We start from the raw sequence: 144179 nt of genomic DNA on the forward strand, positions 1-144179 counted from the left end.
ATGCCCAGATGAAGTGTTGCCTCTGGAGACTGCTCAGGATGAAGTCATTAGTTGAATGTTACTTCTGTGGGATGCTCTCTAATCCATCAGATTGATTCCACCTGTGTTGCCATGAACCTCCTAGCATTTTTCCCTTCCCCTGTCATAGCACATGCCTTTCGGACCCCAGACTCTGAAGATGGAGAGGCCAGTCCATGGTGTGTTGGCTTCACCAGCATCCAGCAAAACTTTAATGCATTGTCTTTCACTTCTCATCCTCCTCTGAAGGTTTGCAGAGTACATTATTGGGGTATCTTAAGTGGATAAAAAGTTGGCTAAAATTTTAGACTTTCCTCCTTCCATGTTTTTTTTTTTCTTGTGGGAAACTGGTATTAAGTCCTTGAATTTACACTTCTCAATTGGCATTTATAAAGATTGCAAAAAAATTTTCCCAGTAACTCCAGCATACCCTGGGAATTGAATGTGCTTGATATATGTAATAAGAAAGATGTATAAATCGTGTGTTCTGAAAGGTTAAAGGACCATTTATTCAATAAATGGTATTCAAACAATACATTTACTATTTGGAGAAAACCAGAAAAAACCCTGTATGTTACATATCAGAATACATTGCAAATAAAGATTCATATGCCAAAAAACGAAAAAAACACCATCAAGTTTCATTAGGAAAACTATGTAAATATTTGTATCTTAGGATGGAAATCTTGTTAAAATAACAAAAAGAAAAGACCCTAAAATAATGTAAAAGGGGTTGTGGCTTAGTGGTAGAGCACTTGCCTAGCCTGTGTGAGCAGTTTGGGTTCAATCCTTAGCACCACATAAAAATAAATAAATAAATAAATAAATAAATAAATGTATTGTGTCCATCTCCAATGAAAAGTATTTTTTAAAAATAATGTAAAAACTTCTATACTTCAAAACATTAAAAATGATGGCTGTTTGGAAACTCAAACTGCCAAATAACAAAGTTTAATATCTTTTATATAGAGACCTAATCAATAACCCTCAATTCAACTGTCACAGGATTGGGGAGGTTCCCAGAATTCTTCCTACTTCTCCTTCAGATGCTAGTGCCCAGTCTCTCTTCAAGAGACTCCCCTCTTGCTGGGCATGGCGTTCTACACCTATAATCCCAGTGGCTGGGAACGCTGAGGCAGGAGGATCGTGAGATCAAAGCCAGCCTCTGTAACTTAGCAAGGTTTTAAGCAACTTAGTGAGAACCTGTCTCTAAATAAAAAATATAGGTTGGGGATGTGGCTCAGTGGTTAAGCATCCCTGGGTTCAATCTCCAGAACTAAAAAACAAGAGAATCCCCTCGTGCCTCACTTCAGCTGCCTAAGAGGGCAATCCCATGACACACACACTTGTGTACCTGTCACCCCATTAACGGAGGCCTCCCAGGGCATTAATGTCCAGATCTAATCTCATTCAACTGCCCAACCTCTTGTCCAGCCCCCTTGCCCTCCCACAGTGCCATCTAGAATTCATAGCCTGTCCTGGACAGGACCTCCTACAGCATCAGCTTCTGTCAGCAGCCTCTTTCCTGCCCTGTGCTTAGAGAAATCTGCCTCTCCCCTGTAGGGTTACTCATACAGTCCTTTCCAGTGGTGGCTGTTTTATCTCCCACATACCATTAGACCTGGAGATGGGCCAGGTTCTTCTTGTTGCTATTTCAGCCACTGTGCCCCCATCCTCCTTAAAACCCTCCAGCGCCTTTGAAGCAATTCTTTCCACTGAACCACCCACTCCGGTTCCTTTTGCTGTCATCTGTTATTTACATGGTACAGTTGTCCCTCGGTATCCTTGGGGATTGGTTCCAGGACTTCCTTTCAGATCCAGTACCTTCTGTAAAATGGTGCAGTATTTGCATAGAACCTGCTCACATCCTCCCGTACACTTTAAATCATCTCCAGAGTACTTATAATATCTAACATGAGTGCTATGGAAATAGCTGTTCCATGGTATTTAAAGAATAATGACAAGAAAGAGGTCTGCTCACATTTAGTACAGATACAGTTTTCTTTGAGAATATTTTTAATTGTGGTTGGTTGAACTTGCAGATGTGAAATCTGTAGGTAGCAGACTGTATACTGTCTTTCTTTGAAGATGTTGTCTTCCTCTTTCACTCCACCAGGACTACTGCTGCCATTTACATTACTTTATCTTCCTGAAAAGACAACCCATATACTGTTCTGGCTTCTTCGTTCCTTGATCTTCTTGTGGACTTTTCACTCAACTTTGAATGTGTACTTTGGTCATACTTCATACTCTCCATCGCTAGACTGCTGTCTCCAAAAGCTTAACATCAAGCCCACTACTTTCCAACCAAATTACCTCTTCTACTAGTTCTGCTCTGGCATTCTTGGAACCCTCCTATCCATCAAGATTTGCCACCCTTTCAACCTACTATTGCTTCCTTATCATAGCAATAATCATTACTGATATCAGTGGGCTTTGTAACTGTAAGAAATAACTGAGACAATCAACTTACAAAGAGAAAAATGTTGATTTTGGCTTGCAATTTTAGAGGTTTCAGTTCTTTGATAATTGGCCCCATTTCTCTCTGGGCCTGTGATGAGGAAGCACATCCTGGTGGAAGTTTGTGGCAGAGCCAAGTTGTTTCCTTCAGGGCCAGGGAGCAGAGAGAGGAAGAAGGGGCCATGGTTCCACGCCCTTCAAGGGGCAACCCCCCCCCCCCCCCGCCCCCGCCGTGACCTAAGACCTCCCACTAGGCCCTACCCTTTACAGGTTCCACAGCCTCCCAGTAGGGCTAAGCTGGAGACCAAGCCTTTGGCATATGCACCTTTGGAGATATTCCAAATTCAAACTATGGCTTTACCCATGCATGAAACCTTAATTCCTCCATCTCTCTTCCGTTCCTGAAAATTCCTCTCATTTGGCTAAATTCAAATTTTCACATTCTGTGACCCACACCTGAGCAGCTAAAATGCCTGGGAAAAAACAAACAAAAAGCCCCCCACCATCATAGCTGGTCTCAGTTAAATTTAAAACTAAATCCCCAGGGAGCACCCCCAAACAGCCCAGCAAGCCCACTGTATGAACTTACTGGATTAGGTCTCCTCTCCCAGAGACTTAGTATTTCAAACCTCTCTTCACACCCCCAGCAACTATTCATTTTCTTGAGAAAATTATCAGAAAGGGACCTGTCTCATTCTTTTCTTGTCATACCTCCCAATGTCTGTCTCCACATACCTGTCTTTCCTAGTATTAAAATGATAAATTCTTCTGGCTTTTAAGGTCACACTCTCCTCTTCTACTCTGAATCCCATTGCTGGAGAAATCTGCTGCTGTGACTGCTTGTTTTTACCTGCAACATCCATTGACAATTCTCTCCGGGGAACATTTAGGCCCACACAGAAGCATAATATGATATCTTTCATCTTACATACAGTAACAAGAACCTTGAATTCACATTCCCCCAAGAGGCACCAGAAAATGTTACAAAACTGGATCTATACCTCCACTTTCTCATCCCTTTCCTTGTAAGCCCAACCACACTGGTTCTTATGGCTCTACTGAACTGCCCTTGTTGTTACCAGGGATTCCTCTAATACCAAAACCAATAGTCTCAAGCCTCATATCATTCTACTTTTCAGCAGCATCTGACGGATAATCACCCCTTCCTTTTAATAGTAATTTTTAAAAAGCATTCTTGAGGTAACAAACTATCAGATTTTCCTCCGACTGCCCATTTCAAAAGTTCCCCAGAGCTGTTAACTCCCTAAATGGCCCCATCCTATATTATGGCATTGAATATGATCATGAATTCCCGTCAGTTATCTCCAGTGTCTGCCTCTCTCCTGAGCTCCCCCATTCTAGAGCCGACTTCCTACTAAATTATCTCCATTTTAAGTCTAATTAGGAATCTCATACTTAACCCCTTTAAATTCCTTCCTTCCCTAGACTATCTCATCTCAGTAAATGGCATAATCATTAGCTCAGCAACAAGACCTGAGATTCATCTTTGACTCCTCTTTCCAGCCCACATTGAATCCATCAATACATTGTATTGGTTCTACCCTTGAAATTCAATAGCTATCCCATGACTTTTCTTCCTTCTTTTTCCAGGGATAAGACACTGAACCCAGGACTCGAAGCATGCTAGGCAAGAGCTCTACTACTCATTTACATCCCCGGCTATATCCAGTCCTTTTAACACCTCCACAGTTATCACCCCACTTTAAATTCTAAGGAGACTGTAATTGACTAGGACTTCTATTCTGACCACTGTTGTATTTCTCCACACTTCAGTGATCCTCTTAAAACCCAGACCAGAACATGTTACCCTTTCCTGAATCCTTCCAGTGGCTCCCTAATCTCCGTGAAGACAAAGTCCTCACAATGGCCCATAAAGCCCTGGGAAATCTGGTGCCTGCTAACTCCTATAATGTTCTAATTCCCCTTCCCCTGCTCACTCTGCACACCACCTTTCCTATGCTGTGTAGTGTGCCCCACCCACGTTGAAATTTAAAATCCCCAATACAGTAATATTAAGAAGTAGGCTCTTTTGGGTGATTAGGTCAAATAGGATTCTTGCCCTTATAAAAGAGCTTGAAGGGCTAGCCCCTACCCACTTGGGTCCCCTCAACTGTATGAGGATACTGCAAGAGGTGCCATCTATGAAGCAGAAAGAGTACTTTCATCAGACGACCAATACACTGCTGCCTCAAGCTTGGGCCACCCTGCCTGCAGAAGAGAGAAATACATTTCTATTATTTATGAATTTCCCAGCCCAAGACATTTTGTTCTTAGTCTGTCCATGCACACTTGCTTCAGTCACATGATTAACTTCCTAACCTCCCTGGTCACTGCTCCAAAGTCATCACCTTCAACAAACCTTCAAAGTCCACCCAGTCCAAAGTAGTTTTCCAACTCTTGTGCTTTTCTTCTCCACAGGATTCAGTGCCACCTGACCACCAATCCTAATTATTTGTAAATTCTGTATCTGTAAACTCACCTACTTACTTGCTAAAATTTGCAACCTAAAAACCAACACTTGTGGTGCTTCCAGGGGCACTTGTAGACATGTAGCTGCTGAGTGCACACAGCCCAGCTGAAGTTCAGCACTGTCTTCGAGTTTCAGCTTTCATACTGTAACCAAGTCATTTTGAGGTCTACTTAGTGCCATGGTTTCCACATTTTTGTGCTTTCTGTGACCTCAGTGTTTGAAATGGCCCCGAGCACAGTGCTGAGGTGCTGTCTAGTATTCCTAAGTATAAGGCAGCTGTGATATGCTTGACAGAAAAGCTTTGTGAAGTAAGCTTTGTTCAGGCTTAATTTATAGTGCATTGGTCATGAGCCCAATGTTAATGAGTCAGTAGTAAGATTAAATAAGGTATCTTTGAACACAAACATAAAAAACATGATCATTGGCTGGCTGAAAAGAACATGGTCAGAGGGTCAGGAACCTAACCCTGTATTTCCCCTAGGAACACAGTATCTGAGATACTGCCTTATCACAGATTTACACAGTACATGACACTTACCAGTAATCTGAAAATTCAGATTAAGTGGGTAATACAAGTGAAAGATAAATGAGCAATTCCTCAAAGAAACTCAACTGGCCAATAGTTATAGAAAATATTCAACCTTAATAGGATCAAGGAAATGCAAACAAATTAACCAGTGTTGCCTCCCTTCAAGCAATCTTAAGACCTAAAACGTGCACATCTTTTGACCCAGCTATCCCAACAAATAAAACTTGGATCTGTGTAAAAATTTACCAGCAACGATAACTGCTGTGACAAAATTTACAGCAGCAAAACAGTATATATCACCTCAGAATCTAAAAAAGATTAGCAAAATAGTTGTTTACCCAATGTAATATGTAGTAGTTATCCAAAACTGTGAATATAAAAAGTCCACTAAATATTAAGTAAAAACAGATCATACACGTCTTGATTAAGATTTTTTTGCAGGTATTGGGGATTGAACCCAGGGCCTTGCACGTTAGTCAAGTACTCTACTATGGAGCTACATCTCAGCCCATAGGATCTAATTTTATTGTCTATATGCATAAAAATATTTGGTTATTAGCCTTAGGTATTAAAGATGACATCATTTTTCTTTATGAAAAATATGCATTACTTTTATAATCAGAAAAACAAAAAGGAGAGAAAGCTTAGGGAGTAAATTTGGCAAATAAATTATTAAGTACTGAGTCTCTGGCAAAATCCTGCCACCTCTTAAACTGTCACCTTCAACCCGAGTTCAACTCCAGTCACCAGAGCAGGAACACCATTTGGGCATTCAAACTTTAAATGAAACCTGAGTGGCGAAACCCATAGTGATAAGCTCAACACTTCTAACTCGGTGATAACCACTCTACTCAATCCCTGCCCTACAACTTACCAGCTATGCACTATTTTATGTAAGTGATACAAGTTATGGGAATGTTGAATTTTAATGAAATTATATATAATATATATTGTAAATCATATATATGTATATATATATATATATATATATATATATATATTATAGAATCCAACATACAACAAGCCTCATAATTATTGGTTGTTACTCTACCCCAAAACAGAACTGTTAGCTGATGTCCCAACTCTGGTTACAGAAATGTATGTTTTGGGAGTAAAGATGGTATGTTCACAATAACATGTAAACATTTCACATATCACAAATAAAGACTACCTCTGTCCTGTTACAGATCATTTACAGATCACAAAACATTATTCACAGTTCTGGTAAGAAGGTTTCCTGTCATCCACTATAAGGAGAGGCAGAGACAGAGGTGTTGAGGCAGGCATGTTCTCTTCCTGTAAGAACGTAGGCCCTTTTGTAGGACCTCACTCACTCCATGTGACAGCATCAGTCTGTATGAGTAGTGTTTGAACTGAACCTAACCAAAATGTAAAATCTAGAAATTTAATGCACCCAACTGTATAAATCTTCAGCAATTAAACTTTTCATCTTTAGTGTTGTGAAATCCTCTTTCTCCCACATGTACAAAATGAAACCAACAAGGGAAGCACATTTCCTGATCATTTTTATTTGTAAAACTGATTATATGCCTCATGGGCAGAATCAAAGGTAAAACCTTCATCAGCTTACATTTTATTCATGGTTATAACACAAGGTCAGTGTATAAACACTACCTGAAAATAGTTATATATTTCTAAGCAATAAATATTAAACTAAAGAGTTAACAAGCACTCATCAATTCTCAAACAGATATTCATCAAAATGAGGTAAGTCTAATGTGTCATTTGCTAAAGAACTTAATGCTGAAGTGGAAAAAAATTCATCCAAAATATCAGTCTTCATGGGACTCTCCAAGTTTGAGGTTCTTATGCAGGCATTATTTGTTAGTGAGTCTGCATGCGCTTCACACTGATTTCCCTTGGTGGGGCTGCAATAATTATGGTCCTGTTTCAGATGTGTGTTCTGAGGAACATCATTTAATTCACTGGGTACTGGGACAGGGTTATCTCCCATTTCCAGATACCTAAAGTCAGCTTCCCCATTTTCTGAGAGCTCTGTTGAAAGAGTTGTAGGAGACAATAATTCTGCTAAAATTTCTTCATGAGTTTGACCACTGTATGAGGAAACAGGAATAGTGGTACATCCAGATTTATTATCTGCACTATCAATCTGATTTTGTAGTTCATCTAACAAGTCTTCTATTGATTCACAATCATTTGGAGACCCACACTGGGGCACAGGTTCTAAATTTTCACTTGGAAGTGTTTCACTTTGAAGGGAAGACGTAAGAGCAGCTAATTTCCTCTTTTTTGCCTTTAGCTTTTTAAGAAGTTTTAGACGAAGTTTATGGATCTGACCTTCAACTGAGTCTCCATGGTTTGCTAAAGAAACACCATTTTCCTTTCTGTGAGAATCATGGTTGAGGTGAACTCCCTGGGAGGCACTTTCATACTTTTTCGAAAGTTCTGAAGTGGTGTTCCCGGTAGCGTGCGGATGAACAGCTGTGTTACCCGGTGGCAGAGGACCTGGTGGAGGACTGTAGACGGAAGACTTATCTGCACTCTTCCGAGCTTTCTTAGATAACCGGTTAGCCTTTTTGTTTATACCTTTAGTTTTAAATCCACCAAAATTATTTGCCCCTTTAACTGAAGGCTGCAAATCAGTTACAATGCTTCTATTATGAGCTGAAACACAAGGTGGCATAAAAGAAGCACCTCTGCTTAATAGGCCTTTAACCCAACTTCCCACAAATGGTTTCTTTTGATTTTCTTTTGGAGGCTGATTCTGTGATGATTTGGCTATTATGGTTTGAGAATCTGCTGCAGTTTCCTTTTTCTTCAAATTAGATACCTGAGATATAGCATATTGTTCTGGCTTTAATATCTCAGTTTTTGGTGGAAGAAACTGTTTTAACTGAGTCTCTTTCTCAATTTCTGCTGACTTCATTCCCTGTACAAGACTAGTAGAATGAATACTGTTCACAGATTTAGTAATTGAAGTATCTCCTGTATTTGGCTGCACTAACTGTGTGTTTTTATTTACAACTTGTGATAGAAAGCTTAAATCCACAAATTGGGCTTGGATAAGCTTTTCTTTACTTGGACTAGATGCTGAAGAAGCCGTTAGTGATTCTTGAGATTGCAAAGTATTTGCTTTGCCAAGTTCTATATTTTCTGTAACAGGTTTGTTTTCTGATGGGAAAACTTTGGAATTAATCTGGAAAACTGAGGCAGTTTTCTGGATAGTTCCTTTAAGTGTCAAAGGTAAAATACTACCGTCAACCAAAGTTTTTGTATCTGAACATCCATGATCCTCACGAGTTACAGTTTTGTCCCGTGGAAGAGCAAGAGAAACAACTGATACGTGTGTAGGGTGAGTCACTGACGATGTTTCTGCTGAGGCAGCCTCAACCACAGAACGCCATGCTGGAGATGCTGGCGGCTTCTCACCAAAAGCATGCTCACCGTTAGTCTTCTGGAGGCAAAGGTGGGCAGCTTCCTCATCTGTCACACGGGATGATTTTCTTTCCCAAATAACAATATGTATCTCTGAAGCAGGAACTTCAAATTTTTCATGCCTTTCAGCACACGGACCTTTTAAGTCATCACATTCTAGCCAACTTCCTGGGGAAGAAAGTCAAAGACGTTAGACATTCACAAACCAACCTAGGTTTCCTTTCTTTTGGTCTTTTAAACTGCTATTATCACTGAATATTCACCAAAGGAGAACACTCTAAAATACTGCCTTATCCTTGTCAGCATTCTTCTCTGTCAAATTTTTAAGTCCTTATTTGGATGACAAAAGTTATTAACTAATATAAGCTAAGAACTGAAAATCCAGGATAGTTTTCTGGATAGTTCACATTCTTTCCTAAAATACTAAATGAATGAATGAATAAATAAATAAATAAATATCAAAACAGCATTATATTTAACTTTTGGGTCTTAGAATACAGTATTGCCTAATTTACCCAAGAACATCAGAAAACAGAATAAGTTCTTTCATATATATGAATTTTCCAATTAAATGAAGCTTATTACCTCCAGTACCAATGTTTGTGTCAATTCTTATTTCTGAACTTCTGTCTTCTCATTTATCAAGTGGGAATGAAATCATGTATAACAAGGAAGAGTTTAAGGGTCGTGAGCAGTCTACTATAACAAACAAGAAACCTGCCAAGAGTTCCCTATTTACAGCACAATGAGTGATATAACAGGAAGAGAAGTCTTTTTTTTTTTTTTTTTTTTTAAAGAGAAGTCTTATGTAGTGGACTAAAGTGTGAATGAAGACTAAGGAAGTAATAACCTGTTTAAACTACTCATAGAAAAGAAAGGGGAAAAAGGGTAACAGACTAGCTACCATACATAAATATATAAAAAGAAAGAAAAGAAAAGAAAGAAAGAAAAAGAATGTTGGTAGAGACATGGAGGAACTGGAACCTTTATGTATTGCTGGTGGGAATGTAAAATGGAGAAGCTGCTGTGGAAACAACCAGCCATTCCTCCAAACCTTAAATACAGAATTATCATAAGACTCGGCCATACCATTGGTAGGTATACAACAAAAAAACTGAAAAGAGGGACACAAATACCTGTCCACCAATGGTCATAGCAACAATTTCACAAGTTAAAAGGAAGAAACAAAGTCAATGTCCACCAAGAGATTAATAGATAATACAAACAACAGGATATTATTCAGCCTTATAAAGGAAACCTGGCACACACTACATGATCAATCTTAAAAATGTACTAAATCAAACAGACCAGACATCCAAAGCCAAATACTGTATTGATTCTCCTTATATGAGGTACCTTGAATGTCAAATTCATAGACACACAAAGTGGAATAGTAGCATAGCTGGAAATGCTGGGAGGATGGGGAGTTAATGCTTTGTGAGTTAAGAGTTTTGGTTTAGGGTGAGGAAGTTCTGACAGTGGATGGTGGTGATGGCTGACAAAACAGTGAATCTATTTAATGCCAATGGACTGTAAACTAAAAAAAAAGTTAAAATGGTAAATTTTATGTTACATTTTACCACAATAAACAAATAAAAAGCATGGCTGAGAAGTAATGAAGATGACTAGATGCTGACAGGTGATGGAGGTTAAAGTAAGGTGTATTTATTCATTTGTAGTTTACTTACTACACACATAATGATTTGAGAAAAGCTAACCACAGGCTTGGATAAGTAACACCTTTTTAACAATCAACAATTACCTATGCTTTTATTATGGACCTACCACTATACATCTCAATATCCATACATCTATAAAATGAAAACACACACAAAAAGCAAAATGGTGTAGGAATTCTGGCATATCAAATATGTTGCTTACTCTATTTCTGCAAATTCAAATGTGATAAATTAATAAAGTATGATGTCAAACACCATGATATGTAGTAAACCATACTTCTATTCCTTGGAATAAAACTGTAAACACCAAAACCACCACCACTATATTTTTTCGAGGGAGCGCAATATTTCAGAAAATACTGTTTTAGCAGCAGAAGTGATGACACAGTATTAACACTGCAAAAATACGTGCGGAGACAAACATAGAAAGTGCACTGTTTCCCTTCTCTGTTTTGAACTTAAACATATGCATGTATCTGTCTGCACCAAAGAGTTCTAATTTTGAAAAATGGGAAAGTTAAGAAAGGATAAAGAGACCTTTCAGCAACTGCTGCTTTAGGCCAATTTAGTTGCTAATAGACTGGTCAATTTCTAAGATATCGTTTAGTGACTAAATGGCTACAACAAACAAGGTCTAACATCCAACATATTTAAAAAATTCCCTAAAGAGAAAAATTAAATACAAGATTAAAATACTTATGAAAATATAGTATCTGATACCAAGTAAAATGACTGACAAGTCACACAATGGAAATATGAATTCTCAGAGTTAAGTCACAAAAAAGAAAGCAAAATATACTCAAATTTGCTAACTCCTCAAATAAAAACAAAATCATTCACCTAAGTATGTGGTTTATGTAGATCTACACTTATAAACTACCTGAATCTACTAATTTCTTATTCTCTACCAATTAAAATTTAAGACTTTTTAGCTTGCCTACATCAGTGATTTTCTATCATATGCACACCAAAATCATCTGGAGAACTACTTTTTCAGTACATGTGCTGCCAAAGCAAGCACTCATCTGGGGAACTTTTAAAACAATATTGATAATTTGGGTCCAATCCCCAACACTGATTTGTTGATACAGAATAGAATATGGCAATTTTTATAAGTCAACCAAATGATTCTTATATGCCCTCAGGGTTGGAAACCACACTGTACTCAAAGTGGATTTTTCATTTCCTGGAACGCACCAAAAGTTACAATACTTCCATCCAAAGCCTGATGCAGGATAAAACTTCAAGATAATAAGTACACTTACAATGTGAGTCTCAGTTTACAAAGTGTTCCTCTAATACAGTTATGCATCATCCAACTACCTCCAAGAAGAAAATATCAAGTAAGTGTCCAAACAACAGAAAACGGCTATAACAAAGTAACTATTTACCAAGGGCCTAACACAATACTTAACTGGGATCGGATTATCTTATTTTAAGACGAAAGTGAACATTTGAGGAAAACACACCCAGTATTAAAACACACTGGACAAATGGAAGGGGGTGAATTTCCAAAATCCATGAACTGTAATTATTTGGCTTTCTACTGAGAAGTTTAGTCATTTAATCAAAGGCTTTACTGTGGGAAGCCATCCTTATTTAGCAAAATCAGACTAGGTTCAGTCACGTGACCCAGAGGCCTGGCTTCTAATAACTGCTGGGAAGCATGTGGCGCTGCATGGGAGTGGTTCCCTGTCTCCTCCTGGAATTTTCCCCTTAAGAGGATGGCTCCCCTAACTCCCCTAATAAAAAGATTATTGGCTCTCATGTGTTTACTAAGTAGATAAGTTTTTGGGTAATAGAAAAACCACCAACATCCTCCTCCATGCAGGATGTGGCAGAGAGGACCCCAACACTTTACTTTGACTGTAGCTGTTGGCCAACTGTGGACTTCAGATGGCTATTTCAGCAATAGGGCTACATAGTATTATGTTTAATAGTCTTAGAAATAGACATTTACTTTTGTTTATACAAACAATTGCAAACTAAGCAAAATATAGTTTTACCGTTATCAATTAAAAATCTTCAGTATGATATACTTTCTTTTTAAAAGTACAAGGTATCTAAAAAGTTCAAATCCCCACCAATCATTTTTCTATATTGAACAAATATTACATTACACATGTAATTTAAAAAACAAAAGCAAGAACATTAAATGGAAAAAAACTGCAAAATCAAGAGTAGTATATGATCTCATCCTCTAAGAAATAAGGATGTGCATCTGTACATACCTAGATATGTGATAGAAGAGTTAGGAAGGACACTAAAACCAAATTTTTAATAGAAGGGGAAAAGGCAGAAAAAGTAAAGTCAAAGGGAACAGAGAAAAAAAGGCAAAGGAAAAGTTGTCTTTTAAAAAAATAAAGTCACCAGAGATTAGTATGCATGCCTACTATCATAAAAGAAAAATTTCAACACTTACCATCAGCATCTAAAATCCATGTAATAAAATGATTATTCGCTTGGTACTGAATTACAGATGTTGCTTGATAAAGACAGCCTTCAAAATGAAATGCATAGTGCTGCAAGTCATTCTGTGGTAAGCCTTCTACAAAGTGCAACATGAATATGGGAGACACTCTGTGGGAGAGAAGGCAAGAAAAGTCAAATGAATTTAATGCCATGTGTCTGCTTATACAAGAGTTTCAAGTGAACTAGTCACACACAACACTTTCAAGGCTAACTAAACTAATTTTTCTTGAGCACCTCCAGATGTGTGCCTTAATTAGAAATGAAGAACTTGCTCTAAGAAGTATGTAACACCAAACCCTCTTCAAAATGTATCACTGACAGTTGGAAGCCATCATGCAATAAGAACAACACAGACCATTAAACAAAAATTGCTCTGTAAGCAGCAGTGTTGCTTTGGATTAAAGAAAATCTCACGGTAACTACTTTGTAAAATTCAGAGGAAAAAGTCCAGATCATTCAGAATTTTCTTTGGCATCAAATGTCCAAATTAATCGCTTTTGTTAGGTGGGTAGGCAATATGTTACAACAGAGCCTAAGACAATCAAATAAACTTTAATTTGGTCTATTTCTTTCTGCTATCTCAGAAAGCAGAGCAATCAAATTAAAATTCCTACTTAATTTGTGACTTAAAAAGAAAATAAAACATGCTGGTTGATTTACTGTAAACTTCAAGATATCCAAAATTTTCAAAATTATACTGCAATGTCAAACTAGAAAACAGAACCCACAGATGGGCCTTAAATAACTAAATCTAACAAAGCTCTCAGGATTTAAGAAAAATGTTGAATATACTTTTTCCTAATATTTAAACAGCTGTCAGGACTTACTTAGCTTATCAAAATTTATTCAGCTGAAATGAACTTGAAGCAATGTCCAAAATGCAAGATTATTCAGACTGACAAGGGATAATTTGTAAATTATCCCTTGTCAATCATTTTGTTAAAGAATAATCGTCCTCAAAATTTAAGAACCTAGAAATACAAATTCCTAAAAACTGTAACACTGAACCCTTTCCCACTGTTTCTTTAATCAGATAACTATTTTCACTGAATCCAAGATGTCAATGATTATAAAATATACCACTAAACTATACCATGCCATCCATTTTTTTTTTTTGGGGGGGGGGCAAACCAGGGATTGAACCCAGGGATGCTTAACCAGTAAGCCACATCCCCCAGCCCTTTTTATATTTTTAATTTTGAGACTGGGTCTTGGTAAGTTACTTAGGGTCTCTCTAAATCGCCCAGGCTGGCTTTGAACTTGCAGTCCTCCTGCCTTAACCTCCCAAGTTGCTGGGCATGCCATCAATTTTTTTAAACATACTTTCATTTCACATGTTAAAATGTGAAGTACATGTCTTTGAACCAATAATTCACAGTGAAACTATAGATGTGTTCACATAAGTACACATGCAGACTTGAGGCACCTGCCTCTCTTATTACTATCTAAAAATTTTTAAATTACTAATTTAGTTCCCTTGGACTCACACAATACCTGTCAAGATATCTTCTGGGGCTAATTACTACAACAATCTCTTTATAATCCTAGACAAGGAAATCCCAATTTCCTGCTTTTGTGTGATTTACACATGCAAAATGTTTTAAGATAATGCATACATGACCACTTGCCAGATTATTATACTTCTTATACATTTTACGCATTCTAAACTATTCTTTTTAAGTGGGTAAAAGTAAAAACTGCTAAGACTAGCATGCCAGAGGACTTGGGTTCAATCCCTAGAACAACACAAAAAATAAACTGTAGCTGGGTGCAATGGTGCACACCTGTAATCCCAGCAACCAGGGAGGCTGAAGCAGGATGGATCACCAAGTGTGAGGCCAGCCTGAATAACTCAGCAAGACCTTATTTTAAAATAAAAAATTTAAAAAGGGATGGGGATAAGTGCTTGCCTATCATAAATGAGGTCCTATGTTCAATTCCCAGTACCGCTTAAAAAAAAAAAGACTAAAGCTCACTCTTAGCACACTTCTTTAGATGTAGTAGATACTCAAATTCTAGTTGAATGCAAGTAAATTCCCCAAAGTCTGCTTTGAGATCTAGATAGTTCTACAAGAAATTTGATTTTATTATCCAGAAGGAAAAAAAAAAATCAGCAATGAAAACAAATATTATAACATCCTCTTAATTACACTAGCCTCCCTGCAACTACTGAACCAAGGTCATCCAGGGCCTAATGGGGACTGAAATGATGACAAGCAGAAACATTATTCTCTCTCTCTTTTTGGCCATACTGGGGATTGAACCCAGAGATGCTTTACTACCAAGTTACATTCACAGTCCTTTTATTTTTTATGTTGAGACAGGGTCTTGTTAAGTTGCTTAGGCTGGTCTTGAACTTGTGATTCTCCTGCTTCAGTCTCCTAAGTAACTGCGATTACAGGGATGTGTAAACCACACTTGGCTAGAATCATAATTTTATTACCAGTTCACCTGAACAGAGGCAAACCCCTCAGAATAGCCTCCATATTACTTTCTTTTTCCTATTTTTTTTGGTGATGGGGATCAAATGCAGGGTCTCATACATGCTAAGCACAGGCTCTACCACTGAGCTATATCCCCAAACCCTTCAAACTACTTTCTGTAACTATAAAATTGTGTAAACTCCAAATACCAAATCAATTCCAATTTTTCCTCTGCATTTTAATGTGTCTGAGACTGGGATACGTTTTATCATTCATGGCAATTAAACAGACAGAATTTCTTAATGGTATATGAAAAAAATGATACAATTTATAAATGTTGACATCTTGGAATCAATCAAGTAATATGTTTCCTCCTCCTTCTATTCATGTTTCCCACTGGGCTCCCTAAAAGTCACAGTATTCGCCTGTACCCAACTCCAGTTTGTTTCATATTTCCAGCCTCTCAGGTACGGGCACAACTCAGCCCCAAGGTTTTGTTCTCGAGTTTCTTCCTACACTCATTGTTAGAGCATCAGTCAGAGATGATGCTCAGAGATGCAGAGAGCAAGTTAGGTTCTGCTTGAACCATGAGAAAACTGGAAGGTATGGATTAACAACCGGAACCAAAAGTCAACAAGAGTTTTCAAGCTAAGACCTGATTTGTCTTCACCTAACATGGGGCTGAACTCCTCTTAGACGGATCTACCCTCAGGAAAAGAGAAAAGAGAAAAAAAGCACAAAAAGATTGTGTTAACCACTACTACCCAAAGACAGCAAGGGAACTGCAGGTCTCCATTCCACAAAGAACCTACATCTTGCACTACTGGTCTGGAGTAAAGGTTTTTTATTTTCATCCCAACAAATGTAGTAAAATTCATATTTTAGAAAATGCCAATTTAAGCCAGGTGTGGTGGTACACGCCCATACAGCCAGTTCTTCAGGAGGCTGAGGCAGGAGAATCACTTGAGCATGAGCACATGAGACCAGCCTGGGAAGATAGCAAGACCCCATCTCAAAAAAATTAAATTAAAAAAGTGCAAATTTAACGATGGGCATATTATGGACATCTGAACTCTAATAATGTAGGCTTTTAGGCAAAAAAAAAAAAAAAAAAAAAATCCACGCAAATGTAATTTTTAAATCTCATATTTTAGATCTACTACATCATCATTTCACAATTTACGACTCCATTACAAGAAATTAAAAATATTAGTAAAGTCAGTTGCAAATCAAATAATTAGCACTAGATTATATTCACTGTAGTAAGTAAATAAATCTTCAGAAAACTTCAACTGTGTTGGGCACAAAGGTGTAATGTGAAGTCCTAGCAATGTGAGAAGCTTGAGGCAGGAGGACTGCAAATTTGAGGTGGGCCTTGGCAACTGTAGTGAGACCCTCAGCAACTTAGGGAGATCATGTCTAAAATAAAAAAGAGAAACTGGGGATGTAGCTCAGTGGTAAAATGCCTTTGGGTTGTATTCCCAGTACAAAAAAACAAAAAACAAAAAACCCAAAACAAAGTTCATAAATTGCTCAATGAAGTTTATAAATTCTTCTTAGAAGGTAATCCAAGGATCTTATAGATAAATAAAACATTTTCTTTCAAACAATGAAGACATTGGGAAATCTATTTTATATATTCCATTCAAAATTTTGTAGGGGACAGTGCAGTTCCTTATAAAAGCAAGCCTCAAAATCATTTTATTAGACCTGAGTAAGTTCAGTAAGCACAGAACAGAAATGTCTTATTTCTCCTTCCTACCACCCCACTATCTTGCTAAAAACAAACAAAACCATTAAGACTGAAGTTTATGTAAATAAGCTTTTCAAATGCCAACCCAGGAGAGTATATAACCAGACTCTTAAAGGAGATTCATTTCAAAAGCTGGAGAGGTAAAATTAAATCTGATTCTAAGGTCTTGGTGTTCCATGTCACTATGCTCTGAATATAATTCAAAGTAATTTACTTAGAAAAAAGTAGATTTGGATCAGACAGGCATCAATCACCTGATTTATCAATGGATTCTTTTCCTAATGGGGATATCACATCATAGTTGTGGATTATCTAAGACAAGGTGTTTGGGGAATTTACAACAGTATTAGTCTTTGGAATGCTGTAAGATTAAATTACTCATGGTATCATGATAGACTTAATTACTTTTAAGTTACCCCTAACAACTAGACTAAATTTGTTTCTAAATTCCATTAGACACCAACAAACCAAGTTACATAAAATAAAAATGCTACAAAGGATTTGTATAAAGATCTTGTCATTTACAATTTAAGTGAAATTTTACATGAGTTCAATTTACTTTTGAAGAATACAGGAAATATCCACATTATAAATTTTGCTTTTAAATCAGCTCAGTGGAACTCAAAACACATTTTCCACTGGAATGTTTTTACCTAAAGGATATATTTCCAGATCAGAACATGAATCTTAAGTAAAGTGATTTATCTGTTTAATTAAAAAGCATACGAAAAAAAAGTGTATGTTGCAAAACAACCAATTAACAGATTAAACAAAGAACAGAATGAGTCTATCCTCAATCCTGAGACTTAAGAAAAAGTAGATACAAATAGAAACTATACACACCAAGAAGCCTCAAGCAACCAGATGAACCAATGCAGGATGTAGACAGCCAAGGCCTGCTGCCTTCCTACCCATCTGATCACCAGCAGAAGGGTTTACAAAGAGGATACCCTCTACACTCAGATCCCAAAACTTGGCCACCAGCAGGCAACATAGGTTATTAACTTCCGGTTGAAGACAGTTCCTCATTTCCCGCTCTGCCTCCCACTCATGCTCTCAAATGATAGCAAAGGACAAAAACAGGTAATAATTCAAAAGGAAAAGAAAGGGAAAGGGAACTAAATGAACATAACTCAATAAGTATTCAGAAGACTGCATTCGGAAAAATGGCCCCTCATATAACCAGAATGGATGATGTGATCACATAGGCACTACCGAGCAGGATACTGAAGAGAAGCGTGCTCCATCCCACTGAACTCTAGGGCAGCTACAGGCAGCAGACGCTGTGGAACATGGGGAGGAGGCCCAGGCTAAGAGCAGCCTGTCTAGTGCACAAGGCCCAGACAGGAACCGGTGTAGACTGGAGCAAAGAATGGAAGGCAGCAGGAGAGAGCCTTCCGGGGGAGGGGGGGGGGGATGGATAAAGAGGGAGGATTAAAAAATTTCAAAGCATTGATTGATGGAAATTTATTAAGCGCTTGGGGAAAAAAAAAAAAAAAAAAAACCCCACAATATATGATAAAGCAAATGAAAACACTGAATAAAGAATTGTAAGAGAAATAAAACATTACCATGTCAACTGCTTGGCTGGAGAGGGAATAACATGTCTATTAATAATAATGCAAACACTGAATACTGGTTTAACCAAATATAAACACTTGAAAGAGCCAAGGCGGGCAAAACAGAGATGGGGCCCAGCTGCTGGTGCTGGAACCCTCACTCTCAACTACCAAAAGGTGAACAGACCCCATCACAGCAGAAAGAGCATCACTTCAAATTGTCAAATAACTACCATCTTAATTTGAAAATCTGAAGTAGATTAAGCTTAGAGAGGGAGTGAGGCAGGGGATTGCCCTATTTTCCCTCTAAGCCTTTTGGTACTATTAACTGAGAATTGATTGATTTAGTGATAATACATCATTAGGAATAATTCTGAGGAGTTTCTGGAAGATTCAAGGACATCAAAGGTTACTGTCACCAATTCTCTTTGTTTGTTTTTGGTACTGGTGATTGAACTCAGGGGCACTTAACCACTGAGATACATCCCCAACACTTTTTATATTTTATTTAGAGACAGGGTCTTGCTGAGTTGCTTACAGCCTTGCTAAGTTGCTGAGGCTGGCTTTCAACTAGCAATTCTCCTGCCTCGGCCTCCCAAGCTGCTGGGATTTCAGACATGCACCACAGTGCCTGGCACTGATTTTTTATTATATTAAATTAGACCTCATTTTAATAATATAAGTGTTAGACTGAAAATGAAGGCTAAAGAGAATGTGTACATTGTGTGAGCAGCTTAACAAAGAGAGACACTGCCCAAAATCAAACTAACCTGTGAGCTTAAAGAGTGTGATTCTGGTAACACAGGAAACTTTTCCACTCAGGACAAACTGAAAAGTTAGCAGAATATAATGAAGGCACATCTGCTAAAGGGCAGCAGAAAGCTTACAAGACATGAAGAATTAGCAGGCCAAGATCTGGGAGAAGATAGAAATTTAGACAGATGAGTCTGAGGCTCACCTTTGAAACATCTTGGCTCTTAAAATCATATTTTTAAAAAAGCCCAGAATTCCAGTGCATTGGCAGAGGAGGAAAAAACCTGAAGTTCAATAACCATAAAGGGAGAAAAAAGAAAAGGAAAGAAACTAGGAGAGTGGGGTCAATCGCCCTAAGCTGGCAGTACAGTGGTATTTCACCTGGAACAGCTGCTTAATGGTTAGAACAAGAGTTCCTATAAAGACAGGCATTTGGCAATTCATAAAGCTCTATTAACTCCAACTTCTGAGAGGTTTAGTTGCCACTTTGTACTCTATACCCGCAAAAAATGCACATTTACTTTTGTCTCATTTTTAAAAAGCATGAGGTAATTTTAACTCACTTTTCCAATACCATTTTTCTTATTTGAGATTTATTGTTGCAAGCATTACATGGGCCGAAATGGGCAGCATTAAGTGGATGCCACTCAGAGATGACGTTTGTAAAGGTGACCAAACTCTTCATATACCTATGGAAAAAAACAAACACTTGAATTAATTTATGTTAAATTCATTTACATTAATTTATACTAATGTCTAAGATAACTTCATTTGTTTAGTCATCCTTCCCTGTTTTCCCGAATCACACATTAGCATGGTAATGTTCCTCCCTACTCCTGGTAAAGAAGCTCTCTGTGAAGACTCTCCACATTAACTACTGATAGCTCTTCAGCTGTGAGAGAATGCAATGAAGTGCGGAAGGAGGGATTCTCAAGAGCAATACCACTGACACTGTGCACATGACTTTTTGTTGTTTGAGGCACATCCTGTACGCCAGAGAATGTTTAGCATCATCCCTGGCCCCTCTTCTCACCAGATGTCAGTATTAGCCCCCAGATATAGCAACCAATGTTCTCAGACACTGTTAAATGCCCTATTGGTGGGTGGGCAATAGAGCCCCTTGCTGAAAATCATCATCTTAGGTTGTCAAATTTAAAGAACTCACCCTTATTCAACTCAATCTGGCTATATGTTACTGACAACCCACATGAAAAAGGGTATTTTATCTTTTCGTGTGTGTGTGTGTGCATGTGCTACTGGAGATTGAACCCAGGGGTGCTCTACCATCAAGTGGTATTCCCAACCCTTTTTAAAATTCTTTATTTTGAGGAAACAGTCTGGCTAAATTGCCCAGGGCCTTGATAAATTCCCGAGGCTGGCCTAAAACTTGTGATCCTCCTGCTTCAGCCTCCTGAGTAGCTGGGATTATAGTACTGCACCACGAAGATGGCTTGCATTTACTTTAATAAAAGTATTTTTAATTTAAAAAAGTTACATGTTACCAAAAAGGCACGTTTCTTCATATTCCATGTAAGAAAAACAATAGCTGTTAACAAAAGATAAATTCTCAGAGAAACTAATATTCTAAGTGCAAAGTAACAGAAAAGTACTGACAAATACATCAACCATGCTCTGCTAAATTCTTCACTCTCAAAGGTACTGTTAGGCAAAGGCTTTTGTTGTTGTTGGTGGTGGTACTGGGGCACTTAACCCCTAAGCCACAGCTCTTTTTTAAAATTTTATTTAGAGAGACAGTCTTGCCGAGTTGCTTAGGGCTTCACTTAAGTTGCTGAGGCTAGCTTTGAACTTGTGATCCTCCTGCCTCAGCCTCCCAAGCTGCTGAGAGTACAGGTGTGCGTCACTGCACCTGGCAAAAGGCTCATGTTTTTAAATTTGTAAAAAAAAAGTTTCAGCAACTAAGTGTTAATGTTTGGCATGACAGCTGCCATTTCTGAACACTCACTGTGTGCAAGGGAAGGCACAGTACTACATATTCTTCTTCCAAACAGTTCCAAGCAGCCAACGCTACTCTTATCCCATTTTACAGAGGATAAAAACAGTTCAGAGGGCACTGCAGATGATAAACGTCAGAATGGAGTTCCAAATCCAGGCAGTCGGAAGATGACTGACTGCAAAGGCCAGTTTTTTAACTGCCTTCAATATATACTTTCTAAATTAAAAGCCCTTAAACTGGCACAAAAACCAGCAGCATGAAATCAACAGACTGGAGAGTCTTCCTTCAGATTACGTGAAGTTATGACATTAAAACATATTTAATGAATCGTTACTTCACTTTAGCTTTTCCATTTTAGTTGCTCTTACTTTTAGAACAAAAGAGTATTTAAAAAACAAAAACAAAACAAATTGCAAAGTGTCTTGTGGCTTCTTCCCCTGGAGTTCTTGGAGCTTTGTCTACATACATCTAGAGCTCAATCAGGTTGTGTGCAAAGATAAAAGCTGCAAAAAGACCCAATTAACTAAGTCACTGGCCCTTTCTTATGCGTACACATACCATATCTCCCTATTTGTCTGAATTTAGCCAGGACAGGAATTATTTCCAGTGGCTAGGTGAGTTCCTAGCACACAGAATATAATGAAAAACTGTCACACTATTAAGATGTAGATTCTAGAAAAGCTATAATTAAGCTAATTCTAATCATTAAACTTGTTTGTACATTATTTTAAACCTAGGGAGTGATTTCAGGAGTTTACCCTGTGAAAAGTTCTTACAGGCCAGAAAGGCCCGAGTGTGACCCCTAGTTATGATATTTTACTAGTGTGTCCCTTTGGGTACCATAAACTCCTTTCAAGCTTTAGTGTCCACAACTGTCAAAGAAGATAACTATGGTCTCAGTCACTGAGTTTTTATGAGAAACCAGATGATTTATACCAATCAATGCCAGAAAACTTGGAAGCAGATATTTGCCTTCATCATCACTTGCTTATACAAAATTATCCAAGTCCTAATATGAATAACACATTAACTTTTATCCTGTTCTACTAGTTTTTAGCTCAGTGTTTGAAAAAAAATACTTTCTTTGCTTGTACTCTCCCAAGAGCATTCTCCCAGCCTTAACTCTTGGATTGCTCCCTAAATGCCTACGAAGAATCTTATATTTAGATAAATGAACACTCTATTCTTACATCTTTATTTAATAACTCTGAGACTTACTAGTGAGTTAAAGAGGAAAAGAATTGGTTTCTATTCTAATAATTTGAATAAATGATCAATGGGGCCAGTTTGGTCTTCTTTTCAACTTTCGACCAGCAATACTTCATCCAGGAATCAATGGAGTGAGAATATCATGTCAGATGAGCACCTGCCCTCTTCTCTTTATGTGGCAAGTACATGAGAGCGGAAAACATCTGCAGGTTTTTTTCTCCATGCTTCTTCCCAAGTGCCAATCTTAGGGCCCAGAATGTCACTCACTCACAGTTCCCTAATTCTCACCCAAAGGCCTCAGGGAGGCAGAAAGTATGACTGAGATAGTTCAGGTGCAGGAGGACTCTCGGGGGATGAAGAGAAGGAACAGGGAAGTGTAGGTCACCTCTGAGAACTGCTGCCAGACTCCAGGAGGCTAAGATCAGTTTGTATGATTAAAAGCCTAAAGTTACTGAACAAAACCCTAGTTTCTAATAAAGTAGTAAACACAATTTCAAAGAATTTTGAGTGATATTCTTAGCTGGGAAACTGGAGTGCTACTCCTCTCAGTTTTCCCCACATTCTTCTAAATAAGTTCTCGAGAAAATTCCCATTAGCTGAGCATAGTGGCACACATGTGTAATCTCAGTGACTCAGGAGGCTGAGGCAGAAGGATCACAAGTTCAAGGTCAGCCGCAGCAACTTATCAAGACCTTCAGCAACTTAGTTAGACCTGTCTCAAAATAAAAAAATAAAAACTAGGGATATAGTTCAGTGGTAAAGCATCCCTGGGTTCAATTCTCTATACAAAAAAGAAAAAAGAAAACATCTATTAGTAATCTCTTAAACTATATATTTTTGACCCTGTTAGTTTAAAGCAGCAAGCAAACTGCTGTTTCTGTTGCTAAAACATGTCCTTCTAACCTTAGTGGTAGAGAGACCTTAAGATGTGGTGGGAAATTTTGTCAAGAGTAGGACTACAGGAAGCAAGTGCTGGTATAGGGGCCATCAAGTTTTATTCTGATTATATTACTCAGAACCACTTCAATAGAACGAACTCATTTAAGAAAAAAACAAAAACTAACCTGTTTTTATACCGGTGCCCACACTGTGAACATTCAAAGTCCCAAGAAAAAGAATAAGTGAAGAGCTTTTCAATGTGGGGTTCTATTTTTAAGAGCAAGGGCAATGCAAACACAGGGCTTTCCATGTCACCTTCCAGGAACAAGAAGAAAATTGTTACTCTTACTTACAACTGCAAGAAGTAAACCCAAACAATGAACTGTTATCTGTCTTTTTTCATTGCATTTATAGTATGATTACACATGTATACAGTTTGATAGTTGATTGGGGGAAGTTTTAAAAGCATTTTTTTAAAAAATGTCCAGGAACATTTAATTATCACCTCAACAGCTTTCATTTTTCTTGGGGGCTTTGAGACATAAAACAAAAGATTCATACTATCTTCTCACTTCTAATATTTCTCAGGAAAAAAACATTTTCAGAACTATCATAGTGTATATTAAAACAAAAATCCTGTAAATGGCTTGGTACAAATACTAAAAAAAAATGTAACTGGTTAAGACACTATAGAATAATATCAGAATTTGACAAACATCATTAAAGCACCATTTGTGTTCTGATCTTCTTGTTCTACATAAGAGGGCACACACACAAGGGTTAAAGGATCAGACTCAATCCTCCCTACTCTTCATTTACCATTCTTTCCAATTTTTTATTCTAGTTCTTTCCTTAAACTTCAATAACTTTAAGACTACAGATCTGAATTTTGTTGTCATTAAAACAAAAACTAGTTGATGCTGGCTTCCGGCTTTGAGATTATCAAGTCAGTTAACAGGAAGACTCACACTGTTCTTACATTCACTCACCAATTGGTTTCCTTCCTCAGGGGAGCTGAGATGGCCCGGGAGACTGAGTTTTCCCCCCTCCCTTATTCCCTCCCCCAGCAGAGCTCTGAATTCATGGTCCAGTTCTCCCCCAAGCCTGCAACTCCAGCTGCCTAGAACATGGCCAGGACAGTCACCTTGGCAGGACCACAAGACAGCGCTACTGCCTGAGCATGTTCTATAAATATCAGTAGTTACAAAAGCTATTTTAATAATCACCTTTGTGGTGTAGTCCCACTGCTATTTTTATACCAAAACAAAATATTTTGATAACTAGAAATACAAATCAATCTCCTGGAAATGAAAAATGCAACACCTTGAGAAATGCAAACTTGAGAAGAGTACAAGTTTATAAACAGTCATCAAGCTTTAAATGCTTACTGAAAAAGCAAATAATTTATACTTTATGACAACATAAAATCTTCAAATCTAAAAGTTTTCAGTGAATCAAAGTATCATAAAAGAGCTCAAAACAGTTGACTAAGTTACACGATGACAGATATTTGAGATAAATAGTTCCCAAGTTGACCTTTATTATTTTTCCTTAGATTAAAAATTTTATGTATACTAAGTATAAAGCACCTTACTACAGAATATATAATACTTAGGTTTAATTCTTACAACCTTCTGCCTAAATTAGTTAGGTGATGTCTTTTTCTCTGGAATTGAACCCCAATTCCTCACCCCAACCCTTAACCTAGTTTGCCTATGTCCCTGAAATACATTCACTTGCCAAGACACAAACCTTTCAATAACTCTTTGCTGTCGAGCTATTCGAGTTTTCTTATTAATTGCTCATTGACAATGGTCAGGTCACTTTTTTTTTTTTTTAAATTGGGTTACCTGTCTTTTTAATGTACAAAGTTCTAATATATCCTGGATATTTACTTCTTTGTTCTATCCCTCAGGGTGGTATTAACAAATTTTTTTCCACCTTATTTTTAAAAATCTTCCCACACTGAAGTAATACTTTATTTTTATTTATATATATATATATATGTATATATATATATATATATACACACACACACATACACACACACACACACACACACACACACACACATAATATATATATATTTTGTTTTTTGGGGGATTGAACCCAGGGGTGCTTAACCACTGAGCCACATTCCCAGCCCTTTTTTTATATTTTAAAATTGTAGTCATTACAATTGAGCAAGTATGCAGCTTCTCCAGTAGGGTAGAAGTCCTCTCTTATTTATACTCAGAGGGTCTCTCTGAGTTGCTCAGGGACTTGCTAAGTTGCCGGGTCTGGCTTTGAACTTGCAATCCTCCTGCTTCAGCCTCCCAGGTCACTGGGATTACAGGTGTGCACCACCACACCTGGTGACTTTCATCTATATTTTTCTCCAAAGTTTTACAACCCGGCTTTTCACATTTTGGTCGTTAAATATGCTGAAGTTTCTTTCTTACTATGGTGTGAAGTACAGACCCCAAAGTTCCCTCTGTATTGGGAGCCAATATTACCCTTATTTTTATAAGCAGAAACTGTAACAATATTAGCTTTTGCTTTTTAAAAAAAATAATATGGACATTAAAGGGGAAAAAAACACCAAATTAACGACAGCAGTTACCTTTATGAAGAGATAAGGAAGAACGGGAAGCATACAAAGGGGGCTGTGTTGTATTTGTAATGTTGTATTTCTCAAACTCCAGGAGGGAAAGCAAAGAGAACAGAATACAACATGACTTTAAAAACAATAATCAAGATGATAAATAAGTTGATCTGGAAAAAGTTGACCAACATTCAAGGTCAATACGGATTCTACTTCTATCTCTTTATTACTCTGAAATAAATGCCAGTATTCAAAATGACAAGATACAGATGGCAAGTTTTTAAAGTGCTCTCTGAAGCAAATTAGGTTTCAATAGTAAGCTCTGAAGTGCTAATGTAGCACCTATCACTGCTGATAGGTAGGAGTATAAATAAGAGAGGAATTCTACCCTACTGGAGAAGCAGCATACCTACTCAATTGTAATGACTACACACAATAATATTTAAAATTTCTTTTCTTCACAAAAAAACAGGCTCAAGGCCAAGGGGGCACAGGAGACGCAATTTGCTAAAAACACAATTATTAGTGATAAGAAGGGTGGTGATTCTGATTAGGGCAGAAACCCCTTTTGTTTCACACCTCATGTTACCCTATGGGGGAAGAGATGCAACATGGAAGCCCCGCAATTGGTATTTAGAGATGCTCTGGAAAAAGTATTCACACAACACTTCACTGGTTGGGTGAGAAATGGGGTGTACCTCAAAGGAGCTTGGTGAAGTTTTAGGGTGATAGACCTGTCTTACATCATGAATGGAGTAATGGTTATGCAATTGTACATATTTAAAAGGGGTTTACTATATGTAAATCATACTTTGACAAAAAGACAAAATATGTATCCCACTGGAGATCCCACCTGATGATAAATGAGAATGGTCCCTTAGACCAAAAGGAGGCAATGCCAGAGACTGGCATATAGAAAATCAGTATAGTATAAGAATAGGGTAAACTCATATGTAAAAGTCTACGAAAAGTAAAATAAAACAAGGGGGAAGAACTGAGAGACAAACAAGTAGGTCAAAAGCTATGAGGTGTGGACCAAAGACATTGCTTTTAGATACCATATCTGGGCCTGACGAAATAAATGCCACTAACTGAGAGAAAAAATAGGAGGTATTGATATTTTGCATTAATTGAGCACATACAATATTAATACAAAGCACCATACAATATTAATAGCAGAGTTAATACAAACATAAAAAGGGAAATAAGACGTTCCTCTCAAAAGACAAAACAAAACATCAGGCACCAATGGCTCCTTTTTGTAATACTAAAAACATTTAGAAAGACATGGATGGAGACTCTAGATTCCTTGCTTCACTCTGCTCCCACAAGGCCAAAATCAATCCACAGAGGACAAAGCAAGTTCCACTTTTGTACCCTTTTTAAAGATGAGAAAGCTTTTCTGAAAAGTCTTCAGCATAGTTCTAATATCCCACTGGCCCAAACTGTACACAATGTCCACTCTTAGAATCACTTGTAAGAGAAGCATAACTCCTATGACTGGTTTAGATCAGATTCTTAATCCTATCCACATATACAAATCAAGTAAAGGTTTCTAAAAATTACTGATAAACTAAAGAACATGCCTCAGATTCTAATTTAACTGATCCAGTACAGGCCCCCAGCACTGGTATTTACTTTTAAATTCCCTACGTGTTTCTTAATGCACTGTCAAGTATGAAAATGCTGAGTTAGCCTCTTGGGGAAAGAACTGGAGAAGTAACCACGGGTGTGACCCCTAAGTATTCACTTGGCTCTGAGCCCTGCACCCACTCGAAATAGGTAGAACACCAGCCTAAATATTTATATAAACAGCTCTGCTCAATGACCATTTAACCAGTGGTAGACTCCTAAGTCAAACCAGCCAGATTTCTGCTCCCAAGAATCTGATCATGCCAAGCACTAAACCAACAATATATGTCCTTATGATGTACATATTTCTATGATAGATGAGTTAAGGTACACCAATTACTTACCCAATGTGCATCTAAGCTGGGGCTGCAGTTCAGTAAAAATTTCATCTCTTACTTCATTCAGACAGGTCTCTATCTCTGTAAATATTTCTGAAGTAATTTTATACTCTCCATCTAGAAAATATGTAGATAACTGACTTATCAATGTATATCTTTCCACAGAAAATTTGAGACATTAATAAAAATGGAACTTTATTAGAATGAAGTTTTGCAAACAGAGATAAAAGGCAAAGCACAAAATTTCAATCATTCCTTCTCTATGGTATAATATATAATTCCCTCTATATTTGTTATCAGCACAGCATTATTAGCACCTACTACCTAAACAAAAGTCTCAGGGAAAGTCTCACCCAAATAATCCGAGGTCTAGAAAAACACAGTTTGGGACCATTAGTGTTTCACATTTATTTATTTTTTTTAGATTTTGGAATATTTGCACATACATTTTGGAGATGAGATTTAAATCTAAACCATGAAATTCACTTATTTTTACTATCCAAGATTAATAATTTTGAATAAAGGCCTCCATATACATCTGACTCTAGTTACCCTAAAAGTAAATTCTAAAATATTGTGTTTTGATTGTGCTCTGTCACATGAGATCAGGTAAGGAATATTCCTCTTTTGGTATCATGTTGGTACTCAAAAGTTTCAGATTTCGGAGCATTTTAGATTTCAGATTTTTGGATAAAAACATTTAACCTTTAACTTTTTTTTATGTCCATCTCTGAAACAGCTGAAGCTCCCTCTTTATATGCAATTATTACTTATGCTAGAGACAAATTTTAATCATTTATTCCACTTTGTATAACTTTTCTTGAACATAGCTAAGTCTTAATTAAATTATGATCATTTCCCTAATATCTGATATATTTTCCTCCTCCCAAGTCTTCCTTTTTCAGGGGGTCGGAAAGTGGAGAGGGTCCTTAACAGCATCACAATGTGTATATGCAATTCCACATCCTGCTCTATACGTACAAACTTGCTTCATTAAACACGGTGGGCTAGCTGTACCCACTCTGTAACCAACAATCATTCCCCTATTGCTGGGTGTTTCTTTTTTCAACATTATAATATTACAGCGATAATATCTTTGGGCACATATCTATCCATATTTTTGATTACTTCTTTAAGGTAAAGGTCCTCAAAATGGAATTACTAGGACAAGGAACTATCCAAGATTAATAATTTTGAATAAAAGCCTCCATATACATTTGACTGCAGTTACTTTTAAGCAACAAATAGATCTTCTCAGTTGAAACTCTTAAAAATAATACATATAGCCTGACCACACTCTGCTTAAGTGTTTCACTAAAGAAAACATGTGGATTGTCTTTATTATAAAGCATTAACCAAAGTTTTTGTTATTTGATCATGGCAAAAAATAAAATTTATAATGTGAAAAAAAAAGAAGCTAAAACATAAAACATTGATTGTGAAAATATATTTATTCTACAGAGAGTTTCTATAAGCTAAAAAATACAAAATTAATTCCAGTATTCAATTATTGCTTTTCTGTAATAATCAACTGAACAACTGTCACCTACTCAGTTCTGGAACTCCTATAATTACATAAAACAAATAGAAGGAAAAAAATCAAAGGCAAAAAAGGTTGTGAAAACTGGGCAGGATGGTACACACCAAAAATCCCAGCTACTCAAGACAACGAGGCAGAAAGATTGCAAGTTGGAGTCCAGCCTGCGAAACTCAGCAAGACCCCATCTCGAATAATATTTGAAAAGGGTTGGGATGTAGCTCAGTGGTAGAACACATGCCTAGCAACTGTGAGGTCCTAGGTTGATCCCTAGTTCTAAGAGTAAAAATTAAAAAAAAAAAAAAAAAAAAAAAAGGCATATGAAAAATCTTATTTTAAAAGTTACAAAAAAATTACAAATGAATGATGCATGAAAAGAAAAATATTTTCAGAGAAACTCAAATTGAAGCAAAATACTTATCATAATTTTTTTTTTTTTTTTTTTTTTTTTTAAATTGAACCCAGGGTCTCACACATACTAGGCAAACACTCTACCACTGAACTACATCCCCAGCTCTTCTTATATATTGAGATGGGGTCTCAGTAAATTGCCCAGGCTGGCCTCAAACTTGTGATGCTCCTGTCTGAGCTCTAGAGCAGTTACAATTACAGGCATGTGCCATCTGGCTCAAAATCACCAAAGATGGTTAGAGTACTCTGCGATATTTTCTTCCACATAATGAATATAGAACTACATTAGTATAACTCTTCTGGAATAAGAACTTAATATTCATATTTTAACATCCCTCTTGACATTAATCAGCAATGCATTCGAAAGAATATATAAATATTTGTCATAATGTGAATCTCTAATAGCAAAAAATTATTAACAGCCTAAATGGCACACAGGAGGAAAGCAATGTACAGGATCCATTCAAAGGACTGCACAATTGAAGTTACATTTTTTTTTTTTTTTTTTTAGTGTATTAATGAAAATGAAAATACCTACAATGTCAAGTGAAGGAAGCATGGTATGATGTCAAATCTGTCAAAGAAAATATATGCACAAATAAGAGCAGGAAAAAAAAATATACCTAGACACTTCAAAATAAAAGTGAAGATCTTGCCCTTCCAGACAGCAAGACTTAAAAAGTCACACAACAGTGTAGGTATAGGAACACACAACAAAACTGGGAGATAACATACATAAGACAAAGGTGGTATGGCAGATCGACTAACAAAAGAAGTAAAGCTAGAAAAACTGGCTATGCAAATGAAGGAAAAATGGATCTTTATACCATACATAAACATTAACTCCTGCTGAATTAATAGTTTCACTATCAAAACCAAAACTTGATTTTTTTCAGTGACAACATGATAAATGGCCAACTTCCTGTCCTCAAGAAAGGGCTTCTTTGCCACAATACTAACTCCAAAAGGAAAGCTAAACACCTTCCTGTATATCAAGACATCTTTTAAAAAGCCGAAAAACAAGCTGCAAACTGAGAAGATTCAGCAACACATATCTAACATAAAAATAGCAATAAGGATATTAAAAAGAACTCATACAAATCAGTAAGATCACAACAATCAACAGAGCAAATAGGGATAAGACACAATTAGGCATTTCACAGAACAGTGAACATATATGGTCAAACACACAGGAAAGGTTAGCAGATCAAGCTCTTTAAGGAAGGCAAATCAAGACCACGACCACTTCATGTCACTCAACTAGCAAAATCTCAGGGTGAAAACCACCAAGAGAAGACCTTTTATAAATTACTATTGGGAGTCACTGACGAGCGTAACTACTTTGGAAAACAACTGACATTATTTATCTGGACTCAGAGCCTGTGATTTGGTAATTCCATTCTTATGGACTATCCAAGGGAAACTCTCCTATTCATATACTATGTATACTCCTGGAAAATTACCAAAAATGGTCACAATAATAGTATTTATAATGGCAAAACAAGAGACCACAGTCCACTGACAAGTGAGTAAATTCACAGTTGGCCCTCAGTACCTGCTGGAAACTGGTAACACGGACTGAAAGTTTTTTGGTTTTTTTTTTTTGGTGTGGGGGGTATGCATCTGTACTGACATATACAGATTTTTTTCCCTTGACATTATTTCCTAAAAAATATAGTACAACCACTGTTTGCATCACATTTATGTTATATTAGGCATGGTAAGTAATCTAAACATGATTTCAAGTATATGGGAGGATATGCTGGGGTTCTATGTAAAACTGTACCATTTTACGTAAGGGAGTTAGCATCCTTGGATTTTGTGATCCGTAGGAGGTTCTGAAATAAAATCTCCACAAATACTGAGGGAAGAGTACAATGATATAGTTCAAAAATGAAAATACTCTACAGCAATGAAAATCAACGAGCCAAAACTATAGGCAGCTTCACAAATCCTTAAAAAAGGTCACAGAGGACATGCCATACAACATCTGTTTTTAAAAGTTCAAAATAAACTAAGTGTGGCAATACACAATACATTGTTTAGGGGTGTGTGTGTGTGTGTACGCGTATATATATACATGTTAAGAAAAATTTAGTAGCGACCAATGTGATCCTACAATATGTATGATAAGAGAAATGAGAAATTATACTCCATTTATGAATGATTTATGAAAATGCACAAATGCAGTCTACTGCCATATATAACTAATTAGAACAAATTTTAAAAATTAAAAAAAAAAAAGTAGTAGTGACAGAACACAATTCAGGGTAATTACCTTTAGAGGAAAAGGAGGGTGGGATGGGAGGGAACACATAGGTAAATTAAGTATAAAAGAATGTTTTAATTCTTCTTGGGCTGAAAAGTAGGTTTCTGAATATCCTATTAATTTATAGAAAATTAAAAAAAAAATCCCTCCTTGTACAGAAAGATTTTGGAAGGCTGTGGGATTACACATGCTTTTTACTTACTTCTTTATTCTACCTTTCAGTAGTTTAAAAACTTAGGATTTTACTTTGATGGACTCTGTGATGACTACTATTGCACTGACAACCACTGCTTCTTTCTCCTTCACAATTAGTTTTTGAAAAAGACTACCTGTGGCAGTCATGATGTTGTGGCTGGTATCAACTCAAGCTTCATGACACTATCCTTGGGCTTCCTGCCCCCAGGTCTTTCTATAGAACAAAACCCTAATGATGGCATCTTTTCCACATGCTTTGAGATTCAATAACAACATCTTTAAAACATAAAGAGAAATAATAGACTACTACCAACCTTTAACTCCATCCAACTGACTGGTATACAGAAGCTTACTTGCTTGATTGTATTTTTCAAACAACCGCCAAAACACAGATTCTTTCTTAGTACACAATTTAGTCACAGTGTTCTTTAACTCTTCCAAGTGCACCAAAGCTGACAAGAGACAGTCTAACCAACAGAGGGCATTAGTATTTTTCCACTGGACACACAGAGTCTGGAGAAATGATGAACACCTGATCTGCAATGGCATTTCCAGTTCAGATGTATGTCCTTCATTCTGAGGGGAAATTCCCCCAGTTTCAGAGATATCAATAGTAGCAGGATCTTCTTCAGTAGCCATATCAACATTATCGGCTTCCAAAGTCTCATTCTGCTCCAAGGAACCAGCAGTCCTAACTGAATTCTGTTGACTATTGGGTAAGTTTGACAAGATTTCATCATATACGTCTCTGTTATGTTTGCTGTCCAAAACTTGCTCTCCATCAGTAACAAGATGATTTCTAGTCTTTTTGGAATTTGCTAAAAAAGACGAATCATGACTGCTTGTTTCCAAGATCTTTCTTTTTTGAGGCTTATTTGGAATGTGACAATCTTCCAAATCAGGAGAAATTAAATTATTAAGTGATTTAGAGCCCAAAGGATAGATGCACTAGAAGAGAAAAATAAAATCATAAAACTAAAAAAATTCAAATAAAGTACAAGTTTTAAAGTTTCTAGTTTCTACACCATGAAAAACAAAATCTCAGCATTAATTTGACATGAGAGTATATTTATCAAACTAATTTTGAAAGGACTAGTGAAAAACACTATCTAATCAAATGTGGACCCCCACAAGGAAAAAATTTTCCTAGTTAATTAAATCCAGGGTTTAGTCTGAGTTATAACTAGGTAAAATAACAAAGAAAACATACATATTTTTGTGTTAATAAAAACACCTAATTTCAAGTATATAAAAAAATTTCAACAATGTAAAGAAGACTAAGGAGCCCTACTCTTTTGGAACAAACAGTATAACATTTAGAAATTGGAAAATATGTTTCTCTTCTTTTTCAGTGGTACTGGAACTGAAACCAGGAGTACTCTTTCACCGAGTCACATCCCCCAGCCCTTTTTATTTTAAGACATGGTCCTACAGGCATGTATCACCACACCCAGGTTGGAAAAGTACTTTAAAATTAAAAAAAAAAAAAAAAAAATCATGGATTATTTGTTACCTACATTTTAACACTGAGTATAAATCTAAAAACACTGCTATTTTAGTTTATATCTATTGGGTTCAGAGTGAAAATGGCTCAATTTTAATGAGTCATCAAATCTAACTGTGCATTAACATAATTTCAACCAAATACCAAAAATGTAAACAAATCATTAATCAGTGAATTTTCCCCAATTTTCAAAACATTCTACAAGATAAATTCAAGAACGTATACACTAAATGCCCTCATTTAAAGTATGTCTTTTGGGATAGAGATGTAGTTCAGTGATAAAGCACTTGCCTAGCATGCACAAGGCTCTGGGTTCAATCCCAAGCACTGAGGAAAAGTAAATTTAAAAATTAAATGAATAAATAAACCAAATATACCTTTTTCTATTCAAGTTTGGTAGACTGCTACTTTAGTGGTCTCCAGGGAACTGAAGAACCACACCTCCTGGTAAATGATGTCCTCATACAGACTGTTAAGTCCTCTATACAGACTGGACTTAGGCATTTACTAGCTTTGATGGGATATTTGGGTACAATACACACACAAAGGTCCGATAAGCACGGGCTCATTCTTGTACTCATTCTTCTAGGTCCAGCTATCATGCAGTAAGGAGTTCAAGTAGTCTCAAGAAAACAACTGAGATTCTTAGCTGACTGAGTTCAGCCCCCAAACAGCACTCACTGTCAGACATGTAGGCAATTCAGTTATCACAAATATCATATGCAAAATAAAAAGAACTGCCTAGTGAACCCACAGGATCATGAAAATAAAGCCTTTCAATTACTTAAGCCACTAAGTTTTGAGGTAATTCATTTCACAGCAACAGATAAATGTATTGAATACCCTCATCTAGTTTCTTCTATATAAGTGAATACTATACTCAAAATACTACATTTGCACAGGCCTGCAATTCCAGCTACTCTGGAGGCCAGGTAAGAGGATCACAAGTTCAAGACCAACTGAGGTGAATTAACAAGATAGTCTCAAACAATAAAAAGGGCTGGCTTGGGGATGTAGCTCAGTGGGGAAGCACTTGCTTAGCAAGTGGAGGCCCTGAATTTGATTCACAATACTTGAAGGTGGGAACAAAGGAAACACTTATGAAAGTCTTTAGTATACATGGGACAAATTCTGGATTCTGCTACCAACTAGTTACAGAGTCAAAATCAATAAAAACTTGACTATCAATTTTAATATCTTGGGATTTCTTAAATCCTACCCTATGCCAGGAAACCAAAAGCACTTTAAAATCATTAGCTACGCTTGATGTGGTGGCACACATCTGCAATCCCAGCTACATGGAACACTGATAGGAGGACCACAAGTTTGAGGACAACCTGAGCAACTTAGTGAAACCCTGTCTTAAAATTAAAAAAAAAAAGGGTTGGAGATATAGTTCAGTGGTAGAGAGAGCACTCCTGGGTGCAATCCCCAGTACCACACACAAACTAAAAATAAAATTAAGGGTAATAATTGCATTTTCAGAGTCATAAAAGATTGCATTAAAAAAAACTGAAAGCAGGATCTCAAAGAGATGTTTGCACACTCATGTTCACTGTAGTCCTTACAATATCCAAAGGTAGAAAAACCACCCAAATGTGTGATGACAAATGAACTGATGAAGAAAATGTGGTATTATTCACTCAACAGATTATTATTCAACTTTAAAAAGGAAGGAAACTTTGTCACATGCTACAACACAGATGAACTTTAATGACATTATATTGTGAAATCAATCAGCCACAAAAAGACATGTACTGTAATGATTACATTTATATGAGGTACTTAAGAGTACTAAGATTTATAGAAATAGATCTATGGCTGTCAGAGGCTTGGGAAAGGGGTGACTAGGGTATATGTGTACAGTGGCTCAGCTGTGCAAGCTGAAGAAAGTTCTACAGATATACTGCCTGACAATTTGAGTACATGTATCCAGAACGATCCTTAAAAATGGTTAAGATGATAAATTCTGTAACTTTGTTATAATTTTTAAAAATTAATAGAAGCCAACAATTTTTTAAAAAATACCCACCAAAATACCATAACAAAAGTCTTTTACCAATCTCCAGCAGTCAAGATCTTGGTGTATACATGTGCTGCCTGTACTCTTACTTAATTAAAAACAACAGTAAACTATGAGGGATCCTGGGGCCACAAAACTTAGGGGCCTGGATGGTTTCCCCATTTGCTTTACAAACGTTTTCACTAACTTTTCTTGCTATAACCTCTGCTCCCATCATTAGGGCAATTAAAATTATAATTTATCCTTATTCCAAGTTTTCCCTCTTATAAACTAATACTTTTATATTATCTCTTTACATCTGACTTTAGTTTGTACTTTATTTAAACATGTAATAACTAGAATAAAGCTTTTATCTTTTTAAAAAAAGTAAAAAATGATACTTTTTTAGCCCAATGCGACCATTTAACATCACTAAAAAATCAATGCTGAAAAAAACCTAATGCTCTCAGTGATTTTTTTGGAGCAGCTTAAATAAGTAACTTCCTGTTTTTATTCCTGAAAGACAGGAATAAGGAAAAACATACCATGTCATTTTTGTTTGTTTTATAGTTGTTGGGTTTTTGTTGTTCCTTTGTTTGCAGTGCTGGGGATCAATCATGCTAGACAAGTGTTTTATTCTGAGTTACATCACCAGCTATCATTTTATATGGAAATTAATTAAGGTTTAGCCAAAGAAATTATAAAAATAATTTATGCCTTTCCTCCTTTTTTTTTTTTTTTTTTTTGTGGTACGGGAATTGAACCCAGGGGTACTTTACCACTAAGCTACATCTCCAGCCCCTGTCTGTTCTACTTTTTTAAAAAATTTTTTTTAATTTTTAATTTTTTTGGTACTAGGGCATTTAATCACTGAGCTACTTTCCAGTCCTTTTTATTTTTTGAGATAGGACAGGGTCTCCCTAGGTTGCTTAGGGCCTCACTTACTTGCTAAGGTTGGCTGGCCTCCAACTTGTAATCCTCCTGCCTTAGCCTCCCTAGTGGCCGAGATTACAGGTGTGTGTACCATTGTGCCTGCCCTTTTTGTTTTGAGACAGGATCTAAGTTGCTTAAGGCCTTGATAAATTACTCAGGCTGGCCTCAAACTTACCATACTCCTGTCTTGGACTCGCAAGTGGCTAGGATATCAGGCATATGCCACCATTGCCCAGCTACTTGTGCCCACTTCAAAAATGAAGAAAGTATTTTCTTTTATGACTTAACACTATTTAAAAGTCTCTTTATAGCTGAGCAGAGTGGCACACATCTGTAATTCCAGCTACCTGGGAGGCTGAGGCAGGAAAATTACAAATTCAAGTAAGTAAAATCCCTTTCATTATAAATCTTAAAAAAAAAAAAAAAAAAAAAACAACAACAAAAAAAGAACAAAACAAAACAAACAAAACTGAATAATGAAATCCTCCAAAATAATGGTACTACTCAAAAAAAAAAGGAAAAGTTAAAATGTTTAAAAACACTTCAAAAGCTCCAATTTGGTATTAATTCTGAATCAGAGTTCTGAATATTAATATATTTTCAAATCAATGAACATTTTAATATAAATAAGCAATTAAAAGGGGTTCCCACATGATTCTTTTCAATTTAAAGCAAATGAAAGAAAAATGTTCAATGAACTCCAAGTTTTATAATAGAACTCTTTAGAAATTAAAAATTCAATTTTGGGGCCTTATGGACCATGGATCAGCAAACTATCTATAAAAGGCCAGAAAATAAACATTTTAGGCTTTGTGAGCCATACAGTCTCTGTCATAAATATTCAATTCTCCTATCACAGTGCAAAAGCAGCCATAGATGTTACAAAAATGACTGAGCATAGCTATGTTCCAATAAAACTATTTATTTGAATTTCAGGAGTTTCACATGTTATGAAAGAGACTTCTCTTGATTTTGATTTTTCTCAACCATTTAAAAACATAAAACTCACCCTAGTTTTGTATCATACAAAATGAGTTTGCTGACCCCTGCTATAACCCAATCTATTCACAAAGCACACTAGGCTCATATTGTTGATTAGAAAACAAGTTTTTTAAATTAGATCAATAAATTACTCCAGTTGTGTGTGTGTGTGTGTGTGGCGCGCACATTACTAAGAGTTGAACCCAGGGGTGCTCTATCACTGAGCTACACCAGCAGCCCTTTTTATTTTGAGTCAGGTTCTTCTAAGTTGCAGAGGCTGTCCTTGAATCTATGATCCTCCGGCCTCACCTCCCAAGTTGCGAGGTTATAGGGATGCACCAACATGCCTGACTTAACTCCAGTTCTTTTTTAAACATCTGTACTTAAAATTCTTCACTGTATATTTTCTCCTTGTCACCTAAAAAAGAATGCTTCAAACACTAAAATTGTAAATAGTATATCTAATCTTAATAGCTAAAACCAAGATAGGGACTGCTCTAGTCTTATTTTCCTTAAAGAGCTCTACTGAATATCACTTATGTATTGTTCCAGAGAGGAGAAAAGCACTTTGGTCTAAAATCAATAAGATTTTTCTCTTTCCAATGTTCATAATTCTACAACTTCAAGTTAATTAGCAAATAATCTGAATATAGTCTATTATTATGAATGAGCTGTGGGCAATAAAGTTCACCTCCTGCTCTAGGGATATGCCTCTAGTCACTTTCCCAAGCTGTCCCCTATTGATACAACCAGCATGCTGGCATAGTTCCCAACCTAAAAATTTAAAAAATTCTCACATCTATACTTCTCATTTCTTCTCATTCCATCTGCTCCAATCAGGATTTTATCACCACTGCTTTACCCAACCTATTCTTCCTGAGTGTACAAGGACCCCAGGCCACTCTAATCAAAGATGAATTTGGTCCTCATCTTCCCTGAAATCTCAGCAACATCTGACAATAAGTAACATATTCCCGCCCTCTCCATTTTTTACTTGACTTCCTGGACGACGCACTCTTCTACCTGGTTTCACCACTACAAACTGTCCACTTCTCAGATTCTGCTGTGGTCCATTTATCTTCCCAACCTGTTAATGCTGGAATGGTGCAGGGCTCCGTTCTTAGACCTCTTTATCCACTCCTAGGGTACCTCTTCTATTTTTAATAATTCAGCTAGCCATGTGCTCAGGGCTACCAAATCTTCATCTCTAATCCCACACTCTCCACACACAGCTCCAACCACTTACTCACAGATGTTACAAGCTCAACCTTGATCGTTCTGACCTCCCAGGGGTTTGAGCTTTATGTCAGAACTGGGGACAAAACCAACTAGGCTCCTGGCTTCTGTTCTTACCCATTATTTCTATTTTAAACTCAGCAGTCACAGAGATCCTTTTGACACGTAAATCAGAATACTTAACTCTTTCTGCCAACATCCTGGCTATAGTTCCTCACTTCCCAGAATAAAAGTCAAGAGTTCACCATGAATGGTAAGACCCTACTTGGCCCAGCCCACAATTATTTTTCTAACCCATCTTCTATCGCTCTGCCTCTCACTCAAATGCATCTCAGCTGGTTTCACTGCAACAGCATCAACATGCCAGGCAACCTCCCCTCTCTCAGGGCCCACCTACCAGTGCTTGCTTCGCCTCTTGACTATCCTTCCCCCGCCACCCCTCTCTCAGGCCTCTGCCCAAGTTCCACTTTCTCAATGAAGCATTCTCCCCACCACTCTCTTTAAAACTGTAAACAACAACTCCCAACACCCCAACTGTCAATGCTTTATGCTTCTTCATAGCACCTTTCATCATCTGACACAAAAAATTTTACTTGTTTATTGTCTTTCCTAATCTAGACCATAACCTCCTCAGGGGTAAGAATTTTTTTGCTGCTTTATTCATTACTGTATCCTAGCATTGTATTTCGAATAGTGCCAACTCAGTGGCACTCGTTTACTAAATAAATACATAAGGAAATTTGTTCTATTTGTAAACATGCCTGGGATGGTTTTCTTTCAAATTACAAGCGAAAGTATCTATTGCCAACTGTGTGATGTAGCCTAGTATTTCCCAGACTGGGCTTGTCATCAGATTCATTCTCAAAAATTATAAAACTATAGAAATATGGCAGGTCATATAGCCCATCTCACAGAGTGCCTGCCTCTCATGCGGGAGGTGTGGGTTCGAGTCCCCAGCACTCTGGGATTGTGGAAATAACAAACAAAACCAACCTTCCAAACTATAGAAATATGGGCCAACTTTAATGAACAGTGTCTAGAGGTGAGAACCAAAAATATTTTAATAACATTCCAGATGATTCTGATCAACTGTTAGTTTAGCTGGAGTAAACAGATCTAAAATTAGCTCATTACTTTTTTCTTTCCTTTTTTTTTTTGGTTTGCTGTACTGGGGATTAAGCCCAGGACACGTGCCAGGTGAGTGCTCTACAGCTGAGCCACATCCCCAAGCTAACAGATCTGAAATTAGAAGACCACAATCCAATCACAGCTCTGGCACTCTATTAAAGATATTTTGTTCCCAAAACCTTCTCTTAATCTGGGTTTTTTTTTTAAACACATTGCTGGGAATGAAATCCAAGGACTCATTCATGCTAGACAAGTGTGCCTACTACTGAGGCACACCCCAGCCCTGAATGTTTTTTAAAAAATGGGAATACTTATGTTGCAAAGTTTTGAGAATTAAAACGTACAAATAGTTTCATAAAGTGTCAAGTACAATAAAGTGCAGAATAGTACAGAATTTAATGAACTCCTATATAAATGTTGTACAGGTGGATACAAATTATTATAATTAAAACATATTTGGAACCTTTTAAAACTTTTAAGTACATACAATTTAGCTTAGAGCGTACATACTGTTTGGGGACTAACGACTTCCAAAATACTTTTCCGGGTAAATTAGAGGGTAATAACTTATCCAGTTTAATAGTTTATAAACCAAAGAAATAAGACAATAACAACTACATGCTAATACCTAACAAGAACCACCCCCTAAAGTTAAAAATAAATCCTATGCAACAACTAAGGAATCCAAACAGAAAAATAACAAAGAACCAGACAGATTTAGAAACTAAGATTATCTATGTGTTAAAAATCTACATTCTAAAAACACAAATCAAACCTGTTATAGTGCATGCCTATAATCCTAGCAACTTGGGAGGATGAGGTAGGAGGATCCAAGTTCAAAGCCAGCCTCTGTGACTTAAAATTAGGGCTGGGGTTGTGACTCAGTAGTAGAGCGCTTGCCTCAAATGCTTGGGGCACACTGGGTTCGATCCTCAGCACCACCACACAAATAAATACAGGCGTCCATCCACAACCAAAAAAAAAAAAAAAAATTAAAAAATTTTGAAAAGAGCTGGGAATGTGGCTCACTGGTTAAACACGCCTGGGTTTGATCCCCAATACCAAAAATAAACCAAAAAACTGAGAAATAATATAAACAATGACAAAAAAAAAAAAAAAATCAAAAGACTAAAGCCCATTTACTATATTAGATTAATACTTTACCTGCAGATCCTCACACAAAGAGATAGATTCTTGAAAACTAATTCGGTAAGTCTTTAAGGCTTTTACTTTTCCCTTCTCTCTACAAGCAGGGCAATACCCATCTGATGTAGCTTTAGCTGAATCATAATTCTAAAAGAGAAATAAAGTAATTAAAATGCAGATATTTCTAAAATTAAAATTACAGAAAGTTCAACTAGAAGTGTCCTGGCAAGATTAAACATGGCAAATAAAAGAAATGCATAAAGTTTTAAATATAGCTATTGAAAAAAGAATGTTACAAGAATTAAACTTTAAGTGCTAAAAACGGCATCCATTTTATTTGCAAGAAAAAAAAGTAGGATCAACTGCCAGGGAAAATACATGTTCTATATTTTCAAAGAATAATAAACCATAAGGTCTGTTTTCTTTCTTTCATATATCAATAAAACACAGAGAGGTAAACACATTAAAATAATCTTTCGCCATTGCTTTAAGATTTCCGTGGAAGACACACCATTTTAGAAGTTAATTGGTCAAATTAAAACTGAATTTAAGTCTCAAAAATAGAAGGAAAAAAAAAAAGAACAACTTTGCACTGAGGCAAAAAATAAGTTCACTAACTTTTCCCAAATATCCCACCATGGGGAGTGAAGATATCCCTATATCAGCCCCTGGTCCAATCACTGGCAAACCATTTCCAATCTTCGGAGAATCCATCATTCCGAGTCATTGGCTAATTTATGTCACTTGAAACATGTCAATATCACTAAGGATTTTTCAATGAACCCTGGAAAAAAGAAGTCAATAGACAATTAAATAAAAATTCTTATTCTAAAAGAGTTGATATTTTATAAAAGATACAAATTTTAAGCATATCTTGAGAGCTCTATATCCTAGGATAAACATATTCTAAAATTGTGATCCCATAGTTGAAAATGTCTAAATTAATTTATATATTAACCAAATGTGTGAGGAGAGGGCAGAGAATGGCAAGGGGAGGCATTTTCATAGCAGACTCACTTGTAAGCAAATTAAACAAAACTTGTAGAGGCAGCTACTATTTAAAGCACACTATATTCATTAGTATTTGAAAAGTTTAAGTTTTAAGAGTCTATGCACATGTTCAAACAAATAAGCCAGCATTACAATGAGAGTCTCTAAAACCTCCCAGATTCATTGTGTTATTACTTGACAGGGATAAAAGAACCAAGGAACCACATATTTCATACATTCCTACTGTTTTCAACCCCTAATACTTCACCAGTTGAGAATGCTGCCTTTTAAAAGTTACCAATAAAATACAAAATTCATGTTATTTGTAAACAATCTGTATCAGAACTAAAATATAAAGTCATAGGACAAGTTACACAAGTTTGTTGAATGCAGTCCCATGAAGTAGAACTACATTCAGTAAAAAATTATGATACACAGCTCAATATAAGGAAAAAGTTATTAAAAGTAGTTTAAAAACCAGACTTAAAATACAGCAAAACCATATATAAGAGACTTTTAAGTAAGGTAAGTTACCACTTGGCCACAACATTGAAGGTAACTTCAAGCGTAAGTCTTTCTAAAGCTTAGGAAACTATGAATCTACAACAACCATTCTCTGGGAACCAGTGGCTCACAGACTGACTTTGAAAACTGGCTATGCTATTCTGTTCTAGCTGTATAAACTTCATACACTTTCAAGTCAAGGAATAATTTTAAAAATTAAAAAAAAAATTAAGTGTCAGTGAATCTCAATTTCCTATTTCTAAACTCCAAGACAGGGTTTCTCAACTATAGCACTGCACTTTTTGGACCAGACAATTCTTTATTGTAGGTGCTGTCCTGTATATTGTAGCATATTTAGCAGCATCACTGATCTCTACCCCCAGGACAACCAAAACTGTCTTCCTCCAAATGCTGTCAAAATGTCCATGGAGAGGCAATACTGCCCCCATTGAGAAGGACCACCACAAAGGTTATTCCAAGTTGGATGCTTTGTTAATTTCAGGTTCCTTATGGACAACACCAGCTTTTTGGTCTCTGGCTGGTTCTACTTATAATCTACTTAGAAAAAGGAATCACAGGATAAAAGAAAGAGTCAAACTTGTTATGGTTAGTGTAGCTAACAGCACCCGCTTTGCACCTGCAGATCTGTGCTAGAAATTTGTTAAACTGGTTATTTCTAAAGATTAAATAAAATAATGCGTAACACCTGACACATAATGAACTACAACTACTATTTGGTCTTAATTATAATTTATTTTTGTGGTGCTAGAAATCGAACCCAGGGCCTCACACATGACAGGCAAATCCTTTACCACTGAGCCACATTCCCAGCTCACTACACTTCACTATGCACAAACTGTGCAGTGTAGTCTGTATCATTCTGCAGCATTCTCAAGAGAACTCACAGGCTAAGTATCTTGAAGAGATTTTTTTTTTTTTTTTTTTTGATGAAAATCTCCACCTGCCTGAGGGATCTAGGAAAGCATTTCAGATTGTTCTCTCTCAATTATAGAAGTAAATACAAGGAGCCTTCAAATCTGCTCTTCTGTTACTACCAACCAATATTTCAATGGGAACAGTTGGTAGGCTGGGGTAAGAAATAGTGAATATTCAAAATTCTGCCCCCCAAAGAAATTCATTAAAAATAATACCCGGGATGGGCTCTTCAAGTCTACTTTCGAATACAATTTACTCTTATATACAATCGTGGGGTGGTTCATTACAACTTAATTTGTCCCTTCACAGTCTTCCAGTTCAAAAATAACCTGCTCCTCCCCACCATCTCACCTAAATTTTGCCATCTCCAGCCTTCTAAACATAGATGAGAAAGTCTGAGTCGTTCTCTACTTTCATTTCTCTTTTCTTCATGTAGTATAAGTCACCAAAGTCTGTGGACAGTTCTTTGGAAATGTTTCAAATCCTTACCTCTCTATTCCAATCTTATTCCACACATCACTGTCAAAATGATGCTCCTATAAAAAGTCCGAGTCTGTCGCTGCTCAGCCTAAAAATCGCCTACTTACTCCAGCCAGATAACAGGAAAGCCCATCAGAACACCTCAGTATGACCTAAAGATACTAAGTACTATGACCTCATTGCATGGTGAGGCCAGCCTAGCTTTCCCGTGTCCTTGGCCCCTTTCTTCATACACCCCCTTTTCAAAACTTCTGTAAGCCACAGATACTCCAGAGGTCCTCAGTATGCACCCAGTTACAGCGCAATAAATGTGTTAGTGAAGTTGACCCTGGGAATCGAAAAAAGTACCCGAATAATTAAACTTAACTCACAGTGATATATGCGAAATGGCAAAAGCCAGAGAAACTGCCGCTCAAAGGGGCTTGCACCCATTTGAACTTGCCCGCGGGGGACTAAGTGGGTTCAGCACATGAACTGTCAAAGTCAAGGCCACCACAGACTTAAAGCGGAGGAACGGGATCAACTTTTTTTTTAAGTTGTTCTTTAAAAAAGCATTAATGGAACCAACCAAAAACCAAACAAGCTACATTCAGAACAATAAGTTGCTAGTTTTTGTAACTGCAGCTAAATCTATGACTATCAAAATATAGTCTGAATAATAAATTATACATTTGCTTGTTCCTTCAAACATCATCACTCTAAATTCTTTTGCAATACTATTCCCTGGGGGGGGGGGGGGAGCATAAGACAAATAGGAGACTAACTTTTAACGGTTACCCCTGCCTGGTACCAAACCCCAGCTGTCCTGAATCAGAGACGGACTGGACCTAGAAAGGTGAGTTTCAAAACCCAACCCTAGAAACCCAAGAGACGCCGCGTTCCGTTAACCCTGCCCATCTCCAAAGCTCCCGGGAGACGGAAACAGACTCTGGTTTCTCTTCAGCGTTTACCTCTCTGCGACCAAATGGACCTCTTAACTCCAACTCTATACCTTAACCATCAACCTTCCCCACCTGAACCATGTCCCTGCCCATCCTTTCAGCGTGCCCACTTCCCCACAGCTCATCCCAGGTGGTCCTTTTTCCTTATTTCGAAAGCCGACGGAAACTACTCCCTCTTCTCCCTTACCTGCCCTTGGCACTCCGCTTCTTCGTACCGGATCGGTCTGAACTCCAGACACCACCTAGTAGTTACGTTCAACCCACGTTCTCTTTGGACTACTCCTCCCCCACCGGCATCTCCGCGAGGAAAGCAACTTCCGGTTTGGGTCCGCTGCAAAAAAAGTCCCCGTTCCTGCTGCGCGCGGGGCCTGAAAGGACATAGGCGTCGCGCGGAAGGAGAGGATGGGAGCGCTTCCGGAAGGGCTCCGCAGAGGCGTGGCTGTGCGCCCTGCAACCGCAGCCGCAGTTTTAGTGCGGCTAAATCTGATGGGTAGGGGCGGGGCGGGTGGCTTCCCAGCCCGCCGAGTGTGAGTGGCTGGGTTCGGGGAGGCGATGTTTCTGGAAACTGCTGGAAAGCACTCGAGTGGCGGAGGTGACGCCGACGGCCAGGGGGTGGAGCGTGATTAAAACTAGTGCGCGGCCCCGCTGCGGAGGGATTACGCTGCTGAGGAAAGAGAACGGCGAGCGTCTCTTTGCGCTCTGCCTGGGCCGTACGAGCCGGGGGCGGCCGCCTTGGGGGCCCCCGAGTGACCCGAGGGGGTGGCGCAGCAGAGGGAAGGTCCGCCATGGAGTCTCCCGGCTGGCGAGTCTCCTTGGTGCCTTGGTCTCCACGACTGGGCCGCTCCGGGCACCCATAGTCCGCTCCCTAAGCCTCGGTGAGAGCCGAGCTGCCACAGTGCGTGTTCACAAAGGGTCACCACACACGGAGCTGCCCCTCCCTTCTCCCTAAACCCCACCTTCGAGGCCAGGGGCTTTGCTACCAGGACTCTGGGGTGTTTCTTCTTTCCTCCCTCCCAGATCTTCTAACGGTAAGGGGAGTAGCGAAAGCCCAGGCACTTGGCTCTCCACGACCCGTTCTGACTCCTTAGCAGCCGACCTGTCCCTGCTGCACTAATTTCAGCTGCCCTGTCTTGTTTTAACTTCAGAGAAGGGGGAGTTCTCATTGAGTTGATAAGTTGTAAGACTGCTTTCGTAGGGAGGTCATGTGGTTCAGGGGACGTCGTGACCGCGTCTGCTGTTTCTTGAGTCTGCATTCTAAATCTCCAGGGCAGCCTATCCAGAAGTACTTTGGGGTCGATTGCGTCTGTGTCCTAGGATAACAATTTGTAGTTTCTGACCATTTCTTTACATAGTAATCGTTGTTTGACATTTTGGACTGTGGGTTTCTTTAAGTGTTCAAAGTAAATTATTATATTCTGGAATGATGCTGATATCTTTGATAGGGCGATAGGAAGGAAACAAGTCAGGTGTAGGAGGAAATTAATTACGAAAAAAAGATTTTAGTTTTTGGTACTTCTGAATGTAAATGGCCAAGAAATGCAACAAAGAATTGTGGTGTTTTTCCTCCAGATAAAATAGGCTGGTTCGTTTTTATTTACTACTTTTTTTTTTTTTTTGGTAGTTGTACTAGATTATTAATGTGCTGGTGCATTCGTTGTAAGATCTAAGTTGTTAGGTTTTATTTTGAATAATGATGAAAATTTGAAAAATTTTCTCCTGAATTAATAGCCAAAACTAATAGAATTTTTTCTTGCTCTCCATTTCCATATCCATTTTTAGAAAGAAATACACTATTTTTAATAAACACTTGCAGAATGTTAACTTGAATAAAACAATTGACTGAGGTTCAAATGTAGTCAGAAATTTGAGATTGCAATGCAACATCACCAAACTAAGTCATAAAAAAAAATCGAACGTTTACAAAGTTGATTTTTATTCTTTTAGTGCAATTTTGACCTTTTTTTTTTTACCAGGAAAAAAAAAATGTTAATAGTGACAGGAATAAAATGGAGGTGGGGCTTGAATTGTGGAGTAAAAGGATTTTAGTTGTTTGCTGTGTTTTGATTTCAGAGCTTTTCTTCTTGTAAAGATAGGGAAGTCTTGAAGAAATTCTGATATAGGTGACTAGGAGGAGTTCTCTAGAAAACTCTTCTTATATTTATATTAGAGAGTAATGGCCCCAAATTGACAGAATTTATGCATTTCTGTTTATTTATTAACCAGTGTATTTGGAATGCTCTGGTTGGAGTGTGGTTACCTTCCAGTGGCTTAAAGCTCATTGCTTTCATCCCCTTGTCAGCAGCATGGAACAGAAATTACACTTCCTTATTTCCATTTATAAACTCACCGTAAATACAAGGAAACTTGTTTTTATTATTTCTTAATAACTAATGAACAGCTGCGGTAGTACAATGCCATACAATTAGGATTTCCTTTTTTTCTCTCATTTCTCTCATGATGTCAGCTCTTAATAGATTGGCTCCTTAATTAATAAACTGTTTTTTAATCTCACATCTGGAATATAAAAGCTTCTTGCTCTGATTCCTTGTGTGGTTTCATGAAAAAGATGTAGACAAATATTCATACTTTCTAGTAGCACCCTGCAAGTTCAGTCTGTAATCCCGTATGTAAATCTAATATTCTGAAAGCCTGAAAAATGAAAAGCTTTTTAAGTTTAGAAACAATTCATTTGGTAGCAAAAGATGACCTGCACTAATGAGAATTATATATCATTTTAATTCCATGTGTGTTTCTAAAATAATACTAGTAGTTTTGAGTATGGGGTGCTGTTCTTGGCCACTATTTTATGGAGTGTTATATAATGGTTTGTGTACCTTGCAACATTTTTAATTCCAAGGAATTCTTTTTGGATCCCCCCACCCCTAGTGTTGGGGAATCACAGTCAGGGCTCTTTCGCATTGAGCTACATCTCCATCCTTTTTTATTTTTGAGACAGGATTTTGCTAAATTGCTGAGGTTGGCCTCAGACTTGCAATCCTCCTGCCTCTGCCTTAGCTTCCTGAGTCCCTGGGATTACAGGTATGTGCCACTGTGCTACCAGGCAGAAATTCTTACTCTGAAATACTAACTTGCATTTAAGTTTAGGAATTGTGAACTTACTGCTTGACAGTAAAGTTGTGCAAGGCATTTTATTTTTAAAAACTTGAGACATTTTAGTACTTGCCCTCGATGAATTGATTTATTAGTAGATGGGAAAATGCATTTATTATGCTCTATAAGTGCAATTATAGAGATAGGCACAAATTGTAAGTATGGCCATTTAGTGATCCACACAAGAAATTATTAGTCCCGGGGTTTAAGGTTATTTTATACTTTGTACTGAAAAATTTAGATAGAACATGACAACTTATAATGTAGCCCAAATTTACTTGATTCTGATTTGCCCGCACAAAATGAAAAGACAGTATGATAAGTCTTACAGTAGGTACTTTAATATCTGATTTCTATTCCCAGAGTTTCTATATGACCTTACACAAATCACTTAATTCTGAAGGCCTGATTTTCTATAAAATGAGAAGTCTGGAATAGATGGACAGCCTAGAAAGGTCTTTTTATAGTTCCACCATTATACCTGCAGATATTTACTCTTGGGATTACCACCTACTTTTTAAAAAGTGTTTCCCACTAAGGCCACAATCCCATTTCACCATAAAATGCTATCTTACTACTCTAAATATGTTGTTTTGTTTTAGGTTGGTTATACATTCACATGGTTCAAAATTCCGAAGGATATGCAGTGCAAGGTCTTCCTATCACACCTGTACCTCAGTTACCCAGTTCTCTACCTAGGAAACAACAAAGGCTAATAGTTTCTTTTATATATTTTTTTTTAATTTTTGCATATGCAAGCAAATAAGTACTATTGGTGTATGTTTTATTTTTCCCATTTTTAACATAAATGGAATAAACAATGCATGCTGTTCCTGTACCACCTTTTTTCACTTATCTTAGAAATTGTTCTCTATTATTTAGCAAGGTGTTCTTTTTATAGCTGCATAACATTCCATTGAGCTTTTTCATAATTTCATCAGTTCTCTCGCCTTTTGGATATAGGTTTTTCTTTTTAATCTTTATTAAAAGTATTGTGCAGTGAATAACATTGTACATTTATTTTTTTCCACCTATGTGAGTATATCTGTGCCCTTAAAGTGGCACAGATGTACCCCCTATGCTGTGGTGAGATGATGGAGTCAATACCCTATTTGGTTCTAAAGCACAAGACCCCTAAGTTTGATCCCCAGCACCACAAAAATAAATAAATAACCTGAAGTAAGACGAGAGAGATGGAGTCACGTTTATTTAAGATCTAGAGGAAATAGGTGGTTTGTGTTTAGGGACAAACATAAATCTTTAAACATTAAAATCGTGTGGCACAGCAAGATTTACAACAAGAAACATATGAAAACAGACTGACTTCTAAACTTACTTTTTCTTATACATTTTGGCCAAACATAAATTTGTCTATGATACAACTTCTGTGCATTCTCATTTTACCAATAAGAAAAGATCCTAAAAGAAGTAAACAGTTTATCCAAATTTATACAACACAGTGGCAAACCTGGGACTAAAGCCTAAATCCTGTCATTTCTAATCTAAGACTTTTTCCAATATATCACCCACCCTCATAATTAAGTGTGTAGCTCCAGCAGTAGATCTGAGAACACTCAGTGGCTTGGGACTGCTTTAGGTACGTTTTTCTCTTAGACCCTAGACTAACCTAGAGTTCAGAAAGCAGCAGTACATTTTTCCAGTGACAAAATAACATTCTGTAAGTACTTTTTTAAGTAATCACACAACATGCTGATTAGCAATCAGGAAACCTCCAAATCAAAAGATTAAGCTTATGTAGAGAAAACACTTCTAATTGGAACATAGTTGTCACTTCAAAATGAATTTATCAGTCATAAGGACTGGAAGAAATTCAGGATTATTTGGAAATGGGTAGTCACAAATTCCCCAGAGTTCATGCCATCATTTAATTTAGCCAGGAAATTTAAAACGAGATCACCAAGAAAATAAGAACAGAAACAACCAAAAGAGAAGTGATAATAGAAACAACAGCAAAAGAATTGAAAAGTAATGATATTGCATCACATGACCCCTGCTCAGGGCCTTACCTCCCTGTTGACAGTGCTCTTCCTTTTCTATATAACTGGCTCTTTTGAACCTTTTGATCTCAATTTCAATGTCTTGTATCAAGCTGTCCACCCTGTCCAAGAAACCTTCTGTCCTTTACACCCAGTCTAATGTTTTATTACCACTTGCTGTTGTTTTCTTCATGGCATGAATGTGTAATAAATACATATATATTTACTTTCTCTGTACAAGGTTCTGTGAGGACATGGACTACATCTGTTTTATTCATATAGTGCCTGATGCATACATAGTGTGGACTTAAATGATGATCTTGGTGGCTTCCAATTGCCAATTAAAAAGGCAGACCAAACCTACTTTTAAAATGAAATATTGTCCTTTATTTATTTATTTATTTTTTGGTGGTGCTGGGGATTAAAACCAGAGCCTTGTGCATGTTAAACAAGCAGTCCAACAATGAGCCACAGCTCTGGCCGCATAAGATGGAATATTTTCAATAGCATACTTTCCCTATATTTTTGTACTTATTAGTTTCAGTATATATGTGATTGAGGAAAACATTAAATTTGTCAACAAGCTTCCCTTGAATATGCAAGGCACTGTATTAAATACAGGGAGAATATAAAGGTGAATATGCATGGTCCTTGTCTCTAGAGAGGTAGAAACATTTGTAAACAGGTGACTATCATACACAAAGCAGAATGAAATTTAAGTGCTGGGGTTGCAAAGCAATATTCTATAGGAGCAATAAAGAAAAAATTAATTATAGGTAGGACCTTAAGAGTTGAATTTTTTCTTTGGTCTTGACTATAGACAAATGGAACTGACTCATGAAGAGAAGAGAAGTGAATGAATGTTTAACTTCACTATTTAAAAAATTATTGAAATAGTCATATTGACTGTAAAATATGCATTCTTTTAAAATCTCAGTTACAGAGGCCACTGGACTTAGCTGGGCACACTGGTACATGCCTGTATTCCTGGCTACTTGGGAGGCTGAGGCAAGAGGGTTGCGAGTTTGATGCTAATTTGGGCAGCTTAGCAAGATCCTGTCTCAAAATAAAAAGGGCTGGAGATGTAACTCAGTGGTAGAGCACCGCTGGGTTCAATCCCCGGTACTACAAAAATATTAATTAATAAGGGCTGAGGATTTGGGGATGTAGCTCAGTGCTGGAGTGCTTGCTTAGCATGCACAAGGCCCTGGATTCAATCCCCAGTACCACCAGTAAATAAACAAATAACTCCAGCCTTAAACTTTATGCTTATAAATTGAGGCTAGCCATAAAATCAGTGTGACTGACTTGGTTGGCAGTTCTCAAATAGTAGCTAAGTCATGGTTCAGTCTAATGTTTGGATTTATTGTATTCTTACTGCTATTTGGGGGCTAATAATTTTTTTGTAAACTAATAAAACTGTGAAATGGTGAAAACAGACTCATGTTTTAGAGTGAAACCCCTGATGGTATTTACTGTATGATTCTTTAATCACATCACAAGTAAAAATGTGGACTGAGTTTTGGTGGTCTAATTCTATTTCTTTTTTAGTTTACTCTTGCTTTCCTACTTCTGTGTTTTCCTAAGCAATATAGACCTTCTCCCACTCTTTAAAAAAGTATAAGCTATAGATTCAGAGACCTGATTTCAACTTGGCCACTTATTAATTCTGGTTCTGCCACTGTCAAATTTTGTTTCTCCAGACAACATATTTAACTTTCCTGAAGCTTATTTTCATCTATAAAATGAAAATATCTTCTAATCTAACTTCTGTTGTTATGACCTCAGGATAATTATTTATCATCTTGTGAGCTCAGTTTTCCATATATGAATGAAATTCTCTTAAATGAAGTAATACATACTACAGTGTCTGGCAGTTAATAAGCCTTCACAAAAAATGTTGGTTTCTCCTCACCTAAATCTTGCATGTCCTTTAAAGTTTACTTTAACTTCTGTTTGCTGTATTCTAGCAGCCTTTCCTTCCAAAGTTGTACTTGCCCTGCATGCCTGGGTTTTTAGATGGATATGGTTTGGCAGTACATTGGGAACTTGTTCAATTGTTATTGTGTGAGTCCCATCATGATTCTATGAACATGGCATGGGGCCTGATCATCAAATTTTCTACTAATAATAACAATTTCTCACCTGTTAATAATCATGAGCCCATTGTAGTTTACATTTTTTAATTCTTATATAACCTTTCAGGTGCTTTGCTTTATACCCCAGATTTACTGCACATTTTATGGGGGCACAAAATACTTGAGTTTGAAAAGAAATGCCTTCCTTTAGCTGGGCATAGTGGTGCATTTCTGTCATCCCAGCGACTTAGGAGTCTGAGGCAGGAGGATAGTAAGTTTGAGAACAGAAGTTCAGCAACTTAGTGAGACCCCGGTCGCAAAATAAAAATTTTTTAAAAAAGGATGGGGATGTGACTCAGTGGTTACATACTCCTCAGGTCAATCTCCAGGACCAAAAAGAAAAAAAAAGATTAAAAATATAATTTACTTTCATTTACTATGGTAAATGATTTTAGGTTTCATATGATAGCAAAAATAATTGCAGTGTTAGAGGGAACTTGAAATGTTCATTGAATTAAAAGTATGTAATTCATTTGCCCTCTGTTTTTATAGCTTTTCAACAGTGGAACAGGTAATAATTTGAAGATTAAGGCAGAAGGTGTTTTAAGATAAACTGAAAATGCCTAAATGTTCTTTGGAACCCTCACCGTAAGCATTGTTGATTTCATTTGCATTTTAAGTTGCATAAAGAATTTACACATGAGACCAGTAACAGAAGCCCAGTTCTTAGCTGGATAGGTTTTTCAGGTAAGCTGTTCACCACGTGGAAGCGCAGACGCGGAACTTGTTTGGATGTCATAATTTCCAGTCATGCAGGCGCAGTTGACAGCAGCTTCACCCTCAAGTATTAGGAGGCACTATTTTACTAATCAGGGAAGAAATTTCAGGAAATTCATTTTACTTTCTAAATGTAATTTGTCGTGATTAATCAATAAAACGATGTTTGCCTTGGGTACTGATTAGCTTTAAGATGAGATCTCCTCTGAATTCTTATGGTAAATGAGAGGTGTTAGTACATTTTTTCTGAATACGGAGTATATGAACCCCAAAAGTAGCTCAGTTGAGTCTTCAGAGCTAATAGGTGGAAGTTAAATTAAAAAAAAAAAACAAAAAAAAAAAAAAAAAAACTTTTGAAATAAATTGAGGATTTCCTGAAAATGAAAGGGCAGAAAGATATAGGGAAGTTGGGAAATAGTAATTTCAGAATATCATGCCAGAAGTAGTAAATATATTTATTACCCTCAAAATCTCCCAGAATAGAACAAGTTAAATGGTACGACAAGAATCAAATTGGTTCTATAGTTCTATAGACATGACTTTTCCGCAAGTCAGTAGCATTAAGAGACCAAAGAAACATGACAAATGCAGTGCATGAACTTTGTGGATCCTGGATTTAGAACATATGCTGGGAAAATTTAGATACACCCAGCTGTAGAATATAATGAAGAATATATTTTTAACTTTCCTAGGTGTGATAATGTGACTTTTTGTAGAAGAATGGACTTAACGTTTAGGAGGTATATCTATAGTTTATTTAGAGGTGAAGTTATCTACAAATAGTTTAAATATATACACAAGCACATGTAGGTAAAATAAATATGATGCACTGTTAAACGTTGGATCTATGGTAGATATGTAAGGGTAGTCATCAAACTGTTCTTTCAACTCTTCTATATGTTCAAATATGAAAAATGAGAAGTTGGGAGAAAAAGTAATGAATTCCTTTTCTTTTAAGTTTTACATATAAGAGAAGGTCTCAGAAAAGTGGATGATTGTTAGCCAGGTGTGGTGGTGCATGCCTGTAAGACCAGCAGCTTTGGAGGCTGAGGCAGGAGGGTGGCAAGTTTGAGGCCCCACAGCATTGTAATAAGACCCTATCTCATAAGTAAAATTAGAAAGGGCTGGGAATATAGCTCAGTGGTAGAGTTCCTCTGTGTTAAAACCCCAGTTCCACCGAAAAAAAAAAAAAGGTATATCACTGTTTATAGCTATTGCCTCTACCTTCCTCTCCATTCTCTTGAATCCAGGCCAGTTGGGGCCTTCATTCCTGCCTTCCCAGCAGAGTGCTCATTTCCACATCAGCATTGACTGTCATGTAGCCAATCTGGTGGTCATTTTAGTCCTCATTTTCCCTGACCTCAGAGCAGCAGTAGGTACCATTCATCATTCTCAAGTATTCTCAGTCCTCCTCCTCCTCCTTGACTTCCCTTTAGTATCCTTTACGGGTTCCTCCTCTTTGAACAGTGGTATACCTCAGGGCTGAGATGGCTTCTCAGTTTTTGTTGCCTAAATAATTTTGTCTTACAGCTTTAAATACTGTATAGATGCTGAAACTTCCAAGTTAATATCTCTAGCATCATCCTCTACCCTGATCTTGGGACTCATGTGTTCATCTGCCTACCTAATAAACTCACTAGATGGCAAGTATGCATTTCAATTCAGTGCATCCAAAAGAGAACACTTGAGTCCCATCAATCTCATCTGCTCATCCCCAAACAAAGCATCTTCTTCCTGCTTGCTACTCCCACCTTATTCCTCATCTCAGTATGATGAACTTCATTTTTCTGATTGCTCAGGCAATAAATCTTAGGTCAGCTTCAGTTCCTCTTTTTCCCTTGTACCTCACTCTGCACCCCTCAGCAAATGTAGTCAGCCCTACTTCTAAAATAAACCCAGAAGCCAAGCAATTCTGCAACTGTCCCCACTAGTATTTTAATCAAAACCGCACCCCATCACAGGTTATAGCAGAGAAAACCTTGGCACTGTTGAAATTTGGGGCCAGTAATGTTGGGGAAAGAGGCTGTCCTGTGCAGTGTGCCTTGAAGTGTGTTAGTGCCATCCTTTGCCTTCACCCACTAGGCACACATAACAACCCATCCCCACAATTGTGACAACCAGAAATGTCAACTAGCCATTGTCAAAATGTTGTCTGTGAGGCAAAATTGCCCCCAGCTGAGGACCACTGAATTATAGTAACATCCTTGTTCTGCCTGCTTTTTCCTCACTTTATTTTCCATCTAGCAACCAGTGTGTCTTATAAAACAAATCATACCATTTCTTTGTTCAGAACCTTCCTGTGGCGTACCATCTCATTAGGACCAGTCTGTAACAGCCTACAGATCCCTTCTCTACCATCTCTCTCAAACACACTCTCCCACTCACCAGAGAGCAGCTTTTTTACTTTGTGCAAATTGAAAAGGGTACCCCTTTTACTATGTGGCTGCATCCATTCCCCTGCTTTATTTTTCTCCACCGAGTCTTCTATCGCTACTTTACACATTGTTTGTTGAGTGGATGGTAAGGTGGGAATTAACAATTGTAATGATGTGTAGTCAGTGACACGTTACTTAAAGGGCACCTGACTCCATCAGAATGTCAAGAAAGACTTAGCACCTAACCCAGTCTCAGAGATTTTGTAATGGTCTCCCAGAGGAAATGACGCTTTAGTAAGTCTTAGCTGGGAGCAGAGAAAGGAAGAGTATTAACAGTCACAAGAGAAGGAGTGGAGCAAATGATAGGTTTGATTTTGAACTAACTTTGCAATACCCCCAGAAGGAGATTCTTTGGTCAGGTGGATAGAGAAACAGGACTTGACCCCAAGAGAGACATCTAGATGGTAAATACAGATTTGGGAGTAATCGGGAAATAAACAGAAATGAGAGAACATTAGTATATCAGAATTGGAAGGAAAGCCTTAATGTTTAGTGTGGTAGACTAGAAAAACTCCCTAATGCGACAGAGAAAAATAAGGGAAAATGAGTTAGAAGATGGGAGAATATTGATGTGTGTTTCTCTAAAACAAATGAAGGTGTGTCATTTGGTCACCTGTACTTTAGGACTCTTCCCATTACTTTAGTCTGTTTTAAGATAATTGTTCTTCCTCAGGGGTTATCAAGGTGGTGATTACATCAGACAAATGAAGCGGACTGATTACGCTGTTTATAAGTTTTGAGGTGCTGTTAATTTTTATGCTTCAGAAAAATCAGTTTTTCAAACTTGGAGATCTTTGGAGGAAAAATTATAAAATGAGGACTATGAAATTTTTTGTCTCATTCGTGTACTTTTAATTTGGGATTGTAAATGAACAGGATTTTTGCTAACTGTGCAATAGTTATCTGTTGTAGGGCAACAAACCCCAAATTATGACTTAAAACATTATTGGTTGTGGTCCTATAGGTCACTGGTTAGTTGTTCTCCTGGTCTCAGTTTGGCCTGCTCACATAGCTGTAATCAGTTGGCAGCTGGCCTAGGGCCACAGAGTCTAAGGTGGCTTCAGTGACATGTCTGAAGCTGTGGTACAGAGTGTCAGCCAGCTCCTTTTCTGCTGGTGTTCTCTCTTCACTCATAGTCTCTCCTCGGGGTTTTAACTTGGCAGCACAGTGTTCTAATAGGGCAAAAGTAAAAGCTGCAAGGCCTAGTAAGGCCTAGTCTCAGAAGCCACACATCAGTTCTGTTGCATTCTACCACACTATTATGATTACACATTAACTCCTTTAAATTTCACAACAATGCCATAAAAATTTGGGACCTGATTATCAGTTTGGCTACTGACAGGCAAGCCACAGAGCCAGATAGTTTCAGGCATTCCTTTCCTATCAACAGGCTCTGGGATGTTGATTTATCTAAACTGTTTCCTCATCTGTAAAATGGAAGTTAATACCACTCCACAGAATTATTTTTAGGATTGAATGAAATGATTTCTGGAATGCCTAGCCGAATGTTGGATACCTAGCAGGTACTCAAAAATGTTAATGTCAACTGCTGCTTTTTACCCTTCTCAGGTTTCTTCATTAGACAAGGAAATGCTTTTTATATATGTTACTTGTCTCATTTTCTTAAACAAAACTTAAGTGGCCTAGACTGAATTATTATTAAAGGAGACAGTGATTAACATTCCAATAACTGAGCAGTTATAAAGAAAATTCCATTCTGACAGAATTGGTTATTTTAAGACTGTGATCTGAGCTGTTCTACCCTAAGGTGTTCATGGTTGATGATCTCTTAATATTTTACTCTTGCAGAGATTTACTCATATTTTCAGAGGAAATAAAGTGCCAGAGAAGGAATAGGACTGAAGAATTTTAGGTTTTGTGGCAAGCCAGTGAGGAAGCTGTGATTAGGAAAGGGATCTTTCAGTGGTGCTCCTTGTGGTCTGCTCTGGCAAGTTATCAAGTAATACCACATTTTGTCTATAATTTATAGATTGGGGTTTCTGTAGGGAAAAAAGACATGTCTTTTAATAAATTCAGATCATCATGCTACATTATTTCATTTGGATGTGTGACATTTAGATTAGCATAAATGCAGTTACTCTACTATAAATCCGAACTACAGTGCTGACACATTAAGACTTGGGCCTCTTATGAGCTGAACTGTCCCCACCTCCCCAAACACGGCCAAAAAAAAAGTTCATATGTTGAAGCCATAATTCTCTATACCTGGAATGTAACTGTATTTGGACATAGGGTGTTAAAGAGATGATTAGGTTAAAGTGAGGTCTTTAGGGCGGGCCCTAATCCAATATGACTAGTATCCTTCACAAAAAGAAGAAATTTGGATACAGAGTGAGACACCCAAAATAGGCATAGGGGTAACATGTGAGAACATTATAAGGAGGCACCCATCTGCAGACCAGATATTAGACTTAAATCTTAAGACTTCTAGTCTCCAGAATCATGAAAAAAATAAATATCTGACGTTGTAGGTATTTTTATTGCAGCCCTAGCAAATCCATACTGGAGCCATTCTCCACCTTTACACATGAAGTTTAATATTGTTACTTTTTCAAAAAATTTTATTATAAAAAAGCAAATTGGGAAGCTTGTTTTCATAATGTAATTAAATGAAGTTATACACCATGGCATTTAAAATAGACCCTATTAGAAAAGACTTCTCTAGGGCTGGGGTTGTGGCTCAGTGGTAGAGTGCTTGCCTAGCACATGTGAGGAACTGGGTTGGATCCTCAGCACCACATAAACAAGTAAAAGAAACATATTGTGTCTATCTATATTAAAAAAAAAAAAAAAAAAAAAAAAGGAAAAGACTTCTCAGCCTTACTTTTTTTTTTTTTGCCACCAAGGCTGTAAAATGCTTCTTTCCACTTCTTTTTCTTCATCCCTACCCTATATCACTCTGTCCCATTCCAGCATACATGCATTCCTATAGCTGACTCTCTTACCTTCCCTCCCTGAATTTTTAACAAGCTTTCATCATTTTTCTTAAGCAACAGGAAAATTGTGTGTGTTGTGTGTTTCGTTTTTGGTTTTGGTACTGGGATTGAACCTAGGGGAGTTTAACCACTAAGACACATCCCCAGCCCTTTTTATTTTTTATTTTGAGACAGGGTCTCACTAAGGTACCTAGGGCCTCACTCAGTTGCTAAGGCTGGCTTTTAACTCATGATCTTCTTGCCTCAGCCTCCTGAGTTGCTAGGATCACAGGCATGTTTCACCATGCTCTTCTTATGTTGTTTTTGTAGCTTCATAAAAAAATACAAATAGGGACTGGACATGGTGACACATGCCTATAATCACAGTGGCTTGGAAGGCTGAGGCAGAAGGATCACAAGCTCAAGACCAGCCTCAGCAACTTAGTACCTAAGCAACTTGGGGAGATCCTGTCTCAAGAGCAAAAACGACAAAAAAGGGGGACTGGGGATGTTGCTCAGTGGTCAAGCGCCCCTGAGTTCAATCTCCAGTACCCACCCCCCCAAAAAAAATACAAGTAGGAGACTGAGGTAGCTCAGTGTTAGATCACTTACCTGGCATGTATGAAGCCCTGGGCTTCATCCCTAGGACTGGGAGAGAGGGGGCACCTGTTTTTGGTAGGTACTGTGTTATTCACTTTGCATAAAACATCTGCTTTAGTGAGAAAACAACAGTGGCCCAATTTAGAAAAAGAAAAGGAAAAACAACAGTGGTAGCTGTCAATGGTTGGGTGTGATAGCACATGCTTGTAATCCCAGCGGTTTGGAGGCTAAGGCAGCAGAATGGCAAGTTTGAACCCAGCCTCAGCAACAGCAAGGTGCTAAACAAGTCTGTAAGACCCTGACTCTAAATAAAATAAAAATAGGGCTGGGGGTGTAGCTCAGTGGTCAAGTGCCCCTGAGTTCAATCCCCATTTACCCCTGCCACACACACAAAAAAAGAACTTTCAGTCTCTGACTGTTGCTCTATTTCTGTGTACTTAGCCTTGCCATTGTTGGATCTGCAGTATGTGGTGGTTATGAAAAAGCACTCAATTATTTAAATCTCTAGATGTAAATAATTCGTGATGAGAAAACATCGTCCTTTGGGGGCATGTGTCTGTTAGAATGGACCATGGAGCAGTGTTTCTGAGGGTGTGACATTGATGAAGTAAGTTGCACGTGCATGCTCCCTTCTTGATGAAGGGTAAAGAAGGAGAAGTGGAAAAAATTTCTGACTTCTGGACTATGGGATGATAATTGTGAGAAAGGGACTACTATGACGTTGGAAGCACGACTGGGCTGGTATAAGTTATGTTTCACCTAACAGTGAAAAGAATTCAAAATAGTCTCCTACACAGTTTACACCATAATACACAACTGCAGTGTAGTGAGGTTCAAATGAAGGGTAGTACTTGTTTATATTAGTTAACATCGTGCCAGTGTCTTTTATGGGCCTTTCATTAATCATGGAGGAATAAGACGATGAATCAGAATCCATCATTGCCATTACAGGGCTAAGTGCATCATCATGAATCAACTTTATATGTTCAGTTCAGAAAGGAATTTAACCAAGATCTGCTATTTGCTAGAGAGAATCTAAACTTCCATATACAGTATAGCATAGACCAGGTAGTGGTTGCTGAAGTCATAGAGACCACATATGGGCCTGGATCTGATCTGTATCTTTTAACAGTATTTATGGGCAGTAGCTCACCCACAGGTGATAGTAAAGCCCTGATACAGGTTCTAGACTCAACTCACTAGTTTTGACCTTTATCACATAATTTTCTCAAGCCTAAATTCTTGTTTCATTAAAGGAAGGGATGAGATTTTTAAAAATCTCATATAACACTAGCTTTCTATGATTCTAATTCTGTGACTGTGATGAGACTTGCATTTAGAACGTCTCTTAGTTAGGGACAATAATTTATTCAACTTAATGCTAACCCATATGTGGAAAACCTATCCAGACTGAGACTTATATGGCCAACCTAGGGTGGCATGTATGAATATTAATGTCTGGTAATAAAAACAATACCCACCAAACTGTTATTTGTGACTTTATAAATCTCTCTTTAGAAATAGTGTGTTTGTTTACAAAATATTTAGAGTAAGATCATTTTCAGTCTTTGAAGTTACTGTATATACGGTTGGTTCGTGGATCTTAGAAATCAAAAGCTGGGCATGGTGGCACTCACCTCCAATACCATCGGCTCGGGAGGTTGAAGCAGTATAATCACCAAGTTTGAGGCCAGCCTCAGCAACCTAGCAAGAACCTGTCTGAAAATAAAAAACTAAAGAGATGGGGATATGACTCAGAGGTAAAGCACCCATGAGTTTAATCCCCAGTACCACAATTAATTAATTAAAAAATTAAAAAAATCAAGATATCTCTTGGTCCTGAAGTGATCTTAGGCAGTTTTATTTTGCTTCATCCTGAACTCTGCTTCCTAGAAAACCAATGGTATCTTTTTATAGAAACAAAGAATTTTCTTCCAACTTCCACTAAATTTATTCAACAAACATTATTAAATTCTTATTATCTGCCAGACACTGGGGTGGACCCTGGGAATACAAAGGAGAATATAACACAGACTCTGCATGCCACAGAGGACAGGAAGAGCTCCCGGTGGGGATGGTCTGTAACTGTGCCAAAGGGGGAATGCATAGGTGCCCCTTACTGCCCTCAGCGGGCAATCCCTATTGCTCCTGTGAGGCACTTAGCATTTTTACCTATTCTGGTGCATTAAGAATGACTAACCCACATTGGATAGCACAAGAAATCCTTTTCAGAGACTGAGACAAGATAGATTATTTCTCTTAATGCTTGAATTTTTGAATAGTTGCAGTTTTGTACTATATGATCTGCCCCAGGGACTCACTTCTTTAAATAACAGCACTGAATTTTCAATTATGTGTCTGTTTGTTTATGCATTTTTCCCAACAGTATCATGGGCGAATGGGTAAATATTTTAGGATGGAGAGTGTGTTTAAGTCTGTAAGACAAGGCATTACTCCTGACTCCTTGTGACAAGATCTCAGGCATTCATTTCATCCCAGGACTAATGCCTTCTTAGCCACTTTGTGCATCTGAGTTTGTTGAGAAATGTCATTGTACGTGGGCTGCCAAAAATACATAACTTAAGCCTGTAAATAAAATACTAATGTGCTGAAGATCAGATAATTTCTAATAAGAGTACCACTGAAGATAATTTTCATTTTTCATATAATGTAGATGAATGGGTATGGTTGTATTTTATCGAAGATGTTTTTAAAGATTGTATTATCCAGGAAAATTGATAATTTTCCTGTCATTCAAAAAAAAATAAAGAAGATGTAATAGTTTTCTAAATTCTGTGCTATCTCAGCAATTTGTGAGGCTGAAACAGGACAATCACTAAGTTTAAGGCCAGCCTCAGCAACTTGGTGAGACTCTTGTCTTAAAAAAAAAAAGCAGAAAGGACGGGTTGTGGCTCAGTGGTAAAGCACCCTTGGGGTTCAATCCCCAGCAACAACAACAACAACAAAAAATTAGAAATAACTGCAGTTAAATATAGCATACAATATAATAAATCTTTCAAACTACTGTAGTTGGGCTGCCCACAATAGGACATTGTTGGAAAGTGTAAGCAAGCTCTGAATCTGATTATAAATGAATATATGTTGCTCAGAAGTTCCTTCTTTAATTGTTTGGTTCTGGGGTGGAACCCAGGGGCACTTTACCACTGAGGACATCCCCAGTCCTTTTTATTTTTTATTTTGAAACAGGGTTTCATTAAGTTACTTAGGGTCTTGATAAGTCTCTGAGACTGGCCTCAAACTTACTGTCCTCCTGCCTCAAACTTCCCAAATTGCCAGGATTACAGGCATATGCCATCTTGCCTGGCTCATTTTGAAAATGCTTGTTGATTTGCATAAAACTTAGCAGAATACAAGGAGTTTGAAGTTCCTGTAGTATATAAAATTATAGTTGTTTATTTTTTGTGTCAAGCTGGATATTGAAATTTTCATGAATCCACCTTAAACAGGTTTCTTTGTGAGAAGGCTTCTGCCTCCCTTGCCAGCCTGCTATCTTGCCCCACCTTTGTGTCAGTCCATTCAAGCTGCTATAGCAAAACACTGAGCAATTTATAAACAACAGGAATTTATTGCTCACAGTTCTGGAGGCTGGGAAGTCTTAAGGTCAAAACACAACCAGAAAACAAGGAAAAAACAATAGCAGATAAAGTGTGTCAGGTGAGGGCTTACTCTCTGCTTCCAAGATGCAACCTTCTTGTGTCCTCAGGGTGAGACCTCTATAAGGGCCAGTCCAAGGCCTCTCACATCTAACACTATTAGAATTTCAACATGTGAATTTAGGGGGGTGAGGCACAGACGTTCAGACCATATCAGCCTTGAACTTCATCCTCTAACATTGAACAACTTGTCATTTGCTTGCTTACACCTAACTTTCACACCTTAGAGTTGCATGGGCAGTGTGATAGCCATTACCTGCATGTGGCCATTTTAAGTGTAAATTCATTCAAATTAATCTTCTGATATTTTTTGTTTTAGTGCTAGGTATTGAACTAAAACTTTGCCTGTGCACACAAAGCACTCTACCACTGAGCCACCCGTCCGGCCCCTAAAATTAAATTTGGAATTCAGTCCCTCACCTGTACTAGCCACATTTCAGGTATTCAGTAGCCTCGTGTGACTAGTAGCTATCTTATAGGAGAGTGCAGATGTCAGCATTTCCATAATCATAGAGTTCTCCTGGATAGTGTTCCCTTAGAGCCTTTGGTTCTGTCTCCACTCTCTGCCCGCCACACCTTTCTCTCTTACCTATTTAAGTTAACTTATTCTCAAGACTTGTATCAGGTGTCTTTGAATGCAAGAAACAGTTCCAGCCAATCCTATACATTCCCAACCTCTGGATTAGATTCCTCCATTTAAGTTTTTATTTTTTATTTTGAAACAGGGTCTCACTGAGTTACTCAGGGTCTTGATAAGTCCCTGAGGCTGGCCTCAAACTTGCTGTCTTCCCTTCTGGACTGTACACTTTTATGTCACCCTCTAAATACTTCAGTCCATTCACTTCACTCTAAATAGAGTGGAAATAGGACAGACCTAGAAGTTAACATCTCATTTTGGATCCTGGCCATCTTTGTCAGCCTGAGTCTTGCTGAGGTTTTGTTTCCTCATGTGTTGGAAGTATAAACCAGACATTTGACTTACTGATTATAAGTCATATAAAAATAATAGGAAGCGAACAGTAAATGTTATTGTTACAAGAGATAAAACTGCAGCAAAGAAGGGAAAAGCACAGATTTTCGGAGTCATATGTCCTATTTTTTTTCTTCTTATTTATAAGGAATTTTTATTAAACTAAGAAGCATCTGGATAGCCTTCTCAGTTCTTTCAAGTTTCATGAAAAGAGAGATTCTCAAGAAATCTGGAGGTACTAGAGAAACTCCATTTGTAATACATGATGATGGTGATGGTGATGGTGATTTTGATTATTTTGTACGTGATTTGAATCCAAGGGTCCTCTATCACAGTACTACCGTCCCCCACCTCCGCCCTTTTATGTTACTCTTAGACAAGGTCTCGCTAAATTGCCCAGGCTGGCCTTGAACTTACCATTCCTGTCTCAACCTCCTGGGATTACATACGTGCTCCACTGCACCAAACCAGAGTATTTTCTTATACCGGTACTTCATAGCTGATATGATCAGCCATGAATCCAACTGTGAACTTGACATTTACTCTTGGATATCTGTGGCCACCATCTTAATCCCAGCCCTTACAACTCCATACAGCCTCTACCATCTTCCCTGAATCTGTGATCTCTCTGTTTTAATCCATCTTCTATGACAGGTTTACAAATCTGTTACTCCTTTATCTAATTGGGTTTTTTAAATCGATTCCCTATGTTATCAGTGTACCCTTTTGCCTTACTTCAAGACCGCTAATGTCCTGGCTCTGTTAAATGTCAAATATTTTAACCATACAACTTCCCATCATTTTTAATACTACAGAGATATACACTTTTACTATCTCACTAATGTGCTGTACCCATTCCTGTCTCTAGTTTTCATGTCAGATCCCTGATTGACAACTTCTTTCCCCTGTTTGTGCATGTTCTATCTACCTGCCCTTCAAGATCCAACCCCGGGGCTGGGGGTGCAGCTTAGTTGTTGAGTACTTGCCTAGCATGTCCAGGCCATGTGCTCAATTTCCAGCACTATAAAGAAAAACAAAAGAATCTAACCCAAATCTCAACTCTTTCCTTCATTAAACTTTTCCTGATTATTTTAGTTTTCAGAATCTAACTTTTCTATACTTTGTAATTTATAAATATTATCTTTGAATGTGTATGTAATTATATATTGTCTTTCTGTATTGCTGTGTAATATTTTTAACATTACCTGACCTCTTATTTTCTGTCATCTAATTTGTGTTGATATTATTGTAAGAATAGATATTCTACTCCGTATTTCCTCTGTATTTGCCATTGCTGAGTACGATCAATCTTTAATGAATATCTGTTCATTAAAGAATATTTACAATGATAGAGGGACAGACCTGCATGACAGCATATGATGGTAATTTTAGTAGGATTTTTTTCCCCATAAATGCTGTTCTCCATTAATTTACTTATTTTGCATGGTTTGCAGAATAGCCACTTATTTTCTCATTGTCTTCATTTTGAGAGATTAGTTGTCACTTACTGAGCTTCTAGAAAGAGTGTTGAACTGGGCACTCAATTGGTCCCTCATTATCAGTTTATGCCTCAGAAATATCTCTCTTAGTATTTTTCCAGACTCTCCTTTTCAAGATAAAAGAAAATTCTATCATGTTGTCATTGATAATGACAGAGTGATGTAAAAATTGACTTTGCAACAGCCCTACAAGAATAAGTAGTTAATCTTCTTGGCTGTTCTGTAGTATATGAACTTCATACCTTAGTGTTTAGCACTGTAATGAACTATATTAGAAGATATAAAAGATTTACCCATATTCCAAAGAATATTCTGTTAGATATGAATCTGTTATTTAATAAATCACTAGAATCTTATTAGTGAATTCATATAAATTTTAAGGACCCCCATCAGTCTCATAGATAAGAAATTTAGAAAGCTTGATATTTAAAATTTAAAATTCTAACTTGGATAGTAAAATGTGTAGTTAACCACTGCTTCATATAGTGGCTACTATTCATAGATTAAATATAGTGTTACAGGAAAATACTAAATTTTTCATGATCTCATTTAATCCTCAAAATTCTGAGAATATTATCCCTATTTTATAGATAAAGAAGCTGAGGTTTAGAAAATTTAACTTTCCCTAAAACCTGTCAATCCATAAGTGGTAGAACAGACGTCAAAACCAAATCTTTTGACTCCAAAATTAGTGCTTTTAATTACTAGGCTAAAGCCACTGCCCAAGCATTTCTGGAGGTATGTATTGGACTCCCAGAATACACAGAAAGCACACGCCATCCATCCCAGTTCCAGGAGGGTGTTAATGTGGGGAAGGGCCAGGGCACAGACTGTAGGGACAGCATTAGCAAAGGCATAAGGTAATAGTACGACAGAATTATGGAAATTTGGTATCAGCTGTTTTCCTATGCTATTATCTTTCAATCATTGTGAACTAGAAAGTGACCAGAGTTGTGGCCAGTGCCTGAGGATGAACAGTGTGGTTGAAGATAGTTGTAACATCCCTTCTACCCTGAGGACTGGATGATGACCTCGATCATGTTCTTCTGTCTGTCTGAGCGATTGTTTCTCTTTGTCCAGTGGGGAAGGTGTATTCACTCTAAGGTTGCTGTTAGGTTTATGTGACATCCATATGGAAGAGAGCTATCAACATGGACCACAGAAGGTAGATACTGTGACTGCTTAGAAAAGAGTCAGTTCGGTTCTTTTTCTGGGTGGCAGAAAACCCTAAATATAGTGGCTTTGACCACACGAGACAGGGTCATGATCCAAGACCAGGATGTCATCCCAAAAAAACAGCAACTACTCTTCCTTGAAAGGGAGTCTGAGAAATTTAGTTATTCACACAGCAATGGACTAGCTAAAAATTTTATTGCAATATAATAAAATTATATTTTATTATAAGATGGGAAAAATCTCTTATTGCATACTATGTTTATACTGTTAGAAGATTAATATTCCTTTGACACCAATATTGATTTGGCTTATTGTTTTTACAAAAAATCCTAAAAGGGCACAGAGGGAAGCCATAGTTTCAACAAAGTAGAGAAGTTACATTCTGGTTAAGTAGCAGTATGGCAAAGAAAAAGTGACTAGATTTCAGTCCTTGTTAACACTCTTAATATTTAAAATCATGCAGGCATGGTGACCAGCATGCCTGTAATCCCAGCAACTCTGGAGGCTGAAGCAGGAGGATCACAAGTTCAAGACCAGTTTCAGCAAATTGGTGAGGTCCTCACAATTTAGCAAAACCCTGTCGCAAAATAAAAAAATAAAAAGAGCCGACTTAGTGGTTAAGTGCCCCTAGATTCAATCCCGGCACCAAAACAAAACAAAACGAAAACCATTTTTGTAGTCAGTAGAGAAAGGGAAGCCAATAGAAGAACTAGCAAGGAGGAAGGAGGAAAATAGCAGAATTGAGTATCGGAAAGTGTTTCAAGGAGGGAATTATTAGCTAATGCTTCTGCGAGAGCAGGTAAGATGAGGACAGGAAATGTCCACTGGATTTGGCAACACAGACGTCACTGATGGCCTTCATAAAAGCAGCTTTAGTGGAGAGCTACTGAGAACTGACGTCAGATTGGAGTGGGCAGAGGTGAGTGGATCATAAGGAAACAAACTATCTTGAGAGGTTTTGCTGTCAAGAGGAGAGAATGGGCAGAGGGTTGGAGACAGGTCACTGGACAGTTTTCTTCCTTGGGCAGGGATTGAATGGAGCAGGTTTACGTACTAGTTACTCATGTGGGAATGACTGAACAGGCAGTCTTCAACCTGTATTGTGATTGAGTGATTGATTTTTGTGATGCTGAGAATTGAACCCAGGGATGCTTTACCATTGAGCCCCTTTTAATTTTTTAATTTTGAGACAGGGTCTCACTAAGTTGCCTAGGCTGACCTGGAAGTTGTGATCCTCCTTTCTCAGCCTCCCAAGTAGCTGGGATGACAGATGTGCACCACTGTGTCCAGCTAGATGCTGGTGCTTTGTGATGTTAAAGGAAATATTTGTACTGTAGAAGTTCCCACGGTATCATCTGTATGCTTTTCTTTATATTGGATTTAAAGTTGCAGCATTGCTTTTTATTCATGAAAGTGTTTTCTGTTATCTGTCTACTGATAAATACATGTTGCTAGAGAAACATGTATTCATTGGAAGCACTTTTAGAAACTATTCAGTTACTTAAACATTTTCCAGTATAATACTTACAGTTGACAAAAATGGTATATTTATTTATTTATTTTTGGTGCTAGGAGTGAAACCCAGGGGCATTTTACCACTGAACTACATCCCCAACCCTTTTTATTTCTAATTTTGAGACAGGGTCTTGCTAAGTTGCAGAGTTTGTGGTCCTCCTGCTTCAGCTTTCTTGAGTTGCTAAGATTATAGGTGTGTGCCACCATGCCCAGCTAAGTTTTTTATAATTGGAAAATACCTGTAAAACATCAAAACTTCATTAAATTTCAAAGCATATATGTTTTGTTGATAAAATGAAAATATATAGATGAAATATCACAGCTAGTCCATAGATTTTCTTCAGTACCTGCTATGTTCCGGGCACTATTTTAGTCTGATGCAGGAGTGAAATAGGCCATGCCTTCAAGGAATGCTTAAATTTTAGGAGCCAGCTGGTGGAAGACAACAAGCGCTTACTAAGGTGATTTCTGTGTACTGAAAAGTACTATGAAGAAAATAAAAGGGAGTCATGTAGTAGAGAGCGACTGGTAGCCAAGAAAAGCCTCTTTGCACTGGCCTCCTAGTTGAGATGGAATAATAGGTGAAGGAGGTTCAAGGCAGAGAAAAGAACTAGTGTGAACATCTGATGCAGGACTGTGTTTGTCGTGGCTGGAGTAGGGAGGGATCTAGGCACAAATGGTAGGTAAGGGTCACAGAGCATGTAGGAATAAGATTATTTGAGCCTTGTTGGGATAAGACTTGAGCCTTATTTAGGGTAAGGACATCAGATTTGGTTTTTTTCTAAGTAAGAATTCATTGAAGGGGTTAATTGGAGGGACATAATTAGCTTTCTGCTTAGCTCAATCTAGATGCTACGTGGAAAGGAAGATCCACTGTGAAGCTTCTGTAGGAGTCCATGTGACAGAGAGCTCAGACTGAAGTCGAAGCAGTAGAGATGGTGGGAAACGGTCAGATTTAAGATATATTTGGGAGGTAGAGTTGATAGGATGTGCTGACAGACTGGATGTGGGTATAAGGGAAGGAGAATCATCAAATTCCGCAGAAGCACTTGTGAAGTCGCTGTCCTGAAGCAGTGCCACGCTAGAGAACAGACGTGCACACTGACGTCAGCAGCTGTGTCCCTTGCTCACTGAGCAGAGACTCTCCACCGCCTCTTCCCACGTTGCTGCCGCCACATCCCCACCCTGGCACTGGGAGTGGACCCAGGGGTGCTCTACCACTGAGCTACATTGCTGGCCCTTTTTATTTTTTAATTTTGAGGCAGGGTCTGGCTCAGTTGCCCAGCTGGCCTCCAACTTGAGGTTCTCCTGCCTAAATCTCCCGAGTAGCTGGAGTTACCAGTGTACGCCACCACGTGCACCAAAAAACCTGTGCATATGTGTGTGTGTGTGTGTGTGTATAAGTGTATGTTTAAAATCACCTAAATGATGTCATGAAATTACTTTCATTTTAATGTAGTGTGAAACGTACATTATTTTTAAGTCGAATTTGATTGCAAAATGAGAAATAAGTTCGGAGGCTGTCGTTTTATCTGCATTTCTGTGTATTTTCTTCTTTGAATGTTCGGCTCCCATGACACTGAAACATACCATATAAATGCTTCCTTGCCTCTGAAAAAGTCCCACTTTTTTTTAAATCAGGGCACTTAACCACTGAGGTACACCCCCAGTCCTTCTTATCTTTTATCTTGATTCAGGGTCTCACTAAGTTGCTCAGGCCTCACTAAACTACTGAGGCTCTGGCTTTAAATTCGCAATCCTCCTGCCTCAGCCTCCTAGGGTCCTGGGATCACAGGCATGCACCACCACTCCCGCTCCCTTTCACTTCTCTACTGGTGCCTTGTTTTGCTACCTCCCAGTCTTGGCTTTAGTTTTTTTTTTTTTTTTTTGTTTGTTTGTTTTTTGCGCTGTGCTAGGGATTGAACCCAGGGCCTTGTGCTTGCAAGGCAAGCACTCTACCAACTGAGCCCCTTGGCTTTAGTTTTGATGCCCACTTGAACACTCTCACCTCTATTTTCAGATGAAATTCACTTTGCCTTCTTTAGCATGATATAGCAGTTCTGTTGAAAAATTATAAAACTCTCCCTTCACCAAATCCTGGGTCACTTTTACCCACAGCTCTCCCACCTTCCCCAAAGCTCTTGAGATTTACAGAAAAATGCAGTCTTGCCAGGAGAATGGCATGTAGCAGCATGGTTAATGGAAATTAAATGCATAACTGAGCACTTGGTCATGAGTTGACAGGGACTCAGAACTACTCCCTGCAGAAAATTCCGATTTTGCCTGCAGGTGTCTCCCTCCTCGTTGAATTAAGATGACCTTGTGTCAAAGCCAAAGTCCTGGTTCAGAACCTCAATTGCCTTTATAGATGGTCAGCCCTATTACCAGCTTGCCTGATTTCTAATACATACAGTACTGTTTTCCGCCCCCCTGTGGTGTGGGGGATTGAACCCAGCACCTTGTGCGTGCGAGGCAAACACTCAGCCAACTGAGCTATCTCCCCAGTCCCTGCTGCAGTGCTGTTCTTAATCAGCAGTTTAGAATACTTGTCCTTTCCAAGAATTAGCACACTTTCTGTAAAGAGTCAGATAAATATTTTCATCTGTGTGAGTCATTGGGCCTCTGCCACAGCTACCCACCCTGCAATTACAGTGTGAAAACAGCCATGGTCAGTGTGAAAACGACAGACATGGCTTTGTCCTAATAAAACTTTATTTGCAAAAACCAGCAGCAGCACAGATTCAGTGTGTGCTCTGCCTTTCTCTAAAAGTTTGTTAGACAGTCTTGTTACTCTGCTCAGCTCTCATCAGAAGCTGAGCTGAGAAAAGTGCTGTTTATGGAATATGTTTAGAAGCCGTCATAGGTCCACTGCACTAAGTAATCCAAATTAGAACATTCCGTTCCCAGACCTGATTCCCTGTTTTGGTTTTTTAGGGGGAAAAAATAATGTTGTTAAACAGTGTAATCTGTTTTTTATTTATTCATTATTTTGGTCAGCTTTTTCACTGCTGTGACTCAAAAGACCCAACCAGAACAATTTTAGAGGAGGAAAAGTTGGGGAGCTCACAGTTGCAGAGGTCTCAGTCCATAGAAGGCCGGCTCCATTCCCTGGGGCTCAGGTGAGGCAGAACATCGTGGCAGAGGAGTGTGGTAGAGGGAAGCAGCTCACATGATGATCAGCAAGCAGAGACTCCACTCCCCAGACACCATATATACCCCAAGGCACGCCCCCATGCCCACCTCCTCCAGGCACACCCTACCTGCCTTCAGTTACCACTCAGTTGATCCTGCCAGGGGATTAATTCACTGGTTGGATTAAGGCTGTCATACCCTCCTCTAAATCTTATTGCATTGTCTCACCCATGAGCTTTTGGGGGATGCCTCACATCCTACATTTATTTTGTGATGCTGGGGATCATACCCAGGACTCACTAATGCTAGGTAGACTCTCTGTCACTGAGCTACACGCCAGCCCCCAGTTGTGTGTGGTAAGCAGGTAGATGTGCTGCTGTAACTCTGCATTGTCAGCAATAGAAATGCTGAGGAAGAATGTCCTCCTCCAGCTGGTGATCTGTAGGGAACATGTGTCTCAATACTGACCAGTGGGGATTAGCTACCTGGAAAAATATATGGGCAATGGGTAAGGACAGCCTGTTGGGCAAAACATAATAGAAATTCTCCAAAAGATCCAACTCTGCTCCTTTTCTTACCTCTGTGTGCCATTCTGATGTCTGATATTATTCAGCTAACAGTTATTAAAAGTTCATGTATAAGCAATGTTGTTAAAAGCATTGTCTCCTGAGAATATCTTTCTCCTAGGAAAAAAAATGCCTAATATAAATTATTGGTATATATTTTCCTGCCATACAGGGCCCATTCCCGGCAGTTGTAGGAAATGCTCCATAAATATTTGTGACCCATTTAATATCTCCCATTATAAATCAAGAAATTGATATTATTTGCCAATTACTCTCCTGGATTCAGTCAACATGAATCAATAAATGAATTGATAAATAAAACAAGCCAAAGCTGAAGTCCAACTGTGAACCCAAGGTGATTCCAGGTAGCCTGTGATGTCTAACGATTTTAACAAAATTCCTGAACTATCCTGTTCTGTCACATCACCACTTCCCACACTTTGAATGAAATAAGTACAGTCGATTTGTTTGGAATAAAGAAGTGAGAGTCAATTTGGGGGTTAGAACTAGGCAGGTCTTTGCCGGCTAATAAAACAGAATTTGTACTTCTTTTTCAATACCTACAAAGGTTCTAGTTTCCAATACAGTAATAGGACTTTTTTTAATGGAAAAATGCTGTGATTTATTTGTAGTTATTTATTTTTACAGATGAAAAACTGAATCTAAGAAAAATGAAGTATAATTTATTTGAGGGAAGTCTTTTTTTCTCAATCTGATCCAAAATAAAGTCTTAGGCTGGGGTAGTGACTCAGTACTAGAGCCTAGCAAGGCCCCGGGTTCAATCCCCAGCACCACCCCCAAAAAAGGATAAATAAATAAAGGAAGGAAAGTCTTGGTCTAAGAGACTAATAGTTAGTGTGATGTCTTTTTCCCTTTGTAATATATGAAGTCGTAGCACTTGGATCACTTCCTTTTTCTGCCAGTTGAGTCATTGCAGAGTTGAACCAGATGAATATTACTTTGTAAATAGGTGTTCATTCCTTTTTTCTTTCTTTCTTTCCTTGTTTTTTGAACTGGGGGTTGAACACAGAAAGGTACTTTACTACTGAGCCACATCCCCAAACTTTTTATTAATTTTTTTTTTTTTTTGAGGCAGAGTCTCACCAAATTGCTGAGGCTGGCCTTGAACTGGCAGTCCTCCTACCTCAGCCTCCCAAGTCACTGGGATTACAGGCATGGGCCACTGCACCCAGCCTAGTATTCATTCTTTTTAAACAGTAGTCACTTTTTAAATTTTAAACTATCTTCTGAAATATCAGTAGTAACCTCCTAACCCAGTTTAGTATTAGCAGTCAATTTAAGCATATTTTATTGAAAGAAGGAGCTAACATTTTTTTAACTCCCTTATGTGCCAGGCACCAGGTAGTCATCATAACTAAGATTTGTTGAGTAAATACTAAGTGCAAGGCATGTAGGGTTGCTAAGGGTTTTACATACATTTCCTCCTGTACTCCTCAGAACACTCTATGAAAAAGATACTATTACTGTCTTCAAAGTGATTTCATAAGAAAACTCAAGCGTATGGGTTAGTTTGATGTTTTGTAAGGTATCACAGCAAGCTGCGATATGAACCCAATCTATCTAAAAATATACTTTTCATATCTCATTAATCTTTCCAAAATTCTATTGGTGGGCATTATATCATAGTTGTAGTCATTACCAAAAATAACAAATTGGACTAAGTAATGAACATAAGCAGTATTTTTCAAATCTTTTTAAAAAACCTTTTCCAAACAGTTTTTACTCCACAGAGGCTAATGCATTTGACCTTGCAACCCAATACACACGTACACATACATGTAACTAAAAAAATCATATCCTCGAATGTTTGCTATTCTCTTTTCTTCATGGATGGCAACCTACAGTTTGAAAAGTAGCCGAGTGACTCTACACAGTATATATTTTTAGTGTGAGACAGTAAACCAGAGATTCTTCTTGTTTTTTCTAGCCACCTGTAAGTTATTTTAAAACTACAAACATACTGAGTGCTTACTATATCTCAGGTGCAGTTCTAGGTCCCAGCCCTTGAACTCAGATGGGCAAGAGAGGCAAAATTGCAATAACTTCTAGTAAGTGCTGTGCTCTCAGAATGAACCATGTGCTGTGGGCTCAAAGAGGAGCAAAAAGCTCATTCTGCCAGTGAACATCCTAGAAAGACTTGATAAAGGGGTAACTTAGGAAATAGGTCATACAGCATGAGTGAGAATTTTTCAGGGCTAAGAAAGAAAGGCATTCCTGGCAGAGGGCACTGCACATGCAAAGACCAGGAGGTTTGAATGTATGGAACTTACTCTAGCAACAGTAAGAAATTTAGGAAGAATTTCTGTACATACAGAGAAGTGAGGCAGAGAGGAGAGTACAGGACTGATGGGCCTTGTTAATTCAGATTAGACTTTCTAGCTGACTGCAATGCACACCCCTGTAATTCCAGAGAATTGGGAGACAAGCAGGGTCGCAGGTTCAAGGCCAACCTTGTCAACTTGAGACCCTGTCTCAAAAACAAAACAGGCTGTGAGCAAGCACCCCGGTTTCAATCCCCAGTACCAAAAGAAAAAAAAAAAAAGGTTAGGCTTTATTTTTTATGCAGTGGGAAACCCAAAGAGGTTTTGAATCTAGGATATGTAAGACAGGATATCTGTGTTTAAGGAAGGCAGTTCTGTAAGCTGTTTAAAGAATGGCATGGAGAAAAGAGAGATTACAGGCAGGAAATCCTTTGCATTGCTTCAAATGGGAAATAAAAACGTGAACGAAGACAGCATCGGTGGGTATGGAAGAGATGGTGCAGATTCCTTAGTTCACTTCTGTTCAGTTTATCAGGCATTTACTGATTTTTACTATATGACAGTTTGCTAAACACTGTGATACAGTAAAAGAGTAAGAAATGGCCTTTGATCCTTCTGTCTAGAAAGACAAACAGATCCCTGTAGAATTACAGTGGGTAAGTGTCATGATAAAGCCTTGCATACAGTATATGAGCAAAGACGAGGAGTTCACAACCCAGACCAAGAAGTTTATAAAGGCCTCCTGGGAGGAACATCCAAGCAGAATCCAGAAGAATGAATAGGAGCTGGCCGGGGGACACTAAGGGCCAGGACATTACAAGCAGAGGGCAGAGGAAAGCCGGCCTGAGAATTATGGAACAGTGGGGGGCTGCCGGAGTTCAAGGTTGCTGGAGCTTAGTGTGGGTGAGGAGCCACACGAATGAGCCAGAGGAGGGGAAGGTTCACGTGAGCTCCCATAGCGAAACTCATGGGTTCATATGGAGCCTCCACATCCTGCTGCGGGGCTCAGCCTTCCTCTTGTTGGTGGTAGGGAGCCTTTTGAGGTGTTTTAAAACATGAGAATGACATGGCAGCTTTGTGGTTAGGTGGCCTATTCTGATCACTTCAAGGATTGTCATCGCCAAGCAGGACTGTGAGCGTTCTACATGTCTCACCTTGATGAAACAACCCTGCTGTTAGCAGTCTCGTTTTCCATGGAGCTTACTGATACACAGGGAGAGATAACTTGCTCAAGTTTATAGTCAGTGGCAGAGCAAGAACTGAAACCCCCGTTATCTGACTCTAACCCACAGTGATGAAGTGCTGGGGAGATGAGTATGTGACCAGCCTAGAGGAAGAGACTAGGATGAGTTGCCCTGAGGCAAGGTGGCAGGTGGAGGGAAGGTGACTGTATTAGTCAGCTTAAGCTGCTGTAACAAAATACCATAGACAGGAAGTCTAAACAACAGAAATTTGTTTCCTCATACTTTTAGATGCTAGATGTTCAAGGTCAGGGTGTTGTTGACATTGGGTTCTGGTGTGGGCTTTATTCTTGTCCTGTATATGACCACCTTCCTGCTGTGCTTGCACACAGACTCTCATTTATGTCTGAGTGTAGAAAGAATAAAAGAGTTCTCTTTTATTATATTTATAAAAGTTGTTGTCTTTTTTATTTTTCCTATTTATTTACTTGGCACCAGGGATTGAACTCAGGGACGTTTAACCACTGAGCCACAGGGTCTCACTCAGTTGCTTAGGGTCTAGCTATAATTGCTGAGACAGCTTTGAACTTGCAGTCCTCCTGCCTTAGCCTCCTGAGCCACTGGGATTATAGGTGTGCACCATGGCACCGGGCTCCAGTGTCTTATGAGGAAACCAGTCCTATCAGATCAAGGTCCCACCATTAAGACCTTATTTAACCTTCATTCCTGAGAGGCCATATCTCCAAATGCAGTCACCTTTAGGGGTTAGGACTTCTACATATAAATTTTAAAAGATAACTTTAAATCCATGACAGCAACAGTCCTGGAAATACAGGGAGATAAAAATAAACACAGGTAGCTAATTGGTTTGGAGAGTGAAGGAAAAGGAAGAGTTTAGGATCATTGTCAGATTTCCCACAAAGGATACAGAAGCCAGCAGCAAGTTTGGGGGGTAAATGACAGTTAAATTGGGGTTATAGTAAATCAGAAGCACAAGGGAAGACTCTGGAAGATAATTGGCAATCCTGATGTGAAGCGAGGTAGTGGCGTGTGGAGATGCTAGTTGAAGCCACAGGTTAGGTCAGATCAACCACAGGAACTATGGAGAAGAGACCTTAATCCCTGAATCCAAAGGGAAAGAGCATTCCAAACAACACGGAATCATCAACACAAATTCGGCAGCCTCTCATGTGTTGGATTTGTATTCTTAGGTGAGAAAAAGGAACAACCAAAGAACCTTCGCTCTTGATTGCCCAATAGGACCAGAGATGATTCTGTAACCCTCTCATCCTACAAGCAAGGGAAACCAAACCCCTGCGAAGCCTTGTGATTTTCATCTTTCATGGTACAGACAGGACTAGCGTTTAGGTCTACCCAACCTTTTGACTTGAGTCTAGTGCTTTTTACAGTATATCAAATAAAACCCACCATTTGCAGGGTTTGAAAATTGGATCTAAATTGTTTTTTAAGAATTACTGAATAAAGTGGAGAAAGAAGTGTCAGAATTTTATTTTTATATGCAAAAGCAAGTAGGAGTACAAACTATCTAAAACTTGGTTTAAGAGGAGAGAATTGTATTATTGGTCTTGAGTAGTGAAAGGAAAAACGCCCAGGTGGCACACACCTGTAATCCCAGCTGCTCCCTCAGTAGGCAAGGCAGGAGGGTCACAAATTCCAGGTCAGCCTCAGCAACTTAGCGAGAGCCCGTCTCAAAAATGATGAAAAGGGAGCTAACTAAGCGAGGCCCTAAGCAACTTAGCAAGACCCTGTCTCAAAACAAAATATATAAAAAGGGCTGGGGGATGCTGCTCAATGCTTAAGTGCTCCTGGGTTCAATCCCCAGGACCGAAAAAGTAAAAATAAAAAGGGCTAGAAGTATAGCTAGCAGTAAGCATCCCTGCAGAAAGGGAGATTAATAAAATTGACTGGAACTGGGCCAGGTGCTGTATGCCCATAATCCCAGCAACTCCGGAGGATGAGGTAAGAGGATCCTAAATTCAAGATCTTCATCCTCAGCAATTTAGCTAGTCCCTAACCAACTTAGTGAGACTCTGTCTCAAAATTTAAAAAAAGGCCTGGGATGTGACTCAGTGATTAAGCACCCCTGGGTTCAATCACTGGTACAAAAAAGAAAAGAAAAAAAACTCAGAAAATCAAGTAGTTGGAAGAGGGCTTAGAAACAATGAGTATTGTGATATTTAGAATGGAAATGGCACATTGTCAGGACCACCTGTTTATCCCTGAACAACCATTTTTTTAACTGATGCATTATAGTTGAATAGTTTGATGGGATTTGTTATTACATATTCATACATGTACACCTGAACAACCATTTTTAATGTGACTCCCTTTTTATGTCTGTTTTGCTTATCACATGCCAGGCTTTTCCCCTTTTTTACATAAATTTTTATTCCAGTTATAAAAATAAGTTCCACTGGGCATGGTGGTACATGCCTGTAATCTCAGCCACTCAGGAAGATGAGGCAGGAGGAGGATTGAAAGTTTGAGGTTGGAAACTATCATCAATGCGAAGAAAGAGCCTACAGAGTGGGAGAAAATCTTTGCCAATCATACTTCAGATAGAGCACTAATCTCCAGAATCTATAAAGAACTCAAAAAACTCTACACCAAGAATGCAAATAATTCAATCAACAAATGGGCTAAGGAAATGAACAGACACTTCACAGAAGAAGATCTACAAGCAATCAACAAACATATGGAAAAATGTTCAACATCTCTAGTAATAAGAGAAATGCAAATCAAAACTACCCTAAGATTCCATCTCACCCCAATTAGAATGGCGATTATCAAGAATACGAGCAACAACAGGTGTTGGCGAGGATGTGGGGAAAAAGGTACACTCATACATTGCTGGTGGGGCTGCAAATTAGTGCAGCCACTCTGGAAAGCAGTGTGGAGATTCCTTAGAAAACTTGGAATGGAACCACCATTGACCCAGCTATCCCACTCCTTGGCCTATACCCAAAGGACTTAAAATCAGCATACTACAGAGATACAGCCACATCAATGTTCATAGCTGCTCAATTCACAATAGCCAGATTGTGGAACCAACCTAGATGTCCTTCAATTGATGAATGGATAAAGAAACTGTGGTATATATATACAATGAAATATTACTCAGCCATAAAGAATGATAAAATTATGGCATTTGCAGGCAAATGGATGAAATTGGAGAATATCATGCTAAGTGAGATAAGCCAATCTCAAAAAGCCAAAGGTCGAATGATATCGCTAATAAGTGGATGAGGACACATAAAAGGGGGAGGGAAGGGTTAGTGTTAGGGTTAGAGTTAGGGTTAGGGAGGGGGGCAAGAATGGAGGAAGGAAGGACTGTATAGAGGGAAAAGAGGGGTGGGAGGGGTGGGGGAAAGGGAAAAAATAACAGAATGAATCAAACAACATTGTTCTATGTAAATTTATGATTACACAAATGGTATGCCTTTACGCCATGTACAAACAGAGAAACAACATGTATCCCATTTGTTTACAATAAAAAAAAAAAAAGGTCCATTGACAACTGAAAAAAAAAGGAAAAAAAAAAAAAAAAGAAAAGCCTAGTTGGGTGCAGTGGTACACGTCTGTAATTCCAGCCACTAGGGAGGCTGACGCAGGAGGACTGAAAGTTTGAGGCCATTGAAGTTTGAGGCCAGCCTCAGTAACCTAATGAGGCCCTAAGCAACTTAGTGAGACCCTGCCTCAGAATAAAAGATAAAAAGGGTTGGGGATGTGGTTCAGTGATTAAGCATCCCTGGGTTTAATCCCAGGTACCAAAAAAAAAAAAAAAAAAAAAAAAAAGCTTAATAGATGAAGTCATTAAAGTCACAGGATACAAGATCAACATAAAAAATCATAGAGATTCTATACACCAATGAATTAGCTAAAAAAAAAAAAAATTCAAGAAAATAATCCCATTTACAAGAACTAAAAACAACCAAAAAACAAAAAACCTAGGAATAAATTTAACCAAGGAGTTGAAAGATGTCTATAATGAAAACTATAAAATACTGATAAAAAGAAATTAAGGAGCGCACACGCGCACACACACACACACACAAATTGAAGGGCATTCATGTTCATGGATTGGAAAAATAATTTGTTAATATCTATATTACCCAAAGTTATCTAAAGATTCAATGCAATCCCCATCAAAATACCAATGGAATTTTTCATGGAGAAACATTTGTAAAATTCATATGGAAACACAAAAGACTCCTAATAGCCAAAGCAATCCGGAACAAAAAGCAGAGCTGCAGGCATCACTCGACCTGGCTTCCAAACACATTACAAAAAAAAAAAAAAAAAAAGAAAGTTTGAGGTCAGCCTCAGCAACTTAGTGAGGTCATAAGCAACTTAGTGAGACCCTGTCTCAAAATAAGAAATAAAAAGAACTGGGGATGTGGCTCAGTGGTTAAGCACCCCTGGGTTTAATCCCCAGTACCATTATTATTATTATTATTATTGTTATTATTATTTCTGCATGTTACTGGAAATACAGAAAAGTATAAAATTCATCATATTTTATAATAACATCTTGTTTATTTGTGCAATCCTTTCTAATGTTGCAATTACTCTTTTAATTGACACATGATAATTGTGTTTATGGGGTACATTGTAAGATTTCAGTACATGTATACAATATATAATGATCAGATCAGGATAATTGGCTTATCTGTTACCTCCAATATTTTATTTTTAATTTTTTGGTACTGGGGTTGAACTCAGGGACTCTTAACCACTGAGCCACATCCCCACCCTTTTTTGTATTTTATTTAGAGACAGGGTCTCACTGATGCTTATGCTAAATTGCTGAGACTGGCTTTGAACTCTTGATCCTCCCTTCTTAGCCTCCTGAGCTGCTGGGATTACAGGTGTGTGCCACCACACCCAGCCCCACATTTTTTTTTTATAGTTTTTAACTTGTTGAACCTTTATTTTATTCATTTATTTATATGCGGTGCTGAGAATCAAACTCAGTGCCTCACACATGCTAGGCAAGCACTCTACCACTAAGCCACCACCCCCACCTTCCCACAATTATTATTTATGTGTTAGGAATATTCAAATCCTACTAGCAAGTCAGGGATGTGCCTCAGAACAAGAGTGCCGGCCTAGCATGCGTGAGGCCTCAGGTTCAATCTCCAGCAACACACACACACACAGACACCCTGCTAGCTATTTTGAAGTGTTCAATTTTGTTTTTACCCATAGATCTCCTCCTGGGATACAGAACATTAGAAGTTGTTATTCTTACCCAACGGCACCCCTTTATCCATTAGTCACCCTCTCTTCATCTTCCTCTTCCTTACACCCTTTTCAGGCTCTGGTACCAACTGTTCTGATCTCTCCTTCTTTGAGGTCAGTGTTTTAGTTTCCACATAGAAATGAGAACATACAGTAGACAGTATTTGTCTTTCCATGCCTTACTTCACTTAGCATAACGTCCTCGAGTTCCATCCATGTTGTTGCAAATGACTAATTTCATTCTTTTTTAATGAATGAATAGCATTCCCTTGTGTGTGTATACATACATACATCTTCCTGATTATTATGCAAATGTGGTATATATTTATACACACATACCACATTTTTTTTTATCCATGCATCCATCAATCAACACCTAAGTTAATTGCGTATCTTGACTATGGTACATACATAGTGCTGCAAAAAACAATGCAGATTTCTCTCCAACATACACAGGAATGTCAGTAGTGGGATCATTGGATCATACGTTGTTTTTATTTCTAGTTTTTTGAAGAAGCTCCATTCTTTTCTTCATATTCCTACCAACAGTATAGGAGAGTTCCCCTTTGTGCACATCCTCAAGAGGATTTATTAGTTTTTGACAATAGCCATTTTAACTGGGATGCGATGATACCTCATTGTGGTTTTGATTTGCATTTCCTTGATGCTTAAAAATGCTGAGCATTTTTAGTTGCTTCTGTATATCCATTTGAAAAATGTCTGTCCAAGTCATTCACCCATTTTTAATTGAATTATTTGGGTTTTTGCTGTTGAGGTTTTTTCTTACATTCTTAATAGGAAATTAATCCCTTGTTGGGTGCATAGTTTGCAAATATTTTCTCTTATTCTGTAGGTTGTCTCTTTATGACAAATCCCATATTAGAAACTGTATTATTGGAAAATTGATCTCAAGTCAGTATCTTATTAAAGGCTTGAAGCTGACAAATTTCATATTTATGGAGATGACTGGCTTCTTGCTCACAGGATTTCTCTCTCTCTCTCTCTCTCTCTCTCTCTCTTTCTTTTTTTTTTTTTTTTTTTTTAGCAGTACTGGGGATGGAACCCAGAGATGTTCTAACACTGAATTATATCCTCAGTCCTATTTATTTTTTATTTTTTATTTTGAGATAGGGTGTTGCTAAATTGTCAAGGCTGGTCTCAAATTTGAAATCCTCCTGCCTCAGCCTCCCAGGTAGCTATGATTGTAAACTTGTGCCATCATGCCTAGCCTTACAGAATTTCCAAGTTCCCTTCAGCCACATAAACTCCCCTAAGTGAAAATTTCTGTCAGTTGATCTTTTGATTAATGAAGTGTATATTAAGTATCCATTATGTGAGACATGTATATGACCTGTTGCTCTAGGGTAAGAACAATGTCATATGAAACTTTAGACACATGTTTTTATAACAAAAGTGTACTTAGGAGTGCTAATATGTCCTATTCAGTACTTACTGAAAACTATGTGAGGTGACTGGGTTATATTTATCACTTTCAAATTTAAAAGAACAAAAACTATGACAAATTTATCCATTCTCTTGGCTTGCATATGAATTGCTTGTTGTCTTTTACCAGCTAAGTGAGCATGAATTTGACTTAATAAAAACATTTTCCATGTTATAATCTATAGTTTTAAGTTATATAAACTAGCATTTAAAATAATAAATACATGCACACCATACAGATATTTTTACTCTGAGTTTGTATGTTTTTTCTAGGCTTTTTTTTTTTTTTTTTTTTTTTTTGGTCCTGAGACGCTGTGGGCTATATGCCTGCTAAGCAAGTGCTCTCTCTCCACTGAGCTATATCCCCAGCCCAATTTTTGGTAGATTTTAGTGTATCAGTAAGAGATTCATAGAGATTGATTCATCAACAGACACTGAACCATCAACAGAATCTTTATGTGGTGTGTGCATACTACAAAGTATGTTATGTGGAAAACAACCAAGTGAGATCTATACCAGTATTAAATCAAAAGGCCAACTAACATGCAGTTAGCATCACAAAAAAAGATTTTCATGTATGGCTAGAATAGTACAAGTTTCTGCATCAGATAAGGTGCTCTCCAAAATTATCAAATAGGCAAAGCATAGCTTCAGAGGATATCAGTATGTTGGCAGAAATCATAATATACGTTATTCCAAACATGAAATCTTGCCACCGAAGGTGTTTTATGAAGTTTGAGCCATAATGCCGCATTACTCAAGACTTTGAGCAGAATGGGACTTGAACACGTTGGTCTTTTATTCCCAACTTCCACCGTAGGTCATGGAAATCAGTAGTTTCTCAATGAATGTTTATTAAGTGGATGCAGTCTGTTAAAAGTAAAAACTAAGAAGTAATTTGGACTGGGATTATGTTAACAGTGCTCTGATCACAAGAGGATTCACTTAGCAGTGTTGGCTGAGCATTGTCATGTGGAGACACTGTTGGCACTAGGCATGCAGAACCTGCAAAGGCAAGCTTTCAACTAGTGGGATGGGAGAGCATCGATGCAAGAGAGAAGAGGAAAATCTGTAAACAAAAACATTTGCAAACTGTAAGGAGACAATTGGTGCTGCAAGAGAAATACAAAGAGAAGTAACTATAAAATGGTTATGCAAAAATAGAAATATCTGCAAACAAAATACAATTATGCTATTATAAAAATGCAGAATACCCTAGGAGCTCAGAAGAGAGGCTTCAGTTGAAGGTAGAAGAATTTGGCAAGATTTCACAGGAGAAGTAGCTTTTGAGATGACTTTTGAAGAATATCTCACTGATTGTATTGGGTATCCCAAATCCATGTGTCCATGGGTATGGTCATTATTTTCCTGTCCATCCTGAATCTGCACATATGAGAGTCTTGAACTTGATTACTGACGTTACTGTCCACCCCTGTATCATTCATTGTGGGAATCATTTAACTCCCTCTTGATCCCTTCCAATAGGACTTTGGTCACTGTAATTTGTTAGCATTTTTTATAACATGTATTTTATGCATAATCACAAGCTTATCCAAAATAGTTTATTAGTCTACTAGTTAAACACACACACTGGTACTGGGGCTCAAACTGAAGGCTTTGTGCATACTGAGCTCCCCAGCCCTAATCACATTTTTTTAATTAATTTATTTATTTAGTCATACTGGGGATCGAACCCAGGGAAACTCTATGACTGAGCTACATCCCCTATCCTTTTTAGTTTTTATTTTGCGACAGGGTCTCACAATGTCACTAGGGCTGGCCTCAAACTTGCAGTCCTCTTGCCTCAGCCTCCCGAGTTGCTAGGATTACAGGTGTGTGTCACTACATCTAGCCCTATCGCCTATTTTAATTTTTGTTAAATTATATGCAAAAATGACATATTTTGAAGCAATTCATTTATTCTATATTGAAAAAATACAATTTTGGTTTTAAAATTCAGATCATTGAGAACTTACCATAGAGGAGCTGTCCTGTTATACAATCATGACAGTATTTTTATTTTAAATAATACTGCTCTAAAAATATATTTCTTTTGCTTTGTCCTTATCTCTATGGAATGCTAAGTTTTTATTACTGTGGAATTTCCAGACAGTAATACGTTTCAGCTGCCATTTGGAGGAGCTGGCATTACAGGGTAATGAAGAGTTGATTCTGACTGGCAGAGATGCTTTCTTTGAAACTTAGTGGGCTCTCCTGCCCCACAGAAGAATTCATCACCAAATTCCCACAATTAATGAATTGTATCTCTTTCGCAGTAAATCTAATGGAAATTACAATTATAACTAATTATTCTGTAGTGATGCTCAGGTCCTTCTTACACCCCTGAAACAACAGATCTTCTGAAAACTGAAAGTGAAATTGTCAGCCCTTGCCATCCATAGTGAATAGACTACTCAGTCGTGTTGATAGAGAGTCTAGGTAATTCAGAGTTTAAGCCAAGAGTGTGGGAGGCCTCAGGACTTTTTGAATGAAAACACTTAAATTTTGCTAAAATCCATGAAGCATAATCATAGTCTCTTTTAATTCAGATTTTTAAATTATATCTACAAATACTTGTTCTCTAGTGTGGTATTAGGAGTTAGGGAAAGCAGAAGTGTATGAAAATATATTTCACTTTTTCCCAAGACTTATACTAGAGTTACTAAGAACTCATTGACGAGAGATTTGCCCTTCTTCTGTCTTACTCTGATGTAATAGTAGAAAGATGTCTTAAGAAGTAAAACATTAAAAAGTTAAAGGGATTTTCAGTTAATTAGTAGGGCTGCGTTAAAATAGATGCTTACCATGATGGTGAGGTCTTGAATTCTAATTTTGCCTTGGCTAGCATAATGCTAATTACATATTTGGTTTAATTTTTAAATTTTCTTAATAAACAAATAGCCAGTTTCTATCAGTAAGGTGGAGGGTTTGCATTTAGAATTGACTTCAAAATGTAATTGGTTCCTATGCCATTATAAAATGTTAGTGAACAGTCTCTGAAGGCCAAGAGGAACAAATTATCTCTGGAATATTCTGTGGTGGCTACTTCCTGAAATCGATGAGGAAAGGAAGGTACTTTCTAATTTCAGTGTTCATCTGCACCTACCCTAATGTCATGCACAGTTCCACCCTGCCCCATGCACAGTTCCCATCATCCTGTAAGTCTTAACTCAAAATCTGTTCTTTGAGGTCATACTTACTCTCCCATCTGGGTCATGCAAAACTATGCCTGAAGCTATTATATTTCCTCCCAAGTAATACCCATTATTCTGGTATATATGTCAATGCAGAAATAGTCTTAGGTATACTCTCACAGTATAAAGAACTGGGTTTATCATACACTGCATTTACCTAAAGGAAATATAAGCACCATTTTCCATTAAATTATTTTTTAAGAATACATATATCTCACTAAAATTGTTAGGAAGTAAATACAAACAACTGTTATTATACTATAAAAACAATACATAGTAATACTTACAAAATATACTCTTTGAGTTATTGTTTTTCCTTACTACTTGTGAACTATTTTCAATCTCTACCTAGACAATGCTAGTTTTCTCCAGACTTGAGTGTGTGTAAATGTTTTCCACTAACCTTTTTGTGGTTTCAAAACTGCCAGGTACTGGGCTGGGGTTGTGGCTTAGTGGTAGAGCGCTTGCCTAGCATGTGTGAGGCCCTGGGTTCTATCCTCAGCCCCACATAAAATAAAAAATAAAGCTATTGTGTCTTCCTACAACTAAAAACAAATTATTTTTAAAAATCTACCCAGTACTGTGCCAGCTATTAATAGTGGAGTTTTATTCTTATTCTTCAGCTTAATTGTCTTTAAAAGAACTTTGTCTATTTTTTCTTTTTTTAGTTGACTTTGGAACAGTAATTTCCGACACTTCTGTTACTACTAAAGTTGTCAGACTTCTTACATTTTGATTTTTGTCTGCCAAAATCAAAACAATATAGAATAAAATGACTGCTGTGTACATAAAAAATTTTCTTATAACTGCATTTTTAATCAAAACAAGATTGTCTTCTTGTTTAAGTAGAAACAGTCACTTCTAATAGTGACTACTATTACTCTTTTAAATATTAGTTTATGAAAATATAATTTGTAGTGAATACACACAATTTATTCATGAGTCTGACTTTAAAACAAAACTTTTTTTTTCCTTTTTTTTTTTCTGATACTTGGGACTGAGCCCAGAGGCACTTTACCACTGAGCCACATCCCCAAACCTTTTTATTTTTCTTTTGAGACAGGGTCTTACTAAGTTACTAAGAACTTCAAGTCGCTAAGGTCAGCCATGAACTTGGAATCCTCTTGCCTCAGCCTCCCGGGTCGTTGGGATTGCGGGCTTGCACCACTACACCTGGCTAAGCAAGACAGTTTTTAAAGGGTCTGTGATGACTTTTATCTCTGGCAGTTCTGGGAATTAAATCCAGGGCCCTGCACATGTAAGGCAAGTGCTTTACCACTGAGTAACATCCCCAGTCCTACTTTGATCTATTTCCTGAAAATTAATTTACACAAAAAATATTGCAAGAATATGAAAATGAAAGTAGTATATTTAGAGAATTCCTTTAAGAAGAGGGAACTGCATGAAATTAGTACTTCCCCAGAAACTGTGAACTATGTAACTGTCATCACTATGCAGTGTAACCCTTATCTGTTTGATAGTGTTTGGGTACAGGGGCTAGTACAGTGGCCCCAAAAGATGAACATTTAATAAAAGTTTTTAATTACCAGGAGATGAACTTCCTTTGATATGAAGACATACAAAGCAATGCTTTAATTCTCATTGTCTCTAAAACATAGGAAGCAGAATATTTAATATAGTCAATAAGAAAGCTACTCACCAGCCGGGCTTGGTGGTGCACACCTGTAATCCAAGCAGCTTGGAGGCTGAGGCAGGAGGATCTCGAGTTCAGAACCTGCCTCAGCAAAAGTGAGGTGCTAAGCAACTCAGTGAGACCCTGACTCTAAATAAAATACAAAATAGGGCTGGGGATGTGACTCAGTGGTGAGTGCCCCCAAGTTCAATCCCCGGTACCCGCCTCCATAAAAAAAGAAAAGAAAGCTGCACACAAAATCAGAAGTGTACCATAAAAAAGGATCGAGATTTACAGAGGCCCGATTACATAAAGGATGTGTAAGTAGGCTCCACATGTCAGTGTGCAAATGTAAATTGATTTAAGCTAAGCACTTACTGAAATTGCTTTCAGAAAGCTGTGATCATAAAATAAGATTCAGAAGTTCAAAATGAAAAAGTTACCCTAGACTAAGTACATTGAGACCCCGATTATGCATTAAAGCTGTTTGGCAATACTTGTGAGTTTTCACTAACATCTGGAAATTCACAAGTGAATTTTTTAGAGAATGAGAATGTGAATCATTCTCTTTATTATTATGTGCTTGTTTAAGCAGAAGGGTTGCTTCTTAAGCAGTGCCTCAGACTCCTTTTTCCCTCCTACTCTCTCTGCTTGTGAGTCATCAAAACCAGGGTGCCCTCCTTCACATACAAAGAAAACGCTGTTGACCCACCAGCCGGGAATGCGCTGGGTTTGTATCATCTGCTCTCTTTAATCCCATCTTCTTTACAGTCAGGCCCCGGGCGCTGGCAGGCTTCTTGGCAGGTTAGGGAATCTTAAATGGCTGGAGAGGGGAGCAGGGATAGCTAAACCTACAGAGATGAAACACGTGGCCTCTGGCCTCATTAATACAGGGACTGATTCAAATTGTAAAGTGTATCCGTCATTCTAGCTGGTCTGTTTTATCCTCCTCTCCTCTCTACGGCCTTCCCCGCTCACTGGCCTGTGTTTGCTGCTCTATTCGTCACTCTGAAAAAGCACCTAGGAAAGGCTTGGCGGTGACGGAGAGCAGGGGCTTTGGGAATCAGGCTCAGTAGCTCAAGACTTGGGGCTCTGCCACTTAATAAATGTCTTGCCCCAGGCAAGCAAGTCACTTAGGGACATTGTTTACTCAGTGTCCTGATCTGTAAAATGGGAATAATACCCACCTGAAGAGGATAAACAGCATATTTAAGGTGCTTAGTATACTGCCTACTGTATAGAAATGCATATGAATAGCTAAAAACGAAAAAGGAAACATACTTGTTTACGGTAAAATACATGTGTTTAACTCACGAGATAATGTCTTACCCAAAAAATTCATCTTTTAAATATTTTTTTAAATTTCTTTTAGATATACATGACAGTCTATTTTGACAGATCATACACACATGGAATATAACTTCTCATTCTTGTGATTGTATGTGATATGGAGTTACACTGGTCACTTTATTCAAATATGAACACAGGAAAGTTATGTTCAATTCATTCTACTGTTTTTTCATTCTTTTAACAGGTTATAAAAACATAATGTCTAAGTACACAATTAGGACTACTCCACAGTTAGTGGAAAGAGGCCATGTTTTAAATGAAACTATCCAGCTCCCTGTAATCATATACCCTTAGGGTCATGCCTGAATTTTGCTGAATTCAAACCTACAGACCTTTAACAACCTCTTTTTGCTGCTTCAGATTTGGCCACGTCCTAGGATGAACCATTTTTCCTTTTGCACTAGGTTACTAATACTGTGACATAACAAATTACCCACAGGCTTGGGGCCTTAAAACAATTAATTCTTCACAGCCCTAGAAGCCAGAAGTCCAAAAGCAAAGTGTCAGCAGAGCAGGTTTCCTCTAGAGATGGTGAGGGAGGAACCGTCTCGGGCATCTGGCCATGCTTCTGGTTGTTGCTGGCAGTCCTTGGCATTTCTTGGCTGGTAGCTGCATTATTCCAGTCCCTACCTCCCCTCCCCACTGGGTCTGTCTCATACCTCCCTTTGCCTTTCTCTTATAAGGACAACTGTTACTGAATTTAGGACCTATTCTAAGTATCTCATCTCAAGATCCTTAACTACATCTTCAAAAACCATTTTTTTTTTTTTTCTAATACAGGTCCCATCCACAGGTTCTTGGGTTAGGACATGGCCTTATCTTTTAGGGGGACTACCATTCGACCTGCCATATGCTATGTAAGAGAAGACCAGAATCTGGGGAGAGTGGGAGTATGAGCCGGAAAGGGAAACCATACTCCCTCAAGAATCCACCAGAGGGAACAGTAGAACTTCACGGCCAACGTGGCGTTACAGGACCACTGACGAGGGTACAGTGAAGCCCCAGCTCACTGGGTCCGTCTGGATCTTTGCCCGTAGGAGCACAGCCATGGGGATTTGTTCAGTTATCTTTTTCAATTTTATCCAATCTATCAATGCTAGTTAGTTCTTGGAACCTGCTAACTAGAGTATCTTTGGGCAAAGAACAAGCAAGAGACCTAGAAGTACCTTCGTGTGGTTTGGGCCTGGGTGTCATGAGGGAATGTTCTAACGAGAACCAAGTGGAGAAGATTCAGCAGGCATCAGTCCCTGAAGCCCCTTCAGTCCCCTCACCATCCCCACCACCCCTTTTCAGCAGAAGTTATACTCCATGTGTGTGTAATTAGAAATGTGGTTAACAAATAAAATGAGTGGAGGGGATTATATTCTTGGCATTTTTGGTTTTGCCCTGAATGGAGCACTAGGAAATGAATAGACAAGCTGAATAAGGGAACAGGAATCACCTAATTATGGAACCCAGCACAATGGCAGGCACTTGCAATCCCAGCTACTCAGGACATTGAAGCAGCAGGATTGCAGATTTGAGGGCAGCCTGGGCAAGATGGCAAATCCCTGTTTTCTTTTGCAGGGGGAGGATCACCTAATTTTGTTCACCACAATAGCATTACTAGTAACAGAAAAGGATTGTATTTGTGTTAGTCGGTTTTCCATTACTGTAACAAATAGATGAGATAAATCAACTTAAAAACAGAAAAGGGTTATTATTTTAGTTGAAGTTTCAGAGGTTTTAGACCAGGATCAATTGGCGCCATTTCTTTGGGCCTGTGAAGGCACAGTACATCCTGGCTGGAATGCATGGGGGAGCAAAGCTGCTCACCTCATGCAGCCAGAAAACAAACAAGGAAGAAAAAGGGCTGTAGTCCCACAATCCCTTTCAAGGGCACGCCCCCAGGGACCTAAAGCTTGGCACCATGCCCCACCTCTTAATGGTTCCACCACTTCCCAATAGTGCCATGCTGGAGAACAAGCCATGGATCTTTGGAGAACATTCCAGATCCAAAATATAGCAGTACTAATAACAGAGCATTTTACTTGAGACATGGGATGTGATCTAGGAACTCTACCACAAATGGTTTGGAATGGTAAGTGGTTCAGGAAAACCCAGCATGGCAGAAAGTTGTGACTTTCTGATTTCTATGATAAAATGTCTTACTAAATTGCATAGCAAGCTGCCCCTGACAGTCATAGGTATTGCACTATTTATTTATTTATTTATTGGTACTGGGATTGAATCCAAGGGCATTTAACCACGAGCCACATCCCCAGCCCCCTTTTTTCATTTTGAGACAGGGTCTCGCTAGGTTGCTTACAGCTCGCTCGGTTGCTGAGGCTGGCTTCGAACTCCCGAGCCGTTAGGATTACGGGCATGCGCCGTCATGTCCAGCTGGGTATTGCACAAACTTTTGAAATCAAAACTTTCTTGTTCACTGGCTCTCTTGGCCAAGATATCCTCAAAATTAATTGCTACATTATTCCTTTTTATATCTGTGGTTCCTGTCATAGTGCCTATTTGGGAAATATTTAATAAGCCAATTATTTAGTATATTTCATTACTGCTCACCTTGTAAGGTGCTATAATTGATTTCCATAAAGATCAAAATATTGAAGAAGCAAATGTCATGATCTAAAGGCTGAATTAAGCGGGTGCAGTCTCTCCATTCTTCAGTCTCTCCTGGTTGTCTTGGTAAGGAGAGATGAGAACAAATGCATAGTTTCAAGGAGAACAAGACGTGGGTATAAACCAGACAAGTTATTACTGCTTCAGAGCTGGGGTTGCCAAACGCCAGCTGTGAGCCAACCCAGCCCTCCACCTATTGTGTGGCCTGCTGATTAAAAATGGTTGTTCCTTTTTTTTTTATTAGTGCATTTTAATCATACAGAATAATGGGTTTCATATTTTTGAATCATTGAAAAAAAATCAAAATAATAATATTTCATAGCACATGGAAAGTATATGAAATTTTCATTTCAGGGCCCACAAATAAAAGTTTTAATGGATTATAGCACCTTTATATACATATTTTCTGTGGCTGCTTTTGTCCTACAATGGCAGAGTAAGAAGTCATACGTGGCTCAGGAAGCCTTGTTCTCTGGGCCTTTCCAGAAAAAGCCTGCTGACCCCTATGGTAGAGCAGAGGCTGATAAAAATGCTGGGTTTTGAACCTCAGTATATTGAGTACCTGAGTTCATTCCCTCCAGCTCTACTTTGACCACAGTAAAGAAGGGACACATTGTAGCACACAGCTGCCAGGTGTCCCTCCTGTGGACTGAGGGCAGAGTGCAGGCCCTTTTAAGCTGGGCAGAAGCTCCACAGTGCTTAGAAAATGGTCCATGACCAAACAGGCCTGGCAGGCAGCCAAGGAATAATCTAAACAGGACACTGCCACCAGGGCCATCTCTGGGTCACTAGTACCCAGATTTCTTCTAAATTGTTCTTGCATCTGTGCAATATAGACTCAAAGGTCAGGGCCCTGGAAAGAAGTCCCTGGTTGGCAGAGCTAGGCTGCATGCCCACACCTGGTTAGGTAGCAGCAGAGTGAGGTGGATACTCTTACTTGCTGATTTTCCTCTTGTCCCTCCTACTGTGATGCACAAGGAGGTATCCTCTAAGTGAGAAAGGATGCTAGGCAGCCAGAGAATGGAAATCAGACCTGTTCATCTTTGCTGCTCCCAGTGAGGGCCTCACTGGGAGGGAGCACATTAGAAATGCAGATTCTCGGGCACCTCCCCAGACCCAGTGAATCAATCTGCATTTTAACAAATCTCCAGGTGATTTGCTTGTACTTTCAAAATTGATATGAGACCCTAATAAAGTCCTAATTCGGCAGGAATTCAGGCACTATTATGAAGGGAAGTCTTTGGGCAGTGGCAGGTTATCCTAGAATGACGGATCTGCTCGGGAACCATTCGCCTAGCCTGTACTTGCTTCTCACAGCTCCTTCCTTTCTCGAGCGCTCTGACCTTCAGCCTCCAAAATCACAACATTTCCTATGGCAGTGCACCAGAAACCCTGAGAGTCAAAGTGGATGGGGCGGTGGATGGTGGCCATACACGTGTGGCTTGTTTGTAATACCTGCTTGCCCATTTGGGTCTCAAGACCAGAACTTATTTTAAAGGACCCAAAGTGAATTATTGACCTAATATAAATTCAGAATATGAACCTAGTCACACTTGGATTCAAAGCCCAGCTCTGTCACTTATTTGGTGATTTTTATATAACTCACTTTTTCTCTGGAGACAGATTTTCTCATCTCTAAAATGGGGTTAATAACACGAGTGTGAGCGAGAACCATCGTTGGCTTTAATTTGCTACTTTGGGAAGCCATGGTGCGTTCTGCTGTAGTTAACCAAGGCCTCGCTTGTTAACTCGTTTTGCAATAGGATTGTTAACAGCCATTCATGCTGAATGATCTATGTTGAGTTTTAGAATCACAAATTGTTAGGCATTGAACTCCTGTTTCTGCCTCCAGTTTCTGTTACCGTGAGGCATTGTAGGGTTCAGTTTATATCATCAGGTTAGTTTGGCATATTGCAATCAGGAATATCAGAAGGATAAAAGCAGTTTTGAAAAGCTGTTAGGTGTACTAAGTACATTCTTTAACTCTGACTTCTGGCATATTGCCACCAGTGACCACAATAGAAAAGTCCCAGGAACACCTTTCACGAGAAAGAAATGATTTCTCTTACTCAGAAACCTACTAACATTTATTTCCAACACTCTTTATTTTTGATACTGGGAATTGAATCCAGGAGCACTCAACCACATCCCTAACATTTTACTTTTTTATTTTTTTATTTTTTTATTTAGAGACAGGGTCTTACTAAGTGGTTTAGGGCCTCGCTAAGTTGCGGAGGTTGACTTTGAACTCGACATCCTCCTGCCTCAGCCTCCGGAGCCTCTGGGATTACAGACATGTGCCATCATGTTTAGCTTGCAACACTTTTTTTTTTATAAGCATTAAAGATAAACAGATCTCTCCAAGTGCAGGGCTGTGGATGGTGTCACAAGCACATGCTGTCCAGTCATTTGTCCACTTCTTTGAGAACATATACCACCTTCCTAAAATTGAATTGGATTTTTTTCCATACCTACAATGTTTGACCACAATGCTCCTGAAGTTACTAAAACAAATTAATCACTGGAATGCAAAATAGCCTTCCAGTTACTCTTTTATTTTTTGTTGCCTTGTAAATTAAAGAGCACAGTTATAAAGCAGGAAACCAGCTAATAAACAGATTGCTAATAAATGAACTAGATCATAAAATCCTCAGAACAGCCATGCGACAGCTTCATCCTCAATTGATCATCTATGTTTCATCAGTGTAACACCATGTCAATGACACCTCGTACACGAAGGTCCTAGGTCACTTTTGCTAGAATCCAAATGTAGAATTGCAGGAAAAATGATTCTATTAGTCTTTGAAGTTCATAGCTATAATGTACCAAATGAAAGAAAGTATTTGTTTAATAATAGCTTTTGTTCATTTGTTTGTTTTTGAGATGGGGTTTCACTATGTTGCCCAGGGTGGTCTCAAACTCCTGGACCCAAGTGATCCTCCCACGGTAACCTGAGTGCTGGGTCTACAGGCGCACGCCACTACACCCAGCTCAGGCAACATTATTAAATATTGGCCAGGAAATTAGGGGGCTACCCTATCAAAAATTAAATTTGAATTGGTGGGGATTTTCCCCAAACAGAACTTCTAGATGCCTCTATAAATGCAGAAATTGAGCTGAAAGCAGATCTTTCTTGTAGTAAAATTTGCCCAAGTAATTGCCCTCAGAAGGCTGGGGTAGTAGATCCCCTGCTGCTGCGGGTGCAGGGAACCCTAAGTACTGCGCAGGCCTGCCCCCCGCCCCCCGGACTGCAGAACAGACTCCCCAGGCTGCGCTCCAAATGGCATTAGCATGGATGCTCCTCTACCTGCTTTCTCTTCCTGAAGCTCACCCTTGCCATTTACTACAGCCTTTGTGGTAAACCTTGTGCTTTCTACAGCCATTAGATCTGGGAATACACCAGTTGAGATAGGGGAAAACAGAAACCCTCCCTGGTTCTCCAGTTACAACGCTCTGCCGTCACACAACGGAACCTCCTCTGGCCAACCCAGGCCATTCTGTGTGTTGGGGGGTGGTATCCTGAGGAATCTAGGGCCCCTGTCATGCTTGGCAAGGGCCCTGCCACTGAAACTCTGGCCCTTCTATCATCAAAGGTGTTGATGAAGCTGGGCGCTGTGATACAGGCCTGTCATGCTAGCTCCTTGGGAGGCTGAGGCAAGAGGATCCCAGGTTCAAGACCAGCCTCAGCAACTTGGTAAGACTGTGAAAAGAAAAACAAAAAAGTGCTAACCATGTCCTGACCTCAGTGTCTCCCAGATTCACAGCCCTCTCACTGGCTTGGGTAACTTTTCTTTTCCACTATCACAAATGGACAATTTACACTTCTGTTACGAAAAACGTCCTTGAGAAATACTTATTGTCCATTATACAACTTCTGTAAGAGAAAATACTTTCTGATATAGAAGTTTGTATAATTTAACATAGCCATATGTACAAGAGTATTTTATAGTGGTCATATGTAATTTTTCATATAAATTAACCTATATATGAATATTATAGTTTTCTGTAGAGATCATAAATATAGATAATATAAATTTCTATATAAGACAGCATTTTCTTTTATTAACCAGTCATTCATTCGCCTTCTAGCCACACCCCCACATTCACTGAGAAGTAGTGGGACCAGTTGCTGGGGTTTCTTTTTCTTTTTTTGATACTGGGGATTGAACTCAGGGGCACTTAACCACTGAGCTACATCCCCAGCCCTTTTTATGTTTTACTTTGATACAGGGCCTCACTAAGTTGCTGAGGCTGGCCTTGAACTTGTAGTCCTCCTGTCTCAGCCTCCCAAGTCGCCGGAATTCCAGGCGGGCGCCACTGCACCCTGCTGCTGGTGTTTCACTCCCTACATCTGCTATCGCTGTCTCTTTATGGATGGGATTTTCCTCCCGCATATTCAGTAACTTTCGCTCTCTTGAGGATCCATCCCCTTTCTCTTCCATCTTCAGAGTCTGTGAACTGCATCCACAAAACAATTCTTCCTCGGCCACACATTCCATTGTAGCTACTCCTCGATCATAAACTGTGCTTCTTAAATGTCTTAAAAGAGTGGCCTGTGCTGTGGCCGCTCAAATATTTCTCTGTCCTCCATCCTCAACCCAGTGTCATCTGTATCTTTTCCTCCCACTGCACTGCCCTTGCCCTCGGGGGTGGGGGGGTCTTTCCTTCTCTCAGAGCTGGGCTGATTGCACGTCAGTCCGTAATTCATTCATCCTTCTCTCTGGGAACATTAGCTACCCTCAGGTTCACGGTGTCCACCGTCCTGCCTCTCCGGTGACGACGACTAGCCTCTTTTGCAAACTTCTCATCCTGTGTTCCCTCCGCGGCCCCGGTGGATATTCGTGTTCCCCAGGAACATCGAGTCCTTTTCCTCCCCTCATTTGACATGCACAAGCCAGGCAGTCTCAGCCTACTTGCGTGCTTTGTTTTCTTTCTTTATTCATCTGTTCTTTTTTTTTCTTTTTTTCTTTTCTTTTTTTTTTTTTTTTGGTACTTGGGAAGAAACCCAGGGGCACTGTACCACGAACTACATTCCTAGCCGTTTTTATTTTTATTTTTATTTTGAGACAGGCCCTCACTAAGCTGCTGAAACAACCCTGATCCTGCAATCCCCCTGCGTTAGCCTGCCGCTTGCTGGGATTACACGTGGACCACCGCGCCCAGCTTTCTTCCTTGGTTTTAATACACTGATTAGAACTGCTGCCCTCTGACGCTAGACCTTCTTAACTCTGTCCACCATTCCCTCCTTTGTGAGATCCCCTCATCTCTTGGCTGCCTGATCCCAGACGGTCTTGGTTTCTCTCCTTATTCCCTGACAGATACTACTCTGTCTTCAATTGGCGCCTCACCTGCTTGAGCAGTTCAGTTACTTGAATTCAGTGTGAATTATACACCTAGCTCTTACCTGGCTCCTCCCTGTGCCTCTGGATGCCTCCCACCTTCTACCAGTTCTGCCGCCTTCTTAACAGAACTTGCACTTCTTTGAACACCCTGTTCTCTGATTTCTTGCTCCTAGAGAAAAAATATGACCCGAAGCCAATTCTGACTTATGAACTCCATCCTCTGCTGGTCCTTGTATTTGTTCCAAATGTTCATTGCTCTTCACACTTCAGTATTGTCACCACTACCTTCTGCCAATTGACTCTGTCACCTCCTTCACAGGAAAAAAAATAATAATCACATGCACACATATATAAACGTACATAAAACACACATACGTATATGTCGCATAGTTATATATAAATGGCCATTAGTCTCAAAGTTCCTGAGCTTTCTCCTCAACACTTAGAAATTTACCTTCGTAGGTGCCTGTCCTCATTCTTTCTGATTCTCTGACACCAAGGGAAGAAATGAGCTCCACCTCTTTCAATCTGATCTGATCGTTTTCCAGCCCTTCATGAATGCGGGCTTCCTCATTTCGTTTGTGGGTCTGTGGATTGAACTCAGGGCTCTACCACTTAGCTGCACCCCCCAGTACCCTCCCTGACACACTTTTTTTAGTATTGGAATTGAACCCATGGTGCTTTACCACTGAGCCACATCCCCAGTCCCTTTTATTTTCTTACCTATTAATTAATTAATTTATTTGAGACAGTCTGGCTAAGTTGCCCAGACTGGCCTCAAACTTCATATCCTCCTGTTTGGGCCTCCTGCGTAGCTGAGGAATGTGTTGTAACCTCTCCATTGATACTGGCTTTTATCTCAAGTGTTTTCATCCAATGTTATGCCCTTCACTCCCTGGGAGGAAAACAGCACTTTGACCCCACATTTCCCTTTAGCCCTTGACCTGACCCGCCTCCTTCTAGTCAGATGCAGGCTTTTTGAAAGACTTGGCCTATCATTGCCTGCTTGATTACCCTACCCACTGCAGACAGCTGTTGCCTGAAGAAAGAGGGTTTGCGAATCCTTCACATTTACCAAAGGTCCTGTTTTATCTTTTTCCTACTGTGTGCCTTTGTGGTATTGGACACTGCTTGACCACTCTGCCAAGGAACATTTTTTTCCTTTAATTTATATGACCTCACTTCTTCCTGGTTCTTCTCTTTCTAGCTTTTTATTTTGCAGCCTCTTTGGGGCTCCTCTTTTCTCATTTACTCATTCCAAAAATACTATTGAGCTAGTCCAAAGCCGCAGTGATACATGTAGGATATCAGTCCTGTCCTCAGAGTTCGCAGGATATAAAGAAAGACAATATACAAGCGGGACACAATGGTGCACCCCTGTAATCCCAGTGACTCGGGAGGCCAAGGCAGGAGGATCACAAGTTCAAGGCCAGCCTCAGCAACTTAGGCCCTAAACCATTTAGTGACACCCTGTCTCAACATAAAAAATAAAATAAAAAAGGCTGGAGATGTGACTCAGTGAAAGTGCCTCTGGGTTCAATACCCAGTAACACAAAAAAGAAAAAGAAAAAAAAATACAAATAATTATAAATAATTTTAGATTCTGATAAATGCTGTGAGAGCAGGTGCTGGGGATCTGGCTGAGTTTAGTAACGAGGAACACCTGACATCTGAAGTGCACCAAGGCGTCATCCGTCACACCGCGCCGCTTCTCTTACTTTTTTTGAAAATGAGATTTTGGTGAATGAATGCATATTCATCTTAGTCATACTCTTAATTATTTAATAATTGTCACTCACATACCCTTTCACAATCTGCTGTTTCCAAGTGGAGGTATTTTTAGCCTTGCATTCGCAGCCTCCTATTCCGAGTCACGCAGACTCAGGCTCGACACACGTTTGTGAATCTTCAGTTGCTCAGGCCCCGAGTTGGGCAGCAATGACTAGAATCTCCCAGAACTCCAGCTGCCCATCGATTTGAAGCTGAATTCCATCCGCTTTCTTAAAAACCGAATTTCCCCCACACAGCCATCTAAATTTAGATCTGGGGTGTTCGTGCAGCCTGCTACCAGCACATCTGTGAGCGCTCCGTTTTGGCTTGTCATGTTGTCAAAGAGGTGTGGACAGAGGCCAGGGTTGGAGTCCCACCACCATTATTTCACAGTTTTGACAAGTTATTAAAATTCCATTCTCAAGGAAACAAAACTAGTAAACCGACGTTGAAACTCTGGGCAACCTGACCGGGATTGGGAGTTAAACTGGTACAATAGTCCATTGTCCTGTACATGACCATGGTGACCAGGGAGGAAGCTGTCCCCCCACGGTGTGCTTCCCTAGCCATCCTGGAAGCACAGGAAACAGCTAACCCTGAGTGGGGTGCATACCTCTGCATTGCTGGTAAGGAATGGCCTAAGGCAGGGGTTCTCAGCAGGGATCAATTCTGCCCGGTCCCCTAGGCACCCCCCCCCCCCCCCCCCCCCCCCCCCGCCACATTGACAATGTTTGAAGACATTTTCTCTTCTCACAACTGGATGGGTGCTACTGGTATCTAAGGGGTGGAGGCCAGAGATGTTGCTAAACAACGCATGAGACAGCCCCCCAGCCCCCAAGAACTACCCCATCTGAAATGCCAGTAATGCTGAGGTTGAGAAATCCTGATCTAATGGATAATGAAAAGGTAATAATTCACTACTTTGCACCTAAAGATAGATGCCAGGAACAGATTCGTGTATCTCTGGAGAAGTCTTCAAAAGGTCTCTTTGATTTTGTGCCAGGCAAGGTGATGCGCTCCTATAATCCCAGCTGCTTGGGAGGCTAAGGCAGGAAAGAAATATCAAGTTTAAGACCAGCCTGGGAAATTTAGGAAAAACCTGTCTCAAAATAAAATAAAAAGGGCTGGGAATGTAGCTTAGTGGTAGAGTTCTTTTCTAGAATGTACAAGACCCTGGGTTCAATTCCCAGCACTGAAAAAAAAAAAAAAAGAATTTTATTTTGAACTTTAAAAATAGATTCAAAACTTTTCTGGGAAAATATATACGTAAGCTATTCATTCATTCAATGCATTATGAGTACCTACTATGAGCAGGATTAGCCTTCAGCAATCTTGGTCCTTGACCTCAAGGAGATAATAATAATCTAGTCTGGGCTGATGATTCTCAAATTTCAGCATGCCTCAGAATCTCTTGAGGATCCTGAAAACTCATTGCTGGGCCCCACCCCCGAGGTTCTGGTTCAGGAGGTCTGGGGTGGGGCCCAAGGATTTGCATTTTAACGAGGTCCCAGGTGGGACTCTTGAAGCTGGCCCTGGATCACTCTTGAAAACCATGGTTCCTTGATGAAGAGTAAAGAAAACTCCAATGGTTTTGAGGATCAACATTTGCAGTATTTGTGAGGCACTTGAAAGATCTGATTTTTATCTGTCAGCATGTCTTTGCAAAAAAGGAAATCTTCATAGCCCATGGCCGCTGCTGATAGACCCCTGTGTGTTATTGCTAAAAGCCCAACCATGTTAATTTCTGTTTTCTCTAAAACAAGCAAGGTTCAATGTTTTTTCATCTTAATAACTTTTTAGTCTTTTAACATGAATTATGTGTTAATTTCAATTATATTTTTTAAGTTTTCAGGGTTTTTTGTTTGTTTGAGTTTTGTTGTTGTTGTTGTTATTATTCAATGGAGCCCAGGGCTTCACCCGTGTTAGCTAGCTAGGCAAGCACCCTACCACTAAGCTACAACCCCAATTCCATAGTTAGGTTTTTTTTGTTTTGTTTTTTGTTTTGTTTTGTATTTTATAAGTTGCAGATGTACACGGCATCTTTATTTTGTTTTTCTTTTTATTTTTATGTGGTGCTGAGGATCGAACCCAGTGCTTCACATGTGCTAGGTAAGCACTCTACCACTGAGCCACAACCCCAGTCCCCCTTAGTTAGTTTTTGAAACTAAGTTGTTTTCTGCCGAGATCATGGTGAACAAATAATTTTAAAATTCCATAGTTTTGACTAACAATGAGATAAAAGATATAGACACTAGTTCTTAAAATTCAGTAGTTTACCCTTACCAAGTGAACATAAACTGGATCATATCAAGTTATAAAGTTATAGAGAAGAGTTTCTAGAATACGGTTTCATTTTATCATGTTTAGCTTTGCATTGAAAGTCATAATCAGGTATTCAGGGTTGCAAATCTCAAGTCAACAAGGGTTAAGTTTCCAGACTACCACAAGAACTGACAAGAAAAGCTTTCCACCCCATCTCTGCCCGGGAAGGCTCCAAGGGAAACCCAGGAAACATCACCCGGATCCCTGTGTCCTCCATTCTTCTTCTTTTTTTAATAACTTTTGCCTAGGCTGGGTCTTTGGAAGTTGTAAGATACTGATTTAGGTACGCGTGTCATTACAGTTTTAGCATGGATCCTTCTCGGGCATACACAAAATATGCCAGGCATCTAAAAAGGAAGGAGACAAGGGCACAGGAGCCTCAAGGGCACGGGTATGACTCAGAATCCACCTCCACAGCCACCAGACTGATAGCCTCAGATTCAAGCCCATCTCTGTTCCTGTCCCTGTCTCCCTAACATCCCTCGCCCTTTCCATGACTGTGTTTTATATAACTCCTTACGTTAGAACTGTCCTCAGGAGGTGAAAAAGTAAAAAGAGGCAAAGTTTGACTCCTTAAAAAAAGTGTATCAGATAACAATTAGCTGTGCCATGGTGAATAAAATTGAGAGCAGAGAGAAGTTCCCCTGGAAGTGTTCATGCTAAAGAAGGCGGTTGGGGTAGTACAATGGGCAGTTATGGGGCTGGGTTACAAATGACCTCCAAAGCCCTTTTAACTTCGAGTTGAATCCTTATGTTTAGGATCTTTGGTCAACTCTGATTGATGAAGCAATGGACAGCACTGCGCTAGGTCCAGGGCCCGCAAAGATGTATGAAGCATGCCTCTGGCCTCCAGAGCCTTGCTGCCCAGTGGAGGGGACCCATAGATGCATATAAATAATCATAATAATGTTAACACAAAGTAACAGACTAGTGATGGTTTTTCCAGTGTTGAGAATCACTGATTACATTTCAAATTAAATTCTTACCGATTACATTATTTATACTGATGTGCAGCACCCATGGAATTATTTATATTTCTTTTTTACTGATGCATTAGAAGCACCGAGGAATTTTTTAATAGAATTGACAGACAACTTATTTCCGTGAGAACACTACTTATAGAAAAAATAAAGATGGAAAAACATATATGGCATTCAGTGCGGGTTTTATTAATCTATAAAAACACATAATTATTAACTCTTTTAAACTACTTACATGAGACCATAAAATCTATGTTCGAAATACATTAACACAACAAATAATTTGTTTTAAATTTGTATGTAAGTAAATTAATTGCAGTGTCTTAAAAGATTCAGACTGGTTATAACGGATGCTCCCCTTGAAGTAGTGCTGGTGTCTCCTGCTTATTGACAGTTATGAGAGCAGCTTCCAGAAGCTGCTTTCGCTAAGATCTTTACAGCTTTCGGATGCTTCTCCCCATTGAGAAAGTAGAACTTTTTTTCCTTTGAATAATTCTCATTTCCTTCTAAGTATAAACAACTTGGAGAATCTCTTAAAATCCATACAGATTAATATTTCAAACATAGTAATCCTTATATACATTATTTTTGACTATGGATATTATGGTAATGAATTGAAGCTTTTGAATAAAAACTACTTTTGAGATCCCACAGCTTTGAAAAATCTTAGGTATAAGCAAAACAACATTCTCCTGTGAGATATTGATACCCAAGCTAGTTTTCTTCAGTTTCTCACCCAAGGGTTGAAAAGTTCTTCTTGAAAGTTAGGTTTGAGATATTAGAGAAATGTGGTTTGTCTTTTCCCAAATTCAGGATGAGTGTTTTGAAAAGTGATTCTAGGCATCGTTGGCATCGTTTTTTCCATATCTTAGTGCATTCTTCAGTGCATTGATTTGAACTAATTAAAGGAACTAATTAGAATTAGCCAAAGCCAAGAAGGGATGTAAGTGGAAGAATACCACCAGGCAGGCCTCAAGAAAGAAATGGGCTTTGGAACTGGAAGCCCTCCAGACCCCGAGGTCTTCCTCTTCGTGCGCTCTCTTGCGTCTGCTTCACCAGGAAGTTAGAAGCACTGTGCCTCATTTTTGTTTCTTTCTATGGACCAAGTTTTTGTGCTCCTCCATCCACATGCAAAATATGGCGACCCCACAGGTCCTGGGATATACATTTTATCCCCAAAACCATGTGAGATATTAACTGCCTATTCTTGATCTCCAGTTCAGCCGCCCCCCACCCCCCAAAAATGAATCTCCTCCTGGTAAACGTGAGCGCATGGGTCCACCCCAGGACAATGAGGGAAGAGGTGGTAAATTCTAAGAAAATTAGGGAGTAGCTGTGCGCAGCGGCACACACCTGTAATCCCAGCGACTCAGGAGGCTGAGGCAGAGAGATTGTGAGTTCAAGACAAATTAGTGAGGCCCTAAGCAACCTAGCAAGAATCTGTCTCAGAAAGAGGGGCGGGGTGCTGGGGATGTGGCTTAGTGGTTGAGCACCCCTAGGTTCAATCCCTGGCACAAAAAAAAAGAAAAAAGAAAAAGGAAGAAAGACAGAAAAATACAACAGGGAAGGAGGAGGATGGTTCTTAAGATAGACAGATACCTAACATGATTCATTATAGTTATGACTATTGAGCTTATATATTCTTTGTGTGTGTGTGTGTGTGTGTGTGTATTTGTGGGCAGAGAAAGGGGGAAAGGATTACTCATTATCACAAATTTGTAAAAGAAGTATTATCAGAAGTCAAACTGTTAAATTACCTGCCCAAGGTCATGGCTAGTAAATGTCCATACTTAGATTCAAATTCAGGTCTGTCTGGCTCCCAGGCCCACTGTCTTTTTACGTGACCTGTCTTCTTCTGGGCTCTCCTGAAAACAGGCTGTAACAAGGACTCAGATGCAGGCTGTTCGTTTGGGAATATTACCCCGGGGAACAACTGAGACAGGCAGAAGAATGGCCCCAGGAAGGAACAATACCGTCCAAGGATCCTTTTCAAGTTGGCAACCATTGTGAATATCTGCTCCGTGATCCCAGGGGAGCTTCTGAGGGACCTCGTAAAATGCATGTGAGACTCTGCTGCCCTGGGATCAAAATGGTGGGGCAGATTTTTCTTATGCATTCCTGTGGTTCACAGTCAGTGGTGAGCCTCCACAACCACCCCAACACTCCCCTGTCCCTGTTTCCAGATTATTCAGACCTGAGTGCCAGGTGGTTCCTGCATGGCCCTGGGGCTGGAAACAAGAGTTTCAGAGCACAGGCCAAAGCAGGGTGCTGCCAGGCTGCCTCTGCACAAGACCAGGAGAAGTCTCGGTGCAAGCAAGCCCCACGGCAGTGTCTAAAATAGGAGACGAAATTGAGAACACGCGAAGTGTTGCCCAGAAGCTTCTGAGACCACATTGGCTAGTTATAATAAGAGTGGAATGAGAATCTCGAATGTCACCATTCATTCATTCATCCATCCATTCAGTCACCAACTAGTGCCAGGTGGTACAAAGTGCCCGAGGAATTGAAATGAGTCCAGTTCAGTTTCAGATACTACAGGAAAGGAAATGGATGTATGGTAGCGGGCAACAAGTGCTTCAACGAAGTATTCCAGAGGGAGGAAGAGTGGAGAAGAGACACACCTAACGTGTTGTGGGCGTGTGCAGGCGCGCGCACACGTGCACAGGTGTGTTGAAAGGTCATGTCGTTTTCCTAGAACTTAATCGTGAAGGGCAAACAAAAGTTAGCTAGTTGAGGGAAAATGTGAATATTGACTGTGTATTCAAATTAAATTTTAATATTTTTGATATGAAGTTCCCTGAGTATAATCATCGTTTTGTGGCTAGGTAAGAGGAAGTCCTATTTTTAGGAGGTATATGCTGAAGAACCTAAGAGGCAAGTGTCATAATGTCTCCATGGTACTCTCAAATGATTTGGGAGGGGGACAGCAAGTGAGCACAGATGTGGCAACATGTCAACAATTAGTGAGTATAAATTGAACATGTGTTTATTATACAGTTGTCCCTCGGTAACCAGAGGGAGGGATTGGTTCCAGGACCCCTGTGGATACCAAAATCTAAGGAAGCTCATGTCCCATCCAAAAAATGGTATAGTGTTTGCATAGAACCCATATACATCCTCCTCTGCACTTTTTTAGTTTGATTGACTGATCGGTTTGTGGTGCTGAGGATTGAACCTAGGGCCTCACGTATGCAAGGCACGCACTGTACCACTGAGCTGCCTCCCCAGCTCATCCATCCCTTATACTTTAACTTGCCACTAGATAATTTCAGATGTCTAATGTAGTGTACGTGCTATGTAGATTGTTGCTATACTCTATTGTTTAGGCAAGAAGAAATGTACACGTTCAGTACAGATGTAATTTTTTTCCCCATTTTCCAATCCAAGGTTGGTTGAATCCACAAATGTGAAACCTGGGAATAATGGAAGACTGACTCTACTAATCTTAAATCTTCTTAAACTTTTTCATAATGATAATAACTTTAAAAACTGGGTGGTATGGCGCATGCCTATAATCCCAGCAGATTGGGAGGCTGAGGCAGGAAGATTGCAAATTTCAGGCCAACCTCAGCAATTTAGTAAGGCCCTCAGCAACTTATTGAGATCCTGTTTCAAAATTTAAAAAATAAAAAGCTGGTGATGTAGCTCAGTCCTCAGTGGTAAAGCAAACCTGAATTCAATCCCCAGTATCAAAAACAAATAAAAAGATAAATTGCAGATGCCAGGCACGAGGGAGCACGTCTATAAGCCCAGCAACTCAGGAGGCTGAGGCAAGAGGATCCAAGTTTGAGGCTAATCTCAACATCTTCAGCAACTTAGACCCTCTAGCTCAGTGGTAAAAGGTCCCCAGTGCCAATAAAAAATAAAAAATTGTGCACCATGGCTAGGGGTGGGGAGGAAGTTGAGAAGCAGCATGGGATGAGCACAGGAGTTCATCCAGACATAAGGACGCTTCAGACCTCTCAAACTGCAAGGTTGGGTGTGACTGCAACAGAAAGCTCATGGGAGAGAATGTCAAATGTGACAAGGGAAGGCTGTAAGCTGTGCTGGAGCCCCGGGGCTGCAGCCTGCAGGCATGGGTGACACTGAAGAGTTTCATGCATCCTTCATTTTCTAGATGTTCCCATTAGCAGCAGTTTAACAAGTACCACTTGGACAGGGGCAAAGCTATGGCAGCAAGAGTAGCTAGCCCACAGGTTATGACAGTAGTGAAGCACACAAGCTCTGTAGGCCTAAAGGAAAACCGTGCCAAAGATCAGGTAGGGAAGACAATTTTGAAGCTACATAGGATGGAAGAATCAGTAAGAACGTGTCAATCAAGCCTACTCAGTTGGAATCCCCAGCAATGCAAATAAGTAAACAAACAAGGGCTGGGGATGTACCTCGGTTGGTGGAGTGCTTGCCTCAAATGCACAAGGTTCTGGATTCAATCCCCAGCACCACAAAAAAAAAAAAAAAAGAAAAGAAAGAAAGTTTAAGTAAAACAACTTATACTCTGTAAGTCCATGAGACTGACATGGTTCAGTTTGGTGTGAAGAGTTGTTGTCCCCCCCCCCCCCGGTACTAGGGATTGAACCCAGGGATGTCCTACCATTGAGCTACAGTCCCAGTTCCTTTTATTTTGAGACAAGTTCTCACTAGGGCTTCACGAAGTTGCTGAAGCTGGCCTCACACTTTCAATCCTCCTGGCTCAGCCTCCCACGTCTCTGGTATTACAGGTGTATTCCACCATACCTGGTGCAATTAGTTTTTTAACTGCCACCACTCTCCCATCCACGCCACCCACAAAGGAAGACTTATAGAAAGACAAGATTAGTTATAGAACTTCTTCAGCCATGGGCTATTAAAATAAAGGGAATTCGTTTATGCATCAAGAGTGTATTTATCTTTTATCACCATAGCTAGTACTACTTGCAATATAGAGGCATTCAATAAAATTTTCCAAATTGTGTTTGGAAATCATGATAGTAGATGGTAAAATGTTTCCTTCAGTTGCTGATACTCAGGGGAAATGTGCTGTGTATTTTGTTAATGTTTTCTCCCCGAGGGCTGAACATTTGGTGAACATCTGTCTGCTCACACCTGTTGGACTGGTTTACAGAGCAATCTGAACTGAACACACACCAGCAGAGTGCCACTTAAAGTACCTTCACTTTTTAAAATCTATCAGGTGTATCTAGAATCAGTTACGTCTCCTACCGACTAGTTAATTACCCCACTTTGGAAAGTACACGTATTTCTACTTAGTAAATTTAATACAGGAAATGTGAATTTTAAGAACTTGCAAAGTAGGAAACATTAATAATTCATACAGCATGAATTTTCAAACTCAAAAATCCCCCGCCCCCCGGAGTGATTCTCAGGCTTAGGAGCAGGGCTGAGGGAACAAACATGGCACCAGAGCCAAGCTTCCTACGTACTGCAACTCAGGAAAAGAAGAGGCGGCCTGCGTGTATCATCGGAGGGTCCCGAGGCATAGGAGCAGCCCCTCTGGTGGGCGCTGAGCTGAGCAAAAGCAAGTGAATGATAGGCGTGACAGGGAAAGGATCCCGGCATCCAGGAAACAGGGAAGACAGCGGGACCCAGCCTCAGTTCCTTGGCTCCCCAGGTGAGACCTGGGCTCTAACCCCCCTCAGCCACAGCACTGAGCACTTTTCCATACTAGCTTCTACTCCTCTGCTTTCCCCCTTGGACTTTAGCTAAGCCCTGCGCAAGATGCCCACCTGTGTGTCCCCAGCATCCAACCTGGTAAGCACAAGGTCATGGCTGTGTGGTTTCTCTATACACAAACGAACACATGAGCAGACACGACTTCCTAAAAGAATATGATCGTTTCCAGTGCTCATAGTAGCACAAGTATCTACCCTTTTCTTTGTAATGAGTCCAATTTAGTGTTTTTAAAGAAAACATGGGATTTTTTAAAAAATTGTTTTTATTTTTCATAGACATAATTGTACATATTTATGGGGTGCAGTGTGATTTTCCATACATGTGTACAATAGGTAATGATCAAGTCAGGTAATTGGCATATTTATCATCTTGAACATTTAGCCTTTCTTTGTGTTGGGAACATTCAAAATCCTCCCTACTAGGTAATTTGAAATAAGCAATTAATTGTTGTCAATCCTCATTTCTCTACTGTGCTATATAGAGCATTAGAAGTTATTCTTCCTATCCAACAGCATTCCTGTACCTGTTAGCTGTACTCCATCAGAATTTTAATTAATGGTACACACACACTTCAGAGTCTAATGAATATGACTATTAACTTGTAAAATAATCTAAGCTCACATGCTGTAAGAATTAACATTATTTTACTAAAGTATTGTTTTAGATGTGCCAAATAAAAGGCTTGCAACCTTGATGTGGTCACTCTTGGTTAGTCAGCTTTCCATCACTGTGACAAAATACCTGACATAATCAACTGACAAGGAGAAAGGTTTACTTTGGCTCCTGGTTCCGGGGGTTTCAGTTTGTGATTTCTTAGCCCCATTACTTTGGGTCGGGCAGTATAGCACATCACGGTGGGAGCACATGGTGAAGAGGCCCGCTCACCTCATGGCAGCCAGAGAGAGAGAAGAGATGCCGGGGTCTCAATATCCCCTTCGTGGGCATGTCCCCAGTGATCTAACTTACTCCCTCTAGGCTCTGCCTCCTAACAGTTTCACCTCCCAATAGTGCCACAGACTGGCAACCAAGCCTTCCACACCTGGGCCTTTGGGGACAGTTAAGATCCAAGCTAAATCAATACCCTTTTCCGATTATTTTTATTTCATTGAAACTAAAATTTCATGACACCAAGAGAAAGTAGCCAAGAGGAGCTTACACTGTCTCTCTTTTTCTAAAATTTTTAAAGGTTTTTTTTTTTGTTTTTTTTGTTTTTTTTTTTGTACTAAGAATTGAATTCAAGGGAGCTCTCCCACTGAGATATACCCCCCACCACAGTCCTATTTATTTATTTATTTATTTATTATTTTGGGGATGGGGGTTTGAACCCAGGGGCACTTAACCACTGAGCCACATCCCCAGCCCCTTTTTTTTTTTTTTTTTTTTTTTGAGACAAGGTCTTGCTATGTTACTTGGGACCTCTCTAAATTGCTGAGGCTGGCTTTGAATTTGTGATCCTCCTGCCTCAGCCTCTAGAGTCACTGAGATTACAGGCATGCACCACCAAACCTGGCTCCTTTTTATTTTTTATTTTGAGACAGGGCCTGCTTGTCTGCCACAGCTGGCCTTGAACTTGCAATCTTACTGCCCCCGCTTCCCAAGTAGGGCATGCATGCCACACCTGGCCACATACTGTCCATGTGTTCACTGTTGTGGACAATTTTTTTTTTCTTCCTTCTTTTTCTCTTTTTTTTTTTTTTGCAGTCCAGGCATGAAACCCAGGACCTTGCACATGGTAGAGCTGCACCCCAGCCCAGGCACAGTGTTAAGAAGGATCACTTCCAACCCTGCACAGCGCTCTTTGCTGCCAGTGACCAGCACTTCCAAAACAGCGTGGTTCATCTGGTCTTAGGAGCAGGCACAGGAGTCAATCTACAACCTACAGCAAAGCTCTGGGGACAGCTACTTCCTTGGAAAGATGTCGTCTTTTTGATGTGTCCCTCGGGGCAGAAACTGTAGGTCCTGATGACATCTTATCCTAACTCATTAGAAATATTGAGAAGCAAGCCAGCCCAGTTCTGGGCAAAGAAGGATTTCTCTCATAAGAATTTTGCAAACAATATACACTCTCTTACTTTGTTACAAGGCTTTTAATTTAGCTTTTGGAAAGAGGTCCACAGATCTTGATGTCAGGGTTTATAAGTCAACATCCTTCTCAAATTAAAAAAAAAAAAAAAAGTATTAGGGACATCAGAGAGTCCCCTGCAATGGGACCTGATGTCACCATTTAAAACCCTGACACAGTAGAGCTGGAGGGTGTGACCCTGCGGTAGCGTACTTCTCTAGCTCACAGGAGACCCTGGGTTCCATCACTAGTACCTCCAAAACAATTAAAAACCTAAAATATATCTGTGTTCCTATTACAAATACTCCTAGGAAAATCTTGTTGGATAAAATGGAACATGTAATTGCAAGAGTTTCCTATTGTGAAGATTGTTTTCTTCTACATGGGTGGCTAATCCATACCTGAGTTTAAAATAAATAAATAAAAAGCTAGGGTGCTAAAGACCCGTGGTGGCCCGGCATGGTGGCGCACACCTGTAATCCCAGCAGCTTGAGAGGCTGAGGCAGGAGGATCCCAAGTTCAAAGCCAGCCGCAGCAACTTAGCGAGGCCCTAAGCAACTCAGTGAGACCCCCTCTCTAAATAAAATACCAAAAAGGGCTGGAGATGTGGTTGTGGTTCAGGAGTTAAGTGCCCCTGGATTCAATTCCTGATACCAAAAAAAAAAAAAAAAAAAAAAAAGACCCCTGATGTTAGGCAGCCACTGCAACAGAGTGCCATGTGACAAGCCGCTGCAAACTCAGAGGTCACATGCGGATCTATCTGTTCCCCTACCACAGGTCTTAAGACTGCCTGAGGGTGAGCAGTGCTGCTTCAGGTGTATGACAAATTTAATCAACTGAAAACAACCTCACCCCATATCACGGTCATTAGATTTTGCTGCCATACACAGTTATGAAACTTTTACTCAAAATGTTTAGTAACAATATTTTTTTTGATGACATGTGAGGGCAAAGGAAGAAAACTTATAACTGGAGCAGCGACTTGCCTATAATAAGTTCTCAAATAATATTTGGAAAAAGAATAAAACAATGAACTATGGAGACATCGAAGGTGATGAGATTTTCAGGAAACAGTAGCATTTGAGAGCAAACCTCCCACCCAGCTAACAGCAGACTGCTTTTCACCCACCCTCTATGGTATGAGGAACATTCTCGGGGGGCTTCAGGGTTAATATGGCAGACTGCACACGCGTGCTCTGAGCTCCCTGCCTGAAACCCACTGCAGTGGTAGCAAAGAAATGAGTAGGAATACAGTTTGAAAGGTGAACGCTAGAAGGACAGGCGGAAATTAAGAGCAGAAAGCTGATCCCCACCTCCAGGAGTGCTTGTTCTGGTGCAGGGGGGTTGAGGGTCAAGTGACAAGAAAGCGGGGCCACTGGGCACAGTGGAGCATGCCTGTAGTCCCAGCAGCTGGGGAGGCTGGGGCAGGAGGACCTAAAGTTCAAAATCAGCCTCAGCAAAAGTGAGGCAATAAGCAAATCAGTGAGATCCTGTCTCTCAGTAAAATACAAAATAGGGCTTGGGATGTGGCTCAGTGGTCAAGTGCCCCTGAGTTCAATCCCTGTTACCAAAAAATAAAATAAATAAATAAATAAATTTTAAAAAAGCAGAACCTTGAGATACCACTGAGGTTGGGTTCACAGTAGGGCGAAAATTAAAGAATTAATGAAAAGATTGTATAGAGAGAAATCAAATCTCCAGATTCATTCCTCCGGCAACATACTTTGGAAACTACTTCTCCCAAAGCATCAAACATTGAGGTTTAATTTCCAGCACCATTCAAAACAACTTTCTGGGAAATCGTGGGAACATTTTATATCTGCATTGTCCTTATCAGTCCGTATAATTTGAAACATGACCAGTGTGATGGAGAGCTAAATCTTTAAATTTTTGTTCAAATAGCCGCATGTGGTTAGTGGCTACCATATTGGACAGGGTGGCTCCAGGCTCAGGGATACCAGCATCTGGAGAAGAGGGTGGATTACCTTGCTGGAAAACAGGGGAAGTAGGTAGAACTCATGATCTGAAGGGTGAGCTCCCTCAACTTCTTCTACTATTTGGGGCCCAGACTGGAGGATGATTTTCTGAGAAAACACGTGTCGAAGTAGAAGAAAATGTAGAAATGCATACATCGATTTACCCCAGCAGAGTGCCTGGCTATCCTCCTCATCACCCAGCGACAGCACCTCTCACACAGGGCACTCTCAGTCTGTGTTTTAAATGCTGCTGTGGTTTGAATGTGTTCCCCTGAAAGTTCATGTGTTGGAAGCTGCATCCCCAAAGTCATATGTTAAAGGTGTTTGGATGTGGGGCCTTTGGGAGGTATTAGGATTAGATGAGGTCATGAGATGGAGCCCCCACGATGGCATTAGTGGCTAGATAACAGAAGAGACCCCGGCCATGGGGTTATGATGCGGGAAGAAGGCCCTCACCAAATGCTGGCAGCTTGATATTGAACTTTCCAGCCTCCAGAACCAAGAGCTTAGTAAACCTCTGCTCTTTATAAATTACCCAGTCTGTGGTACTCAGTAATAGCAACAGAAAACTGACTATTTAGGCTTGCTCCTAAATATTACTAGACAGCCAGAGATCACCATACCCTCTGGAAAGCTGTCCAGCTGAATCAATAAAAACGGAAGAAAAACAACTGAAACTAAGATCATTACATGGAGCATAAGAAAAGAAAATTTTTAAATGCTTAAAGAGAGAGGATATTACAACCAGGAGACAAAATTGGGAGGCTATTTAAAAGATCAAAAATTTTGTAAGAACATTTTAGAGATTAAAAATAGAGTCAAATAAAAAAGTCAATAGAAGTGTTGAAAGTTAAAGTTGAAATGTTCTGCCAGAAAAAAAGATATGAGCATTAGATGATCAGTGTAAATTAATAAAATTCCAGAAAGAGAAAATAAATTTTAAAAAGGGGGAGGAGAGAGTATCACAGTAATTCCAGAAATGTTCACCACACCAAGGAAAGTAAACATTGAGATTAAAAAGGTCCATGGAAGGGCTGCAGATGTAGCTCAGTGGTAGAGCACGTGCTTAGCATGCTCGAGGCCCTGAGTTCAATCTCCCACCAAAAGTTAACAATAAGTAAGTAAATAAATTAAAAGGCTCCCTGAGTCCCCAGCCAGAAAGTGAGGGGGGAGCCGCCCACTTTCCACAGATCTGCATCCAACTGTGCGCCACAGGACAGGTGCAGAAATGTTTCTGACAGCCCTCTCTCTCTGTGATAGCCAAACACTATTACAGTCAAAAGTCCATCAACGTGAAAACTGAAAATATTAATTGTAGCATGTTCACATATCGGACCAAGAATGGACATAGTGCCACACAGGCGTGAATCTAACAAACTTCCTGATGAACGAAAGAGACCAGGAGCAAAAGAATACATACTATATGATTTCATTTCTATAAAAAATCAAGCCAGAGGCAGTGACGCACTCCTGTAATCCCAGCAACTTGGGAGGCTGAGGCAGGAGGATCACAAGTTCAAGGCCAGCCTCAGCAACTTAGCAAGGCCCTAAGCAACTTAGTGAGACTCTGTCTCAAAATTTTTAAAAAATAAATTAAAAAGTACTGTGTGACTCAGTGGTAAAGCCCCTCCGGGTTCAATCCCCAGTACCAAGAAGAAAAAAAAAAAAAAGACCAGGTCAATTGATCCACGCTGTTAGAAATTACAACAGGGTCACCACTAGGGGCAGGCAGTGGCTGAAGCCGCTCTTGGCAGTATTGTTCCATGAAGTTTGCTGATTTTGTGCAACTCCATTAGGTTGCTGTTTATGATCTGTGCTCTCCTGTGTGTATGTACGTTATGCTCCAATAAAAAATTTTACATTTTTAAAAGTTCCACACCAAAACATATGATAGTGAAATTTAGAACCAGAGATGAAAGCTTTAGATGCAGCTAGATGGGGGCAGGGAGGTAAAAGCAACAAGAGAGAATACCTTAACACTTCGTAAAAGTAATACTGGAGACTTAAAAGGCAAAGAAGAAATTCCTGTGACATTCTGGGGGCAGTTACATCCCATCTATCAGCTAGGTGGGAGGGTCAAAACAAAACCAGACAGGGACATTTCATGAGCACGGGCTCCAAGAGTCTACCACCCAGGCACTCTTTCTCAGGAGATTCCTAGAAGCTATATTTCACCCAAAATAAGAAAACAGGGAAGACAGAGGATCCAGGAAGCAGAAAAGGGGGAAAGAGAATCTCCTAGTCAGGGATAAAAGAAGTCCCCAAATTCAGCGGCTCAGGGATGAATCTGTCCAAGGAGAAGCAAGAGCCGGAGATGCCTGCAAGTTCCATTGGACAGAATGGGGACAAAGAGTGTTAGGCACACAGAAATCTTAACAAATTAAAACCCAGAGAGAGAGAGAGAGAGAGTTACTGAAGACAGGAAAACAAAGATGTTCAAAAAAGAAAATGCCAAGAGGGTACACAATAGTGAACAATAGTTACTTCGTCGTTAACTAAGAGGAGTATGGAATATTGATTTTATTTTTTAAAATCTGCCTGTTGGGAAATTAGAAGAAGGAAGGCCAGGCATTGTGTGGTAAGGAAGAAACTGGAGAAAAGGTCTGGATTTTAGTATTCTGCAATGGCAAGCCAAGACCCTATATGCTATGCTTATATATTACTATGATAATTTTATCTGTGTCACTGGAGATTTAACTCAGGGACACTCTACCACTGAGCTGCACCCCTAGCCCTTTTTAATTTTTATTTTTGAGACAGGATCTTGCTAAATGGCCCAGGCTGACCTCAAATTTGTGATCCTCTTGCTGCAGCCTCCAAAGTCACGGGATTCCAGGTGTGTGCCACCAGCACTTCGATAACCTTTAAAACACTGGATTTCTCTACCTCATGGAAAGTGTGTTGCTTTCTATTCGTTTGACTTTGGCAGGAGCCCTCCTAATGGTTGTGAAGTGGCATGTTGTGGTTTTGATTTGCATGTCTCTGATGATTAGTGATGTTCAGCATTTTCTCATATGCTTCTTGGCCATTCGTATCTCATTTCTGGTGAAATGACTAAGTCCTTTTTCTTCCTCCCTCCCTCCCTCCCTCCCTCCCTCCCTCCCTTCCTTCCCTCCTTTCTTCCCCTCCTCCCCCTCATTCTCTCTCTCTCTCTCTTTCTTTCTTTGGTACTGAGAATTGAATCCAGAGGTACTCTCCCATTGAGCTACATTCCCAGTTCTTGATTTTTATTTTTTGTTTTAATATAGGGTCTCTCTAAGTTGCTGAGGCTGGCCTTGAACTTGGATCCTTTTGCCTCAGCCTCCTGAGTAGCTAGGATTGTAGACATGAGCCCCTGCCTCTGGCCCTTGTTCATTTTTTAATCAAGTTGTTTGATATTTTGTTGCTATGTTGTTGGAGTTCTTTATATAGTCTGGATATTAACCTCTTATCAGATACATGATTTGTAAGTATTTTCTTTCATTCCACAGGTTACCTTTCCACTCTCTTCGCTGTGTCCTCTAACGCACCCGAGTTCTGAGTGTTGATGTATCCCCTTTGTCTAATGTTTGCTTTGGTCTGTTCTTTTGGTCTATCACATCCAAGAAGTGATCGCCAAATCTAATGTCATGAAGCTTTGCCTCTGCGTCCTTCTGGGAGTTTTATCGTTCTAAGTCTTATGTTTAGTCTTTAATCCATTTTGAGCTGATTTTTGTATTTGGTATAAAAGTCCAATTTCATTCTTTTGCATGTGGAGATCCAGTTTTCCCAGCATCACTTGGCAAAGAGATTGTCTCTTCTCCACTGAGTGGTCTTGGCCACATAATCAAGGGTTTATTTCTGTTCTTGCTACTCTGCTCCTTTGTTCTATATTCTGTCTTGAATCCCTTTTCCTGCGATGGCCAGGAGTTTTCCAGCTAACTTCAGGACTCTGTGACATTGAAGTAGACCTTCTTCTGGAAGCGGATGCTCTTTTTTCCTGGCCTCGGCCTTGACTCTGTGCTCTGAAGTTCTTCCTGGTCCAGATTCCTAGTCCCTGTTCCCGTCTTACTGTACTGTGGCATTTGTTCCCAGCATGTGGCACCTCACGTCCTTTGTAGGCAGACTGAGGGAGCACATCCACCGCAGAGTCCATCCCTCTGTCTGGCACGGCCAGTGGCCAGCTCGTGATGTCATTGAAGAGGTCTGGCCTGACACCTGGAAGGAGACAGGATCCGTGTCTCACACACAGGTTCGGGAAGCGTGCTCTGGGAGATGGAAGAGGAACAGACGCAGGTGAGGCAGAATCCAGGGTAGGGTGCCCTTCGGCCAGACTTCTAAGGGACGTTCATCTTGGGACTGATAAGCCAGAAGGCAGAGAACAAAAAGGGAGCCATGTGAGGCTAAAGGGAGAGGTAGGACTGAGGCTGGCCCCGGCTGCCAGCCTGGTTCAACCAAAGACTTGCGGACCGGCCAAGAGCCAGTAGGTAAGGCGGCCCAGCTCCTGAAGAAGCTGGATACCAGGATGCGGCCCCGGACCCTTAGTGTCCTCTGCAGACGGCCCCTGGGCGCAGGGTACTCCAGGTTGCAGTGCGTTTTCAAACTGGGGATTCATTAATGTTTCGTTTTGTTCTGTTTTGTGGTTCTATGAAGGAGAAAACTCCACCGTGCCTTACGCGTGGCGAGTGGAAGTCTTGCTGTGACAGCCGCGCTCCCACGGTACACTTGTGTGTACACGGGGTCACAGGCCGGTGTGTTTTCAGAAGATCACGTCACCAAAAGATGGAAAGACCCTGGTGTAGAGGAAGCTCTATGGTTGTCATAGATGAAAAATCCAAGCAAAAAAGCCCTGGCTGAGCCGTGCGGAGCGGGCCACTCACTGTGGCATTTCTAGGCTGTGGCCACACAGCTGTCCCTGGGGCTCTGGTCCCCAGTCCTCCCTGCACAGGACACAGCAAGGGGTACCGCCTGCAGGTCCTTGGCTGGGCCCCTCTCCCTCTATCGAATCCTTTCTTCTGCCCTCTGGCGGGAGCCACGTTGTCCAGTGTTGAGAGTGTGTGTTTCGGACTCGGTGGAGCTGGGTCTGCCGCCAGCCACACACCAGCAAGGTTGTCGGCCAGTCTGAGCCTCAGTTGCCTCTTTCGCAAAAGGGTTGGGAGAGGAATTAACAGCTTTTTCAGAGGGTTCTCATGAGAACCTTTCATAAAGCTATATTCATATACATGGATGGTTGATTGCAGTTTTATGTATAAAACCCCAAATTTGGAAACAGTTTAAATACCTAATATATTTTCTTTAAATTATGTTATAGCAATAAAATGGAGTGCTATGCAGCTATTGGGTAGAACGACGTAAACCTAGATCTACTGATAGGGAAAGAAACCTACTGTACTACTTAGTGGGGAAACCACAAGTTGAAAACCATGGACTTATTTTAAACATAGATTTTTGGACAAACTTAAATAAATGCTATAGTAGCATAAAGGTTTCTACAGAAGTTATCTCTGAAAAGAAGAAATATGGAGACTTTAAATGTCTGTTTTGTAAAAGAGATTTTTTTTTTTTTTTTTTTTTTTGCGGTGCTGGGGATCGAACCCAGGGCTTTGTGTTTGCAAGGCAAGCACTCTATCGAGTGAGCTATCTCCCCAGCCCCAAAAGAGATTTTTTGTGTGTGAATTTATTTTGATGGGGGGCAGAGTTTCTGGGGATTGAGCCCAGGGATATTCTACCACCACCCTAGGTCCCCACCCTTTATATTTTTTTTTTTTTTAGAAAAGGCCTCCCTAAGTTGCTGAGACTGGCCTCAAACTTACAATCCTCCTGCCTCAGCCTCTCAAGTTGCTGGGATTGTAGGCAGGCTTCACTGCACCTGACTTGTATGACTTTTGTATTAAGGGGGAAATGAGCTGAACACACACACATCACCTACCATAATATTGGGTGCACTTAGCCAGACCCGTGGTAGGCAGTATTTGTCCCAAGAGACCAGTCTCAGCACGAGCGCACTGCATCTTCACATCTGGTGTTGCTGTAGCAGTGGTACCCCTCTCTGTCCTCAGGTCTCTGTGCGAACACATACCCTTTTGATTATTTGTTGTTCTGCTGCTGTTTGTTTTGTGGTGCCGGGGCTATAATCCAGGGCCTTGTGAATGTTAGGCGAGTGTTCCACCACTGAGCCACCCACCAGGCCCTTTCTCTTTCATTCTTGATAGACTCATAGTTGAGGCCTGTTGGGGACATGCTACCATTTGTTTTAATTTTTAAAATTATAATAGCATCATAGGTTGGAGAGTGGCCTGTTTCCATGCACAGAAATCCGTCACGGTACGGGTGCCGACTCAGCCTTCCTGAGCCATACCCCACACACGCACTGAAACGAGTTCTCTACTCCTTTCACAACTGCAGAAATCTTGTCCCTTATTCTCTGTGCACTTTTTCACTGACATCTGGCATGATATTGACTCAGCATCTGGAGGAGCCCATGGGAGCTTCCATTACCTAACGGCACCTCACATGCCTTCAGGGTTCGGTGGAGCTGGGTTTCAAAACCCTTGCTTGGCGCAGTCATGTTTAAAACCTCTACAAAGAATCTCTAGAACTCTGGGGAAAGGCCGGTGGGGTGGAGCCCGCCTGTAATCCCAGCGACTTTGGGCTCAGGCAGGACGACCGCAAGCTCAAGGGCACCTTCAGCATCTTAGTGAGACCCTGTTTCAACGTTAAAAATAAAAAGGACAGGGAATATAGCTCAGAGGCGAGCACCCCTGGGTTCAACCCAGTACTGCAAAAAAGAGAGAGAGAGAGAGAAACCCAAGGGAAGATAATATGCTAGTCCTTTTGTGGAAATATGGTCTTTCCTCCCAACACACTACTCATCTTTATATTTTTAAAAGGGAAGGGCCTTGGAAGGCTGAGACAGGAGGATAGCAAGTTCAAGGCCAACCTCAGCAACTTAGCAAGACCCTGTCTCAAAAGCGGGGATACAGCTCAATGGTAAAGTGCCCCTGGGTCTGATCCCCAGTACCAAAGAAATAAAAAGGGAAGGGCCCCGGGCGGGGAATGCCTCACTTCTCCCTTCTGTCGTGTGCAAGTTCCCTTCATCCCAGCCCTCTACCTTCCCTAGCTAGCGATCGGCCATGAAAGAGGGTAAGTGATTCGAAATCTCCCACGTTACCGCCCTCCATCTGAAAAAAGCCATTTCGTTTCACGTTTTGCTGGCAGTGGGAGCCCGGAGTCAAAAGCTGTGTGCAACAAACGGCCTGGGAAACCGGTTGCCTAGTCACTGGCCGCAGCACACCAAGTTCCCTGTCAGGGACCAGGTTGTTAAGGCCACGTGAGGATGAGCCGCTGTCGACGTGCCTCCCGGTGCCAACGTGGTTTAGCAGAGTACGTAAACCCGCTGCAGCACTCTGCAAACAGTGGTTCTCGACTTCAAATAAAACCTAAAAATGATGAACACCTGGCTGGCTTTTAAAAAATGTTGATGTGTGAGGTGGTGCAGGAGAGTGTAGGTTTGGGGGCGACAGAAAGCATCCGAATGGAGGGGAAGAACATGAGTTTTTCAGCTAGCTGTCTTGGACTGTGAAACCTGGCTTCCCCCCGTATTTGGCTATGTGACCTTGAGAAAGTTACTTTAAGCCTTGACTCCCTTCTCTGGGACTTGGAATAATCCCACCTTGCAGTCTGGTGAATGTTTAGTAATGACTATGAAAAAGCTCGCACAGGGTCCTGGCTGAGTAAAGGGCAGCGTGCCTGCCATCTCCTTTCTTTCTCTCTCTCTCTCTCTCTCTCTCTCTCTCTCTCTCTCTCTCTCTCTCTCTCTCTCTCTCTCTCTCTCGGTGATACCAGGAATCAAATCCAGGGGTGCTTAACCACTGAACCACACCCCCAGCCCTTTTTATTTTGAGTCAGGGTTTTGCTAAATTACTTAGGGCCTTAGTTACTAAGGCTGGCCTCGAACTTGCGATCCTCCTGCCTCCGCCCCCTGAGTCGCTGGGATTACAGGCATGTGCCACCATGCCCAGCTCCCATCTCTTTTTATGACCCATGGTATCCAAGCCTTCTCCTCCATCTGTGATTAAGGGCAACCCTGATGTCATGGGGACACTAACCCTGAGGGTGATGGCCCCTGGGAGGAGAGATGGCTAGAAGAGAGGAAGTCATATCTTATCCACAGAAGCCAGTCACTGGCAGCGCCTGCAGCCTGGCACACTTCCAGGGGAGGCAGGCAGAGGCTCAGAGCTGGGCCTCACCCGTCCTCAGGTGTTCCTCGCCCAGCCAGGCTGCCATCTCGGCCAGCCATCCCCTAGCTGAACAGGAGCTTCCGACCCTGGTTAGCTGACGGGCAGGGAGAGAGGCAGTTAAGGGTTCTGTCCATCCTCCTGCCTCTAGCCCCTGCTCTCCTCTTCCTGAAGCTCATCTCAGAACCAAAGCTTCAGTTCCAGCAGACAGGAGCCCACAGACCCGAGTCCCAGGTCCCAGAGGCTGCCACGCCAGACGGGGTCTGCTTCTCGAGAGCTGCTCCTTCCCTCCCCGGAGACTGAGCAGCCGATCCACAGCCACTGTGGCCCCTGCTCCGGAGGGCACCCTCGAGCGTCCAACAAGAACAGCTCAGGCAGCTGGTTAAAAAGACAGGCTCTGGCCCCTCCAAGATGGAAGAGCACCAGAGACTGAGTTGAAGACCCTGAGATTAGAAATGAGCAGCTGAAGGGAGCAGACACCTCAGGCTGCTTGGGATCTGAAATGCAGAGAAACAGTGCCGTGTGCTTCTAGATCATTCGAACGACTGTAGAAAACATCAGGAGAAATAAAGATGCTCAAGCCCCTCCCACGCAAAGGCTCAGGGCCGTGGTGGGAGATCAGCGCGAACATCCCGGACATTCCGGAGCCCAGGCCCCTACCTGGTTGTCTGGGGACCAGCAACTCAGTGGGGATAGAAGAGGTAGGACCTGAGTTGGCAGCTCCCGCTCTTCCCCCAGGTTAAGGTCTGTCTGTCCTTTGTAGACACGGTCTCCCAACAGCCCTGCGAAGTCGTTTCCATTGCTCTCCCTGTTTTATAAATGTAGAACCTGAGACTGAAGAATTAAGTGAGGTGCCGATGGTAGAGTCAGAGTCCCTGGTCTCTAACCTCTCTCAGCCTTCTCTCCCCAGCAAAATGGGAATAAAAACATACTATCTCATGGAGTCAGAGAAGCCACAGATAATCACACAAAGCTAGGCATGCAGGGGCTGGGGCCGCAGCTCAGCGGGACAGCACTTGCCTAGGTTGCCTGGGTTGTCCTCAGCACTACATGAAAATAAAAAAAGGCATTGTGTCCATCTACAAGTAACAAAATAATTAAAAAAAAAAAAAAACTGGTATGCGATAGGTGTTTACTAGGCGTGAATTTTCTTCTCCCGTGAGAAAGGGTCCCAAGGAAATAACAAAAAGGAGCAAAAAGCCCTGTGCACGAGGACACACCTGGGAAGCCACCTCGAGTCCAGCAGTAAGGCATCACATCACAGTCCTGCGTCACTTAACAGCAGGGCTGCATTCTGAGCAGTGTGTCATTAGGTGAGTGTGTTGCGGGAATGCCATACATAGTGTGCTTACATAGTGGCACACACCTATAATCCCAGTCACTCCAGAGGCTGAGGCAGGAGGATTGCAAGTTTGAGGCCAGTCTCAGAAATTTAGTGAGGCCCTCTCTCAAAATTTAAAAAGGGCTGGGGATGTAGCTCAATAGTAAAGTGCTTCTGGATTCAATCCACAGTATCAAAAAGGGTGAAAACTTAATCCAGCTATGGTGTTAAGAGGTGAAGCCTTTGGGAAGTGATTAGGATTAAATAAGGTCATCACATACAGTGTTAATGACTGAATTTTGGTGGCTTCATAAGAAGAAGGAGACCAAACTCTCTCTCTCTATCCCTCTCTCTGTGGCCCCTGCCATGTGATCATATCATGCCCTCTGCTGCCTTTGGACTCTGCCAGCAAAAAGGCCATTACCAATATTGGCCCTTGAATCCCCAGAACTGAGCCAAATAAGCCTCTTTTCTTTATAAAGTCATCCAGCTTCAGGTATTTCATTATAATAATGAAAAACAGACCAATGGACCAATCGATTTATTTTGCTCTGTATCTCCAGTAAGATTTCATGGTTCAGTGATTGGAAGGTGACTTTCCTAGTGAGGTACGAAAGCTTCATTTAGAGACCTTTGCCCTTGCTCAGCTGGGGTTGAGCAACATGCAGAGTTTCTTTGGCTAGAAAAGCATAGTGCTGTAGCATTTAACCTCCGAGGAGATTATTTCATAAAATATTGATTTTTTTTACACAAAAAGGAGATAGTTCATGAATAGAAAATGTAAGCATAAGCACAAATTCTTTAGTTCTCTCAGTTCATAAGCACAGAAAATAATGAGTCCAGATTACAAACAGAGGCTGCCTTCTACTATTCCCACAGGGAGCAGGGCAGAGCAGGGAAATTAGTCTTCCTCAATTTTATATCACCGGGAACCCATGTGCCGAAAGGAGACTAACAAGGATGGTATGGTCTTTTCCATAGGCTGTGAAGGCAAAGCTATAGACTTGGTTGCAAATTGTAGATTTTATTTATTTTTTGCCTCTGTACCTCCCAAACTGTAAGCAAACATTTTCCCAAAATGAGACCCATCTTGCTGGGCTATTGTAGGACAGTGGCACTAGCTAGCTGTCTTATAAAAGGCAGGAACATCCGCTAAGGTGGCATTGCAGTATGATGCCCTGATGACATTCCTGCACCAGGCCCCCACCCTCCCCAGCTCACCTCTAATCTGCCATCACCCTTGGCTTGACTCTGTGCATGTAGGGGGCTCTCCTTGGGTTGGGATAGCCTGGTGTGGTGGAGGAGCAATGATCCCAGGATCTAGAAGCATGATTATGTTCTAGGTCACCTTCTGTCACCAGCTGAGCTACCTTGAGCAAGGCAGCGAATGAGTCTCGATGTTTGCTTCCTTGTCTGTAGTAAGGAAGGCTGACAAGGGTTGCGAAGATTGAATGAGACGGGCTGGGGATGTAGCTCAGTTGGTAGAGTGCTTGCCTTACAAGCACAAGGCCCTGGGTTCGATCCCCAGCACCACCAAAAATAAGTACAGTGCCAAAATGAAGTATGAGTTCTTGCCCGCCAGGACCTCTGTAATCAAAAAGACAGATCGTACCAGCACTGGACAAGGAGATAGAAAAATTGGAACCCTCATATATTGCTTGTAGGACTGTAAAACAGGATCCCTGCCCTGGAATACAGGGTGACGGTTGGTTACTCAAATGGCTAAACAGAGTGACTCCTAGGTATGTACCCAAGAGAAATGAAAGCACAGCCACACAAAAATGTGTACATGAATATTTATGTAACGGCCTTATTCATAATAGTCCCGAAATGGAAGCAATCCAAGTGCCCAGCTGATACGCAGATCGATAAGGTATGGTAGACCCATACAACTGGATATTATTCAATAATAAAAGGACATGAGTGCTCACATGTGCTATGATGTAGGGACCTTGAAAACATTATGCTGAGTGAAAGAAGCCACAAAAGCCTACCTGTCATGATTCTACTTATAAAAATATGCAGAGTAGGCAAATTCACAGAGACAGAAAAGCAGATCAGTCATTTCTGGGGGGAGGGGTGGGGACCAGCCACTCATATATGCAGGATTTCTCTTTAGGGTGATGAAGTTGTAGTAAAACTGATTTGTCTATCACCGGATTTTTACTTCATTTTTTATTCATTTTCGGACTACACTGAGTATTAAACCCAAGGTCTCACACATGCTAAGCAAGTACTCTGCCTCTGAGCTACATTTTCAGCCCTTTATATTTGTTACTTTGAGGCAGGGTCTCACTAAGCAGTTGTCCAGACTGGACTTGAACTTTCAATCCTCCTGTGCCAGTATCCTGAGTAGCTAGGATTATAGGCATGTGCCACAGCACCCAGTGGAATTTTGCACTTTATTTTGTTTATTTTACTTTTATTTTTGTAGTGTTGAGGATTGAACCCAGGGATGCTCTACCACTGAGCTACATCCACAGACCTTTTTATTTTTCATTTTGAGGCAGAATCTCACTAAGTTCTCAGAATGACTTCAAATTTGCAATCCTCCTGCCTCAGCCTCCTGAGATTATAGGTATGGTCAGGTCCCCAGCCTGAAATTTGCACTTTAATGGGCACATGGTATAGTACATGAATTTTATCTGAATAAATCTGTTCGGGGCAGGGGGAGGTCCAAGTGCATCTCAAAGGTCATTAATGGTCATACTATTTTCTTTTTTTTTTTTTTTTTTTTTTTTTTTTTTTTTTGGTCATACTATTTTCTGCAAATGATCACATGGAGCTGATCCCCAGCAAGGACAGATTCCAGACTCGATTAATTTATTACCAACATCTTTGAAATCCAGCTGTGGACATTGGCACAAGCCTGTAATTCCAGCAACTTGGGAGGCTGAGGCAGGAGGATCATGAGTTTGAGGCCAGCCTTGGCAACATGAGCAAGATCTTGTCTCAAAATTAAAAAACAACATAAAACAAAAAAACCTAAAGGGCTGGAATGTACCTCAGTGGTAGAGCTCTCCTGGGTTAAATTCCTATTCCTACCACGGGTAGGTGGTGGGGAAGAGGAGAAAGAAAAGGAAGGAGAAGGAGAAGAAGGGGTGGGGAGGGGAAGTAATTCAGGATGCATCTTATAATTGAAGATGCTTCCCATCTGTTGGCCAGGCCACCGGTGCCTCTGCCTACATGTCCATGAGCATCAGTAGGCCCAGTGTCCCAACTTGGAAACTGGGTGTCAGTGGCTTGGAATAGAATCTCAGAAGGAAAAGTGAAGCACTCTTTTAATCCCGGAAAAACAAATGTTTATGAAAAAAGGGGGCCAAGAGGATGATAAATCATCACATGCTTGTAATAGACTTGAAACAGGAATCAAAAATAGGCAAGCAACTGGGCATGGTGGCACTCGCCTGTAATCCCAGTGACTCAGGAGGCTGAGGCAGGAGAATTGGGAGTTCAAAGCCAGTCTCAGCAACAGCAAGGCGCTAAACAACTCAGTGAGACCCTGTCTCTAAATAAAATACAAAACAGGGCTGGGGATGCGGTTCAGTGGTAGAATGCCCCTGAGTTCAATCCAAAGTACCACCCCATAAAAAAAGCAAGCAAAGAGCCCCGCCCCAAGCAAGAGCTCAAGGACTTGTGGATTCTCTTAAGAAATGCTGCATCACCAATGTTTTTGGTGGCACAAAGCATGGCATTGAGTGAATAAGCAGAAACAGGGACTCTGAGTCAAACAAGTGATTCAGAAGGCTGGGACTCAGAATGTGAAGACAACTTAGGAATATTTTAAATCAATTTATTTTGCCTCAATTCTTTTTATGTATGCAAAACAGTGGCAAATGTTTCCAAAACCTAATCCTAAAAGAGCAATTTCAGAAAGTACAAAATAAAAATGGTAAGTGATAAGAAAGCATTTAATAGTCACCATTTTTCCCCCTTAGTGTGATATCACATAATACCGCAGAATCCATGGTCCCTTATTTGACACACCCTGACTTACAGTGGTTCAACTTGAAATTTTTTGACTTTATGCTAGTGTGAAAGTGATAAGCGTTTTTAATAGAAACCCTGCTTCAGATTTGAATTGTGACCTTTTCCCAGACAAACTCTATGGAGGATGATACTCTTTTCAGATGCAGGTGGCAGCAAATGATTCGCAGCTCCCTATCAGCTCCATGGTCACCAGGGAAAACCACCAATACCGACTGTATTGTATACTGCACTCAACAGATTATATAAGTTATTCAACACTTTCTTATTGAATAGGCTTTGGGTTCTAAGACTTTTCTCCCTGCAGACTAAGTATCCTGAGCAGATTTAAGGTAGGCTAGGCTAAGTGACCATGTTCGGTAGGTTCAGGGTAGTAAATGCATTTTCTACTCAATAATATTTTCAGCCTATGATGGGCTTTTTGGAAAAAGTTCCATTGCAAGTCAGGGAGCATCTGTATTTGGTACTTAATTACCAAAGATTGTTCATGAGGGTGGCAAGCACTATTTTCTAAGTTGAACATGATATCTGTAGCTGCTTTATTGAAAAAATGTTGTAGGCCTCACTACTCAACACAGAAATGAATTGACACTTGTATTAGGACTTTCACAGAACCTTTACATTAGCAATAAGAGTTCTCTGTTATTTATGACCCCCTCCTCAGTGCTGGACACTGTGCTAAGTCCTTTCCTGCACTGGAATTCACTGGACTCCAGAAGATGGTGTTCTTTACCACTCTGTGAGGTCCAAATTGAGCCTTAAAATCTGACCATCAAATACCAAGAGAAGTCTAGAAAGGAGTTGCAGATTTCTGGGTGTTCTCTAATTACGTTGAGGGCCGACTAGACCGACTATGCATTTTCCACATTACTGGAGGTCCGTGCAAACGTGGAAGAACCCAGAGTTGCGCTGGTGGTACCCACCTGTAATCCCAGCGATTCTGGAAGCTGAGGAAGAAGATCTAAGTTCAAGGTCAACCTGGGAAATTTAAAGAGGCCCTGTCTCAAAATAAATAATAAAAGGGCTGGGAATATAGCTCGTGGTATAGCATCCCTGGGCAGGGAGGGAGGGAGGCAGGGAAGGAAGGAAGGAAGGAAGGGAGGGAGGGAGGGAGGGAGGGAGGAAGGGAGGGAGGGAGGGAGGGAAGGGAAGGAAGGAAGGAAGGAAGGAAGGAAGGAAGGGAGGGAGGGAGGGAGGGAGGGAGGGAGGGAGGGAGGAAGGGAAGGGAGGGAGGGAGGGAAGGAAGGAAGGGAGGGAGGGAGGGAGGGAGGGAGGGAGGGAGGGAGGGAAGGGAAGGAAGAATGGAATTGTAAGCCCCAATTTTCTCCTGAAAATTCTGCTGATGAGCTGAAAAACTAAGTTTCTGTCCTCCGCCTTTATTCTCCCAGCATCTTGGTCTTCTTTTGTAGGCTGACATGCCTGTGGAGAGAATTGCAAAGGATTTGAGACCCAGAACCCAAACAAGGATAACCTATCACAAAATCCCAAATCTTGGGGCTTCTAAGCTGAAAAGGCACCCAGAGATTAATGTGCACTGGAACACCTAGGAAGCTCTCCCCAGACCTGTTGCAGAAGAATCTGGAGGGGGTTGGTGTAAGAGCCACATTCTTAGTGGTTGTCCAAATAGGCTTCCTGGGCCAGCAGCTTCGGCAGCACCCAGGAACTTGTTAGAATACGAATTTGTGGGCCCCACCCCGGATGCCAGATGAGAAATTCTGGGGGTAGGGCCCAGTACTCTGGACTTTATCAAGCCTAACAGTAGGCTCTAAAACCTGCTAACGACTGAGAACCACTGAACTAGAGTAAGAATCTGGCTAGGATCCTAAAGTTATTGTCCCTTTTTGGAAATTTGTGACAACTCTATTGCAAATGAAATGAAAAAGAAAATGTTTGTTTTCACATTTTATTATACATGGAATCTCTTTGAGCATTTATATATTTAAAAGTATGAGAATCCTAACCTAAAATTCTAATCCTATTCTCCAACTTAACAGGGGCTAAAAATATTTTTCTTTAAAAAGTTTGTTAATCTCAAGTGTTTCCTTTATTCAGTTGTACAGTATTAGATGACAAAGACTTTTTGAAAAGTATCCACTTCAGTTTTGCACAAATATGCTATATGGCATTGTTAAATCTGTTCTAGAAAATGCCTGGGGACATTCATTTGTTGTATAGGAATGTTGCTAAAATTAATACAATTGTTAAAAATTATGTTTCAATTTATTGACTCTAATAAAAAAATTAGTGAAAAATTGTTCCAGCCAATAAAGAAAGTGAGAAGACACTCCCCCAGCACTTAGAAATCTTAATTCAGTTTCTAAAATATTTTTTTCCCTACTAACATTTTGATTCAACACTTGGCCTGGAGAAGGGAGAAATGTGTTTAGGCCAGCATTTCCCAAATAGTATTCCAGCAAGATGTCAAAAGTTGTTTCTCAAAGAAAAGTTTCTGTGGGAGTTAGGGGTACCTCTCATTGGTACAGCTCTTGCTTAGCATATATAGGACCCTGGGTTCAATCCCCAGCATCACAAAAAAGAAAAAAGAAAAGCTTCTGTGCTAAATACATTTGGAGAATGTGTGTTAAAAAAATATTAAACAAAGCCAGATGCAGTGTTGCACACTTGTAATCTTAGTGACTGAGGAGACTAATGCCAGAGGCCAGCCTCAGCAATTAGTGAGGCCCTAAGCAACTTAGTGAAACCTTTAAACTTTTTAACCAGGTTGGGGGATGTAGCTCAGTGGTAAAGTGCCCTTGGGTTCAAACACTACTACCAAAAAAAAAAAAAAAAAAGTCTGGGAAAAACCAGGACACACCTATGATACTAGCAACTCAGGGGGCCGAGGCAGGAGAATTGCAAGTTCAAGGTCAGCCTCGGCAACTTAGTATAACCTTGCTTCGAGGTTAAAAAATCGAAAGTAACTGGGGATGTAGCTCAGTAGTAGAACGCCAATGGGTTCAATACTCAGAGCAAAAAAAAGAAAAAAGTGTGTGTGTATGTGTGTGTGTGTGTGTGTATTATTATAGGTTTATATATATATATATAAATTTATATATACAAATAAATCTATATATTTATATATTGGTTTCATGACTTCTTAGAGTTTTTAAAATGATAATATATACTGTATATCTCCAAGAAGGTTGGTAGCACAGAACATTTGTTCACCTTAATAAAATAATTTTGGAAATCAACAAGGCATTGTTAAGGACCTTCTATACTGACATGGAAATATATTTGTTGTATAGAATCCTTCTTTGTAATGGTAATTTATGCGAAGATATTTTACCAGTAAACTCTTTTGATGATTATTTTAGTTTGTAAAACCTCCTACTAGCTGGGTTTTGGTATCCTGAAACTAAAATGTAGCCTCTGGGTATATGAAATGTGCACCTCTGTTTTAAATAATTCCTTTCATGTATTATCAAAACATTGCTCCTAGAATAAGGTGTTTTTAGCAATTTAATAAATATAAAATAAGCATGACATATATGGTTCAAATTAAAATCTTTGTTAAATTTCTGTTTCAATGTTGATAATAGGCAGAAGTGACCAGTTGACATTATGACTTAACTGGTGATAAGATAAAGTTATTTCAATTATTCATGTTTTCTCAGTGAATATTTGTTGAATATAATGTTAAATTATGTTTTGCTCAATAAGGAAGGCACTAAAAAGAAGTACGTACTAGTTTTTTGTTGCTGCATGATAAAAATAAGCCCACACAGAGGCTTTAAACAAGACCCACATATTAGCACGCAATTCTACGGGTCAGAAGCTCAACTTGGCTGGGCATAGTGGCACACACCTCTAATTCCAGTGACTTCACTGAAGTAGAAGGATCACAACCTCGGCAACTTAGTGAGACCCTCAGCAATTTAGTGACTCCCTGTCTCAAAATAAAAAATAAAAATAAAAAATAAAAAGGACTGGTGATGTGGCTCAGTGGTTAAGCACCCTTGGGTTCAATCCCTGCTACCAAAAAAAAAAAAAAAAAAGAATCCTGACTACCACAAAGTGTAAGACACACCCAAATTTAAAAACTACAAAATAGATGCATAACTATGACCAGAATGTAAAAATTAAAATGATTTGTAAAGCTAGACATGGTGGTGCACACCTGTAATCCCAGCAGCTGGGAGGCTGAGGCAGGAGGATCAAGAGTTCAAAGCCAGCCTCAGCAAAAGCGAGGTGCTAAGCAACTTAGTGAGACCTGCCTCTAGATAAAATACAAAATAGGGCTGGGGATGTGGCTCAGTGGTCAAGGGTCCCTGAGTTCAATCCCTGGTACCAAAAAAAAAAAAAAAAAAAAAAAATTTGTACAATGAATCAGTACTGCAATAGTTTGAGAGCTCACATCAATGGAAACAATTAACCAGAAAGGTCACACTGAGTTTTACAATGGAAACAATTAACCAGAAAGGTCACACTGAGTTTTAAAAGACTATACTAGATCCCAAGGAATAATAATAGAATAGCAATGACTAACATTTACTAAGTTTTAAACCCCTGGACTGTGCTGTTTACATGTATCAGTCTCATTCTGTTCTTACAAAAATCTCGCTATCCCTTTCATTCCCATTTTACAGATAAAAAAGCAGAAACTTCCAGAGGTCAAGGTGCTGGCAAGTGGCAGAAGCAGGAACACTGCCAGGAACAAATGGTGTGCTTCTTGCCACTGTTCAGTGTGACAAGTGTTGTTAGGTCTTCACCCTACACTGCAGGCACTGAACTCTGTGCTGGAGATACAGAAGTGAAGACACTTGCTGGCACAGTGGCTTGGGAGGCTGAGGCAGGAGGATCCACAAATTCGAAATCAGCCTCAGCAAGTAGGTGAGGCCCTAAGAAACCTACTGAGACCCTGCCTCAGAATAAAAAATAACAAAAAAGGAGGGACAGAGGGTATTGCTCAGTGGTTAAGCACCCCTGGGTTCAAACCCTGGTACAAAAAACAAACAAACAAACAAAAAGTAAGAACCATTTCCTTCCCTCAGTACCTCATTATAAGGGTCAAGGAAGCAAAACATCACTCTCAAGTATTCAATGGGCAATAGGGTACATTCAGGTGGAGCGTCCCTCATGTGAAAATCTAACCTCCAAAATGCTCCCATATCTGAGCTGGTGCTCAAAAAATGTCAGGTTCTGGACCATTTTCAGATTTCAGATTTTTCAGATTAGTGATAGTTAACAGTGAGGTCTGTGTGGATACTCCCAAATCCAGAATATTCCCAAATCTGAAACACAGCTGGTCCTAAGCATTTCTGATAAGGGATGCTCGATGACCTCACAGGCCAAGGAGTGATCCACTGTGCTTTGTGGGTCACCAAGGGTTTCTCAGAGGAGGTCACCCTTGAGCTCGGTGTGAAGAGTGCATGGTGAGTTCTCCAGGAGAACGTGGAGGGTTGGGATGAGTGGGGAGAGATTCCAGGCAAGGCAAAGGCAACCATGTGGCATATTTCAGGAAATGCTGGCTCTTCCTGGTAGTTCTGTAGGACTGTGGGACCAAGAAGTAAGGGGGAAAGATCAGGGATGAGGCTGGAGTGTGGGAGGAGGGGTGGGAGGGGGTATTGGCCGAATTAAACTGTGCGCATGTACAGATGCTACCACTATGTAAATATAATGCACCGAGAAAAAATATAGAAAAGAAAAAGAGATGAGGCTGGAGAAGTACTCAGAAATCCAATCATAAAGGGTCTTGCATGGCACCATAACCACTTTGGATTTCTCCCTTGGAAAGAGAATCCACTGAGTTACTTGAAGCGGGAGAATCACATGGTCAGAACTGTATCCCCAACAGATGATTTCAACAGTAGCGGGGAGGATGTTTTTGAGAAGAGCAAGAAGAGGGCAAGGAAACCAGCCAGCAGATGACCACAGCCATCCAGAGGAGAGACAGCAGGGGCAGAGGTGAAGGGTGGACAGATATGAAGGAGCAATGGGTGGTGAAATTTGGGGATGGATAGGTGCAGGAAGTGAAAGAGAAAGCAGATCTGGAAGGACTCCTGGGTATGATTTAGCTTGCTGTTTGGTTGCTGTGATAAGATTTAGGAGGGAAAAGAAATTTTAGTATTAACCAAATTAAGGTTGAGTTGTCTGTATCACATCCAAATGCAGACAGACCACCAGCAGAAACTTGGACACACAGGCCTGGAGCCCAGGGGAGAAATCTGGCCTAGAGAGGCAGGGTGGGGGCTCTTGGGATGAATTCCGTGCTCCTTGAAGTCACATTCTGCCCCCTGTTGAGAGGCCCCAGGAATACAGATGGGAAGATACTAGATAGGATCCTGCCCCGGGAGGATGTAAACTCACAAACGGGTGCTAATGTTGCCATAAGCACATGCACCCTGTAGGAGAGCATTACGTGGGTGACTTCTTAACACGGATGATTCCAGGGCAGTAGGAAGGTGGGCGTAAAACCAGGAGGAAATGGTGGACGCTCTCTTCTGTGGAAGCAAGTGAAAAGTGACCGAATAGCCAATTGGGGTGACTTGAGAGAAATGGCATGCTGATTAATTCAGTGTGCTGTTTAGCAACAGGGTTTATGACAGCACACTCCGTACTGAGCTACACAGGGGACCTGCCCACGAGGAGCCCTCCCCAGAGCACACTTACCCGGTCTGCATGCAGTGGTCCCGAAGCTGTTCCTCAAGTTCAGGACTTGACTTATTTTGTTAATTATCATTATTATGGTTGTTGGAGCAAGTGGCCCCATTTCTCAGCAGGGGCATCCCGTTGAGCCAAGATCACCAAGGCTGGTTATTTGCCCAAAGGCCAAGGCATTGATCGGCAAAGGAACCCTGTGGGGCAGCCTAGCTGGTTGGCTCCCCAGGGCTCAACCTGTGGCACACCAAATTGCCGCGAGAACCAGCAATGAGGTTGTTAGGTGATTTTAGCATTCGCCAACTTCCTGCCTCAAGAGACTTGGGTAGGTGTCCTGGTTGACTTCACAGATGGCTTTTCAACCACGCTTCTTCTCTAGCTGTGTCCAGAGTTTGTTTCTGCTCCCTAAATTCCACGGGGTTCTCAGATAGCACCCCGGTTTTGAATGGAGTTCAAGCCTCCCCCAGCTCTTCAGCGACTCATTGGGCTGGCATCCCCTTGATGTGCTCCTGCTGATTACCTCCATTGTGTATCGATGTAAACGGGTGAATCTCAGGTGACAAGTTTAGAACTTTTTTTTTTTAAATAATTTTTAGTTTTGATGGACACAATACCTTATTTTATTTATTTTTTATATGGTGCTGAGACTCAAACCTCACACATGCAGGGCACACATGCTCCACCACCGAGCCACACACCCAGCCCACAAGCTTAGATCTTAAGTGACAGTGCCCATCACTCCCTATAAAGAAGGGTCAGAGGTTAGACAGGGAAGGTAGGATTAGACTGAAAAGTCCTCCAAGATCTGGCGTCATGACTTTTCATATGAGCACTAGGGAACGCTGGAGGTGTGGGTTTGAGACAGGAGGGAAGTTTGGTGAAATCAGTATGCGAGAGAAGTTAACCTGGGGCCGAGGATCAGCCGCATAGGAGTATTCTAGAAGTCTCAGGCCAAGAGCCCAGAAAGTTGAGGCAAGAGTTAGAGGAGACATGTGAGGCAGGACCAAAATGGTGACAAAGTCCAGAAAGGAAATGCCACCTGAAAAGGACCTTTCGCAGACAGGCAACAGGACTTGGTGACTGATGGGCAACAGCAGGTGACAACGAGGAAAATGTTTTACTTTATTTATGTGATCGCTATAGACAGTTTTTCAAGTATTTTAATTATGACTATACTTGGTTTGAGGTGTATGGGGTTTTTTGTTTTGTTTTGTTTTCTGTTTCCTTGGGGTTCTTATTTTTGTTTTTGTGGTGCTGGGGATCAGACCTAGGCCTTGTACATGCAGGGCAAGTCTCCACCACCAGACTACACTCCCGTCCTTGGTGTATGTTTATAAGCAATATATATATATATATATATATATATATATATATATTATCTATATGTAAACTGGTGAATAGTTTATCAGAGTCTGACACCTCCTCCCTGGTTCTCTGAGGACATTAATAACAATGAGCAACTTTTTAAAAAATTACAATTTGAGCCTGGCTTGCTGGTGCACATATCAATCCCAGTGACTTGAGAGGCTGAGGCAGGAGGATCAAGAGTTCAAGGCCAGCCTTAGCAACTTAGTGAAACCTGACTCAAAAAGAACAAGAAAAAGGGCTGGGAGTACAGCTCAGTGGTAGAGCCCCCCAGTACTGCAAAAGTAATAATAATGATAAAATAAAATTCCAACCTGTTAGCTAATCTAGAGTCTTAAATCTCTTAGGAAGAAATGCTCCCGATATAAACAATAAATGTTGAAGAGTAAGGAATGGTCAGGAGAGAAACTCAAATAGTGTGGGGGTGGCGGGTAGTGTTTGGGAGGGTGGAGGAGAATTGGTCAGTCAATTGATAAGTGTTTATGTATCATTAATTAAATCTGAGTGATATATAAAAACAAATCGTATGTATCCATGGAGTAATATGATGTTTCAATACGCGTTTACATTGTGTAATATTTAAATGGGGTTAAACATATCTACTCAAACATTTTTCATTTTATATGGTAAAAACTTCCAAATCTTTCTAGATTTTTGAAATATCCAGTACCTCATCATTCTATGCACCCTACCATGCGCTTACACACCAGAGCTTCCTATTCCTGTACAGCTGTGACTCAGCGCCCATTCCTCAACCTCTTCCCATCACTTCCCCAACCCCCACGCCCCACCTCTGCTCACCCCCAAGCTCAACTTCTGAGCTCACTTCTTTTGAGATTCCACACATGAGGACGTGAGGACGATCTTCCTGCAACCTGTCACCCACTGATTGACAGCCTCGATTCAGCTGATTGGACAGGTGTCCCCTTGCTGCCTCACGGCTCCACGTGCGTCCCTCCGACCCTGCATGCTGGGTTGAGGAGGACGACCTTCTGGACAGAGGAGGTCCGTCCTGTGGTCAAGGGTATTCATAGGAGCAGCTGCCCTTCCCTGCTGGACCTTCAAGCAAACTCTCAGGACTCCACATGTGGGAGAAGCCAATACAGCACTTGGTCTGTCTGCGCCTGGCTTATTTCACCAAACATAATTATTTCCAGTTCCATCTGTGTTACAGCAAATGACACGATCTCACTCTTTTTTATGGTCAATAAACTTTGCTTTTGTTTTTGTTTTCTGGGAGGTTTAGCCCCTAATATTGGGAATTAAACCTAGGACCTCACGTGTGCTAGGCAAGTGCTCTACCACCTAACTACTCCTCTAGCCATTTTATTTCGTTTTATTTTATTTTACTATTTTGAGATAGGATCTTGCTAAATGGCCCGGGCCGGCCTCATGCTTGCGATCCTCCAGCTTCAGCCTCCTGCGTTACTAGAATTACATTAAACATTTATGCTACGATTAAGGTTGTACCAGGTGCTTTGGAAGCGACAAAAGCTGAGTAGCAGTTCCTTTCCATGAGTTTCAAGCCTTCTTGGAAGCTGGATCTCTAAGAAATAACTGAAAGCAACATCATAAAAGGGTATATGACTTAGCTACTAAGCTTGTACATGGAGACCAGTGGTGTTCCATCCATAAACTGACTGATGGGTCTCTGGAAGCCACAGCAGAGAAAACAACAAGGGAAGACCAACCAAAAAGAAAAAAAAAAACATAGCTTGAAAGAAAGGAAAACGGGCGGTAAATTAAATAACAAATTCCAGAGGGATTTATCCTTTTCTCTTTTTATTCTTCACAAACCATTTTTGTGTATATCAATCTCCTTTTTAGCCTTGGCACAATCTAGCAAGGGAGGCAAAGTTGGGATCAAAAAGGGGGACAGGATTTGAGAGAGATTTATGATTATGGACTTCATGACCAGTCAGTCGTCTGGTGAAGGTGAGGGAAGAGTCGAGGTGGGCGGCTCCCACTCATTCACTCGATCATTAAATCGCTCACACATCCTGCACTCGTTGAGAGTCTATTCTGTGGCCTGTCTGTGCACTGGTCTCAGGAGTCCAGATTCCTGGCTGGGGTTCCAAGTGGATGACAGGGTCCCTGCCTGAGGCAGGAGGTGGTGGCAAAGCATGTGGTACAGGTGGTGGTTCAGGGTTCCAGGGGTCCAGTTCCTGCGGATTCAGGGTACCTGTGAGACAACTAGGTAAAATTGAAAAGCAGGCAATTTTACAGAAAAGTTTGATTTTTTTTTAGGACAGAAGTCTAAGATGTGTAACAGACTCTTATTAGCCTATTGGTGAAAGTTAAGACTGAGGTGGATTAGAGGACCTCCAGAGATCTTGGTAATGATATTTAATAATCTAGAACTTCAGTTTCTTTTTCTTTTCTGGTGGCACTGGGGATTGAGCAAGGTACAGGACCTTGCACACGCTAAGCAAGCACCCCAGCACTGAGTTACACCCCCAGCTCCCAGAACTTCATGGAAAAAGAAGACAGTATCCACATCTCAGAATGGTCTTATCAGTGTCAACAGGCCTTGAATACAGCCCTGCGTTGCACATACTGGGAATGAATATTTCACCACTACAGCGTCTGCCTCATATCTTCCTATTGGTTGAGCAAATTCCTCAAAGAAAACCGAAGTTTTGCACTCGAATTCCTCCATTATTTCATTATCTTCACATTCCCAGGCAAAGGTCAAGAGTTAAACACAAACGGCTCTTTGTTTTGTTTTTTTTTTTGGTGGGGGGAGGGATACCAGGAATTGAACCCTGGGGCACTTAACCCCTGAACCACATCCCCAGCCCTTTTTTGTATTTCATTTAAAGACAAGGTCTCACTGAGTTGTTCAGGGCCTCCCTAAATTGCTGAGGCTGGCTTTGAACTTGTGATCCTCCTGCCTCAGCCTCCTGAGTGTCTGGGATTACAGGCATGCAACACGGTACCTGACATGAATGGGTCTTGTATCCAGTCTTCAATTCGAAAATAAGAATGTTGGATTAATTCATAAATATATTTTAGATGTGAAAGGTGTATCTGATCAGGAACGGGGCGGGGCGGGAAGATAAGGACGCAGGGCAGAGGGTTGAGACATTGTTGAGCTTGGCTTCTGGAAGCACAGCTAATGAATGGTTAAGGATTAACGTGACAACATGTCTTCACATACTCTGGCCATTGAAGAGTGAAGGGGAGGGGAAATTCAGAGAAATCTGAGAGAAAAACTCAAGCTATCATCAGGAAACCCCCTGACTGTCAAAATGAAAGATTAGGGGTTGGATGGGAAGCCAGAATACTTTTAGAAAAATATTCAAAGCAAAAATTTGGAGGAGGCTAAATTTAGAAGCAGTGTCTTCATGGAGTGAAAGGGTGAAGAAGTGGCAAAGAGGTATTTTCAAAGTCTGCTGTTTTTTTTTTTTTTTTTTTTACACCATATTCTTATATGGTGTAAAAATGACTTTTTTAGATTAGTCTTTATTTGGGGGGTAACAAACTCCAGGATTAGCACCTGATAAGGAACACATTTGCACACCACTTTTAATTTTTTTATACAGTACGATATGAGAAAGAGGTGGCTCAGTGCCACCCTATTGGATTTTTATGGTTCTTGTAAACTGGGTGCAGAGGTATGACTTACAGTCACTCAGCGGTGAAACTGAGAGAGTAGAAAGTCCTGGTACTACAAATTTGTTTACTGTTGTCAAAACACGGTGGGGTAATTTCTCGGATTTTTAATTTGTTTTCTTTTTTGCAGTATTGGGGATTGAACCCTGTGGGGCTCTATCTCTGAGCTACATCCCCAACTCTTTATTTTTTATTTTGAGACAGGACTTTGCTAAACTGTTGAAGCAGGACTTGAATTTGCAATCCTCCTGCCTCAACCTCCCAGGTCTTTGGGATTCCAGGCACACGCCACCCTGCTTAGCAAATTTTTAGTGGATCTCAAACTGCAGTGCCAGTCTTTTCCAGACCACAGGAATGGGTGCGAAAAGTCAGTATTTCGTGTGTTTCTGTGCAAAACCAAGGAGCCTGACACAATGGCACACACCTGTAATCCCAGTGATTTGGAAGGCTGAGGCAGGAGGACTGCAAATTCAAGGCCAGCCTTGGCTCTTAGCAAGACCCTCAGCAACTCAGCAAACCCTGTCTCAAAATTAAAAATAAAAAGCACTGGGGAGGAACCTAGCGGTAAAGCACCCCTGGGTTCAACCCCCAGTACCAAAACAAACAAACAAAAGGAACCACATACTTTCCTCCCGCTCAATCAGGCATCCATCATTTATTAAGGCATTAAAATAGGCCTGACATGCTGATGACTAGGGATGTGTGAATGGAGTAATTGTCCCTGTTCCTAGGAACCTTCCAGGCCACTGAAGAAGACAATCTTGGGTTTCAGATGTCACCTCTAAATGTACGTGTTGGGTGCCAAGGTCTCCCTCAGGTTCAGAGCTGGGAGCAGGGTTTATCACACAGGTGGTAACGCGGGAACTAAAAGGATGACCAGGAAGTAGCCGGTTAGTCACCAAGTGCCCAATTAGAGTAGGAGTTAAATCTCAGGCGACTGGGAGAGGACTCAGTAGACCCCCACTTGGAGAAGGTCACCTTGTAGGGAGGCCTGTCCTCTCTCAGTGGGTGGCAGAGTTTGAGCTGGGGTAGTCAGGTCAGAAGGGCCTCGTGGGACCCGCGGAAGAATTTGGACTCGTACCTTGAGTGTGACAGGAAAGCCCCTGGACAGCGGTGTGGGCTGCTCCTGAGCTGTTGCTGTGGGGGCCCTTCTCTACAGCCTGAGTTACTCTGAAAGCCGGGGTGGTTCTCCTCATCTTCCTGTGACCACTGGTTTCCTGCAAACGCTTCCTGAGCACCTTCTGGGGTTGGGGGTGCAGAGAAGTAAGCCCCAGCCTCTCCGCCCCAGAGAAAGCTGGTCCACACAGCTGCAGCCCTGTGAAGGGCCCAGACAGAGATGCAGGGACACTGGGGGCCTCGCGGGGAGGCGGCCGGTCACAGAAAGTTCCCAGAGGGTGAGACTTTGACCAAAGCCTGTCCTTAGCCAGGCAAAGCCGGAAGGGCAGGCCGGGAGGCAGAGGTGACAGCAGGAGTGTGTGCGGGTGGACGGCGCCTGGGCGTGCTGAAAGGCAGAGTGGCGGAGGTGGATGCCTCGGCCAGGGACGAGAGGCACGCGTCTTTGTGCTCACCTGGAGGGAGAGACGCGAGGGGGATGTGACTACAGATGGTCCGCAGAGGGGCTCGGTGGTAGGTCTGGTGAGCATGCGCCCAGTCCATCCACCAGCAGTGCGCGCTACGTGGTGGTGTCAGCCGCCCACCACCCAGGAGCCGGCGGTCCCGTAGGAATTGGGTGCCAGCACCCCGTACTTTTACCGTACCTTTCCTATGCGTAGGCGTGATTAGAGCCCGGTATGGGTCATTGTGTCGCCACTGCGCACCTGCACACCGTGCTGGCACGGTAACAGCCGGGCAGCGACCGCCTGGGGAGTGCAGGGCCGCGCAGTCTGGGCCCCGGTGCGCGCGCTCGGTGGCATGCGCGCACAGGACATCAGCTGGGGGCACTTTCCTCGGAACCTGTCCCCGTCGTGGGGGGCAGGCCCCTTGTATCCTCAGCACATTCTCGAGTGGCTCTGGGGATACAACGGCCTATCCCTCAGCCTGGTCCCTGCCTCCTCTCCCTCCACAGCCAGGCAGAAGGTGCCCTTCAGTCCAGAGGCTAGAAAGACTGTCCCCAGATACTCAGTGCTCCCACCCGGGTCGCTGCCCCAAACCCTACCCGACTCCCGGTCTGAGATCGGCCCTCCACACCCCAGCCCTGCCTAATCAGAGCCCCAGATGCTCAGAGCCTGCGCCACCTCCCTCTCCTTGACCTTCCCTCGGGGGCTGTCATCTGTGAAACTGTGTCCTCGATGTCCTCAGGCTCCGGCCTGAGGGGTGGGAGTGAAGAGGTAGCTGGGGTGGCAAAAGCAGGCCCAGAGAGGTCCTCCTTCACCACGTCACTACCAGGAAACGATTGTGGCCGGTCATCCAGGGGGCAGGCGAGCCGGAAGGACTGGCCACCGGAGGAAGAAGGAGGAGGCTGGAGGCCGACTAGGCGGGTTTTCCTTATCCTCCTCTCTACCTTCACTGTTGCAATTTTCCATCGTAAAAAGTTGAAAAACAAAATCGATGGTATTTTGGACTGGGGGCGCAGCTCAGTGGTAGAGTGCCTGGGTGGTATGCATGAGTCCCTGAGTTCCATCCCCAGCGCCACAAAAAAAGAAAAGTATTTTGAAAAAGCCGAATTTTCAATAATATTTTGTGTTTCTTGGAATAGAACCACCATTTGACCCAGCTCTCCCACTCCTTGGTTTATATCCAAAGGACTTAAAATCAGCATACTACAGGGACATAGCCACATCTATAGTTGTTTATAGCAGCTCGATTCACAATAGCTAAACTATGGAACCAACCTAGAAGCCCTTCAACAAATGAATGAATGAAGAAAATGTGGTACATATACACAGTGGAATACTACTCAGCCTTAAAAAAGAATGAAAGTATGGCATTTGCAGGTAAATTGATAGTACTGAGAATACCATGCTAAGTGAAATAAGCCAATCCCAAAGAACTAAAGGCTTAATGTTTTCTGATAAGTGGATGCTGATCCATAGTAGGGGAATGGAGGTAGGTAATGAAGGAACTTTGGATTGTGCAGAAGGGAGTGAGGGGCAGGTGGGGCGACAGGGATGGAAAGGACAGTAGAATGAGACAGTCATTATTACCCTATATACATGTATGATCACATGACCCATGTGACTGCACCATGTATAGCCAGAGGAATGAGAAGCTGTGCTCCTTTGTGTATGGTGTGTCAAAATGCATTCTACTGTCATGGATAACTAATTAGAACAATTTTTTTTAAATTAATAAAAATAAATAAATAAATTAATAATAATAAGAGTACTTTCAGCAATATTACATTTTTTACCACTGTGAAAACAAAGCAAGACCGATCTTGCCAGAACACAGGTGATTGACCCTCTCCCCGCTCAGACTGCCGCCACCTCCAGTCTTGGCCAGTGTCATCCGGTGTCCCCTCCTGGTTTTAATCAGCTACCCTACAGTTTCATTCCTCTGTCTGAGCGTGCTTTGCCTAAGGGACACTTTGTCTCTGCTGCTTGTCCCGCAGGGCAACACTCTAAGGAAGCGGCAGTTTATACCCTGGCCTTCCCCAGACCTAAGCTTTTCTTTCCACCCCAGCTGTGACTTTGATGTGGGGAGTTGCTGGTTGTCATACTTGTTTTTTAAATGATCCCCTGGGGCCTCTCTAGGTTAAATACTACCCCCATCCCCCGCTTTTTTCTTTTTTTCTTTTTTTCGTGGCCAAGCTTTTTCAGTAGGTCTCCTAGGGCATCTGTAGCCCCGAAAAGATGCTCCATAGACACCATAAGGGTGAAGAACACGTCTCAGATACACACGATGATCCTGGGTGAGCCCACATTGTGATCACGATGCTTCACGACAAAGTAACGTCATGATGAAAAGATAAGACATCTACTCACAAGAACGGCAGCTGTCTTGGGTGCACGACTCTGCGCTTCTTAATTTATTCCTTGAGAGAACAAATGACCCGACTTCCGTGCCTCAGTCTCCCCATCTCTAAGATGGCTCTGACTATAGTAAATACTCCATAGGATTTTGAGGACTTCAAGAGCCACTAAGTCTTAAGCACAGGTACAGTGTCTAGCACACAGTAACAGTGACATGACTGTTAGCTATTGATATCGTACTTATTTCAAAATGCAAAAAAATGTTAGTTTTTACATGTGTTTAAAATATTTGCTACATTTGGACTCTTAAGACTCTCTGTCAAGTCAACTATAGTAACCTCTTTTGGCCTTGAAATCACAGACTACAGGATTATCATAAACTTTTTTTTTCAGTGCTGGGAATCAAATCCAGGGCTTTGCACCTGCTAGGCAAGTGCTCAACCACTGACCTACATAAACTGTTCGAACTGCTATCTTTTAGCGCCTGTTTCTAAGGAATCTGGCAGGGGACATATTCCTCTCTTTTTAGAAAGTATCACAATTTTTTCTATGTTGATAAGCAGAGAGTATGACCAAGGTTTAGTACTAACCAAAAAATGAAAGTTTATATGTACATATAAACTTTCATTTTATATATGTGTGTGTGTGTGTGTGTGTGTGTGTGTGTGTGTGTGTGTGTGTGACCATAATCACCAAAATCTTGATGAGTGTAATTTTAAATTTAAAACTTTTATATCTATTTATAATTTTAAAATCCACTTACCACAGACCTAGAATTTCAGTAACTTGGGAGACTGAGGCAGAAGGATCCCAAGTTCAAGCCAACCTCAGCAACTGAGTGAGACCCTGTCTCAAAATAAAAAATAATTTTAAAAAGAGCTGAGGATATGGCTCAGTGGTAAAGCACCCCTGGGTTCAATCCCCAGTACCTAAGACAAAACAAAATTCCACTTACCTAGCTTGTGATGTTGGTTGTCCAAGCCTGCAGCTATGCTAAAAAGATTTAATTGCATACTTTACAAGTGAACTTGATGGTATGTACCCACATACACACAGTATGTACATTACATCTGAATAGAGTCTTAATGCCTTTAAAATAGTGTATAAGGTATTCTATGTAAGTGAACGGGGGCTGGGCATGTGGCTCAGTGGTAGAGAACTTGCCTTGCACACCTAAGGCCCAGGGTTTGGTCCTCGGCACTGCAAAAATAAAATGGATCACAAGTAAATGAACAAAAAATATCTGGAGGAAAACACACTAAATTGTTTAACAGGAATAATTGATTACAGGAGAAAACTGAGATGAGAAGTTGGTCTTAAAAGTTTTATTTTTTTTATTCTATGTGATTCTGTAACTGAATTCATTTTACAATGAGCATATATATTGCTTTTACTATATTCTTGGACTGTTTTGTTAACTGCTATAATCCTTGCACCTAATCAGTGCCTGAATATAGCATAGGCTCAACTAATATTTTTTAAATAAGAAGAGTATATGTATATATAAGTATATATATATATATATATATATATATATATATACATACACACATATACTTAAAAATATACAAATACATATAAAATGTGTGCGTACATTTGGTACTGGGGATTGAACCCAGGGATGCTTTACCACTGAACTACATCCCCAGCTCTTATTATTTTTTCTTTTGAGATAGAGTTTTACTAAGTTGCTTAGGGCCTCACTACTTTGCTGAGGCTGGCCTCAAACTTACCATCCTCCTTCCTCAGCCTCCAGAGAATTGATCATATTTTTATAAATTATGTTTTTAAAATATGTTTTTAGTTTAGAGGGACACAATGTCTTTATTTATTTATTTTTATGCAATGCTGAGGATCGAACCAAGGGCCTCACAGGGCTAGGCAAGTGCTCTATCACCAAGCTACAACCCCAGTCCCGACAAATTATGTTTTAAATGTAAAAATAAACAAATTAAGTACACAAGAACTTGACTGGTTTGTGTATGGCTAACTCAAACCTTCTAATTTTTAAAATCCACTTCCCCAAGATAGATTTATAGAAGTGATACTTTTCAGCAATTTGAGAACTATTCTTAGAATACTCTGAATGGGTTCTGGCTTTAAAAATCAAAGCTCTAAATTTTATTTTTGGCTGTATAATTTGGCTATGAAAAGAGTTTTTCCAGTATATCTTTTAATCAATCTGTTAAAAAGTAGTATCATAATTTATTTTTCTTATATGATAAAATGAGATGTTATAATAAAAGCACTTTGGTAAATGATGATTTGATGTATAATTGATATCACCTTTAAATTACCTGGTTAATGTATGTTTTAGACAATGGTGGAAGTAAGTTTGTTGGTAGTTTGAAATCCAGGTTAAAAATCTGTATTCAAACACCAACCCCATATATTTTTTGTGTGCATGTTAAGGTAAATACTTGTTGATACATATACGAAATGCTGAAATAGTATTGTTTGTATTAGTGGTAAAATCTGGTTACTAATCATGTGGTGCCTATTTATAATATCTGACATTTTATTTTGAAATTGAAGTTATTTGCTTTATTTAATTAATTTAATTATTTGGTGGCACCGGAGAGTGAAACCAAGGCCTCACATATAGATGAGTGCTCTACCACTGGACTGCATCCCCAGCCCTTTTTATTTCACTTTGAAACAGGGTCTCACTAAGTTGCTGAGGCTGGCCTCAAACTTGTCATCCTCCTGCCTCAGCCTCCTGAGTAGCTGGGATTATAGGTGTGCACCACAACACCAGCTATTTTTTTAATGCATTGATGATACAAATAATATCTTGATTTTAATCTTGATTTAATATCTTGATTTTAAAAGTTTCTTAAACTTTTGGAGGCCATGACCCCCATAAGCATTTGATGAAAGCAATGAATCTTTGAACTAATGAAAGGTATGCCTTTGAGAATAGTTCCAAGATATCTCCACATCCAAATTTTCATACATATATTTAACTTAAAAGCATGTAATTTGACCAATACTCTTAGTTTATATTGACATTTAACTGTGGTCTTCAAGGTATCCAGTTCCTTTACTAGAATATCAATTAATTTGCTTCTGTAGGATGAAGACTCATGTGCCTCTAAGATGATTGGCAGATGGGCTTCAGGTTTACCATAACCTGGCCTGGGAGGGGTAACTCAGTGATAGAGCACTTGTGTAAAGCCCTGGGTTCAATCCCCAGTACGGGGGGTGGGGGAGGGGAACTTCACCAAATCCCAGTAGCTGGGGGCAGAGTTTAGTGAGTTCGAGGTTGTTTTTAATGCTGCTATCATTGTTGTTTTGTGTGACTTCATTACATTTTTGGATTCTTCAAAGTTCTCACAAAATTGTTTATAGGTGACGTAACTAACACGTTGACCTCTCAAGGTTCTTATGATCCTAAGAAGTTCAAGAGTAGCAACTCTGTTTTTTAAGAGGACAAGGGAATCTACAATTAATGAAGGGTTATTTCTCAGACTTTGTGCTTCTGTGAGAACAAGAAAGGGTCTTGTGGTTTCCAGTGTGGTTTGGGGAATGCTCATGATAATGGAGAGATCAGTGCTGGGTCAGACTGTGAGGCTGCCTGGAAGACAGTGATACAGAGAGAAACCCAGTTTGAAACAAGAAAAAGGAGAAAAGGGGAAGGCGCCAAATTGAGGGTGCGTGCGAGTTGCCATTGTGTGAGTCTGCAAAGCAAGACTTTCTGGTAAAGTGCAATTTGGACAGCAGAGCCAGGAGGCCCTCTCAGACCTAAACACGTCTATCTTTCAGTTGTAATAAGTGAGAAAAGAAAGAAATTGGGGTGATTTTTGACCCACCTTCATTTGCTGATGTCTTCTTTCCTAGATTTGTGGTATTTGGGGCAAGAATCTTAGGATTGTATCCTACGATGTTAGTCAGCTCTCCCTTACTGTAACGAATACCCAAGATAATCACCTTATAAAGACAAAAGGTTTGGGTGGGGCTAAAGGTTTGGAGGTTTCAGTCCATGATTGTTTGGCCCCTTGCTTGTAGGCCTGCAGTGAGGCAGCATGTCACACCAGGGGCATGCAGTGGAGCCAGACTGCTCACCTCATGGCCAGAAAGCAAAGAGAGAACAGAGCAGGGTCCCACAGTACCCTTCAAGGACATGCCCCCAGTGACCTGAAGATATCCCACCAGGTCCCACCTCCTAGAGTCTCCACCACCTCACAATAGCACCACCCTGGGGAGCAATCCTTTACCACATGGACCTTTGTTTGTTTGGCAGTACTGGGGTTGAACCCAGGGATGCTCTACCACCGAGCCACATCTCCAGCC

General features: G+C 40.2%; 1 protein-coding gene and 2 long non-coding RNA genes across 6 annotated transcripts in view; 2 read left to right on the forward strand and 1 right to left on the reverse strand.

The window, feature by feature from the left end:
• Positions 1-753, forward strand: part of LOC306659056 — a 4872-nt gene extending 4119 nt beyond the window's left edge. Inside the window, exon 3 of the long non-coding RNA XR_013763189.1 lies at positions 149-753. This is a non-coding gene — a long non-coding RNA (uncharacterized lncRNA). The remainder of the gene's footprint in view (positions 1-148) is intronic.
• A 6254-nt stretch (positions 754-7007) lies between these two features.
• On the reverse strand, positions 7008-45790 carry USPL1 (ubiquitin specific peptidase like 1). 4 transcript variants are annotated; one of them, XM_079138569.1, is made up of 9 exons: positions 45531-45670; positions 42111-42276; positions 41511-41639; positions 32877-33510; positions 28157-28267; positions 23782-23911; positions 20118-20243; positions 13017-13174; positions 7008-9083 (listed from the first exon to the last, which is right to left on the reverse strand). In XM_079138569.1, exons 2-9 carry the CDS (start codon positions 42207-42209, stop codon positions 7195-7197), a joined length of 3276 nt encoding a protein of 1091 aa, XP_078994695.1. In that variant the 5' UTR covers positions 42210-42276; positions 45531-45670; the 3' UTR covers positions 7008-7194. The 4 variants fall into 4 exon arrangements, with proteins under 4 accessions (XP_078994695.1, XP_078994693.1, XP_078994694.1 ...); XM_079138567.1 differs by lacking the exon at positions 42111-42276 and having other exon boundaries at positions 45531-45789; XM_079138568.1 differs by lacking the exons at positions 28157-28267; positions 42111-42276 and having other exon boundaries at positions 45531-45790.
• Positions 45791-46379: 589 nt separating this feature from the next.
• Positions 46380-87026, forward strand: LOC306660407. The gene is made up of 2 exons (XR_013763620.1): positions 46380-59552; positions 86926-87026. It is a non-coding gene; the product is annotated as an uncharacterized lncRNA (long non-coding RNA).
• Positions 87027-144179: the final 57153 nt, after the last annotated feature.

This window comes from Sciurus vulgaris (genome assembly GCF_902686455.1).
Source record: "Sciurus vulgaris genome assembly, chromosome: 4".
Taxonomy (NCBI): domain Eukaryota; kingdom Metazoa; phylum Chordata; class Mammalia; order Rodentia; family Sciuridae; genus Sciurus; species Sciurus vulgaris.

What these genes read in the sequence shown, in the direction of transcription:
- USPL1 (XM_079138569.1), bottom strand. Translation starts at nt 42,209, where the DNA reads ATGATGGATTCTCCGAAGATTGGAAATGGTTTGCCAGTGATTGGACCA. An exon ending in TGGTGGGATATTTGGGAAAA is followed by an intron (nt 41,640 to 42,110) that starts GTTAGTGAACTT and finishes TTTCTCTTTTAG; the next exon opens with AATTATGATTCAGCTAAAGC. An exon ending in CTTTGTGTGAGGATCTGCAG is followed by an intron (nt 33,511 to 41,510) that starts GTAAAGTATTAA and finishes TTTCTCTTCTAG; the next exon opens with TGCATCTATCCTTTGGGCTC.